This window comes from Medicago truncatula, chromosome 1 (genome assembly GCF_003473485.1).
Source record: "Medicago truncatula cultivar Jemalong A17 chromosome 1, MtrunA17r5.0-ANR, whole genome shotgun sequence".
Classification (NCBI taxonomy): Eukaryota; Viridiplantae; Streptophyta; class Magnoliopsida; order Fabales; family Fabaceae; genus Medicago; species Medicago truncatula.
This window is the reverse complement of record NC_053042.1, coordinates 4,473,210-4,598,777: the sequence shown is the minus strand read 5'-3', so window position 1 is coordinate 4,598,777 and position 125,568 is coordinate 4,473,210. Positions and strand designations below refer to the sequence as shown.

Genomic DNA, 125,568 nt, shown 5'->3' with positions numbered 1-125,568 from the left:
TGCAAAAACTACTAGAAATGATGTCCTTAATAAGACAAGAATATGACATGCTAGACGAGGTTGTGCCTCTTGGATGGGTCGACGGTCTTGCTGTCTCAATAGAGACTTTGCTTTTGGAAAATTCTTTTTGATTTAAAAAATTTGTCTATATTCTTTAAATCACAAAATTTGTCCATATTCTCTTTCTTTCTTTCATTTTTTTTATAAGAAATTTGTCTATATATATATACTGAAAGGTAAAAAAGATATACCCCATTTTTGGTAAATATTTAAAATCAGTTTAATGCAGTAAATACCAATTAAAACCACAAGTTATTATTTATTTTTTTAATTTTGATTTTGTTTGTTTAAATTCTTAAAATAATAAAAATATAAGAAAAACTTTTATGTTAAAATTAGAATTACTTTTAATAGGTTTTTATTAATAATATGAATTTCACAAGTGTAAAAGATTAAAAATGGTTTTTATAGTTGTAATAAAATATCAATTAACTTCAAATAACTTACCAAATGAAAAATCGACCCTTTGATATAACTTATTTGGTCTAAAACTATATAATTTATTAAATATTTTAGGATTATTAATTTTAATATATTTAATTTAACTTTGTAAAAGAAACTAATTAGTTTTTTTTTTTTTCTTTCAGTGTCTTTTTCAAAATGTTTGCTTGAAGAGCGTCTCTAATAAATGATTTCTTAATAATGCACTCTGAGTTTCTTAAAGTGGACTCCACGTGCCACATTATTTTCTTTTTTAGCGAAATTTCATAATTTTGTTCCAAGTCTTTTGAGGGTCCTCACATGTATCACACTTTAATACTTATTGAAGAATTTGTTGATCAACAATAATATTATTAAGTTTTGAGTCAAAATTTGTTGTTTGTATTTTAGCAAAATCAATGTATGATTTGGGAAATCGTGACACAATATTGGAAAAGCAATTTAAAGGTATGATAATGGAGATATTATGATACAAATGGATAAATTGTGGCACGATTTAAGGATAAAGTTCAATATTGTACTGTGTACAGACTTGTAATCGTGGCACATTGAGTTCAAATCGTTACACGATTTGACTGGGTCTGAAACACTATTTAAGCATTCTTTGACCCATTTATTTAGTGAGCATGATAATCTCGTAGAATCCAAAAGAGGAAACTTTTAGGAAACTTAGAGTTTAAGAGTTGAGTGTCTTTGGATGAGATTCAAAGTGTCCAAACGTAAATCTTTGAGAACCAAAATAGGGGGATCACTTGAACCAGAGACCTCGCACGTGAAGGTGAAAAAGGGTTGGTGTCTTTTGGGAATAGATTCATGGGGTTGAAAAACACATGAGTGGATAGTCGTTTGTGAGCAACTTGGCACTTGGGTGAAATTTGGTAAACTAAAAGTGAAGATCCTTAGGAAATCAAAGGCTAAAGGTTGGTTACTTTCGGGGTTAGATTCAATAGTTGGGAAACACATTGGGTGAGTGAAATCATTGAGCTCTTGTTCAAAGTAAGAGATTGCGGAATTGGTAGAAATTAAGTTTGTTCTTGGAGAGCTTATTGAAGTCAATTTCTTGTAACATTTTTGTATCTCTTTGTAAAGAACTCATTGATAGTTAAGTGGAGAGATCTCTCTTCCCCATAGTTGAATAAATAACTATTTGATGTTGTTCTCTATTTTCTACTCTATTTATCTTGTTATTTTTTGATTTGATTGAGGTTTTATATGCTTTTACACTTGGTTCCTATATTAGATTTAGATATGTTGTTTTTTTTTTTTAACAAATCAAAATGAGATATCAATAAAACCACAGTAATTCAACTTGCACAAGATGCGCAAAAGGATAACCACCGATAAGTATTTACATAGTCAATGAGCCACTAAAGAAACAACGGTAACAAAAAACAGCAAATAAATTACACTTGAACACCCATACACAAAGTCATATGTGTCCACCAATCAGTAAAACTATAACAAAAAGAAGCTTGTTTGGATTTCAACCATATGAACGTATTGAGCTTCACTTTTTCAATAAGAGCAACGGAAGTAGAGGTCGTATTTTGGAATATACGGTGATTCCTTTCCTTCCATAGAACCCAAACTGTAGCAAACCAAATTGTCGTAAAAAAAAAAAAAAAAAAAAAAAAAAAAAAAAAAAAAAAAAGAGTAGATCTTGGCCATCCCACCAATTTTGTAAAATGCATAAAGTGATGTCGCAAGTGAAAAGGCATTACCAAAGAAATTCCTAGCCAGTTAAGAACATTATACCAAAGCTCTCTAGATGTATCGCATTGAAGAAATAAGTGATGAGCTCCTTCCGTGGTAGCACACCCAGCTGATGCTCACAAAATATCATCTGAGTTAAGGATACCCCTCCTCGTCAAATTGTCTTTCGTCGGAAGTCTATTGCGTAAAAGACGCCAAGCCATCAGAGACACTTTTAAAGGAACCTGTCTATGCCAGACATCGTCAACAAGAGACCTATCAACATTGTCGCCTGAGTGGGTAATAAATCTATAAGATTCCTGCACTGAGTAGCCATGAACAGGATCCAACAACCATCTCCAAGTATCATTAATATTTTCCTGCAAAACAACATTAGATAATAACATAGAGCACTCCCGAACACTCTCCTCCTCCCAAGCTAACAATCGGCGTCTCCACACCCAAGCCCTTCCTCCTTCCATCCACTCCAACCTCCACATCTCCTCCATCGAACACTCCTTCTTGACTAAATAAAAAAGGCGGGGAAATTTAAATCTCAAAGGTATTTCCCCCACCCAACAGTCATAACAAAACAAAGTATTGCGCCCGTTACCCACTACCTTACGAAGATTGTCCTCGAACCAACTCCCTACACCCTCCCCCACCCCATCACGGACACGACAAACCGTCTGCCACCAATGAGACGCACGCCTATCCCCTTCATTTATTTGCCCTCCCACCTCCCCATAACGGGCTTTCAACACACTATACCACAACCCCTCCCTCTCATTCACCAACCTCCAACACCACTTCCCCAACAAAGATAAGTTAAAAGCTCCCACCTTCCTAACCCCCAACCCCCTTCCTCCTTAGGTAAACAAATTGAATCCCATTTTATCCAAGATATTTTCCTAGAATCCTCACCACCCCTCCAAATTTAAAAAAAAATAAAAAATAGATTCGATAGAAGAAATTATACCTGCAAGGGCTCTAAAAAAGGAAAGAAAGTAAACTGGAAGAGAGGGCAAGACAAACTTCAGCAATACCAGACGACCACCAAATGACATAAATTTGTTACTCCAAGATGTTGAATGCGCTACTATACGATCAAGAACAGGGTTCCATAAACTTTTCTTCCTCGAATCCCCACCAATGGGCAGGCCCAGATAAACAAATGGAATAACCCCCTTCGACAATTCATCACCAAAGCGGCCTCCGACAACCATGATTCATAAACATTTACACCTGTCATCATACTTTTGTGAAAATTGACTTTCAAACCCGACACCTCCTCAAACAAAAGCAAGACCGCCCGCATGAATATGTTGCTGCTTGTTGTTATTTTAGTTATTAGTTGTCTTTGATACTTACCACACATATCTAAATTTATTGATTGATTTTAAATTACCGAATTAACAACAGCTATAATATGCATCCAAGAACCGCACGACATATTAGGTGGCATCACCTCCATTGTTAAAATGCATAGTCGTGTGGATTCCATGACAAATTCATATGGTGTTGTTTAGCATTTATTTTTTTTCTTTGTTGGGATGAGAAGCGATCACTAAATTTAAAGGACATCACACGCCAAGTAGAAAAGTTCAAAAAACCAAAGTAAAGTAATTTTTAATTAAGAGACATTTTCTTTTTTGGACCAAATTAAGAGACATTCTAAAAGCCGTGCAATGGAGATGCTATAAACATCCTAAACTTATTAACATAAAGATTTGCTTGAGAATTTAGAAGGGACATATTTTGAGAAAAATGAAGAAATAATGAGTCTTCAAACTTGAATGAGACTTGTTTTTCTTCATTATAAAAAAAAGTTTATCTATCATTTTTTTTAAAGATAAAAAAATATATCTCTCTTAACACGAAGAATTAAAATATTGTATTGGATAAAAATTTTAAAATACGAGAAAAAAATCAAATCCTTTTCATACTTTTATAAATCTCAAAATTTAAAATATGTTATTTATAAACATATTTTTTTCATTGTCAATAAAAAATACTCTCATTTTTCATACCCGTCGAAAAAGAAACTCTCAAATAGGGTATTTGATTTCTCTCTTTTTTTCTCTAATCTCTAAATGGAGCCTAAAAATATACAAAGTAAAAGTCGGTTTTGGTTGACGCAGCCTTGTTGGCTGGGATATTGAGCTGCTTGACAAATATGACCAAACAAACTTTTGGGCAATTTAATCTCACATGACTGAAATTTGGAACAAGGAAGTGTCTCTGAAAATCAGTCTCTTCGCTTGGCGCTTGTTACGTGATAGATTACCTACAACGGACAATTTAATCAAAAGACACATTTTACATCTGAATGTTCATTTATGCGTGGGGGGATGCGGCATGATAGAAGATGCAAAACACTTATTCCTCTCTTGTGATTTTTTTGGCAAACTTTGGTATGACATTTATCAGTGGCTTGGTTACCAATTAGTGTTTTCGGAAAATGTGTTAGACCATTTATATCAGTTTGACACCTTTGGCGGCTTCTCTAACAGCAAACGCTCAACTCTTAATCTTATTTGACTATCTTGTGTGTGGGTGATCTGACTTGAAAGGAATGCTCGCATATTTCACCAAAAAGAAACTTCTTTTAATCAATTGTTAGATAAAGTTAAGCACCAATCATACTGGTGGCTGAAAGCGAACCGACCTAGTTTTGTTTTCTCCTACCATTCATGGTGGTTGAACCCTTCACCTTGCTTAGGAATATTTATGTAACAAGGTATCCTTCTATTTTGTTCATGTTTTGGCCATTTGGTACTCTTGTAATTGACTCTTTTACCTGGGGTTTTGGCACTCCTTGTGCTGAAATCTCCAGACTTTCAGTATTTTAATCCATTTTAGTTTCTTCATTTTTTTTTATATCAAATTAGAGCAATGTGATTACATTATCAAAATAATATTAAATGGTATTTTTAATATATTACATTTTATAAATTGTCATTAAAAACTATTTTACATATCTTTTTCGAAAATTATTATTTGAATTTTAAGGTGAATATCATGAATAGGTTTCCTTAAAAAAAAATCATTAAGAGGTCATTTGTTACTAATAAAAAAACAATTTTGATATTCAATAATTTAAAGATTCCTTCTTTTAGAAAATTAAAAGAAGCTGTTTTGTGATTTATTAACATAGTGAAAAGTATATATTTTTTTTATAAAGGTATAAAAATAATAAGATATTAAAAACATCTTCTCATTTGAAGCAATTTTTAGATTCTAATTTTTATAATAATAAGTAACAAAGATGAAAAATTCTCAAACTTCTATTTTTTTTTAAACATTTTTTCCATAGAAAAATCTTACAAACGAACTCTATAGTTAAATATTTATAATGATTTAATTCAACTATTATGATTTTTTTTCCTATATCAGTGCATATTATTTCATCCAAAACTTAAGCTTATAATTATTTACTAAGAGTGACATTGAGTTTTATTAAAATAAAAACATAGTGATGTTGAGTGAGGGAGTTAGATACAAGATAATGTAAAAAAGGTATAAATGTGTTTTAAAAATGATATAAAATTGATCAAAACAAAAGATTAAAACATCATATGGTAGTTGGATTCTGGCGGGTACATGATATAGAGTTGGATTCTGGCAGGTGTGAATGAAAAAAATATTTGTTAGGAGAGATCAATCTCTTAAATAAATCTCAATTACTTCGATTTTTTTTTTTTTTTTAAGGAACTTCGACTAAATTTATCTTTATAGTTGAGCACAAATGATATATTTAGTTTAAGAAAAAACACCATTTGTACGGTTTTGTCAATTAACAACCAATAATAAGTAAATTGTAATGAAACATCTTAATCACATATCCAAGAGCGTTTAGATCATGAAATCATAGGAGTCTCTTTTAGTTTAATCAAAGTTCTGGATTCGAATCCAGTCTTTAATATGTATCCTGGAGTTGGAGATATCTTAAACACGAACTCGAGTCTGTATTGTATTATGATTACTTAATTTGAAGGGTGGTATTTAGGGTGGGTGAGGGAAAGAATTCCCCACAATGGGAAAGTTGATTTATAACTCTTAGATCAAATGAAGACCATATTTTTATTATAGACTCTCACCACTAGATTTTTTTCACACTATATCCCACACCCTTCTCTCCTCCATCCCAACTCAGTGACTCACCCACCACCACCATCACTCCATCAGCAACAAACTCACCTTAAAACAAAATCTCATAGTTACATGTTGCTTTTAATATCATAGTATTGGTTTTGTGAGATCTAGATCATTTTGAATCACGAACATTTAAACATGTCAAATGATTATATACAATAATTTTATATATGCTTCCAAAATCAACTTTCTGTTTCATGAAGGTGAAGTCAAACATGCATGTAGCAGCAGTTGTAAGAAAAGGATTTAGGGTTATAAAACCCTTCTCAATTTGAATGTTCACTTTAGTGGTAGAGAAGAAAATGATCTAGATCTCTTAAAGAAAAAAGGGTTTAAATGAAGAAGGTGAAGGGAAATAATTCATTAATGGGCATTAAATAAATGTCATATTTGATGATTGTCGTTGACGAGTTATTCCTCCATGAGATTTTTACTTAAAAAGCAAATTTTTTCTGGGTTGTTTCATGGTTGAGAGGTTGAAGATAAAGTGAGAAATAATCTAGTTCAGAGAGACTATAATATGATCAATGTTTCTATTTAATCTAATGGTTAAAAGCTACTTTTCTATGATGGGAAATTCTTTCCCTCACCCACCCTAAATGCCACCAATCTGAAGCTTGATTTTTTTTTATTTTTTCTTTTATGGTCAGAATTTAAACCTCAAATCTTACATATATTATGCGTTATCCATACCAACCGAATTAAGCTTACGAAACTTGAATCTTAAAGAATGAATATAGTTTTTTTTAAGGGGATGAAGAGATATTGTTGAAAATAAAGTCTCCATCAAAAGATAGGCAACTCCTCGAAAGAAATTAATTATCAACTAAATTTGTATGTACTTTGCATCAATGATATATGTTCTTTTTTGCTTATTGAAAGAAATAACTTTCAACAACCACTAGCTCCTAGTTCTAAATTTTTATCTCATCTCATAAAAAAAAAAAAAAAAAATAGCTTTCAGCTCCTTTAAAAAAAGAAATAGCTTTCAGCTTAAATAATTAGTCAAAAACGAAGTGTTGTTTACGTTTGGTAAAAGAAAAATTGTTTATTTACGTGTCCATTAACACGCCCCATTAGAGAAGGTTCTGGAAACGGGAAAATATCTTAGGACACGCGTTGCCGAATTATTTGTTCTGTTATTACCTTCCATTCCGTGGTCCCCACTCCAAGTCAAAGTTTCAACGGCATTTAGTAGCTTGATTACTGCTTAATTGGCCAGTCTGTGGCGTGATTATTGCTAATACGACGAATCTTGCACTGCCCCGTCAAATAGCTTTTGCCCAGGTAGAGAGGGATGTGGAATTTTTAAAATTCTTAATTAATTATTTTTATTTTGACCTAAAAATATAAAATAGGAAGTAAATTTATCACTGGATTATCATAAAAACTTATCATCAATAGCAATTAGCACTGCGGTATACTCCATCCGTTCTAATTTATAAGAAAAAACACTAATTCATACTTATTAAGAAAACTAACACTTAGTGATTTGAGGTAGTTCTCCTTGGAATAAGTTTCATGGAAAGATGTAAAAATAATTCTCATCTGTTAAAAATTATGGAGAAAACAAAAAGAAGAACAAATTGAATGCAATTTGCATTTAATTTTACATTGGAAAAAATGATTTATTTGAAAAAACATAATAATAGCATAAAAGTTGATCTTTTTTGCTTATATTTTGAGACAAAAAAAATGAATTTTTTTTCTTATATTTTAGGACGGAGGGAGTACCCTTAAAAATAATTACTGCTTCAATAATTTTTATCACGGTAAATTCAGTTGAATGAGTGGATAAGTTTAGGGGTTAAAAGTTGGTTTGACGAACGACGATAATCGCAAATGGTGGTGGGTGATGGAATGCGTTCATTCTTTTGGACGGACACACGTGGGTGGATGATGTAGCTTTTTGTGTTAGTTTTAAGCGGCTTTATGACTTGGCGGAGACAAAGGGTGTTGACTGTTGCGTAGATGTGTCAGTTAGGTTGGGGTGAATGTGGGTAGGATTGGAAGTGGAAGCGACATTTACATGCTTGAGAGGAAGACTTGCTGAGGGAGTGTTGTTCTTTGCTTTGCAATGTTGTTTTGCATGTTAATGTTGAGGACATGTAACGATGCTTAATAAACACCCGTTTACTTCAACACAACAACTCTTAAAAAATCGCTCCATTTTTAACATTGAATTCTTGCATTAATCATTTATACATAGTACACAAATTAATCTACCATATAATATATGATTATTTTGTCCCAATTCTGATAATGTGAATGGGTTGTTTGAGTCACAAGAAAATTGTAAGAGATCAAATTAAATCTTTATTCGTTAATTTTTTAAAATTATTTTCTTTTAGACAAATTTTTAAACGTGTTTAATATCATTGAAACTCTTCAAATAATAAAGAAAATCAAGAAATATTTTTTATTTTATATTCTTTAAAAATCAGGCATGAAATTCTTATTCTCAATGAATGGAACCGCAAAATAATAAACAGCTCATGTGTGTGAGAGAGAGAGAAAGAGAGAAGCATACGCGCGATTTGGCGCGCGTGATTCGATTATTACAAAAACTCGCCATGTGAAATCTGAATCTGTTGAGGAGACACAACAGAATCTCATCCAGCTGGCAACCAACCTTTCGCCAGTCTGTATATCGGTCAGCTACCCGACCTGCCCGTAACTTCCTCTCTTTCCTCCTATATAAACCCCTCTTTCCCCTTTCACTTCTTCATTTCCATTCGAATCAAAACCTAACAAAACCCTAGCGAAGTAAAATCACAAATCTCAAAACCTTCATCAATGGCTTCAACCAAAACCATGCTTCTCGCAACAATGGCGGTATTCTTCGCCGTCATCTCCATCGCCTCCGCTGCTGAGGCTCCTGCTCCAAGTCCTACCTCTCCAGCCACCGCTGTTTCTCCGTCGTTCATTGCCGGAGTTGTTGCTGCGGTCGTTGCTCTTGCTGGTTCTACTCTCCGGATCTGAGCGTATTATACTCTTATGAGCATGGATTTACTTTTGCTCGTGTGGATTTTTAGTAGAGGATGAGATTTGACTAGACTAGTGTTATAGTATATAAAACTCTATCTCTCGTTTATTACTTTTGTATCGGATATTGATATATCGATCTTGTTGCTTTTTTTTTTGTCATTTGATGAGTATTATCGTTGTTACCATTGTTTCTGGTACATAATAATGGATTTTCTTCTATATTAATGCTTCTTCTTCTTTTTAATTAAGTTTAATTATTTTTATTTGGCTTTGTTCTGCTTTTTTGTATAACATTTTTCTATATTCTGTTGTGGATTCGGAATGCCGCTTTAATGTTTGTTGAAATTGTGATTTGAGTTGATAATCTTGAGAAGTTGCTTTCTGGAAAATTTTCGATTATCTTGATTCGATTCCATTAAGCTCTTTGTGGAAACGAAATCGAACTGTTGAAGCTTCGTATTTCACCAAACTAACAGTTAACTTGCGTCTTAATTTCAAAGTAGTTTTACCTACTATAATAATGGTGATGATGATTTTTATCACAAATATAAATATAATAAACTTGTTATTTACGGAGATAAGTAATTGACTTAGCTGAATAAATTTTTTTACAATAAGGAAGGAGTAACGATGAAATTCACTAAACAGTATTAACATTCAAACAAGTGAAAATAATAATTTGTATGTAATATGTAACGCATGAATCAAATTTAAAATTGAGTATTCGTTTCTGAGTAGTTAATGATATTCATGTTTCATTTAAATAAAAAGAAAATTCAAATTTAAGCAGAGAATTTGTAAACGCAGTCTTAGCAAAGAAACAGAGCTAGTGAAGCAGAGTGGGTCTTACATCCAATAGTTTTTGGCTTTTTGCACAATGTGAACATATTTATTTGGCTTTGGTGTGGTAGTAGTAATATTCAATTATTGTTATAATAAGTAATAATTTACCTTAATGGACCACCACATTTCTCTTATTAAAAAATTTAAAATGACCACGCCATTCGTACATCAAACTTTTATTTGGCAGTATAGGAAACTTGTGATTTACGTTTTTTTGGAAGAGAATTGAATGAATGAGCGAGTGAATGTGGCCACTTTCTCTATTGTCCTCTAAAAGTTGCTTTGAAATTTTGCCTTATCACATTTTGTTTTGGTAAATTGTGTGCGCACCTATTTATTCCTCGCGTTCACATAAATCTTATCAATTACGGCATGTGTGTGTCGACGAGCTTCTCTATTTGGTTGCACCTTAGAGGCTCCAAACTCATATGTCCACACATGCCTTGATTGTACAAAGCAACTAAACCAAGCTTCTGTTAGAACGTGGAAAATTGTGGTGAACATTGGAAAATTATCGTGATTTTGCCGTAAAGGTGGAAAACTCACTGCAATAGGACGCTAGGTCGATACACTAATATTGTCTTACAAATTGGGATGTCTAAATTTTACATTTTGGTCTTTTTAGATTTAAAATCTATGTTAATTCTTCAATGTCTGCCTATAAGCTGAAATGATTGCCAACCTTTTATTTAGACCTTATCCGGTAGTTAAACTGTTGAGTTAACTCTTAAACTTTTGGGAAGTTACGATTATATATCACAAAAATGAGTTAACTCGCATGTAGCTCTCTTTTAAGTAAAACAACTTGGTTGGTATGACGGTGTTGACTTCATACTTTAAAGTGTGTTTATCTCGAAGTGTGTTTATCTCTATTGTTTTGTTATATCTTAAAATTTATAATATATACATGCATATGTTTAAAAATGTTGATGATTTATTGGGTAGATGAAATGTTGAGCTATTGCTATAATATCATCCATACATATCTTATATAAATTATTTTAATATGAAAAATGTTGGTTGTCCCGATAAAACGAATCACGAAACTGTCCCGACCGTTTAAAACACAAATGCATTTATTGCTGCTGACATCATGTTTGGTAAGTGGGAGCAGTTTTTTTTTTTTTGGAATCAAAGCAATATCCAATCGAAAAGCTTTCGGGATGTATTTCATCCCTCTTTTAATATTAGATAAACTCTTACGAGTTTACAAACCAACTCTACAAATTAAGCTTACTTATTTGAATGAGTTTACAAGTCAAATTTATGAATTAAGCTTACGTGTTTGAGGAGGTTATTTACACTTCCTACAACCTTACCTTATCTCCAATCAAAGGTAAAATATCAAATTCCTTAGGAAGGAAGGTGTAAGCCGTAAAGAATGGGGTAACAAGGACAGGCATGGTGTCACTTCCAATGTAAGCCTAAGTTTGAAACGACACAAAAGATAAAGAATTCTCCTCCGACGCCATGAATTGGCTTTTGTTTTGTCATATACCTAGCTAAAGGTATAACCATCGATTAAATCCTAAACTATCAATCTCATCACAATTTAATCCATAAACTATACAAATATGATCAATATAATTCTCAAAGTATATAAAATGTGTCAATTAATCAATAATTCACAAATTTTTATATACTTTAAGAACTAAATTGAGAAATTTCATATAGTTTAGGAACTATTTAATATATTTATATAGTTTTTTTTTATATAGTATAGAAACTAAATTGAAAAGAAAATGATAATTTATGGATTATATTGATGAATTATTTAAGCTAAAGGTGAACCGAAGCTTCATTACACCGTGGTATGGTAAGTAGCAAGGGAAGAATGAAAGCCATACTATACGAATATATTCATAAAATTATTCCACGCTTCGTTGTCTTAATATTAATCAATAACCCCCTAAACAAGCAATCATTCATAACCACTAAAAAAGAGAATCACTTTGTTGAGTTGTACAACCAAAAAAGAATGTTATTATAAGATGATTTTAAAAGTTCGAACATTTCTTCCCTAAAAAAAAAAAGTTCAAACATTTCTTGTGATTCGAATTACAACTTTTGCAAAAGTAGCTTCTTTATTAAAATTCACCCCCATTACTTCTCTATGAAGTTTCTAGAGTATAACAATTTGAAATCTTTGGCATTTTGCTTCCAAACGATAAGCTAGCCACTCAAATATGGGGACCATGTTCCTACTTTGTTATGCTATGCCCAACAGAGCAAATAGTGATATTTGATTTGCCTTTGTATTGTAACTCAACCTCAATTCGTTTCATCACATGCCCACAACTCAATGGCTATCTCTCGGTGTCGGGTTTCGAACCGAGTTTCTTAAGGTTGAAGAGAGAAACTCTCAACCAAATGATTTCTCGGAAAATAGGCAACTCAATGGCTATCTAAGGCAGCATCAAATTTTTTATTTTATTTTATCAAAGCAACAATATTGATAATATATTTACATCTTTGATTTTATTTTTTTTATTTTTTTTATAAAAGTAACATGTCTATATATCTATCATGGCCATATTTTGTCTATTTTTTTATCATGACCATATTACAGGAACAATATTTCTCTAATAGATAGAGCATGATATTATTTGAGGCTACACCTTGCCATTTATTCTCTAGGAATCCGCCGAATATTTTGTTTTTGGTGAATAAATCCACCGAATATGTTATTTATTGTGATCACCGATACAAAACTATTCAGAACACCAAATAAGTTAGTTATATTTGGCGGTTATTCACGTTCTTTGCTTTTCGGTTCATCACATTACAATCATTGTGACAAGCTGTTATCATGTTGTTTCGTTTTATCAATTAATCATTTGTCTAATGAATCAAAACTATGAAGAAATTAATAGGACGATTCATTCAACATGAACAATTACATGGTAGTATTAAGTATTTTGAGTGTGTCAATGTACAAAACATTTTTATTTATCTGGAAATCTAATATTTACCTCATTTGGTGTGAGATGAAGACAGTACAATCCATGTCCATGTGAAATTAGATTTGATTCAATCAGTATTAATAGAGTGAGGATTGAGAATCCTATATATGAATGATTTGTGTACATAAATTCTCTACTTCCCTTATCCTCAAAGCTCTCTCTTCTCTGTTCGTTCGTAGTCATAGCCAGTTACTTGTTCCAAAGAAAAGGGTCAATAAATTTATCATAACTATCTATTAACTCCTTATTATAAAGGTTATCGTGAATATTATGATATTAACCAAACTTTTTTTTTTTAGGAAAATGAGATTAACCAAACTTTTTTTTGTTAAAAAATAAATACACCAAGATAAAACTCTAATCCTTATATTATAAGGAAAGTTATTCTAAGAATAAATATAAAACAAACACCCCATTACTATTATTCTTATATTAAACTTTATACTTTTAATTAAATTATTAGGGATTTAAACTTATGAATTTACATTAGTTATTCATAGATTTAAATGCATTATTATAAATAAGAATTAGTTTAGTAAAATTCTCTAAAATATCATGTTAAAAATAAAAAAGAAGCAGGGGCGGAGCAAAAAATTAAACATTGGGAGGACCAAGTTTAAAAGGTATAGTTTCCTAAAGAAAAAATAAATTTTCAAATGCACTACATATATGAGAAATTTAAGTTAAATTTAACATTAATATTGTCAAACAAATATATATATAAAATAGTGCAAATAAATATAAATATATCAATGCAAAATTTTTTATTTTTTTTAAGAAATCTATAAACTGATAATGGCTATTTGTAACCAAAAAAACAACTGGAATAGTCATCCATTCTTTGCCGTAAAAGACAAAAGCCCTGTGTTCATATCATACAATATAGGACTTCAATTTTTTATTTTTTTTATTGTCAAAAAGTTTACTCTCTCCGTTTTTAATTATAAGTAAAATTGATTTTCTAGGTTCATTCAATTAATGATGTATGTGCCACAAAAAAATAAAAATAAAATCAGAATAACGGAGGGAGTAGGGAATAAGAATTTACCATTTTAAGATGAATAAGCAGAAAAATCAGAGTTCGAACCAATATAGAACTCCAATTGAAACCGCTAATGATGAGAGACCACATTGATAATCCTAGTGAAACATGTATATAATAGTAGTATCCTAGTCCTAGTAATATAAATTAAAAATAAAATCAGAGGAACCGCCATGGACGGATGGAGTGCAAGACTAGGTGTTAAATTATATTTACATATGAAAAATGTCTATATGTTAGAGGAAGTTTAACAATTTTTTTTGCCCCAATTAACAATTATTATGTTATAAATAGACATGGGCTAATAAAACTTGCCCACATAAAACTTTTTAAACTGTTATTTTGTATGAAACGATGTAGTCTTTAATTTTATTGAGCAATTTTTTTGACAATATTGTTTTAGCCATACCAAAAAATTAATCTTGGATCTACCCTTGGGGAGGGGACCACAACCTCCCTTGACCACCACAATACCTCCGCCTCTCAAAGGATTTCATTGATCTATCAGTTTGTTATTATATTGAAACATCATAGACCAATCTAACAAATAAACCTATAACAAAATAAAAATACAAAAAATTATCTTACAAAACCATAAAACATCCAACAAACAATCCAAAAAAAAAAGTTGCTAATAAAACTATCCAAGAAAAACTTTAGTTAGAGTTTCTTCATTTAAAAATATGATATTGAAATCGGGATACATATTGTGTATCATCCGACCACTGTTTTGAATCGTGTATTCTAAAATACATTAAAAAAAGATTTAAAAATCATAAATAAACTCCAAAAATTCTCCAAATATTATAAATAAACTTCAAGATAAATACTTTAAAACTCAAGTCATAAACAAAATTATATAACATGAAACATCCTTAATTCTATCAAAAGCAAGCAACTTTATGATAACCAGGAGGTTTTAGACTCTTGCCATATTCAACAAGTGGGTGTTTTGGGATCCGGAGTAGGATACATATCGGTGAATGATGTTATTATATCGCATCATGACACTTGCTTTATGTATCTGTTTATCGGTGATTTTGGTAAACAATAAGATTAGTTTTAAAATGTTACTTGGAAAATCAAACTAGAAATCATTGGACATGTTGTGCAATTTTTTTCTATAAAATATATGAAAGTTCATCATATTCATGAGTTTGTTTATGAACAAGATGAATAAAACTGTTTTGTGATGAAGATAACCGTCTTTCGACATGAATCAACAATGTGCTTGAGGATTAAAAGACTAAAAGACTTCGAATTTTAAAGGCAAAGAAACTTAAAAGAAAGTAAATTGTATTGCTTGAAGTAAATTGTTCAACAAATCATGATTGCATACAATCTGTTACTCATTTCTCTCTACGTTGGGTAATCTGAGTTTTGAAGAACTTTTGCTAAATGATTTGTGACCCGTTTTTTCTATGAAAAACTACTATATATACACAAGAAAAAATAACTAATAGACCAACGACTAGAAGCTAAACTATTTCGACAGCTTTAGTCTGTCTCCCACGTGTCTTGAACTTTCCAGCCTTGCCTCTTTAGAGGATTTGAATCCTTTTAATCGAAATCAAGGCTTCGTTGAAACCATCTATTCGAAATCCTCACTTCTATCTTGGACTTAGAGAATTATGTGGTCTTAACTTCCTCCTTGCCTGTCGAAACACATGCTCAAAAATACAAGCTAACAATATTGTAGGATACTTACTACAATGTTTCAAAATACCATGTTTGGTTAAATCGTTTAAGTGATGCACTCCCGTGTGAGTTCAATTTCACTCAAACTCAGTGTAAGGTCCAATTTCACTAAAAAAAGAAAGGGTCTTGTTAACGAGTGCCTCGGGCACTCTTTAAGCATACTAAAACAAGCGATTATTCTTTAAAAAAGTTAAACATTTCAATTTCCAATGCATTGATTACATGTATTTTTATAAATACTTTCTACATATAGTCCTTAAAGAGTACCCCGGGGGCAATCGTTAACATTTCCCAAAAAGAAATTACCATCGAGTTAACACTAAATTCACTTCCAAAAACGTAAACTCGTGGGTCAACGCTAAAGTTTGAGAACTTGAAGGGTTTAGCCCTTTTAGTTGATGAATGCAGTGAAATACAAAACAAATAGATGAAATAACTATGTATAATTCACTGAAAAACACAATACAGGGAAATTGATTAAATACAATGTAAATTAACAACTTTAGAACTAGTAGAAAGACAAAAGAAGACTTAGTTCAAAGACTTAAGTCATTATTCTCAAGGAGAGTACCAAAGGAAGAAGGAGACTTTTAATTTCTTCAGTTTTCTTCGTGCCTTCCTTGCTAGTCATTGTTCCCTTTTATTGAAGGTTAAGAGAATATTCCCATCTGCAAGACGTAGAAGGCATCCGGGGGGATGCAGAAATCCCCATCTGTCCAACAACTCATATCGAATGGGGAGGTGGTGTTCATACTAAACTGTATTTGTGCACAACTTTCTCTGTTTTACTGTCGTTACTTTCTCTGTTTTCAATTTTTCTACACCTGTGTAGACTGAGTTTATGCATAATGGTGTAAGTATCTTTTTATTTGTGTTGATGTCTTGAAAATTTCCATGGCTTTAGAGTCATCGAGAACGATAAACAAATTTATAGGAAGTGTTTACTTTGTTTGTGATAAATTCATTTATGTTTTAGAATCATTCAACGATCCTTAAAACAATTATAATGGAAAGTTCAAGAACAGTTGTGGTGTCTGCTACTGTTTGAGACAGACACTGAATATTAAACTACTTAGAATGTATCCATATGTCTGTGTGAGATAAGTATAACATCGGTTAATTTTCATGATTTCTGTCACAAGTTTAGCACTCAAAAGTAGCAAAAATGAAACATTGCTTATGCTATTTTCTTGCTGTTACCTTCTCTATTTTCAATTTTTCTACACTGTTTGGACTGATTCTTGCATGAAATGACGCTGGAACATGTTGGTAAACTTTTTAGTATTGTTAATGTTAGACTTCATTTCAATCCTTGAAGTTTCTGCTGTTTAAAATTCTCTTTTAAGTGTTATTTTTGGTTTTAGAATTTTGAGGACTTTGCAGTGGAACATTTCCTAACCAGAGCTCGTGATATTCTGAGGGCATGCAATGCATACATGGAAGTTCCTCACGTGGAGGTATGGATGCGCTTGTTGAAGAGTTTGCAAAAATTGGAGTTTGGAGCTAAGGACTGAAAATTTTGCTTGATTCAAAAGAATGTAATCTATGAAAACCTAAATTTAAGACTTGATCCAGAAGTCTTCTTACATCCGGTGTTTTACAAATTGGTTCGAATTGGCTTATTGGATCGGATACTGGACCAGTAACCGGTTTATAATACACATTTAAAAAAGTTATTTATTGTAAATACTTTTTTAAGATGACTAGAGCGATTTAATATTAGTTGAATATGGATATGAAATTTTCAAAGTTCTGAAAATAAGAAAACTTGAACATCTGGTTCAACTAGTCGAACCAGACCTATGTCCGTTCCAATAAGTCAAAATATGTCTAGCAAAACCGGGATTATAACTGTAGAACCGGCTTAAAACTGCCAAAACCGGCGCAATTAATACACACCAGTAACAAAGATTATAGCAACATTGAATTGTATAAATTGTGCAGTAGAGATCCTAAAATTCTAGCTCCTAGCTAGAGATTCAATTCAAGGCTTTAGGACAATCAGCATATTCATATTCATAAACCAGTTCTGCCTCCCATAAAATGTAGCATTGCCGCAAAAACTGAATTGAATTCATTTGTAGCTAGCGTCGGTTATTGATAATATTGTATGACAATTAAAGCACAAGTTCTTATTATATTTCATGCTTGCCTGAACAAGAGAGCAATGACAATCCTAATTTTCAACACATAAATTAAAAAAACAAGATCAGAAGCAAAAACATTGAATGAAAACATGTTTCAAAAGCAAAGAACATTGAATCAAAGAGGATGTTAGATCTTGCATTGGGGGATTGTTGCTAAACTTGAACAATAAGAAGGTGATGACAATGATGGTGATTGCACATAAATTCCAAAATCTGTGTGAACACACTAAGCTTTAGGTTTGATTTGGCCCCTGCAGTTTACGTAAATCGAATGCAAATGGGATGACTGACGAATCTCCTTCCTTGTACTTTGGAATACTCCTGCTGTATCATACATGTCTTTACAAAGTCTCTTGAGCAAATACACCATAATCAATAAGTCGACCGCGAACAGTATTCTGATGATTCATGCATAAGAAATTTAAGGCATGGTAGATCTTGGCTGAATAAAAAACAAACAATAAAATGAAGAAGCCACAATTAAAAAATCATAAACAAAACTAAAAAACAAAAAGAGATACTTGCAACACACGTTAACAAGGCATCTACATGTCCTATTTAAAAATAGAACTTTTCTTCCACGTTGATATTCACTCAAATATAAATTCAGGCCACCCGGTGTTCATGGAAGACTTGTGCTCCTAATGTCAATTCGAAACCGGTGTTTAAATATAAATTCGAAACCGGCTGCAGTTAACTGCCGAGGAAAACAATTATGGAGACAGTAGGTTCTGCATAATTCTAAAGCATTTTCAAGCCATTTTTCGGCCAGTTTTTACCTGTAATTAAACCAAAGCATTTCCAAAGGCAATATAAATCATACAACATTGAAACTCGGTCATAAACAAGAAAAATACAATATCTTTTACAATTGTCCATAATTAAATCAAACCGACATTTGGTTCAAATTACACAAAAGTTTGAAATTCATCAGAACGTTACAAAATGTCCATAATTAAGTGTCCATAATTAAACAACACATTACAACTCATTACACATCATTATATAATCCCTACTTACATTCATCACAATTGCATATGGAACGAACATACATATATAATATATTATTTTTCACCATATTCCGAAACATAAATCCGACGTTGCTATAGTCTTTAATAAGCCAAGGCATATAGCTTGCCATTTTCCATGCGTATTCATCTTTATCTTCTCCTAGGTCTATGCATGACATTTGACCAAACAAGTGACGTGTATATTGATTTTCACCAAGATGCTCAAAATAAGTGTTAAGTTGTGTTTGCAAATCATCAAGAGAGTTCGTCGGCGTTATCATAACCTTAATTGTCTTTTTAAAAGCGGAGTATCTAACACGGTCTTCAATTTTTGCAACCTTGAACATGTTTCACTTGACAAAAGCTTTAAGAAAAGAATCATAGATTAGAACAAAATTAAATGAAATGTAATAACGAATAAATCAAATGCGTAAACATTAATAACGAATAAATAAGTATTGCACTAGTTTCACCACATAAAAGTCATATTATCATATATATCAATATAAATTACATAATGTTAATCATATATTGGCCACAAAAAATCGGCGTTACAATTTCGACCCCAAATTATACGTTGGTGTAATTTCTACCAAAAAAAAGGACTAACACCGACAAAAAAAATCACTCATCAAAGACCAAGTGATTGGGGAAGATCAAGTGAATTAGAATCTTCCTCATCTTCCGCAATAACTTCAAATTGTTGCTTTGGTTTTTCGGGAGTATCCAACAAAATAGGCGCCGCTTTGTTTGACTCATTTTGTGGTTTCGACGGTTTGTTTCCACTTTCAATAGCCATGAGCTTTCGGAACAACTCATGTTGATCCAAATACTCATCTTTCCAAATCACCACATCTTCTTTCTTGTGATTGTGCCACTCCGTAGATGATGGAGGTAATGGACAACCATTTTTCAAATAAATAAGTACGAAATGATTCGAAATTGCCCCAAGGCACATGATGGGAGTATTTTGCTTACCCGACGGTGGTGGCCCTCTTAGTGGAAAAAAAGATTCTGAGTTTCCATCTGCAAGATTTGTCAACACGACCACACACCTTTTGTAATAATTAGCAACAATGTGTCCCATGTTCGAAAAAGTCAACCACTTATCAACAAGATGTGCACAACTTTTTGTATTTGCGGGAGGATGTAAGTCATTTAAAATGTAGTTATAACGATCCTCACCCGCAAATACTTCAACATAATCATCTCTATGATCTTTCAACTCTTGAATAAGAAGTGTACGAATCATGATATGATTTTGTTCGGTTAAGCCCATGGACTCAGCTATAGCCCGGAATCCACAATGTCCATCGTCAATAACATCCACCACTTTTTCAATAAATGGAAGCATGAAGCGTAGCATATAATCAATAGGCCTCATAACCGGGATAGCCTTAAGCTTTAGATACCGAGAAGATGGTGGAAATGGGCTAAGTGATGTTTTACCAAGACGAGCACTTTTTTTTTTTTTTTTATATATGATGATGTTGTTGGTGATGGTGACGGTTGACTATCCAGATTTTGGGAATCAACAACCTCCCACGAAGAAGGGATCCGACTAGTCGATGTAATTTTTCCTTTAGACCTCCAATGTTCACTTTTTTCTTGGCTCCCTTGGTTGGTACTTTTCGTGGTGGTGGAGACATCATGGTGGTTTCAGGAAATGTCAATTGCCGCAAACCCTCTTTGACTTCAAGCTTAATTTCGAAAGGGAGTTTCTTGAGACGTTCTGCAAGTATTCCTTGGTACCTTACTACCGAGGTTTTCCATGACAGAGTTCTACGTAAACTAACGTAAAAACCCATAACAAAGCCAAAAAATGAACGGATTAAAATGCTCAATACCTATTTTTTTTTTACGTCAAAAGTGTGTTGATACCTCCTATGTTTGATGCTTGAATGATTTTGGAGCAAGATTTGATGAATTTTTTTTTTGATTTGGGGTTTGGATGAAAGTGGTATCGAAGTTGATGATGAAATAGTGTGTAGGGGGAGCAGGTGGCTGTTTCATCTAATAAAACATAATTCTCGGCAGTTAACTGCAGCCGGTTTTTGAATTCCTCGGCAGTTAACTGCCCTGCCGAGGGGACAAAATCGTATTTTACTTGTGTGCCTCACCCTAATGAAATGTGTCAAAAGCAATTTTCAGAACCAATTGATGGCTATAAATAATTCATGGTATAATAAGGGATCATGTTATGACATCACAATTGTTAGAGGTTATTTTAAAGAGTAATACTAAGGTCACTCTCTTTTACTTGTAAACAAGATATCAGCTCGAATGTATGTAACTGCCTAATAGAGTTAACCAACCTCATACCTAAATATGTATCAGTTTTGATTCAAAACATTAGTTTGTGGTAGTAATGTTTTAGATTTTTACCAATTATGTGGGTTATTTGTAACAATAAATGGAAAGAGGGTTGTGTATAGTTTTAGAGAAGTTATTAAATGGTTCCGAAGGGAGATAACCAAGCTTTCAAAAATTTGGTGAAACCGTCTCTTGTCATATTTTTGTGTTACTTTTATTTTATGTTCAAGTGTATAATTGCGTGAATCATATTATCTATAATAAACAGAGGTTATTTATCTATATATTCAATTGGTACCATTTTTTATCAACTAAATGAAGTCTCATATAATTGGGCATATCAATTTCTTTCATTTAAAAAGAGAAAGACAAAAAAAATTGAAAAAAATGATAACATATGCATCAAACAACTACTTTTTAGCAAAATCAAAATGAATTATTTTTTAATTTTTGTTATTCTATTTTGCTTTTCATATGCATCAAACAAGTACCCATATAATTGATTTTGCATGAGAGATAGAATACCTTAGACAGAAAACATCGTGAAATCAATTAGCTTCAAGCCATCAACTTTATCTTTGTGAAGCCAAAAACCGGTGGACACTACAAAAACTCAAGTGAGTCGATACATATATCAATAAAAAGCACTTAATCTCACGATTTTCCTGCATAAATCGGATTAAGGCAAAATAATTTTGGGACATTGGTGAGTACTCAGAATAATTCAAAATACGAAAGAGTAGCAAATAAAAACCCTATACATGTTGCCATGGCATTCATTACAAAATAAGAAGAAGAAAAATATGTTATTCCTACAATAAAATACTTGTTCTAATGTTCATTATTCATAAATATAAACAACAATTAATAAGTTATTTGTACTTTTATCAAGGATACACATGATTTGTTGATGAACTTGAAATAAAGAAATTAGACACAGGTTTGTGTTGAGGAAGGCTAGTATATTGCTTGGTTTGTAAGTTGATGGAGTTTTTGATTTGGTGAATGGTAGAAGTAATGAGGTTGGAATGTGTTGGTTACTTGAAATAAAGAAATTTAAAATGGTGCTAAGTATAATCCATGAAAAAATGTGATGGGAATGATGGATTGGATATGAGTTGCTCTGGAGCTCTACTTATACCTATATTTCACATTAAATTAATTAATGTATTAAATTCAAAGAGATAAAACTATAAAATAGCAAAACTGAATAGTCAAACTACGACAAAATAATGGACTGCATAGACTATTTTTGTTTTGATTTGTTTTAGAGAAATGATATTTTAATATCCATTTAGTTACAACTTTTGCAACAACTTTCTATCTCATATTCACATTATTTTTTACTTTATCTTTCTATTGCTATGGTTTCCGTGCCAATATCACTTTTTTCTTTGTAAAATATGTTTGTCAAATAAGTTGTCACTAAATTGATTGTTCAAATAACACTCCTCTTTGTTTTATAGAGTGTAGAGGTATGAGAGAAGACTAAAGCAAAGTGTATAATTTGTTATGTTAGGAGGTAACTGGAAAAACAAATTTTAGATGAGTAAATAGTCAATTTCCCCTTTAAAATTGTAAGTTTCATCAATTACCCCCCTGAAATTAACAAAACTTCAATTACCCCCATGAAATTTCACAACGTTAGTCAATTTAGCCCCTCCGTCAAATTTTTCTGTTAATGAACATGACGTTTTGCAAATATCCCCCTGAAATTTTGCACTTATGTGCAAAATGTCCCCCCAAACTTAAAAATTTATATTATTTTTTTCTTAAAAACAAACAATTAATAGTTAAATATTAAAGATAACTATTAATTTTGGAGTTTGGAAAAACTACATACATATATACATCAAAATAGGGAAAAATGTGTATTTTTAAAGTGACAATAATGGTTATTTCTAATAGAAAAATTATTATTTTTAGAGGTTTATAAACAAATTAATAATCAAATTTAAACTTATATTTTCTCCTTCACCATCTTAATCTTTTAACTCCTCCAACTCCTTCAACAATTTGCTCAAACCATTTAGGGTGTGATTGGTAAAAAATAGGTATAAGCTAGCTGATAGCTGAAAATCTAGCTTATAGCTGATGGCTGATAGCTGATAACTTATAGCTGAAAAGTTAGCTGATTAAAATTAAAAGTGTTTGGTAAAATTAGCTGTTGAAGTGACTATAAATATAAAAGGACATAAAAGGACATGCTTGTTTAATTTTTTTTTTAATATCATATATATATAATTTTTATTACTTAACACATTTATTTTTAAATATTTAAATATATTTCAAATTATTTTCATCTCCAAAATAATAAATGTATTTATGAATTCAATCGAATTTTTTTATTTAACAATTTTTATTTATTTTTATGAATTTTATTTAACTAAACTTGCTTCACTATTATAAATTCTATATAAAATTATATATTATATGAATTATGAGCAAAGTAAAAAAAAACAAAAAAGTGGACAAGAAAATTTAAAAAGCCATACATGGTAAACATGGTTAGTGTAAGAAGATAGTGGGTAGTTTTTTTTTATTATAATAAAATAAAATAAAATTAAGAAAAGGTTAAAATGGGAAGAAAGTATAAAAAGGTACAAGCTATAAACTAAAAAGCTACTTGGATTAGCTTCTTAAAAAACGTTATAAGCTAGTGAGAAAAGCTTTTTACCAAACACATCTCATTTTATCAAAACAAGCTTATAAGCTAGTCCAACAAGCTATAAGCTAGCTTTTTTGTGTTACCAAACACAACCTTAAACTACACAACCCCCAATATTAATCCACAAATCATCTCATTATTGTCACTTTAAAAAATACATATTTTTCCCCATTTTGGAGCCTATTTTGATGTATATATGCATGTAGTTTTCCCAAATTCCAAAATTAATAATTAGTTTTAATATTTAACTATTAATTGTTTGTTTTTAAGAAAAAAATAATATAAATTTTTATGTTTGGGGGCATTTTGCACATAAGTGCAAAACTTCAGGGGGTATTTGCAAAACGTCATGTTCACTAACAGAAAAATTTGACGGAGGGGGTAAATTGACAAACGTTGTGAAATTTCAAGGGGGTAATTGATGAAACTTACAATTTCAGAGGGGAAATTGATTATTTACTCAATTTTGGATTATCCTTAAGATAGAGATGGTGTATATTGTAATGTTGGTTTTGTTATTTTTATTTTTCAAAAAGTAAGGTTGAGAGTAGGTAGGTATGTGAGAGGAGATGAAAGTTGCAGAAAAATATGGAACTGGTCTTTGTAACAAATCATATTTCAAGTAAAATAGAAAGAGCAATTGGAAAAGAAAATTTTGGATTTTTCTCAATATAGATCAATTTTATGTTTTGTTATTTCATTTTATTTTTATTTTACATTTAAAAATAGAGGTAAATGTCATCTCCATTTTTTTTTTTAATGTTTTTTGTATTTTGTAGAACATTTTTAACTAAAAATTCCCTTCGTAATGTAATAGTGGTATAATCAAAGATAACTTGTATTTTTTTTAATTAAATTTTGATTAAAATTTAACAACTTTTTTCATATTCAATGATAATATATCTAAATTATTCCACAGTAAATTTTATATTTCCAATAGCACAATTTAGTAGTAATGAAGGGTAATTTAGACAATGGACTTAATTTTTTATTAAAATTGTATAAAGTAAATGTGATCAACTATATTTTTTTTAATATGTGAAATTTTAGGCAAAGTTTTACTTATAATATTTTTAAGCGAAGTTTTACTTATAATTTTGAATATCAATGCATCATTTATTATTGTTATTTTACACATATATCGTTATTTATTCAATTGCACTCCATTTACTTACTCAACTAGCTAAAATTAGTAAAAATGTTTCAGCGAATAATAAATTTTCTATTGAAATCCATTTAATTAAGAGAAAAGATACGTGTACAACCACTTTATTACAACTTTTTGACTACTTTCTCTCTTACATTCACATTATGTTTTTATTTTATCTCTTCATTTTTCTCTCTCTATTGTTTTGGACCAATGAGAAGAGAAAAAATGAAAGTTGTCATCTAAGTTGTCCCAAATGGTTGTACATATATCATTACTCTTTAATTAATCATTTTTTTAAGAAAAAAACACACAACACGTCCCCGTGAACATAACTCAATTGGCAAGGACATGCATTATTATATGCAGGGGTCGGTGTTTGAATCCCGGACGTCCCACTTATTCACCTTAAAAAAGGTGAATTCTAACCACTATACTAATTGATAGAAAAAACATAACTCAAATGTAGTATTTAACCCGGTACCGATTGAGGCTTTAAGAAAAACACATAAGTCAAATGTGACATTTAATTTGAGATGAAGTGGGTACTTATTGGAAATAGGCAAGTGTATGCTATTTTGTTTTAAATTCCATTGTTATTATTTTTAAAACTATATCTAATAAGAATAACATTAGCCATTGTGTATGTACTTTGTATAAAATAGTGTTAAGTTTATTCATTTGATTTATCATATGAGGTATAAAATAGTGCAAACTATATATGGAAGACACATCAACCATGTAAGTGCAGATAATACACATGTATGGATCCTTTATGCCCTCGCAAGACGGAGGAAGGTTCAACATGAGAAACTTCTGTCTTTGCAACAAGGTCACAAACAAAGTGGTAGTAAATGGTGAGGTGTTTCATCCTTGTGTGGTAAATAAGATTCTATGATAATATAATTGCCGCCAACGTTATCAGTAAAATTGTTGGTGGTTGAGGGCGTTGCATGCCAAGTTCAAGCAAGAGTTTTTGCAACCATAATAGTTTTGTAGTGGTGCACCCAATGGTGCAATACTCAGGATGAAAGTAATGTAATGTTTTGTACGTACCTTGCACGAGGGGCTTGATTAGACCAGTGAAACTTGCAAACATAATTACTGAGATTAGTGAACTAATCCAGGAGGTTGCGCCATGTAATCTTCTTCATTTGGAGTTCCATTTAGAAAGGCATTTTTGATGTCTATATTCTTGAGATTGACAATTTTATCTGCAGTACCATTTTGATTGTTTGAAGCTTTGATGACAAGGCTGAATTCCTTATAATCATTACTATTTACTAGGATGTTGATGAAAACCTTTTGCAACTAATCATGCTTTATACCAGAAAATGGATACATTTAGGTTCATCATCAGACGAAAATTCCACTTATTTCCAATGACATTAAAACATGGTTGAGGAGGAACATGGAATCACGTACCATTGTTGATGAAGGAAATTATTCATCAGATATAGCTTGCTTCCATTTGCTATCTTGGATAGCATATGTGTGACGGATGTTGGTTTTGTAGAAGGTGGCAAACGATACTTGGTTGCTTCCAACCTATCCTTAAGTGGTTGTGGAACTAGTCTCAACAAAGGGTGTCGAAAGAGAATCATTTGCATTAATAGATTGAGAACTAGTCCATGCTTGCTCACGTAATGAGTGGGGAAGTGGTTCAAGTTCTGGCCATTTTGGTAAGGTAGGGTTTGGAAAGGTTAATGTAGGTAGAGGTGGGGGTGTTGTATGTGAAGGGTGTTGTATGTGAAGAAGGTTCGGGTTATGGCGTTTTTCGAGAAGTATGGTTTGGCAAGGTCGGTGTAAGTATGGGCGCGACTGTTGTAACTTGCTTGGTTAGGCTGGTTGGGTAGGTGACATATGTGTAGTGGTTCTAAGACTAGAGGTATGAACACCTTGAATAGATGCATTTCGGACAATCAACCGGCCTTTCTCATTGGTAAGTCTTGGAACATCCTTCTCATCAACTCTATTTTTGATTCGGATAGTGCTACCAAAATCCACAATACTGCACTTTTAATCTGAGATGCGTGTTAAGAAATGAATGTTTATTCGGTGAGAGTACTTATTGCCTTTATGCCTGAGTTAATAGACGCTTCTTTTTTTCAAACCATAGGCCAAAAGATATGATTTGCAACATTAAAACACTTCCGAAAGTTAAGAATTTTTTGTGGTGATTTGTCAAGGTAAGCTAGAGTTCAAGAAAATGGCGTCAACTGTCTAAATAACTCTTTAAATTTTTTTACAATAACTCGAGTGTTGAGTGTTAGAAGGCAAGAGAATGAAGAAGTTGTTCATTTTCTTACCAAGACAATCAACTCTAACTAATCTCCCAACTTTCGATTAACATATCTCATTATATTATATTTAACACATACTAGTTTATAAAATCTTATAAGCACATTTTCGTTAAAAAAAATGATATTTTAACATCTATTTTATGATAATTTTATCTCTCATACTCACATTATTTTTAACTTTATATCTCTATTGCTTTTTTTTTTCGTACAAATACCTACTTTTTCTTTGTAAATTATAGTTGTCAGTAAATCTACAACAAATAAAATGGCAATCGAATGAAGAAAAAATAAATAAAGGTATGTCTAATCAATTCTATTAGTTCTACTAAGTTAACCATACTTTTTTATGTGCAGAAGAAATGACAAATACCACATAAAACATTTCATAGTCGAGACACCATGAATATCTAACATACCAATATCAACAAATACCAATGTTTTCAATGCTGAAATTTTTACTTTACTACAAAGCATAAACTCACTAATAACCTTTCCAAAAAAAAATCACTATCCGTCAAATACAATAAACACTAGTAAAAATCTTGGCAAAGAGTAATTTTGAGTTAGAGGTTCTCATTTTATTAATTTTTTTTTTTTTGGTACAAGTTCTCATTTTATTATTTATTATATGATTATACGTATTTACATAATTAAACTATATATCTAAAATCTAATAGTCATTTTTAAAAAGAGAATCTCAACTAATTATTCTACTTTATCTTTTAAGAAAACCGTTACCGACGAATAATCTTTTATTTTTACCGGTGAACATTAAGAATCTTCTACTTTTGGACAAAGAATTTTTATAGTCGATTTTTAACATTCTAGCAATTTTATTGAGATGTAAATTTGACATCCAAAGCTTGAAGCTTATCCTTCAGCTGAAAATTGGTTCCTTATCATTCACAATTATGCATAGACGTTTTGGAGAACAAAAATGAACATGGCTGTGAGAAAAACAGGATCAAAACCAAGTTAATTTATATTCGATTTTACTTTACACTAACCCAACATTTCTCACATCAATAGCCACAGCATAAAGCAAGAGTTTTTTTGGTCTATTCCTTTGCTATTATACCATTTCCTCATTTCCTTGCATCTTCTATTCAGAGTCTGAGTCCATGTTACCCATTGCTTTTAAGCCTCTTGGTCTCTGCATAAAATTCCAAATTAGGTTTCTTTATCGATGTGCTAAAGAATCACAAACACTTACTAGTGTAGTGGTTATAGGTCAAGCCAAGATATATAAAATAATATGATAAATGAAACAAAAAATAATAACAATATTCTCTATTTATATTTCAACAAATAAAAAAAATTAGTTTAGGAAAAAAAGTTTGTTTATTGATCAATACCTTTTTGGTTATTTTCTTCTCCCTAACTTCATATCGTTCCAAGGTAAGATCGGATAGCCATGTACCTGGACTTACAAGCTGCAATACAAAGCAAAATAAATTAATCACAATATGCAACAATACACATAAATAAAAATAGGAAGATGAATTGAAGAGGTAGTAAAGAACAAACAATTAAACGAGGACAAACAATTAATATTTTTCTATGAATATGCTTCAAAACAACAACCATTTAAAGAAGGAAAGACAACTCATCACATTTCAAGTTGTTGGTTAGTATATGGTATTTTTATTTATTTTTTAGTATAGTGTATGGTATTTTTATTAATAATAATAAAATTAACAAATTAATGATATCCACTATCCAGCTTGCTCCATCCAGGTTTCCAACACAACGTCCAATTTCCAGTGTCACAATATAAAACTGGACACATGCCTAGACCACAAACTGCTTCAGAGCACGACAAAATTTTAATTAAAATAAAAAATGACTAGTACCTTAATTTCGTCTTTAGTTGCTGTAACACTTGGCTTTTATTATTTACAAATATACTGTTATTAGGTTTTTTACTAAAAATATACAATTATAATTATTCTTGTAATTGTCGAACTTTTAATTTTTAGTTAGTCCCTCGAAATAGACCATATAACTAAAATTAATGTAACACATATTACAAGAACTAACTACAATACAAACAAGTTTTACCCTGAATATTAAACACGCAAATAAAACTAACAAAATAGAAAGTTGGTATAATACACAATATTTAAAAACAAACAAAATTTATAGACTAAAAATATATAATCTATTATCTATCAAAGGTAGTATGTAGAACCACGAAAGAGGATTAGTCAAAACAAAAAACCCATAAAAGAGGAAAAAATGCAATTACATGCGTAAAGACCAAGTCCAGATATTAAGTAATTGACGTGGATGTGGGGCCTAATCAAGTGCTTCTTTTCTTCTTTCTCTATTCAAAATATTTATCTTTTTCTTTATGACGAGCAAAATAACAATTTGCAACAAAAAAATTCAGAATATTTTCAACTTTATACTTTTTATTTTATGCCCCTAGATAGATCCATCACCAATACTAACGAAGCAATCAGATAGCGTTCCTCTACCATCGGCGTGCAACTTGCATTTGGACATATTGAATTTTTATTTTGATTTTTTAATGAAAAAAAAAAAAAAAAAGTTTAGATGATTTGAGTCGAAAAACCCATCAAATATACTCATTAGTATTATCCTTCAAAGTCTTCAAACCGGCAGTGAAATTAGATACGTTATGATTTTTTTTGCGGCTCCATTCCGTCTCGGACACACAGACGAGTCCGGGACTGAATTGGAACCATTATGAAAAGGGCGAAAAACTAATATAGTTATTTATTTTTTCTTCATGAATCAAATTAGGTCTAGGTTGTAAAGAAATTGTGAAGAATCAAATTGGATATTTTTTTTATTTTTTATTTTTTAAGACCTACTGCAGTACTTAATGTGAACCATGGTCCCGTTGACGCGTGTATAGCAATCCATAAGCAGCCAACCTCTATTTACGTATGGCTTTTCCAGGCATATAGGGTTCAAAGGAAAAATAAAAGAGGATGCCCACTAAAAATCACAATCTTTTTTATAATTAAATATTTAAATTATGTGAGGCACAAACAAAGACCAAGGATAACTATCAATTTTAAGAAAGGGTACATAATTAAATTTTTGTAAAGCCTATCAACAAAAATAAAAACTATTTACAAACTAATTTACAAATAATGTAAATTCTATGTCTAACCATCTCTATAACCCTTTGAGATTATACTAAAATAATTTGATGTATAATTTGTTCAAGAGGTGCTAATGTCACTATTATTAATAATAATTTCTCCTTGGTATTGAAAATGTAGTTTTATCACATTTTGCTTATAATTTATTATGGAAGGAGTTTACTTGAAGTTTTTCATTCAATTTCTAAGCTAAGATCACACAAAATTATACCATCCTTGTTTATCACATTTAACAAAAAAAAACTTTTCTTACACTTTGTACGCTAAGATCACGTGACGAACACCTCTAATAAAATTTGTTCCCAACAATTAGGATTAATTCTCTAATGCATAAACTTTTCCAATCTACTAAATAAAAGCTTCATCAATAAGATAAACAGTTAAATAAAGTAAATTAAATTGAAGAAAATAAAGCAAAACAAAGAATTAAGGGAAAGTAAAGCTTACATTGAGGGTACGTTGTATCAATTTGGCTCTCTTCTTAGGTCTTTGAGGCAGCTTAGAACCCTTAATAGCCATAAAATCTTCTTCTTTCTCCTTGTTAGTCAAGGCAATCACAAACTTTGGTGGCCACACCGCAGGGGTAGCATCACCACTACCAGAAGATGACCCTCCACCTTTCTTCCCATCCAAAGCGTTATCAGATGAAGCTGCAGATTTGTTATTGTTGTTATTGTGTTCATTGTGATGGGTGTGGGTCCCTCTTTTTTCATGCCCACCCCTCTCTGGTCCGTTGGTTTGTGTTCCTCTCATAGCACCTGAACCTTCTGTGTTCCTAAACATCAAATACAAGAAAGGAAATAAAAGTTATGATTTATTCTATGATATGATATGTTTCTAATTATTAATCTATGAATATGAAACATGACATGATAAATATAGAAAACAAATTAAATATGCATTAGGAAATAAAAATAGAGAATATTTGTTTGTTTGAATAAATAAATAAATAAGTAAAATTGGGAGAAGTGGATTTACGAAATTGACCTTAATAAGGGTCAATCTGAAATTAAATATCAGCGTTGGAGAAGTTGGAACATAAACAGGTTTTGTGTGTTTTGTAGATTATAAGGTGGTTTTTGGATTGTTCGGTGTTTGTGTCTTTAACGTTATTTTAACTTAGATGAAAAGGTTTTAGGTAGATAGAGAGATGTTGGAGAGACACAACGTTAAGGTTATGTAAAGTGAAGGTGATTCATAACGGACACAGCTGGTTCCACGAAACGTTTAGGGCCGTTGGATCTGGATTGATTATGGGCTATTGAAGAAAAGATGAAATATTACTTTATTTATTACTACGTGTTGGAATGAAGAATAGGACGTACCAGATCTAACACCTGGTATATCATCCAACGGTTGTAAATGGGTTTTGTTATAGAAAATGACTTCAGATTAACACGTGGAGGAAGACCCTCCGTTTCATGTCCCGACAAAGTCTGGTATTATCAACATCCTCATGATGATATTTATGTTTATGTTTAAGAGAATAAATAAATAAATAAACAAATTGAGGGTAGTACCAAAAACACGAAACAAAACAAAAGCAAAAATTGAGGGGTTGGTTTGATACTTTACGGTGTTTCAGATCTAGATCCACAAAGTGTAAAGCAGTTAGTTATGAACATGATCTTCAAGATAACCCAACGATTTACATAAACCTCTATGATCATTATCATATAATATCATATCAACCAAATCTAGAAGTGTATCATATCATATAACTATCAATTTCATCATAATCAATGTCAATTTGCAGACACAAAACACAGCACTACTAGAAGATGGCATACATAATGAATATATCAACTACTCTTATGAAATAACAAAAAATTCGGGTTAGTCCTAGCTTAGTCATAATAACAATACCTTAAAACTATCCGGCTCGAAGAATTAGTCTCTATAGATGTTTGCACAATCCGGTTCATATATAAAAAAATAAATGATACCTTGGCAAAATAGATTAATTTCGAGGAAAGTAAAGATATGGGAATCTCACGCACTCACCGTGAGCTGGTCGTTTAATTCGGATGAGATCGTTTGTGAGGACCTACCAATTGGTGAGTGGACAAAAAATAAGGCTTTATGGTCATAATAATATAAGTGTATGTATTATTCATAGCCCAAATGCAGCAAAATATCGTCAATGCCACTTTATATAGACAACGATATCTAATTGGCTCGCCAGCAATCACCGACCAATTATTTATACTCATTCACAGTAGTAGTGACATTTTCTTTTTTAAGCTGAAGATTCAATTTGTTTTATTTACTTCAACCCTCCTCAGGAAATCCGTGGCAGACATGAATCTATTACTTCCACACAAATTCTACCAACAAGTTCCTACAAGATTATCGGATACTGTTTGACTAGATACGATGCCATTAACCATGCAATAAACGGAAATAAAGGACCAAAATTATTCTAAAAGTAATAAAGAGATCTATTTTGTTTATCTGATTTGGGGAGGAACATATGAATTGGAGTATAAAGAGATCCTCAGTTCAACTCCCCCACAGTACAGAATAGCAACTGTTAACAAATAACATAAAGTTATCCTAAAAGTAATCAATTTGGCGCATATTAGAGTTTTGGTTACCATGTTATGGTTAAGAAGGGGGCCAAAACCCAAAACGAAACTACACAAAACTACATCGTAAACCATCAACGGATGGTCACTCCTTAATGAAAGGATGGGACTGATCCATAACCTAAAGGTTTTCAGGAGAACAACCCAAAATACACAAACCATCAGCAACGTTATTGAAGATTAAAACTATACTTATCATTTCTCGGAGATTAAACTCTATCTTTACAATAGGTCCCAAACCTCTATGGTCGTTCAGCAAACAACTGAGGTTTGCCTAGACGACGGAAGAGGATCTATATTGAAGGAGGACTTGGATCACATGTATCCATACAACCACTTGATAAATCCTTGGATTTGACAGAGACGAGACATATCACATATCAACTTTGTATTTTGAACTTGATTTACGAAAGTCATAATATAGATTTATCCAATATTGATCCAATATTTGATTTATCCAATATTGATCTACAAACCCAGATCAAATGACTCACCAATATTTGAAGTGAATTACCTCCCCAACTTGAAAGGAAAAAACGAAGTCGAAAAGGGGGGAAAATTAGACTCTTGAGTGTTGAACACCAGCGTCATTGACCAAAAGGGAGCTACCCAGAGCTGGAGGGAAAGTATCCCGAGTCTTCCTTCCATAGTCCGAGCAAGAGCTATGCTTATAGCTTGCTAGTGTGTAAAGGTGGTAGTGTGGTACATCTTTCTCAATCAAAGAAATTGGCATATAACAATTTTGTAACCAAGGCATTTGTTTGATCATGTTTACTTTCATTTCACCTAATTTAATCTATACTATTCACAATTATCTTAAGCTCTTGCTGAAAATAATTAAAATTGCAATCTCATTATGACCACGATCCTAATATTACATTGAATCACGATTAAATGCAATTTTAATCACAATCGATCTTCAATTGCAAAAACATGAAAAATTGATGTCTCGAATAGTCGATAATTTCTTAAAACCCTAATTGATGTCACACCTCGACCACAATCGCGCAGCAATCACCAAAACGTTGATAAAAAATCAAATGCTACATATCAAATCCCAATCGAGTTTTTTTCCACACTCAAATCAATCACCACTTGGTGCAATGTTAACTTGAAATCAAGATAGAATTACTGAATTCACGATGAAACGTCGTGATTCTCTCAAACTCACCGCAAATCCAAACACGCACTTAATAACAATAGCAAAAAAAATCACACGAAAACCTTCATGTCACAACTCACATCACAATCACATTTTTTTCACAACAAAAATTGCATGATTTTAAGAAATATTAATGTAAGCAAGTCAAAAGTGGAAAAGATAAACAAATGACAAGTACCTGAGAATCCTTGGAGGAGGTTGCTGTGGAGAAGGGGCACGTTGACGAAGACTAGGATACCCGTTACTCTGATTTTGATTATTATGACTATGACCATTCACAATGTTATTATCAGTGTGGGATGTTCCAAACCGGTTTGAAGTATCTTTCTCGGTTCTAATAACCCTCCGGTCCACTCGAACCGTTGTCCTTTGAACCGGGTTTAAAGAATCTTGTTTAACTTGTACCTTCATGCACCTTAATCGCTTCCTGTTCCCCCATTGTAACACCAAATCTGACGTGGATGATTGTCTGAATCCATCTGAGCTAGCCCTCAATAACAAGGAACTAGACCCATCCCCTCCTTCATTTTTGTCTCTATTATCATCTCTTAAGCTAGCAATGTTGTTGCTGCTGTCATGGTTGTTATGTGATTCCTTATCCATCACTCCCTCCTCCCTGACATCATTATATCATCAATTAGTAAAATAGGAGTTTGCAAGTAGAACATTATTAGTAAAATATTTTTATTTGGACAAAATTATTACTAGTAGAATATCTAACATCATTTGTAACAAAACAAAACAAAAAAAAGAGAGAGAATATCTAACACCATAAATTTATTACATATTCATGTTTCAAATAAACTTGAAATTAGAATTTGCTGTGTTTTTTGCAAGACTACAATTAGGTCAGGGTCGTTATCATTATAAAATACTATATAATTTGTTTATAATATTTATAACACATTATGCATCTATTATCTATCTATATATCATCGTGTTGTGCCAATGAAGGTTGGTAAGGAGTTGAATCCATATCCCGCAAGAACATGGGTGGGTTCTGCTCTCGATAGATTCAACTTCCCTTGTCAACATAATTATCTCTTTAGTGATTGATCTACAATTATTTTTTAAAACGTTTCTCTGAGCTTTGGAGCTTACTCAAACCCTAATGAACTTTGAAATCAAATTCACCTAAGTTTTTTATTAGAAAAAAAATATACTCCATTATTATTAAATTAAATAAAACAAGTTGCATACTTTGGTCCACTGTTTTCGAGAAGAAATAAAAATGATAGCCATGGGAATAGTGCAAAGGGAGCATCTTGATACGAAGACAAAAAAATGGATGGTGAAAATTATGAGGGGTACCTCACTTCAAATTATGAAAATATTTTTCTGACAAAAAAAAATTATGAAAATATTTTACCAAATTAGAAGAGATTCAGTTCAATTTGCACATAGAAAAGGATTAAGATTGTTTCACCGATTTTGCTCTTAAACCAATTCAAAAATATTAAACACATGGAAGAACACAAAGAGGAGAAGGAAGAAGAAGAAGAAGAAGAAGAAACAGAACATAACATAAAAAGTAAAAATTGTATAAACAGAAATAAAGAGAGAACTACACAAAGTACAAAGCATACTCTACGCCGAAAGTGTAGTTTCAAAGTTGACTTAAATCTACAATACTTATATTATTTTTTCAGAAAAAATAGTAAGAACATCAAAATCATTTGCAAGAGCAAGGATGAAAATAAAATAAAATAAAAAGCAATAAACCATGAAAATTAATGCAATAATTAACGAAAAAACTTACAATTAGTGAATAATCAAATTCTTCTGGCACATCACCAACCAGAAGAAAATGAGATTTTCTTTCAAGTCCCTGCCAAGATGATGAAGATGAAGATAGAAATCCAGAACTTCTTCAGAACTATCGATCGTATTCACTGAAAAAAAATTAAAATTAATAAAATGTCAAAAACTTGATTTCAATGAAAATCAACTCTTCACTTCCAAATTTGATATTTATACTTTCTAAATTAATTCGATTTCATCAAAATTCAAAACCGTCAGCTTCAAAATTATTTTATTTTCAGAAAATACAAATCCATACCTAAAATCTAACTAACAATGACATTTCAAAGCTTCGATCTACAACTTTTTCATCAGAGAATCCAGAATTTCGAATTTCTGCATATAAGTGCTTATCTGCATATACACAAAAAAGCAGAAAAACTTTAGCATAGAATTCAAACAGAGAATAGAAGAATGAAACAGAATCAAAAGCTTTGAAACTGAAAATTTGAACACCTTCAAAATACAACAAAATGAACCAAAAAATGCACTCTTCTGAACAGAATTAACTTGATGATTAACAATTAACAATTGAATACCTGCAAACATAGAAAATAAACCAAAAACAAAATGAAATTAGATATTCTGGTTAAAGAAGAAACAGTTAGAAATTGAAGCGTCTTATAATTATAATTTAGATTTTAGAAACCTTAATTATGTTAAAGAAATTAGTAGATCCTTAGCGTTAACCATTCAGTAATGAAAATTAAGATCTTAAACGATGATGTTTGGTTTGGCAAAGAGAATGGTGAAAGGACATAGAAAATTTGTTGCTGTTGTTGTTCTTCGTCGTTCTCTTTTGTTCTTGTGATAGAATGAAATGAAATGCTCTGTTTTTCTGTGAAGACATGTTTTTATACATCTTCTGCTACACTGTGATGAATTCTGCCCGTAAATTTTATATCTGGCGGCTCTTGTTTATCCTTACTTGAACCATCCATAGAACACACGTTACGTCGTTTGTGAGAGCCTTTCTGCCGTTGGTTTTTTGTAAACGGAATATGTAGAGCCGTTAGATGAGAGTAATGAGTGGGGTGTGTTTTAGGTTACTCAAAGTGGGCTTTGTGCTATTGTGTATTTATCCAAAATAAAAAAATTAAACAAATGGGTTTTGTGTACGCTCTCTTTAGGCGCCTCAAATTTACTCGTCATCCTGAAAAAAGTTAATCGAAAGTTACCATATCAGACTTTACATTAAAAAAAAATTGACTGGGAGCGAAATTAAAGTGTCTAATGGGCAACCATCGAAACACAATAGGGTCGTTCATAGACTTATGGAGGTAGGTTGGAAGGGTAATTACTTTTCATTTCACTAAAAAGATCTTTTGCTTTTGAAAGTATGCTTTATGACTATATACTTTGTTCAAAGTGTATTTCTAGATGTACATGTCGTGAATTTGGACAAACTCACACCGATACTTTGATTTGTGAAGCAAAATTAGCAAGAACCAATTATCATAGTGATTAAACAAACATAGACAATAAAGAAAAAAAGGAGAAGAATACATCAATATATATTTATCCAGTTCAATTCAAATTTGATCTACTTAGAGTGTAAATCTTGAATCTACTAACAAAGAGTTTCTTACAAAGGGATACAAGGATTGGAAGAAATTAGCCTCCAAGAATAGACCTTCATTTCTACATTTTTTTTCTAATATCTTCTCTTGATCAAGAGACTCAATGATTTCAGTCACCAAGGTGTTAATATTGTTTCCCAACCCTATAGTATAACCCAAAATGATTCAATTATTAACATTTTGGTCTCATAAGAATTCCCCCTTTTGATACCGAACGCATGCATGCACCTCACACACAGGAAAGTAGCGATAGGGCTATTGAGTAGTACATTTATGTGCCTCATGCACGACATGAGGCATAACAACACCAAAATTTTAAGACTTCTCCTAACGATGAGGTTTTACAACATATACAACAATTCTCCGCCTTGCCTTTAAATTGATGATGATGTCACTCTGACCATCAATCACCTTGCTCTTGTCACCAACTACATTATAGTGTCACAAGATTTCATCTTTACCTCTTTAACACTTAGAATTCCTTCCTCCCCCTTAAAGATTCTTGCATCAAACTACACTTTACATTTTCAAGCAGTTTCACAAGTTTTACCATAACCTCTCAAAACCCATGTTCTTTGTTTGTACTGCCACTAACTACAAGGAGAGATGAGAGAAGAGGAAAAATTAAGGAGGAGTTGTGCCACATAGATCTTGTCAAGGGATCATGTCGTGGAGGGCGAGACTCATATCCAAACGATAAAAGCAATTTAGTCCATGAGAAAAATTTGCAAGACGCAATTTAGTCCATGAAAAAATAAAAGCAACCTTTAGTGTTCAGAAAAATAAATCGAGACAACTTTCAAATTTAAGTTAATTGATTTTCTTAAAAAACATATATTTGATATTAATTAAAATATTTAAATGAATAAAATCTATTTTATTATATAAAAACAATAAATTTGATGAGTCGTGTGTCACACGAATGCATTACAATTTAAATATACATGTGGCAAACTAATTGTAAATTCTTAATTTACTCAACACAAAATATACACTAAAAACTAAATTTGATGACAAAAGGTTTTTGGAGGACCAATGTTTAAAGAAAATAATTAGGGAAATGCTAACAGATGTACTTAGTGCACTTGTTAAGAAACTTAAAACTTAAAAGAGACAGTTTATTTTAGAAATGGTGTATTCAACACCTTAACTATTATTTTTTTAAGAAAACACCTTAAAAATAGATTTTTTTCACATCAAATTTATAATTTATTTCTATTTATGGCTTTTTAACTAGTGCCTCAAGGGTACTTGTTAGCATAACTCAAATAATTAGAGGGACTACAAAAACATCTATAACTTTATAACAATGAAAAACATATTTAACTTTTAATTAATAATATAATTTGTGATTGATATTTTCTTAACTTATTTTTGTCTATTAATAATTTTATTAAATTGAAAACAAGTCGTTGATTATATGAAATTTATTTTTATTTTTATTTATCTCATTTTATATATATATATATATATATATATATATATATATATATATATATATATATATATATATATATATATATATATATATATATATATATATATATATATATCTTTTGTGTCATAATTTTATTTCATCTTCTCTCATACCAGATTAGTAAATAAGCAAAGAGAGATATGACTAACTTGTCTCAATTTATTTTTCTCAAGGACTAAAAGTTGCTTTTATTTTTGTCAATATCTCTATCAATCGAGATAAACTCACAATATCGGTATGATGAATTTTTTTTCAAAAACTAAAATGGACCTTCAAATTCGCTCTTAAATTTTTTTTCTTCAAAGAAATCTTTTTTATTTTATTTTTTGAAAGGAAAGAAATCTTATTTATTAATGATTTATTAACTTTTTGTTATATTTTAAAAAACCTATCTGAAACTTAGCACTTCATCATTACCTACTTTATGTTAGTAATTGATTTTTAGGTTAATGTTTTTTTCTCCTTAAAGAGTTTGAACTTAGGTCCTCCTTTCCTTCAACATATGCTCAAATTAGTTAAACTATCCGATCTCACATATGATAACCTATCAAAAGATAACATTATTCAATTAGTTATTACAATTTGCAAAAAAATTAACAACGACTAACAGCATAATTATGTTGTTAGTCACTTGGTGATCACTGATTTTTTATTTTTTTAAAAAAACTATAAGAAAAATTAAGCTAAAATGGTTTAATTGAAAATCAATCTCAAGTAACTAACTAAAGAAACAGCATAATTTAACCAAATATATATACAACATCATCATTAATAGTAAACAATAGTAGTTGTATGAATTACACACATTATACTAAAATAATTGTACAAAGGATTGTCAATTCTATTGCAAAGTGTCTAGGGTAGCTCCTGTCTGCCAATTACCCACTTCCACTATTACACACAATACACATTGGCATTCACTCATGACCTTGTTCCCTATCATATTGGACATTCCACAACAGGCAGAACTGTGGTCTTTTATCCCTCCTGTTATAAATGCCATAATCCCTTGAAATTATTTATCTTGCTACAATACAACCCTATAACTGATGGGATTAAAAACATATTCACATACTTGTTTGTGACAAGAGGACCCCCACAATATCAAGTAGAGATCATCTCCATTTATCAAAAGAAATTGAGAGCTCAATTACTATGATTTTGGACGAACAAAGGCTTAATATGTCACCGGTACTAAAAACGCGTACCTCGTTCTATCCAAAACCGTAGTAAAAGAATCATGCATTTCTAAGAAATGGACAAAAACCCTACTCCCCAATGTCATAGTAGTTTTCCAATTGTATTTACAGAATCATGACAAGAGATCATGATCAATGCACATTATCTATGACTATATACAATCATAAAACATTATGTAACAATTGTACATGATTTTTACAAAGTGCACATTTTATAGGCACTATGCACTGAAACCCCTTTGTAGAGAACTCCAAGGGTTGGCAGGAATACTGGCACAAGCTTGTGCTGAGGCCTCGGCCATTTGCTCAGTTTGTATTCCTGCATTGCAGATGTTCGCAAAGGACCTCATATGTTTCATACCATACTGAGATAGGGATCCACAATGTGTCTCAAAAGTTTTCACCTGAACCAAAAAAAAACAGATTGAGGTGAGTTTTTTTCTCATAGACCATATTTTTTATGTAAAATCATGCAAATATATCACAAGACACAATTTTATCATTGCTCCATGGCTTATGCGTAAATCTATGAATCTAATTCTATTATATTTTTATAAAAATTTATATATTTACTATGTAAGCACAAGAAAAGATAGATGAAGCTGGAACAAGGGAAGTAGTACCATGGTTTTGAGGCAATCCCAGTTATCAACAAGTGGTGATCCAGCAGGTCTAACATTGTCGAGCAGTTCAGTACCCTTTTCAATGCCAAATAAGAGCTTTCCAATCAGTTTCACACTGTTGTCTACATGCATCCTGTGGGACATTGCTTCCAAAACTTCTTTCTGTGCTTCATTTTTCCGCAGAGAACCCTCAGGTGCTTTGCGGAACTGCCAATGAACACCAAAAATACTCAATATCTCGTACTGGATCTTGTTCTCGGGAATCCCAATTACATTTGGATGTTTATACATTACGTTTAATTGAAATACACGGACACGCGAGATATCAAACTCAAAGAATAAACATTGCATGTAAAGAATACCTTATCCCAGAAATGAATGAGATCAGCATCCCTTTGGTTAACTGCTGTTGAAGGCGATCTCAATTTCAAGGAGCTTTCATCCACAAAACTAATATTGTCATTGGCAGGATTTGTACCCAAATATAGGAAGAGATGATTGTTGCTAAGCCCTACATCACCATACTCCATCACATGAGAACCATAGTAACCATTGATAGTCCTATCTTTAACCTGCACCACATTAGCAAATAAGGCATCAATTACCAAACTCCTAATATAATAAAAAACAAACTGAAGTTTCTCGTATGTGATTAAGCATTCAAGGTATTGAATTTCATTCTTCAATTCACATCAGTTGATATAAAACAAATTAAATTAAGTGAGCAACAAGAACTTACCAATTTATATTGCTGGTGCAAACTTTCAGTTCGTAAATTGTGTATGTCACTGCTCATATGTAAAAGAAAAATTAAATTAGTTATTAAAAAAACTCTTGTGATCTAATTATAAATCAAATGTACAAGTGCAAAAAAAAAAAAAAAAAAATTAGAATAATCAAAGTTTTGAACTACTCCATGGTAATTGTATGGTTATAATAAGTAATGCATCAAATTCATCTGTTCTATGATATAATTTTCTCCTTCTTAGTCACATACCTGTCTTCCATCCAAGCAATACTGTATAGGTCACCTAAGCAGGTTGAGTACTCTGGAGGAGGGGGAGGGTACTCCCCAGGGCAATATGTTCCCCAACTGCTTTCTACTGCATTTGAAGCCGTTGTCGCATAGATATTGATATCTTCTGGAAGAAGTCCTTCAAATATACTGCCAGATTCACATGCCTCCAGATAAAATACCTGTACCACCATTTAATAAGTCGAAAAAATTTAGTGTGCGGATTTTGATTAGCTTAATTTGGCTTCTATTGACAGACAAATTATTTAGCCTGAAATAATTAAATTCAAACATTGAAGAACTACACAGAACAAACGGTGATTGAAATAAAGAAGAACGTGAAATCGACTATTACTAGTGACTTACTAGGCTCTTATATGATCCAGAAGCATGTTTTTTCTTCAAGACTTCATTCAGATCAGATGCATACAAGTAAGGACCAACGGGCATACCTGAAGAGACCAAATAAAAAATAGAAAAGGAACATATATCATTAGTAGAAAGTATAAACAAAACAAACACGTAGTCATGTAATGATCCAATAAATACAATTTTGAAATATTTCATTCTAACTGTTTTTGGTTTATTGTGCATAAACAGCAACCACAGAACACAAATTCCACTTTGAGGAAATCATATGGGAGAGGTTCAATTTGACACAGACATCATCATGCAAATGATATCAATTCAATCAAACAAGAGTAACAATAAATTATAAACACACTATTTGTCGGCAATAACCTCAAACAAGGCTTAGGCTTTTACCATCCGTAAACACATAAAAACAACTTATGAAGCACAAACACAGACAGAGACAGAGACAGACATTAACACTAACATATCGACACCAGTAGTATTTTCAAATATAGAAGTAATTGAATATTATGACATGTGTCGGTGTCGTGTTTGTGTTCAACACAAGTGGGGACACCAAACACGTCTTCAATCTGAAGTGTCGGTGTTATTACTACATAGCAAACAATCTCTCTCACAAGCCATGTCTTTCATCAAAAAGTTTCTATGAAAAGAAATTGGAATTACTCACCAAGAACCCCTGGACCTCCATGATCAGTGTAGTATACAAAAATATGATCATTGGGACCACTATCCACAACTTTCCCACTCCCACCTGTAAGAGCTGATTTATTTCCAAGTAAAGCAGCATAGAAATTGTCAGCATGTACCTCTGCACCAGTGTAATCCTGTCATAAGAAAAAGCTCTTATTAGATAATCAAACATTACATAGCAATAGGACATTAGATGCCTAAAAAGTAAAAACCTATGAAGCAATAAAATAGACACGAACACTGGACACAACACTAACACATACACACCAGTAATCATTTGAGAAATTGAAGCTATTGAATGTAACAATATGGACACCGACATTTGTCGAACATCAGAGACGTCTTTAGTGTGAAGTGTCGGTGCTAGTTGCAAGAAACTAAAATTGACTTTACCTTTGGAACTCCTTCATAAACATCACCACCATCAGGTTTGTTAATTATGACTCCAGGCCTTGGATTCTCTACATTGGAAGCAATATCATCATACATGAAAACAATAATGTTTTCTTCTTTCAAGCCACCTTTCCTCAACAATTGATACGCATGACAAACATCAGCCTGATGAAGCAAGCAACAAAAACTCAACATTAAAACTAAATAGCTAAATAAATACACAAAGAGATTAAGACTAAAATATGCTATTGATCATTTGTATTAACAATCCTACTGAATTTCAACATTATCTCTGTATTAAACAGTTTCCATTTAATCCCTGTACATAAATTGTTTCTCAATTTAGTCCCCATACATTCAACTATTTTCATTTTGATGCTCACTGCTATACAGCAACTCTTTGGTAAAAGCAGTAGATAAACACTTACAAACATAAAGTAAATTAATAAACCAGTTGACTTTAAATTATAAGTAATATTAGTTGCTATTTTTTTTACAAGTAATATTAGTTGCTTGTTTAGTTGACTTTAAATTTAAATTATAAGAAATATTAGTTTCTTTTTTTAATAGACAACAAGTAATATTAGTTGATGTATTATTTAAATTACTATAATTTTTAAATTATTCATCATTTTAAAAATTTAAAATTTCATTTTTTTATAATACAAAAATATTTTTTTTTATAAAAACTTTATATTTGATCCAAACATTGACTAATCCTAATCTGAAGGGTCCATTCTCATCATCCACTTACGGTGGTATTTAAAAGTTCTGGACTAACCATCAAAATTGATTGAGAGACAAAAATAACATGTTGATACAATCTTTGGATCAAATAAGCCAATGAATGTGAAACATATACGTGTGTATGTGTGAGATCTGATATACATGACTTTTTTTGGATAAAATTTACATGATTGTTCAAATCGAACATTTTCATTAATCTGTATTGGAGTGTCATGAGATAAGAGTGAGGTGTAAGTAGGAAGTAGTAACGAAGTTGAAAATAACCAATTCTTAGAAAGACCAAATTAAAATCAAGTGATAACCAGACTTGTATTATTACTAAAAATAGTAATACTTGAAACAAACTCAATGATATATACCCCCGTCAAAAATAAAAACTTAGATTATATTTAGTAAAAAAAAAAACTCAAGGATTATAAGTAACATCATCAAATACAAAGGATCATTATATATATATATATATTTCATCCAATCAAATCACTTCATGATTTTACCTATTTATGTTGGTTTTTAAAGTTCTTTAAAAAAAAAAATTACATCACGTCACATAGTAACTAATATTTATGTACGTATAGATCCTTTAAAAAAAAAAGTTTATGTATAGATAGATATAGACATAAAGAATCATATGTACCTGATGCCTATAATTCCAATAACCATTAGAACCAGCAAGTAAAATAGCCCACCTAGTCCCTTGATCGTTGTCATCATTTTCAGGCTCATGGAAGAACCTGGAGGCTTGAGATTGAGATGGCAATCGGATATAATCTCCGGGGAGGTCACGGCTACCGGAAACGGCGGCAAAGATGGTTAGGATGACGGTGAGAAAGAGGATAGTGGAAAATTGAGAAAAGTCCATGATTGAAGGAAGGAGAATGAGTGAAGAGGAAGTGATAGGGAAGATTTAAATAATAAAGGTGAGAGGTAGTTGCAGTGGCGTATCAAGTTGGATGATCATGACATTCTATTATCTCACTACCTTACGCATGCATTTAACAATAATGTAATCTACTAATCTCTCATTTTATATTGTTTTTTATTTATTTTTTATAAAACTTTAGTAGTTTTGAATTTGAATCTAGTCTTAAAAATGAGCAACGTTAGTTTTGGGAGAGGTTTTCTTTATGGGCAAAAAATGTGTGAATTGTCTAATTTACCAAAAAATAGGTAGAATGTTTTTTGAGTGGAAATAGGTAGAATGTTAGGTGCCCAATTAATTAAATACACACCGGTATTTGTACTAAACAGTTTCTTTGCTACGCCCATAAAATAATAAATGGTTGAAATTTGAGACGCATATTTTTATTCTTTTATAATTAAATAATAAATTTATACATAATTGTTTTCATACTCCATCAAATATTTTACAAATTGTCTCTTGGACTATAACCGAGTTGGTACAGACATCGTATTATTTATGTAAAGATCAGTGTTTGAATCCTGGATTTCCTATTTATCTATTTTAATAGATGAATTTTTAACCACTAATCTATATGTTATTTCTTTTTCTAGAGATATTTTTTGACAAAGACAAAACGATATTCATTCATTTGTTAGTAAAAACTTATTAATTAATATAAAAGATTATTTATTTGCATAAACTATCTTTCATAAACTCTAAATAAACTTAATCCAAAGGAGACCTTAATCTACTAACTTTAATTTTTTTGAGGAAGCTTAATCTACCAACTTACTATTCCTTAGTGTCATGAAGTGGGTGTAAATTAACCGTCTCTATATATACACACACTAAATAATACAATAATGAATAATGGAAACCCTTAAAAAGAAACATAATAATACAATGTTCAGATGAAGTTTACTTACACGGATGAAATACAATACAATTATTGAATTTTTAAAAAAAATATTAAAAAAGAAGAAAAGAAAAAAAAGAATCTTATGGCATTGTTTTGTTTTTTTCTACAAGAATCTCATGACAAGATTAATTAAGACAAAAGAGAGTTGAATATGTTTTTTTTTTTTGATAGAGAGTGTTGAATATTTGATTCCATCTTGAGTAGGCGAAGTTTCTCTGTAGGACCGCCGGCCCTTATCCTTTTCATGTAAACTGACCCGAAGGCTACCCTGTCTTTTCTTTGGTAACAATGCTATGTTACCTATCTTTAATCACGCTTTCTGTAGGATATTTTTTTTCTTCTGTAGGATATTTGTATAATTTTTGTATAAGTTTCTCTCTCATATTCACGTTATCTTCTTATTTTCTTTCTTTATTGTTTTTGACCAATGAAAAGAGAGCACAGTAATATTGTCCCAAAAATTGTAGTAAAAAAGTTGTGCAAATATGATTACCCTTATTATTATTATTTAAGAATTTTTCTTCTCCCTTTTATTTTTATTCATTCTTGTGGTACGTGAGTTAACTCATGTTAAAAATACACATACATAGATTAACTCATGATTGTCTTCTAACAAGAGAATCAACAATTTTAAATGTGAAAAGACTAGAAGTGCAACTCTCTTATTATTTTATCCTTTCAAGAAACCTTTGAATTAGTCATCTTTCCCTTTTGAGCCTTGAACCCTTCATTGAATCAAAAAAATATATATTTCAAGCAATTTATATTTTAATTAAGATATCCCTAAAAAAAAAAATGAAGTAAGATAGTAGACGGTGTTAGTCACACCCCAAAAAAAATAAGTTACACCCAAATTTATTTAAAATTTTACAATAATATCAAAATTGTCCTCTTCATGTAAATTTCTAAAAACTCATCTTTTATGATCATTCTGAACCCTTACTCTCTTTCATCCATAAATCACCATAGATGTGCAACCAAGATTTGAATCAACATCTTTGTTATTGATATGTACTATATTCATAAAGGTTAGTGAATTTCATGAATTTCATTTTCGATGAGTTTCTATGTTTATTGTTTGTTTTGGTATGAGATATACTTGTCAATTTGATTTTAAGTGAGAGGTTAGTGTAAATTAAGTTTACGTGTATGTATATAAAAATGGTTAGTGTAGTTTACGTATGTAGGTTAATGTAAATTCAAATTTACATTCAAATTTACGTATGTTCAATTTAGGTTGGTGTAAATTCAGTTTACTTACGTTCAATCTAGGTTAATGTAAATTAAGTTTACTTATGTTCAATTTAGGTTAATGTAAATTTAGTTTACATGTGTATATAGTATGTATATAAGAGGTTAATGTAAATTCAGTTTACTTACGTTCAATCTAGGTTAATGTAAATTAAATTTACTTACGTTCAATTTAGGTTATTAAGTTTACGTATGTATATAGTATGTATATAAGAGGTTAGTGTAAATTCAGTTTACTTGCGTTCAATCTAGGTTAATGTAAATTAAATTTACTTGTGTTCAATTTAGGGGTATATTAGTCATTCTGGGGTGTAACTTGTTTTTTTTTTTTGGTGTGACTAGCACCAGTTAAGATAGTATAACGTTTAATTTTTATACACCGATGATATAATTTTTCTAACACATACATTCAATTAAATCATGTAAAATAGATATTTTAAAAATAGAAATGCTAACCATTGCCTTTGGAACATTGGTTAAAGTATTAAAATAAGTAAGTTTGCAAAGAAAAGTTATGTAATCATTGATAAGAAAAATAGTAAAGACTTATATTTCCAATACAAAGTTGACTCCATTACGCATTCCAATGCATAATTTTGAGCTTAAATATCTTGAATAATATGTTAGAAAAAATTATGAAAATTTGATATTTTGAAAATACTCATCGAGACGAATCTAACGACATCTTATATGATATTATTTATCTGTGTATATTAGTAGAAAAATATGGTCAACGTAAGCTAGATTAAAATTGCAAATTTTCAAATAGATCGTCTATTGCGGGACGGAGAAAGTATTAATGAAATCCTTAACCATTGCCTTTAGGGCCCTGGTTAGCAAGACCCTTTAAAAATTAACTTAAAAAATAGCGTTATTACACATTTAAAAAGTTCTTACTTTATCAATTTTAAGATATAAACATTTCAGCTATTTTTATTAAAAAAACATTTTTAGTTTTTTAAGTTAGGGAAATAGTACTAACAAATGACCTCAAGGCATTTGTTTAAAAGTCAAAAGAAGAAACTTTTTCTTGAAAATTGTATATTCAACACAAACTTAAAAAAAGAACTTTTTCTACATAAAATTTAGGGTTAATATTGTTTTACCCCCTATAATATAGAACACTTTTGGTTTTGCCCTCTTTAAAATATTTTTTTAAGATTCCATCCTCATAAAATAAAGATTCTTCAGGATTGCTCTCTGATCCCTATGACTTTTTTTTTTTGAACAAGCCAAAATGAAATTATAAATAACCAAACCAAACAGCAGCTCCCAAGCACAAGGTGTGCCTAGAGACCTACTAGAGTACATCAAGAATGTCCAAAGCCACAAGAGAGCAAAATAGAAATTAGCCAATACCCAAACAAGCTAAAGGGCTTGACCACCACCTTTGTGTGCCCCCCTATGACTCATTAGAATCTCTTACATGGCGCTCGTGTGGATATTTTTTTATTTTTAATTTTTTTTTGGATGTCACGCATAAAAAACATATTACACGTCATTTATAATTAAAAATCTGAAAATTAAATTTTAAAAAATCAGATTATATTTTCTAATATAATAAAAAACTCTGGAACTTAATTTTCAAAATAAAAAAAAATTGGAAAATATATTTCAAAAACTATAAAAATAAATTCAAAATTAAAATAAGTTCAATTTTTTTTCTTAAATAAGAAAGTTTGGTTTACTTTTTCTAATAAAATAAAAATTCAGGAAAATAAGAAAAGTTTCTATTTTTATGAAAAAAAGTTATTTTTGTAACAAAAATTAAATATTCTGGTAAAATAAATAATTTTTTGAAATAAAACTTTTATTTTTTCTAAAAAAATACAATTCTGGAAAATAAATAAGTTTTAAAATAAAAATATATATTATTTTTTTAAAAAATTAAATATTCAGGAAAATAAAATGTATTTTTTTGAAATAATTTTTTTAAAAAAGAAAAATTCTGGAAAAAAAATTATTTTGAAATTTTTTTTAGACCTTTTATTCCATAATTTTTATATTGAAATGAAATCTGAACTTTTTATTTAGAAAATTAATTTTTTCCATTTTTGAAAATTAATTTTCGGATTTTAAATTTTTTGTGTTTTTTTTAATTAAATATGATGTGTTAAATGAATTATACATGTGGCAAATGAAAAAATAAAAATAAATATCCACATTAGCGTCACGTAAGAGATTTTGCTGAGTCATAGGGATTATGGGGCAATCCTGAAGAATCTTTATTTTACAAGGACAAAATCTAAAAAAAATAAAAATACAGGGGGCAAAACTAAAAGTGCTCTATATTACAAGGGGGTAAAACATTATTAACCCTAAAATTTATAAATCATTTCCTCTTTTGAATATGTAATGACCAAATCATCCTTTTAATTGTATATATAAAACTAATATCTCATTCTCATTTTAGATAATTATTTCAACTTATCTAAAATCATAAATGAATATTCACTGGTTCACAAAATAATTTTAAAATAATATTAATTTATAAGAGCTTTTTTAATGTTTTATTTGTTCAATTGAGTTTTATTAATATAATATAAGTATTTTCAAATGGTGTAAAAGAATTCAAAATCAAATAATAATTTTATCCACAGTAAAAGAAAACATATACTAATACTGGTTTATTTATAGTAGTACTCATTTCGGTTCTGTATATAAGAAAATATTCTTTTTTTTAGATATATTAAATAATTAATGCATCCCGTTTACAATGAAATCTAGATAAATTAATTATTAAATGTATTTAAAAAAAGAATGGCTTAAATATGTCTTTACTCCTTGCACTTTCATCAGATTTTTACATTGGTCCCTATACTTTAGAATTTTTTAACATGTAATGAATTAAATATAATTTTTTTAAAACGTCAAAAATTTAAGATAAAACTAACGAAAATTTGGACCTAAAAATAAAATTTTGAGCTACTTTATGGTGGCGGAACCTTTTATAATGTTTTAAACAAGTATGTAAAAAAACATTAAAAAATTTAAAATTTTAAGCATAATTAAACAAGATTTAATTTAACAGGGACTAAAAACACTAAAGAAAAATTTTGTAGGGACTAAAAAGTGTGATTTATTTTTATAGGGACTAAAAACAAAACTGCGGATATTTATAGGGATAAAAATTTAATTAACCCAAAAGTTAAAAACATCATATTTTGGGTGGAAAAAGATTCTCAACAACCCTGTTGCAGTCTAGCTTAAAACTCACATCAGTGATATGCAAACCAATGATTCACTTGCAAGCAAAAACCAATAGTTTCATATTCATTGACATAATAGTGTTGGAGAGTCTAACTCAAAAGCAACAACAAAACAATGTTTGAAGTTTGGGTGAGGTCCAATAAAAATAACGGAATCACGTTAATCATTGGTGTCTGATTTCTCCTTCGTTCTTTGTAAAATTCCTAGTGACCAGTAAATCACCTAGATTTTGTAAAAGCTACAAACATTATAAGGAAATGATAAAGGGTTGAGGTTGTCATGTGCTATATATAAACGGGAAATAATAATTTTAGTCTCTGACTTTACATTTCGTTGTCACAATTGTTCATGACTCAATATAAAATGCAAAATAGTCCAAACTAATTACATTGAATATCCAGAAGTTTGACTAACTTATACTAAAAAATTTGATTGATTTATTATGAGAAATCAAATTATTTACATGATTAATGATATGAAATTTTAAAATAATAACACAAAACACACACACACACACACACATATATATATATATATATATATATATATATATATATATATATATATATATATATATTAACATTCACATAAATATCCAATTCTTGTCTAGCAGACAGATGTTTTTTCTCTTTCGTAAAATAAAAGTAAGAAAAAAAGAAAGATATTTTCTTCTATAGAGATAGCTGTTTCTAAAGATTGGAACAATTTATGGCTTGAAAGACTCTTGATTAGTGTTGTTTGCCTTCAAGTCTCAGAATATGGTTCTTTGGTACTTGAGCAACATGCGGATTAACTATGTATATAGAACCAAGAATATGAATTTTTTTGTGACTCATATATATATATATATATATATATATATATATATATATATATGGAAGGAAACACATGTGCAGATAGTTTAGTTAACATTGATCTAGCTCTCTCTTCCCTTGTCTAGTTCCCCTCTCCTCCTTATAGTACTAAGCAAGAATATATTAGAAACAGTTTAAGCTTATCTAACTACAAGTTTATGTATTTTTGAGAAGGTCTTGAGTCTTGACATAGTTCCCCTTCTCATTTCATTCCTCTTTTTTGTTGAAAGATATCTCGCTGTGCTTCTTGCATTACCTTTGTTTAAAAATAAAAAAATAAAGATATTTTCTTCTCTAAATACAAACATATGTGTAACCACCTATTTTGACTTAAATGATTTTTATTTCGAATATTAATGTGTGGGCCTTCACTTGCACAGAAAGTCATCGTGTACACACATAGTACATCACTCAAATCTATTTAACTTTAGGGTTTGTTTCTTTTGACTTTTCAGCGATAAGAAGCACTTCAACAAACATCAAAAGTGGAAATTGAGTTTTCAATATTGTTTGGTTAGACATTTTAGAGTTGATTCTATCCTCCAAAAACAATTCTCCTTAAAACTACAATTTCTAACTTTTGGCTTTCCTAGAATCAATTATACATTAATTTTTTTTTATTTTGATTATTACGACCTATTATTTTTCTTTATTGCCCTTTATCAATTATCCTTTTTGCTTTGTAATTAATTTGATGAACCAAATTTAATTAGAAAACTTAACGAAACTAATTAGCCCCCGAAAAATATTTATGGTCATGATTTACCAAATTTTAGATTTTCTTTTACGCTATATTTTATCATTTTTGACAACTAACTCTAGTATTATTTATCTTAAATATATTTTATCAAAAAATATAAAATATATGAACAAATATTTTATAAAAAAAATTAGTTTAATGATTGTATTTATTATGTTTTAAATTAATATATAGAAAATTTATTTATTTAAATTAAATAATATATCTACATTTAGTATTGATCTACATATACATTCAACTATGCACATTTACTTGAATTTAGCTATGTTTATTTTAGTAATTATACATTCAAAAGCAATTTTGTTAAAAACTATCCAAACAACATTCAATTTATTTAATCAATTCTGCATTATTGTATCCAAACATAAATTAATTCTATCAAAATCAATAATCAATTCTATCAGAATTCAGATTCAATTTTAAGCAAAGTTGAACCAAACACACACTAAATAGACTATTGTTCCTCTTATTTAAAAAATCAAATTATTTGTCCTTCTATTTAGTTTTTTTTCTTCGGATTTTTGGTCTCTCAGCTCATTTTTTGATGATATATCTTTTTTTTAAAGATTTTTTTATGTTATATCTTATTGTTTACAATGTGATAATATTAGTTATTTTTTTGTTGAATTGCCTAATAAATATTGCTACATCATAAATTAATAAGTTACATAATAAAAAATGACCTCAAAATGAGACGAGGGAAAAAAAATTCAAAAAAAGGGACCAAAAATTTAATTTTAAAATAGAAGGACTAAAACTTCAATTTTTTAAAAATAGATGATCAAAAGTTACATAAGAGACTTTGACATGTAGGTTTGTTTATTATTGTTGGATACAATGATAAACAAACCTACATTATTGTTGGTTTGTTTATTATTGTTGTTTTTTTCTTTTGTCATGTAGTCGTGGCCCGTGTGACTAAAAATTCTCCTTTTAAGGAGAATAAGCGAGGTGTTCCGAGGTTTAAACCACAACTAATACATATATTATGTAATGTTCCTATAAACTGAACTAAACTTACGATGATTTGTTGTTGTTGTTTAAACTAATAATTTTTGTTTGTATATAAAACTCTTATAATACAATTCTTATACAACAATAGTGTTAAGGTTTTTGAAACAAAAAATGGAGTTATGTTTTTTTTTCCCTTCTTTACCTTTGGGACTACGACAAAGACTATGGTGGGAGACCTCTTTAGGTCTTCTACCGTATGAGACTTGATTTTTTTATTTTTATTTTGCAAAAAGATTTTGAATGGTTGAGATTTGTAGGTTACTTGACCCGCTAAAATTCTTTTTTTAAAATATATATATTGATTTTGAAAAATCTAATTGATTTTAGAATTATATAAATAAAAATAATATTAGTAATTAATCTTCAACTTAGTCATCAAATTTTTATTTCCTCTAAAATTAATCTTCAATTTTTAGTCCCTATAACATTTTTAATCATCAAATTTGGTCTCTATTTTTAAGTCAATTCATGTGTAATATTTGTACTTATTCAAAAAAATGTATAATATTTGTATTTTTTAACGAAATTGTCAGTAATATTCACTTCACTTTTACACATGTGTAAAGGAAGGGTAATGCATGTGCGGATGGCATGGCAGATCCAGGCCTAACATTACCTCCAATTTTTTTTTACTGGCACCACTCCATACCCAATGAGATGGGGGAGGAGTACATTAGATATAGGTTGGGTATTCCTAATTTTAGGTTTGTAAATTGATGAAAAAGTATTGGCCTAGTCCCCTTTTATTTTTTGTACTCCTTTTTCTTTTTATTGATATATATATATATATATATATATATATATATATATATATATGATGCTCTATGCATCATCTTTTATTGCTTAAAAAAAATCTCTTAAAAAAATTATTAACTCAAATTATATTAACTCTAACAAACTGGACGGTAATTATTCCAACAAAAAAAATATTATAAATCATTTAAAAAATAAAATGATATGTTTTATGGATAATTGCAAAGTAATATAATGGGCATGAAATTATTATAAGAATTATTTATATACTTTTTTACCTCCTAAATTAAGTAAACAATGTATATCACCTATAAAAGCAAGTCATTTAAGCCGTCTAAAAAAAAAAAAATGTGGTCTCTCACGGTAGCACCTTTCTAGTTGAGGTCTACTTTTATCAATATGTTATTCTTCTATGAAACATAATAATTTTAATATATTAGATTAAATTTAATTATGATTGAAATTAAATATTTTATATTGTATATAAGTTAAAATATTCACATTTTTAACTTTAAAATATAAATCAAATCCTATTAAAATATTTTTAAATTTAAATGGTTATTTTTTAATTATATAAAAGAAGTTTAACCATCCCCGTGAGCTTAGCTCAGTTGGTAGGGATATTGCATATTATATGCAGGAGCCGGAGTTCGAACCCCGGATACTCCACTTCTCCACAATTAAATTGTGTGAGCTCTAGCCACTAGGCTACTTGACAAAAAAAAAAAAAAAGAAGAAGTTTAACCAATACAGAGACGCATATATAATCGACACTTGAGAGTTACTAACCGTTTTGAAAGCAAGCACTGGAATTTGGGGATGGAGGGCGGTGAGAACATTCTAGATGCTATTATCTACGAAGAAGATGATGTTGAGATGGTTGACGTTGAAGAAGGTGAACTGGTTGAAGAAGAAGAAGACCATCATCGAAACGGTGTCGCCGCCACACAGGATCATAATCTCATTCATGAAGCAGAAAATAATCGCAATGATATTAATCAAAAACCAAAAGCTCTGAGTAAAAATCGGAAGCGTAAAAACAAGAGAAAGAGAAAGGCTTTAGGAGGATCGGATGCACCCATCAACATTGACAGGTTTGTTCACTCTTCCGAATTTCAAACCCTTTTTTTTCTTTCTCAATTGTCTATCTTTATACCTAATAGTGCTGAATGTGTTATGCTGATTGTGTTTTATTGGTTTAAGCGTTTGATTTGACTTATTTGAGCTTATACTGTTTGAGAGAACTTATGAAAACAACTTATTACATGTTCATAAGCTGTTTTTAGCTTATTTTCAGGGCTTTGAATTTCCTTGTTCCATTACATTTAATCATGACTCTCTGATTTTTCCGTTTTGACATGAGTAAATACATGAACTTCTAATGAATTATGTGCTTTTTTCAGGTTTGTGATAGAGACATGTCGGCGTCTGAAAGAGAAAAAGTCATACATGGTATATACAGCTTTAGGTTGCCTTGGGGTTTCTGCGTTAAGCGATATCGTCAAAGAGGTATTGGAACCTTATACTTCCTTGCAATGTTGTCTAAATTTGAGTGTGATGGGGTTGCTTTATGATTGTCCAAACTGCATAAAATTGTGACTGCAAATGCAGTTGTAGACCACAATTTGAAACAACTTATGAAATTTTGTATGAAATATCATAGCCATTTAGAATGTCTGAAAATAATTTAAAAACAGCTTGACCAGTTTTATCAAATGGAAAGGAACCACCTAATTATTAGTGCATTATATGGATAGTATTGATGATATATAGCCGAAAAATTTATTCATATGAAACCTGATATGTTAGTAATTGAAGAAATTATCTACTCTAATTGTCTACAACCCAGTCCCCTTGATTTTGCTTCGTCAAAAGTTGCCCAAGTAATAGTCTGACATTCAAATGTGCGAGTTTTTATTACCTATGCATCCTGTTTTACTTGTAGGTTCTCCTTTTTACACTGGTTTCATAATTCTGAATCCTCGATGTTCTTTTGACTGTGTATTGCTAAGACGTATTGATATTTGGGTGTGAGTTTGAGGTATGCACAGCTGATTTCATAATTCTTGTCATACTTCCAGTACTTGTCTATTCTCCTTATATTGATTTTATAATTCTAATTCTTCTTATTCTTTTAATTCTATCGAGGCTTCTATCAATAGGAAAGATACATATTTGTTGGTGTAAGTTTGAAGTATATGCAGCTGATTATGAAATCAGCTGTTCCAAAAGTCTTGGAGAAGTTCATCCCCCTTCCTTGTATCTTTCTTGGTAGCTTCCTTTCTGCTGTGTAATGGATTTCCAGCAATGCTTTTTTATTATGCAACATTCCAACTAGCTCTTCAAGTTGTGATCATTTTAATCTTTTTGCTCAGTTGTCTTTCCAGCAATGCTTATCTCTTGATATATTTACCATGCCTCATCTGTCTTTGCACTCACGTTTTGTGGAGCCCATGTTGTTTTTTTCCTTGTAAGATTTTTTTTTTTTTTGCAACGTGCTTAAAGTTCAGAAAGCTTTAGCTTGACGAGAATTGTTAGAATTATGAAAAATATCTCAAATATCTTGATTACATCTTAGAGTAATTTAAAATATCAAATGATTTCTTATGATATGAAATGTTTCCTTAGGAATTTGGATTATGAGTTCAGTACTAGTATAAATTAAAGTTAGTGATTTTGTCTTCTATAATACATCATATACGTTTCATTATAACAGATGCTTCACATCAACATAATTACTCAGTTTGTTTTATCCTTTCCTTCTGTGCCTAAATCCGTATTATTGCAACAGATACTTCGTGGATTTTCTAATCTTGGCTTGTCACTAGCTCTATAATCTCTCTTCATCTCCCAGTAAAATGTGCATTGCATTGTATTAAAAGAAATTGTTCTTTTTGTGATTTTCCTTTTAATAATTTCCCTTTATTGATGGGAATGCGGAAGATTTCGAGAGACTCTGCTTGGAAAACGAGTTGATTATTCGGGGCGTTCTGTTATTGTCGTAGGTCCATCACTTTCATTACATCGATGTGGATTGCCCCGCGAAATAGCAATAGAGCTATTTCAGACATTTCTAATTCGTGGTTTAATTCGAAAACATTGTTTGAGGAAAACATAATTTACTCACCTCTTCTCAGAAAAGGTTAGAGTTCAGATTCTACCTGATCTGGTTCAGCTTGACCTGATTATGCTTATCTATTACTCCCTAGAAGACCATACAATACAACCGTTTACAGTTTCTGATGTGTTCAGTTTTGTACCCAACCTTGTAGATTTTAATCAGAAACTAGTTTGCTCCTTCCAATCCTATGTTTGAACTTTGATGTTCCTGGCTGATGAACACCTTCAGTATTTAATTATTGTACACATGTTTATCCACTTCAGTTTTCTCTCGTATAAAAAGAGCAGCGAACAAAGCCAGCCAAAATTGAATTTTCCTAAATATATCATATTATTATTTTGATTGTTATCTGAATTTCATTAACATTTTAATTTTTTTTCTGGTTTCTAATGAAAATTTATTGCTGGGTAAGTAATAGTAAAGGAACAATTGATGGCACTAAGTTAAGATTTTAGTGTAAACATGGTAGGAGACAACCCTAATATATGTAGGAGAATCAAACTGAAGGTTCTTGGTTGAAATCTAAAATATTGTTGGATGAGAGATAACCCCCCCCCGTTTTTTGAATGGCAAACTGATGAGAGATAACCCTAATATTCGAAGCCACCCTTTAGGAATTTTGCACTTGCTGCTGCAGCAAGGACTTTGTTGGTTGAAAATCTAAAATATTTGTCCCATAAACGTATTAGGTATTAGTTCTCCATTTCTACTTAATTCCATTTTTTTTTTTTTTTTATGAATTTTGGATTATTTTTCTTCTATGCCACATTATACTCTTCATAAATCATAGCGGATAATGTCCTTTGTTTCTAGATTATATTATTATTATTGACTTTTGTTCAAAATTTTTTATTATTATTGACTTGCTTCTCAAAATAACTGAACTAGTCTTTGGGTTTAATTATGTTTGGTGTTCTTTTTTAAGCTGTCCAATTTGGTACGTCGCAAATTTGTATAATTAACTGTTAAACTCACAGGTAGACGCAATACAGTCCTGTGGAGGCCAGCAGACAGCTGATGGTAAGCGATTTCGGACAGGGGGTGGTGTATTGTGGAACATCATTAAAGTTCGAGAACCAAATGCCTACAAAGAGATAATGAAAAAAGCGAGGGAGTTTGAGGTGTGTGATTGACCCTAACTCTTTACTGCTTAAACACTTGTTTTTTTTTTCTTCTTTATGTTCCCTGTAGCACAATAGTGAGTGTTTGGTGGGGTGAATGTTTACAAACTTGAATTTTTCAAAATTGATTGTTAATAAGTGAGTTTGAAGTTGTGTTTGGAAACTTTTATCTTAAAAGCAAGTTTGAAGTAAAGCCTAGTAAAAATTATAAATCCAATTCAATGCAAAAGTCCTTTTTTTCCCCCACTTTTAGTCTGATGGGTTTTGAAGACTTAAAGCAGTTTTACTTAGCAAGACCCTAACATAAAAAAACTGGAAAAAATTTAGCTGGTGATTTCAAACCTATGTTTTCTACAAACGTGAGTTTAAGCATACAATAGTCTTTTGGTAGCAATTCCATATATTAGACCGAGGCAGTCGAAAATAAAACTAATACCAGATAAATGAAAATTGTTTATGACTTTAATGTTTTGCTGACTTTTGAAATAGCAGGCAAAAAATTTGAAGATTTTGTTTGATATTATCATTTTCTTAACCAAGACTGTTGTTTATATGGTTCTAGGCTGCCTCTTTTGTAAAAGATAGAAGCTGCAGCTTTTGATGTGTTAAATAGTCAATTGGTTAATGATCAACCAAGGCCATTCAAATATTATTTGCTTTGTAACAATTAGTTTATCTTGTGTTTGCTCATTTTGTCTTCTTTATAATAATACAGAAGCAATTCAGGCAGCCAAGTTTTAAGCAGCCATCCATGCAAAAAGAGGAGGATTCTTCTCAAGTGGTGCCCTGTCCATCTTCTAGTGCGCATCAGGGAAATGTGTCTGACAATCCTACTTGCGCATCACAATTGCAAGATCAAGATAAACCACCAGGTTCTGAAAAGAAACGTGTTCCTGTTCGTGACAGATTAAGGATACCTGTTTCCTACGATGATGATCTGCTTGGAGCAACGGTTGAAAATGATGTAACCTTGCCCTGAATGGAAAAAGCCTTCATCCTGTAACATTTTTTATTCATTTCTACAAACCTTCTTTCTTCTTTCCATACTCTTCTTTTTCAGCCTTATTTTTGCTTGTGACAACAAGTTCACAGATGGAGCAGTATGGTTCCATTTGGATTTTGCATGAAAGATTTGCAGTTTCAAAAGATAGGACAATTACTTATCATAGTTAACTGGCATTTCAAATTTTGATACAAAATGTTTTAATAAAATATATACTGTTGGTAGATTGTTGTTGAAAAGTGTGGTTGGTTATCATAAATTTCATATGAATTATGCATCGAGGATCATAGTTTAACAAGATTATGAGTTAAATTATGAGTTAAACAGACGTTGTGGGAGTTGCTTGATCGATCAATCACAATATCTTGATAGGAGATGCAAATAGTTTCCACATCTCATAACCAAACATGCACAAAATCTATAAAATCGACAATTACAGCCTTCATGAAGTGTATATTTCACATTAAAAGTGTGGAGTTATTTGTATATTTTGAAACTAATATGACCATTGTTTATGCACGAAAACAAAGGTTTACTCGATATTGCAATTGTGTCCCTACATTTGGTGTACATGCTTTCTGTGTACTGTGTAGCGTGTTTTTACAAGACATTGTAGCTTGCCCTTTATGTTTAGAAGATAACTAGTGGAAGGGCCATTTAACCTAATTTTCCACTATCCATATACTCCAAGTTTTGTGGTTTCTTCTGCAGGAAATGGCAAACCACGGTGCAATCATCTACCCTAGAGGAAGGAAACTTCTTTGCCCATGCAGCTGTGGCTGCTTCCACCACTGCCCTTGCAGCTTCCTCTTCACTTTCTACCATCCACACAATTGATGCAACCTCTTCATTACTTAGTACATCCCACACCTATAAGCAAAAAATATCTATAAATAAATGATAAAGCCATTGAATTTGTATGCAAGTAGTAATAATAATCATAACACGTACCCCATCACTTGCAAGAACAATAAATTGGTCACTTGATGTTAAACGGTGATACCAAATATCTGGTGTAGCAATAACACCATGGTCTTTGAGTATGAAATCTCCGAAAGCTCGAGACATGGCTAGGCCAGGGTAGTTCTCGTTGGGCAACCATACTCGTTGGACATGTGGTTCTTCCTTTAACGCATAAACACAACCGTTGCAACTCCTTATTCTCTTTGCTTCGCCTGCATTCCAATTTAGGTTAGATACAAATAATTAAGGAGCGATGCTATTTCTAGCGAAAAATATGATCACGAATCTATCACCAATCAATTATGAGTGTGATATATTAAGCAGAAAACACAAATGGGTGGAAATAAAGTAGAAAATGTCTGCTGCAATTTCACCCATCTATCGTGATGTTTTCGTGAAAACTTTCTCGCGAGAAGTAGCATTTCTCATAATTAAATTTTTAACATTTATAGTACTCCTTGTGTCATTATTGACGTTTAACGTTAATATACATAGATTCAAAATATTAATTGATACTAAAATATTATTATATTTGGATTAAAATACGTCCGTGAAAATCAGTTGAGATTCATGATCCATCTATTTAGAAGTCTCTTATTTGAAATAATCTCATATTTTAAACATTTGTTTTTCATATAATTGTTAAACTAAGGTGTGTATGGAACAAAAAAATAGACCTTGAAGACATCATCATTCTAAAAAAGAGAAAGACAGCATTTTACTTCTTTATTATAGTAATCTTTGAAAACACAAAACATACTCAAATAAAATGATAATTTTGGCTTGACAAAAAAAAAAGGCTTAATTGCACTTTTGGCCCTCTATATTTTAAGAAGTTGCGATTTTGGCCCCCTAATTAATTAAAATACAAAACAGCCTCCTATGTATTGGATCTTTGGCAGTTTTAGCCCCCTAGACCAATTTTGACTCGGTCAACGCTGACGTGGCACTTCAAAGCCGCCACGTGTGCATTGTTTTAATTAAAAAAAAAACCACATATAAATTAAAGAATTAAATAAATGAAAAAAAAACAACAAATAATTAAAAAAATAAAAAAGAAAGAAAAAAAAAGAAGGAAATCGTGTTCCAAAATCTGATTCTCCATCTTCTTCCTCTCATCTCTCTCTAAAACACTGATTCTCTCTCCAAAATCCTTTGTTCCAAAATCTTGAAGTTTTCTGCCACTGCTTCATCACTACCATGGATTTGCTCCGATTGAATCTCTCTCGTATTCGAATTCTAACCAGAAACACGAAGAAGTAAAGTGACATTCTAATTTTTCAAACACAGGTAAACTAGTTGTAGCATTCAGGAACAGAGTTGATGAGGAAATATAAATAGAAACTATCATTATACTTTTAATAATGTAAACAATATGTGATTGTTCTGATATTTTTGGGAGATCATCAAGTTGATAATACAGGGAGTTCTTATTCATGCATTCAAGGTAACATGTAGGAGTTATTGTGTCTCAGATGAGGAATTTTAAAACAATTTTTAACTGATTCAAGAATTGATTCAAGAATAGATATTCATACTATTAAAGATTATTCAGATATTCTTGCATTATTCATGCTGGCACTGATAATATTGCATTTATAACTGCAAATTAACAAATAACTGAGCAGTTTATAATAAATATACAAATAGGAAACGACAAAGTAAGGGAGGAAAAAAAGAATTTATATGATAAATATATCAGGCCATTCGATTGTTAGGGAATAATGGAGGTGTAATTCTTATTCAAGTTATGTATAAGCAACATGCAACTAATATAGCTGTCTTGTTTTGTACCCTTTATATATGTCAAAGTGCATGTGATATGCTCCTTTTTCTTTTGATAAAAACGAAACTTTCGTTACGTTCAATAGAACATTATTTCATTATCGTGCTTGCATTGAGGTAGTCATCCTTTTTCCACTTTTTCTATGCTTCTTTCAATGGAGCATGTTCTTAAATCAGTGTTTTAGAGAGAGATGAGAGGAAGAAGAGGTAGAATCAGATTTTGAAACACAATTTCCATCATTTTTTTTCTTTCTTTTTTATTTTTTTTAATTATTTGTTGTTTTTTTCATTTATTTAATTCTTTAATTTGTATGTGGTTTTTTTTTTTTAATTAAAACAATGCACACGTGACGCCTTTGAAGTGTCACGTCAGCGTTGACCGAGTTAAAATTGGTCTAAGGGGTCAAAACTGTCAAAGATCCAATACATAGGGGAGCTGTTTTGTATTTTAATTAGTTAGGGATCTAAAATTGCAACTTCTTAAAACATAGGGGGCCAAAAGTGCAATTAAGAAAAAAAATGATAATTTTGTAATCAAACGTGAAAATAATAAATAAAAATATAAAATATTCCGTCAAACCAATACTTGAAAAGAAGCTGCATGGTAGTTAGTTTATGAGAGGAATCTTACAAGGCAAACCAGGCTTCAAATCAGTGGTTAATTGAATGGCTTTGAGTTTTTCATCTTGGATTGTTCCTAATATTGCTCTTGAGTCACCAAGGTTAACTATGACAAGACCTTCACCCTGATTTTATTGTTCTTTTGTTATCATATTTTCCTTAACAAAGATAAAAAATGAATTGCTAAATCTATATATCAAAGTTTATTTACCTGTCTTATGACAACTACAGCAGTGGTTCCACTACAAGAACAATCTAGATTCTCTTGTTTCTTCACCTCCTCATCCATTACATTGAAAGCTCCAAGAATAGCTTCTTTCCATCTTAGATAGTTGTTTGAAAATTTGTTTTGTTTGTTGTCAACACCATTTTTTGTTGTATGAATCTCCTCAAGAGCATTCTTTTGGCTCAATATGAGAGAAGGTAAAGTATTGTTTACTATTTTGCTTACTATATGTCCATTCTTTCCATGTCCATCATAAACACCACAAAATGCTCCATTTTCCATCCCATAATCCTTTTAAGAAAAAAGAAACAAAAACAAAAGATATGGTTTTAGTAATTTTATATGCTAGATAGATAAATAGATCATAGTTACAATAGTACATGACTTTTAAGAAAGGTTTGCAATTGCAATTTGAGTCGCGATATTAAGGTTTTTGGTATCTCTAGTCCAACGCGGCAACATTTTATCCCGATTACCATAATCTTAAGATCTTAAATTACTATACGCCTGGGTTTTGACAAAAGGTTCACAACTTCAATATGAGACGCGAAATCAAGGTTTCTTATGTTATGATACATAAAAAATCACAATTTTCCTTAATTGAAACAACACAACATCGGTTGCATTTGATCACAATTTTCCTTAGTATTAAAGATCACAACATGACTGCCGCTGCAATTTAAAACCTCGTAGCCATGCAAAGTTATCTTGAATTGCTACACAACTTGGTTTTAAAAATAAATGCTCGCAACATTAGTTGCATTTGATCGTATTTTTTCTTAATATCAAAGATCACAACACAACTACAACCGCGAATTAAAACCTCGTGATCGTGCAAATTATTTCAAAGTTATCCATGATTGAGAGACAAACCTGGTGAAGAGAGGCAGCATCTTGGTTGAGACCTTTAGTACCTTGTTTAGAGTAAACAGAGCAAAGTCTCTTAGTCTCATTTTGGACCTTGCTTGCTTCAAATATCATGACATTCTCATCATGAACTTGAGGGATTCCATGAATCTCTGAAGATGCAACGGATATGCAGATACCCATTCTACTTGTTATGCAATTATTATTTTTAATAATTATAAGTCCTTATTAGGCCTTTGAGGACCCTAATATATAGCAAATAATTGTTATAAATAAATGTCCTTATATGATAGCTTAAGCTTTACTTATATCAAATAATTGACTTTTTTAATGGTTAGTTGTTCAATTGGGTTGTCCCAATAATGGCTTTAAGGGACATTTGAGATGTATTCTTCCATAGCAATCACCAAAGGTGTATGACTTTCATATTTTAAAACTATAGTTTAGAATTACTATATTAATAATTAGTCCTTATTTGATGATGAAGCATTGACACATTATCAAAATATTAATTTCAACATCATGTACTTATCTTTTAAAGGACACCACACACATAATATAAGGGATTCAGATTCTATTTAGTAGAAAAATCTAAAGTCAAACAATTCAGACAGTATGATTAACATTGAAAGGCTTAAGATAAGAAAATTTTGTTTGTCTATTAAATTGATTCAAACTTAAAACTTCAGCCGTTTGATCTTGATCAAATAGTCACAATTTGCGTGACTATATGAATACCTATCTGTATTCAATAAGAATGCAAGTACATAACTGGATCTGAGTCACAATATAACGTGTTTGCAGTATTTTGTACGTTGTTTAATGATTTACACAACATAATTTTGTGTTATTTTATTTGTTATGTTTACATTCAAAGAGAACAATGTAATAAAATGTCTTGTGCTAATGTTTTTCTATTGAAAGATGTCTTATACTAACGTTGTGAAATAGACAAATAGTCATTTTGATCTTTAAATATGTATTTTGCTACTACCATGATAGTCCATGACTGAGCCTAAAATATATTAATCCCGCATTCTGTATTCCGTTACACATAGTAGTCCTCAATGTTAAATTGGGACGTTAATTGATGATTTATCGGTTGATATTGTGAGTGGATTGGCCAGTAAATATGAGAGAGTTGATTCAGACAGAGAGACATGAAGATTGGAATGATAAAGAAATCATAGGTTTAACTCTCTTAGTTTACTCTACAAAAAATAACAATCACCTTTGTCATTAGAAAACAACAATAAATTTTGTTCATATTTTTATGTTGTTAGCAAATTATTTGGTTTATTTAAGTGAAAATAAGCAAATATATTAAGCTCCTTGAAACTCATTTACAAAGGACGATTTTTAAACACATTAAAATAAGCCAGTTAGATCAAAATTAAATTTGTGTTCCTTCCTTCCTTAATTGTAATTTTGTAAATGATCCATGGCCATGTATGACAATTGTTTAATACGATCAAAAACCTCTATTGTCTCTCCATGTTCCCAAGTTTGCAACCTTGATTTCTCTTACACTATTGAACCTGTGCTGTATAAATATTTTCAAGAACAATAAGCATGTGCAACACATAAGTGGCCAAATTCAATGAAATATAAAAAACAAGTTTAATTAACACTTCATTGGAACAAAATAAAATCCAAAAAAATACAAGTCGAACTTTATTGATGTTACAAATCGTAATTAAACTACTCGCTTGTAATTCCTATGTCTACTCTTCAAATTGACAAATATTTCTTCGGAAAGTTCTTTACTAATTTGAGTCCATTCATTGCTGCTCAACATTTTCAACTACATTCTGAAAATTCACCCTCCTACTCCTCAAATTTTGTCCTTGGAGAAGGGATGATGATGGAGTGATGGGTGGGGCTGAAGAAGGGTTGAACATTAATGGGTTTCGGAGTTTGAAGATTTTTTAATGAACAAAATACTCTCCATTTTAAAATGAGTGTCACTTTAGAAAAAATAATTTGTTTTAAAAAAAATGTCATTCTCACTTTTCAATGTACTATTGCTTACTTTTTTCCAATAGTACCCTTAATTATTATTATCCACACAACTTCCAAAGTATCATTTTGTACTTTAATTTCTAATGATGACAAATGCACCAATAACTAACGAGGCTATTTTAGTATAAGTATCATATCTTTGGACAACATTATTTCATTTCTTAATCTGTATGCAATTGACTAAAGCGACACTCATTTTGAAACGGAGGAAGTACATCGCATGCATGGAAAAACAAGTTTAACATTGTATAACGGTAAAATTTGAGCGAGAGACTTATTTGATACAAGTTAAATATAGAGGCGCTATTTAGCTTCTTTTTTAAAAATAAAATTGGTATCCGATCTAAGAATCGATTAATCTGAAGGCACCGATCCACCACCCACTTGTGAGACCCAATTTAAAGTCAAAGCAAAGTTTTGTATGCCCACAAAAATTGGCACGAGAGAGAATTGAACATGAGACATTGAGAGGGAGCAAACTTCAAGATCTCAAGCCAACCCCAAATAGTTTTTAGCTATTAAATATGAAAAATGCTTCTTGTTACGAATCACAGTTTAATGAAACGCAGGAATAATTCTTCACCATTAGATTTATCTACAAGCAAAATAGCATACCTCCTTTAATATCGAATGCAAAGTTCAAATACAAAGTTACTATTATGAACTTATTAACATACATGTGCAAGTTTATACGGATTTAGATTTTCTCTAGTGAAAATTCTCTCAGCTTTTCTCCATTTTCAATCTCTATCATTAAAATGGTTGAGATTCCACTTGAGAGAATTCTTGTAATTTAATTCTCACTTTTTCTCTCGTATTTAATGGCTGGGATTCCACTTGAGAGAATTCTCAATGAAGAGAATCCACATTCTCCATGACCATTCAAACTATCTAGACTAGAAGGCAATTTCCAATTATTGTTTGTTATGCAATGACAAGCAACAAATCTCAAGGACAATCACTTGATTACGTTGGATTATATCTTCCTCGAAGTGTATTTAGTCATGGTTAATTGTATGTGACAATATCAAAGGCAAAGAGCAAAAAAGATCTTAAGATAGTAATTCATGAAAACAAAAATCAAGCATTGAAGTGTACCACCAATGTCGTTTTCAAAGAAGATTTTGAAAACTTAAAGTTTGTTGAGGAGAAATGATATTTGAACATCCATTTTGTGACAACTTTTATGATAATTTTCGAGTAAATAATCAATTTCCCCCTTGAAATTGTAAGTTTCATCAATTACCCCCTTGAAATTAACAAAATTTCAATTACCTCCCTGAAATTTCACAACGTTAGTCAATTTACCCCCTCCGTCAAATTTTTCTGTTAGTGAACATGACGTTTTGCAAATACCCCCATAAAGTTTTGCACTTATGTGCAAAATGCCCCCAAAACTTAAAAATTTATATTATTTTTTTCTTAAAAACAAACAATTAATAGTTAAATATTAAAACTAACTATTAATTTTGGAATTTGGGAAAACTACATGCATATATACATCAAAATAGGCTCCAAAATGGGGAAAAATATGTATTTTTTAAAGTAACAATAATGGGATGATTTGTGGATTATTATTGGGGGTTGTGTAGTTTAAATGGTTTGAGCAAATTGTTGAAGGAGTTGGAGGAGTTAAAAGACTAAGATGGTGAAGGAGAAAATATAAATTTAAATCTGATTATTAATTTGTTTATAAACCTCTAAAAATAATAATTTGTCTATTAAAAATAATCATTATTGTCACTTTAAAAATACACATTTTTCCCTATTTTGATGTATATATGTATGTAGTTTTTCCAAACTTCAAAATTAATAGTTAGCTTTAATATTTAACTATTAATTGTTTGTTTTTAAGAAAAAAATAATATAAATTTTTAAGTTTGGGGGGCATTTTGCACATAAGTGCAAAACTTCAGGGGGAGTATTTGCAAAACGTCATGTTCACTGAAAAATTTGACGGAGGGGGTAAATTGACTAACGTTGTGAAATTTCAGGGGGATAATTGAAGTTTTGTTAATTTCAGGAGGGTAATTGATGAAACTTACAATTTCAAGGGGAAATTGACTATTTACTCGATAATTTTCTCTCTCTTACTCATATTATTTTTTACTTTATCTCTCAATTGCTTTGGTTTCTGTGTAAATACATATTTTTTCTTTGTAAATTATGATTGTCTTATACGTTGTCAACCAAATAATTATTTAAATAACACTCATCTTTATTGAGTACAAATATTTATTTTCTTTTATGTTTACCGACAATAATTTTCGAAATTCTCTTGGACGCGTGCGAATGCACGGGTCTCTTATCAAATAACTAAAACAATTAAGGATAGAAAAACGTTGTATAAAGGTCAAATTAACTGGGGGACGTAGACTAAAATCGTTTAGCAGAGATTAAAATAAGCTAATTCTGATCGATTATACAGTTCCATGGTAGAAAAGTATTCTATAACCAACCCCAATTGATACTCCAGATATACTTTCACCCCCACAATACTCAATATACTTTGTTGCAGTTAGGGTTGATCAATACAATATTTTCCGTCATTTTATCGGACATGGTCGTGTAATTAGTCCATAATTAAAACCTGATTCTACACCTTCCAGCTGCCAAATGTTTTTTTTCCTACTATAACCTCACTGAAGCTCAATTAACAACCGATTTTAAAATAACATTCAGTGCAATTTAGATCGGCTTATTTAAACACATAAGTTTTGTATGACTAATTAGAAGAACTTATGACATTGTTTATCAATTGTTTTTAGCTTGATTTCACAAGATCTTTAGAGATAGTTTATAAAAACAACTTAAAAAAACGAGATAACTTTATTTATAATTTAATATAAAGAAGCTTATACAAAAAAAAAAAAAAAAAAAAAAATTGACAAAACATAAGTGCTTATGTTATAAGTTGTTTAACCAAGCAAGGCCAAAGTCACTTAAGCAACATATTCTTTTCTTAAAGATAAGAACATTAGATGATGATGCTTTGCTCTTTGTTTACAATATTTTTCTTAGGCATGTCAAAGCAGATCTATATGTTGATCGAACAAAAGACCAATTCAGTGCAACAAAAACAAATCTACCTCTTAACAAAAAGAAAATAACAAATATAGCTGATTGAAATTTGAAGGGAACCATAAAAGATAAGGTTCCTCCAATCGTGAATCAATAGCCAATTTGTATATAGGCACACTGCAAAAGGTAGCTTATTTTGAAATTAATCAACAAGCACCCGTGTCTGACTTAAATGCCAATGAAAATAACAAAAACTAATAGTAAATAATTAATGAGTTTAACCAGAAATTGTGTCTTGAAACTATTGAAATTTGTTTCAAGGATCTTCATCTGGTAATTTTTAATTTAGGCTCTAAGCGGCAGTCAGGTGACTATTAAATATAAGCCCCTGCTGTTGACTCGAAAAAATAGAGCCTTTCATTTTTCATATCATCATCATTCTAATAGTTAATTGATTCATGATATTAAACACCTAAACCAAAACTAGACCTGAGATGGAGGAAGAGAAAGACACAAAAAAAAAAATCTAACAATAAAACATTGAAATCTATGCTATGTTAGGAAAGTGTAAGATTGTAGCTTTATGCATCTGTGTTAGAGTGAGTGGCCAACGCCAGAAGAAGTGGTAATATATACACTTAGGCGGAAACCCTAATGTTGTTATGGGCCAACAAGATCAAATACGTTTAATTTGGTTTGGGTGTTTTACCCATGAATAAATGGCAATTGCTCCATGTACCCTCCCTCCAGGTTTCTTAACCTTGAAAAAAATTGATCAAAAGATAATTTTCGACGGATTTTGATTTTTGAGTAAAGAAAAAAGTTTGAAGAATTTTTTTTTGACAGAAATACATTCTGATCAATATATGAGTTTTTGAGCAAAACTTATGGCCCATAGAGTAATGTCCTGAATATAAATTTTCCATTATTTTTAAAAATTATTATTTATTGCCCAGGACAAATGGAGACTTTATCTCTTAAAATTGCCAAAAGAAAAGAATTATCACTTCAATTTCTATTTATTCCAAAAATGTCTCGCAAATTCTATCTTTGTTTTTCTTTTCAAGATTTTCGCACTTGGTACGAAAATTGTTTTTATGGTATACAATTTTACAAAAAATATCAATATCGTAAAGATGACTTTTACACTAGTAAAGAAAAACATAAACTATAAAAATATGAACTCTACGGATACTGTGTAAATTAAAATATATATATATATATATATATCAATGATATGAAGTTGAATTTATAGTAGCTAAACGTGTAATGATGAAAAATATGAATTTGAAAGATGAATTTTACAATAATCGTGATTTCCCCTCAGAAAAATACTAGTGTTTTGAAAAATAACAATCTTATATCTTACTTGCTTCTATCTACAGCTCACAATTTTTTTCAAAAAACTTTTATTCGAAATGAAAGGGAGGAGAGATTGTATATATTTAAGAGGAATGACTATTAGAGAAAGTGTTTAGAAAAAAGTGTTGTTAGCACTATTTATATATTTAATATTTGTTTTGTTTGTTTCGACAAAGGAATAAGAGAGCTTTTAATGGAGAAGTGTACATATTTTGAGAGGAGAGCTAAAATTGACTGAAGTGGGATTTTGCCATTCTTTCTTCTTTTTCAATGAGTTGTGTTATTTGAACAACCATTTGATGACAATTTTTGGAACAACCATAATTTTACAAAGGAAAAATGGTATTGACACAAAAATCAAAGCAATAAAAAGAGAAAGTAAAAACATAATGTAAATATGAGACAGAAAGTTGTTACAAAAGTTGTCAAAACTGGTTGTACAAATATCATTTCTCTTCGATAATAAATTATCTTAGTCATTATATCAATATATATGATATGATTGGTCATAATCAAAACATAAAACCATGCGACTTATTTGAAGTTTTTATGCGATGGCTAAATGACTAATATTGGTCGTCTATTTATGAAAAAAATAATTCTTAACAGATAAATCTTTATGTGATATATGTTGACAGACCTTTAGGTGTGAACGAAATGAGTTAACTTTTACTAAAACTAAAGGAGTTAGTCTTCATCATACAATCGTGTATGTGTGATTAAGATTGGAATTATATAATCACAATCACCTCATAATTAAAAAGTTACTTGAGTATATATTTTACTCCCTCTGTTCCATAATAACTAAGTCATTTTCAATAAAAAAGTGTCTCAAAATAATTGAGTCATTTCACTTTCCAATACAATATTAATTATTTTTTTCCAATTATAACTCTAATTAATACTACTTTCACCACTTCCAATACAATATATTCTACTTTACATTTATGATAAAGAAGAATGGACCAATACTTAACAAAGGTACTCAAACCCATTTTTCTCTCTCATTCACTAATATATTTTTCTTAATAAGTGTGAAATGAACAAATGGCTCAATTAAATTGGGACGGAGGGAGTAACATTTACGGTTGAATTTCTATAAATTGTGCTAGAATTTGTTAGAGATAGTTGGAAGAATTTAAGAATGCTAAGCTTTGACTTTTTACTGGCTAAATTTCTTGAATGATTACAACAGTGAGTATCACATCACATATTGAAATGCCCCCACAATATACTTATAGAGTGTAGGATTAAAGAAGGTATATGTGCTAGTTTTAGATAGCTTACACCTCGTTATCATGTGACAAGGTAAAGATTTGGCTTCCTGCATGTTAGTTTTAGCTAGTAAATCTCTTGAGATATTTGCCCTGGAAGAGAAGGAGAGAACCATTAGGTAAGTGCTTAAACTTAATTCCCAAAAAGTCGTTCAAAGTGCTCTATTCCCACCATATTTTTACTAGGCATGGAAATGGGAAGTGGGAAGGAGCTTTCACATTCACATCTTCATTTCCAAATCCCGTATACCTACTTCTTACCTTATTCAATCTCTAATGGGATGATAAATTAAACCTTGTTTTTGTCCTCGATAGATTCAGGTATTTTGTTCCGTTCACATCCTAGTGAAATTATTATTTAATAAATTGTTTTTTTCATCCTCAAACTTGAATCTATCTCAAACTGGTACCAAATCTATAACCTACTACCATAAATTAATTTCCATCAGTTTTTTCAATTAATCTTATCCATTTGTGATGTTTACACTGATTACAAGTTCAAAAATATCTCAAAAGTATAGATGACATTTACATGTTTGAATGTTGAATATCTATATTCAGAAATAGATACGTGAACGAGTTTAAGGTAGATACATATAATCCCCGTTAACAACCCCGCATCTGTATTTTAAATCAAAGAAAACAAATTAAATTATGGTTATCCACGGATGGATTTTGTTGTCATGCTTATTTCTTACATTTTGTATTGTTACACATGCTTTTAATATTTTGTATTGAGGTTACACATGCTTGATGCCGTAGTTCGAGTTATTTTATTGCATTAGAAAATATGATAAACTAAGAAAAGAAAATGATAATTTTACTCAATGAAGTTAACGTTGAAAATTAAAAGTAACTATCTTTTTGAAACCATTTTATAACGATTATAATGGAACAAAAAGATTATTTTTCATTTATTTTTGGATTTTACCTGCTACTAATTCAGAAGACTATCATTTGCCGTTAGGATCACTTTTATGTTCATTTTTTTGATTAAATTCACATATAAACCTACTAACTGAATCTAAATTCGAATTGGAATTACAACTTGCTAAGTTTTTTTTTTTCTAAATTAACTGCTTGCTAAGTTTGATCTTGCTATGTTTGATGTACCAAAATAGGTTTATATGTGTCTCACGGTTGCCACAAAATACAGTTCCTGGGTCTGATTCTTTTCGACAATTTCCAACAACCAGGTATGCAGAATAACCAACCTCCTATCAGATTTGTTCCATTTTTCAATTTTTAAGTACGCCAAATATTCAGCAAGTTTACATGCAAACTCAGTAGTTTATAAAGAGATCAAAATAAACTAATTTAACACAAGGAATGTCAATCTCAAAGTTGCAAAGCTGGGTAAACAAGTCATTAATACATCAAAAATTAAAATAAAAACATCCATTCAGAACGAAATTAACATACTAGTGCATCAGCTCTGAGGTGACTTAGCAACACTAGCCTGCTGAGCTCCCTGTGCAGGTGCTCCATCATAGCTGCCACCACGGGCATTCCCACTTGCATTACCATCAGCAGAATATGCTGGGGCCTGAGGATAACCAGCACCATAGGAACCACTGTTGTATGATTGTGGTGCCTGACCATAACCAGGTTGGGAATATCCAGAAGGAGGGGGCTGGGAAGGAGGATACCCCGGTTGGGAATATCCAGAAGGAGGGGGCTGGGAAGGAGGATACCCCGGCTGACCATAGCCTCCAGCAGCATTAGGTGACTGTGATTGACCGTATGCAGGTGGAGTACCACTTGGCTTTTGAGTTTGAGGGGGTCCATAACCAGACTGTGTTTGAGGTTGACTGCCATATGCAGTTTGGGAGGTTGGTGGTACCCCATAACTTGGCTGAGCAGCCCCTTGTGGTGGATACTTAGCAGCGTTTGGGCTAGGCTGTTGGCTGCTGCCATAACCTTGTTGGGAAGGTTGGACAGGTGGAACTTGGGTTGCATCCCCTTGTCCTTGTGATCCATAGTTGGTGGTAGTTTGGCCCTCTTGAGCTGACCCATAGCCTTGCTGCTGATCATATGATGTTGGCTGAGCATATCCTGATTGTGGAGGTTGTTGATATGCACCATAGCCATCCTGAGAATATCCCTGTCCCGGTTGGTTATAACCAGCGGAAGGTGGTTGGCTGTAATTGTAAGCAGTCCCATCAGCTGGAGGTGCAGGACCACCAGGATTCTGCGGTTGTTGAGGCTGTTGATTATAATAATCATAGGTAGACTGTTGGGTAGTTGCAGTGGACTGGTCCCAATTGGTAGAATATCCACCAGCTGAATGGGGAGGATAACCTGCATAAGCTTGCTGAGGCACATTGTACTGAGGTGTTGGACCAGGGTATGCTCCAGGTTGTGCATAGCCATAACCAGGTTGTTGAGAAGCGGCAGGGGGAGCCCAGCTAGAGGGTGGCCGAGCTTGGTAACCTTGCTGAGAGTAACCACCGGACATTGATGGATTTCTAAGACGATTCTGCAAAAAGAAAAATTGTTACCACAAATAAATACAAATGAACTCACCCAAGACATAGTATTACATACAGCAGTAGATATATAAACAGATAGACAAGCAAAACATACATCACATATAAATCAACATATAAATAACACAATATTAAGGGTATGTTACATTATCAGATACCATATGGGATTAGAAAGGGGTATAAAGGCCAACATACCGTGTACCAGATCGAGACATAACTGAGTTACTCCAGCAGAAGCACACCCTCTCCCTATTCGAAATGAATGGGTACAAAAGGAAAGCACAAACCACAGAAGTAGACAAGCATATGATATTCATTGCCTCAAGGAAATACACTATGTTGTATCTCAAAATACTGGGTACTTTACTACAATTCTATTGCAAAATATGGGGTGATATGGTAATATTATAATCATTCTCATCGACTAAACAAGCTAAATGTAGGGACTTACATATAGACTGAATAAGCAGCGGCAACCATGACTCCAACATATACAAACTGTCAAGACAATTAACTTCACAAACCTTTGCTACAAGCAAATAGAAAATTGTCCTCCCCCACACATCACCCAATAATCTAAGAAAACAAACTTGACTGGAACCATCAGATAGAAGTACGTAATAGTTGTCCTCCCCCAAACTTCACCCAATAATCTAGGAGAACAAACTTGACCGGAACCCTCAAATAAAAGTATGTATAAACCAACAACAATATGAGCCAAAAGAAAATCAAGGGATAAAGACGAGTGGAGACAATTAAATTTATGAGAAGAGCCAAATTGTCTTGCTACAGTAAGAAGATATTGTACAACGAAAATGCTTAACAACTAAAAGCACATACGAGAAACAACTGCCTAATAATTTAACAGCAGAAATTAAACAAATAATACTAGTTTAACAACTATAAAACGGGATGTTGGAATAAGAGTTTCAGAATAAAAAGCTTTAGGTTATCATGCCAAACATAGCTCCAGCATATAACACGAGGACAACATTATTGAAGTTTATACCATAAATATTTCCAACAACGAACTAATCAGTACAACTAGCATTGTGTGAAAGAAAGAAGACATGTGATGATGTAATTGTTAGTTATAACGTAAATCAAGGTTGAAATGGGATGTTGAAATAAGAGGTTGTCATTGTCATTACAAACATAACTCCAGCATACAACACGAGGACAACATTATTCATGTTTACATCATAAACATTTCGCACAATGAACTAATCAACACAACTAGCATTGTGTAAAAGAATGACAATGTGTTAGCTGCAGGTTGTCATGCCAAACTTAACTCCAGCATATGACACGAGGACAACAATATTGACCTTTATATCATAAATATTTCCCACAATGAACTAATCAACACAACTAGCATTGTTTAAAATAATGATAATATGTGTTTTTGATTGTTAGCTTAAACAATCATGGTTGAAAAAAGGAACTTAATAATAATATATGGAAGGGAAGTTTAAAATTAAGCAGTATACGAGGTTAAGGCTATTATGCCAAATACAAGTTGGGTATCAGACCCTAGGAGAAAGCACTACTTTTTGAAAACTGACCTGAAAAATGGCAGTCAAAAAGGATGCCTAGTTTACCATCTATAGACATGGACATAAATATATACAGTCCAGTGATGACATCATATCAACCAATATAAGACTTGATGCTCAGATAAATATCAAAATGAGATTAAGAACCATACCCTTGCATGTGTAAGAAAAACCAACAAAGGGATTCCATGTTAGTGTCACTAATGGTCCAATACAAACTAACCCTACAATTGTTTCAATAATAAGATCAATAACAACAGTTAATAAGACGACTGTTGAACAGGCTATAATTCCTATGAGTATCCAGGTTGACCAGAGGAGATTGGTATCACTAGACACAAAAATAGATTAACCTATCTATAAAATAGATGTAAATATCCTCCCGAATCAATTCTAAGAATACATAATACTACTAAAGTCTGCAGATTTATTTATGTATCATAGTGGACTACAGACACAAAACCGAGTTAGCAAGAAGGACTGAGAAGTTCAAGATAGTTTTGATAAACTTAGGACTATACCAAAATAATATAACTATGATACAAGATTTTAAAACAAAGCAAGCACAACTAATAGTTAAATATAACAGTGACTTGCTCCCTAAATCAGATTTACATAAATCAAAGGCTACGAGAGTATATACTCTTCTGAATATATTACAATATAAAACAAAAACTCTATAGATAGACAACACCTTAGCCATGAAGAAATGGCTACTTATCTTGCCATCTAAACATTTGGCTAAGCTTAATGCACATAGAAAACAAGTTCGTAATAATACGCATTACCCCAAAAACTCTATAGATAGACAACACCTTAGCCATGAAGAAATGGCTACTTATCTTACCATCTAAACATTTGGCTAAGCTTAATGCAAATAGAAAACAAGTTCGTAATAATACGCATTACCCCAAATCAATTAGTAAGAACTGAAAACCGAAAGTGGCCAGATTGCATAGGTCAAGATAAGTCGAACCATATTCTACTTTTCTCTACCAAAGTAAAAATCGCGATCTTAGTCAAATCATATTCTACTTTTCTCTACCAAAGTAAAAATCGTGATCTTATGACACCTTCAATACATGAACAATAGCAAATATCACAGAAAAAAATGACCTGAACAAGCTTAATTATTGTGTGGGCTCCAAGAAAGAATTGAGTTTTAAGATTTCTTCATAAACACCCACCCAGCAATCATAAGAGAATAGCATACTTCTATAACATCAATAAGTAAGCAATGACAGTATTCTAAACACAAACTCATCTACTTTATCTATCTCAACCATCTAACATAAATAATGATTACAGAGATACAGACAACTACAAGGTGCGCACGAGAATAAAACTACGAAGCAAAACTAGACTTGGCACATGGCAAGTTAAACAAGCTATAACCAAGGCCAAATCCAACAGTAAAGCATAGGGTACAAAACATACCTCGCCACTGAGGATTGAATCAACCAATTGTTTTGCAGATTCAATTTGTTCAGAGGTCCCTTCAATTTTTAGTGTTCTTTCAGTGGATGTGTCGCCTGGGGGAAGATGAAGAGGAATCACCTGAAAGAACATACAAGTACAACATCGTGAACAACAATAACATAAGGGAATTTCACATCTTCAACATCATCTATTGTTGTAGACAAATATTATTAGTAATTGTGAAGTAAGAGTAAAGTATAAAGCCAATAACTTTAATAATAACCACAACAACGATGATGATTTAGCGTGTGATTTACAAAGCACAACAAAACAAAATGAAGGCATGGCTTAAGAAGGAAAACCTGAATTCTTGCTCCAGTTGTAGCTTGCATACTCTTTATCGTTTCTCCCCCTTTACCGATTATAAGACCGACCTGTAGACACAGGAAAAACCATCCCAACGAAAAAAGAAGAAAGATTGAGTCCAAAAGAACCCAACGCACAACAAAAATGTGTTTTTTACATTACTCCTAGGCCCACCTTGTTATTTGGAATCTTCATGGAAAACTCATCAGCGCCACCCTGCCCAGTCATTCGTCGAGTAACAAGTCCATTACCTCCGGATTCAGCCTGTTAAAAACACAACACAAATATCCCAAAAGAAACTGATTCATTAAAAAAATCACTTCACCGTACAATGATCACATCTACACAAAAAATACTTGAGCAGTCCTGTGTATTTCAAATCCATACTATTTCAAATGAGTCTTAAACAAAACACAAACTAAATAGTATAAACACTTAACAGAAACAAACTTCATATCACCTATCAAAAACTTTTACGCCAAATTAAATATTCAGATACAAATTAAGATGCAAGGACACTGACATTAAATTTTAGATCTATAAGGGTGTGTTTGCGAGTTGGTTTTCGGAGATGACTTTGAAGGTCTAAGTCTATATTTTGATATATTTGATATTTCAAAAAAATTAAAAGAACATGATATCATTCATTCACTCGTGTATCATGTTGTTCTTAAAAAAAAAAATCAAATACAGACTTACCCTCCAAAGCTCTTGGCTCCAAAAACCAACTCACAAACACACCCTAAGAGATTTTAAATCTCTAAACATATAAAATATGAATGAACAACTTGATAATTAACTAGAAAAGAGTCTATAGATAAAATAGGGTACCTCAGCAAGAACTTCTTTGATGAGTTTCTCAGCAGTAGCAATAGCATCAGAAGTACCAGTAAGCTCAACCAATCTATTTGGAGAATTAGGATCAGCATCCATATCACGGGTAACTTGGATTTTTGCACCAGATTGCAACTGAAGATACTTGATAGTTTCTCCACCTTTTCCAATAATAACACCAACCCTTCCATTAGGGATTTCAATCTTCTTGCTTGACCCTTGATGTGAATACGAAGGTATACTCATAGGAGCTGCATATTGACTCTTCAAATCTACATCACCAATTACCAAATAATCGAAATTAAACAAGAACCAAATAATAAAATTAACAGTTTTTTAATTTGTATAGACTAAGTATATGTTCAGTTAGTTGATTTTGATTGAATTAATTCTGATTGAATTAAAAGTGAGTTGAAAAGTGGAATAATAAAATTAACAGTTTTTGAATTTGTATTGACTAAGTATATGTTCAGTTAGTTGATTTTGATTGAATTAATTCTGCTTGAATTGAAAGTGAGTTGAAGAGTGGTTTATATTTATATACATGCAAGTGTAAAAGTGAGTTGAACGTAAATTTGAGTTTTAAATTCAATACTAGAATCAAAAGCTCCAATTTCTAGAATCGTGTAGGATAGATTAAAGAGGTAAAATCAATTATACTGGAGTGCAAACAAACATGTCAAAGTCAATTATACACCTCTAGAATCAATCTTGGAGTGATTTATATTTGGATACATTCAGGTAAAAGTGAATTGTACAATAAATTCAAGTGTTAAATCCAATTCTAGAATAAAAAACTTCAATTTCGCAAAATCAATTATACCAAGAGCAACGAAACATGTTAGACTCAATTTTAGTTCCTCTGGAAGTGAAAGTAAGCATATTGAATCTAAACAGAAAAGTTCTAGAGATTAAAACCAAAATCATGTTTTAACCTACAATTAATTAAAATTTAGAAAAATTCAATTCAATTGATTATGAAAGAAGTGAAACCCTAACCTGAGGAATCGTAAGGGGAAGGAGGACCGTTGTCGAATTTGGTACGTTTGACGACATCAGAGGGAGCTGCGGCGCCGGAGAGGAGACGAGCTGCTACTTGTTGAGCGCGTTGTTTGATGAGTTCGAAATCAGCGGTGGCGGGAGGGGGGACGTTGTTGTAAGAAGGAGGAGGAGGTCCGTCGGAGAAACCGGTGGTTCGTGAGTGAGGCGGTGGTTGTTCGTCGTACTTGCGTTTCAAGGAAGGTGGAGTTGAGTCGTATTGCGATTCGTCGGCCATTGGAACTGGAACTGGAATTGGAATCGGATTGAGGAAGAAGAAGGAGAAACCCTAGCTGTAGCTGGGGATAGTGGTTTGATAAGATGCGTCTGTGTCACGTGTTTTGGTTGGTTTTGTAGTGGAATAATAACAATCCGGATCAATAGAGACTATGCCACACTATTCGGCTCACCTAAATATCTCTTTTTCTTTTTTCTAATTATCTTTTTTTTTTTCATTAAAAATAATTAACATAAGGTTTTCCCATAAAAGGAAATTAGAGAAAAGTTAAGGATGAGTGGACCCAAAATATGAGTAAAATGGTGCGTTTATAGAGATGCTTCAACGTTTAAGTTAAAAAGATTTTAAAGAATTTTGAGTTTTCCTCAAAATAGCGGTGTACTTTTTTTGCAGAGGATTGTTCCTTTTATAGGTGGTTGCGCCTTTTACAATGTGTGGGGTGGACGATTGTTTTCATGTAGTTTGAGGGCTCGGATTGACTTTGTTGCCTTATTCTTTTGTTGTTGGTGGTCCTTAATTGGACTTAAGCGCATCATTATGCATTTGACTCCATATATGGGCATTGTTCATGTCCGCAGTAGTAGTAATATTCACTTTAATATTTTATATTGAACATTTATTCTCTAATTGAATGAATTTCATTTTAAGTGAGTATCAATTACAAAATAATGGGACACTTCGAGAGTATCATCTAATAATATGATGATTTTTTTTATATAAAGGGTTAGATTGAGTATTGCTAGCACATGTCCTGCAAACAACTACAACCTTAAAGTGTGAAAATTAAAATTGTAACTACAACTTAGTGCATACCATACTTTGTAGCGTATGCGGTGAAACTTTCTCCTTCCTTTTTGTGAGGACATTACATTTCTTTCTCTTGAAATTATTTCTTTTTTAATGAAACCATGCGGAGAGCCGTCATGGTTAGGCGTTGTAAAAAGAAAATGATGGTGTGAAATGTGGTTTGGTCTTTAAAGATTATTTTGTTCAAAAGGAAAAACTTTATCCATGTGTTCTAATCTAACATCAATAAAGAATGAATGACAGTAATATGAAGGTAAAGACATGGAATTAATATTAGGGAGGTTTAATCAAATTTTTATTTTTTTAATTTTATCATCAACTAGATAAAACCAAATGAGGATCATGAAACATTGAAAATTGCATGTTGCTAAATTATGTATGGGATAGAGATGTGTACAATCAGATCCAACTACACCATGTAAATCCATATGTTCAGATGTACAACCTCCAAACGTTGGTTTGAGATGCAAACATTTTTAAAGAAGGAACAAAAGATTGAGATGCAAGAAGAAGAATGGAGGACAAACATTTTTAAATATGACAGGTTTGACATCTTTTGCTTATTAGGGAGTCCCCTCCCCTGAGGCAATAATTATTGTGTGGACTTCCAGCAATTATAACGAAGGATATATATGGTAGAAATAGTTCATCTCATTGATGAAAATTGGATTTTGCATATCGAATCATCGTGCAGATATTATAATTCTGATTCATTCCATTTATGTTATATTATAGTTATAAAGTTGTTATTGCATGTGATGTTTAGATTCATACTATAATTTATATTTATTCCGTCTATAATGTGGTTGTTGTACGTGATGTTTAGTTTCATAGTGTAATTTAAATTAATTGCGTCCATGTATTAGGTTTATTTATGTGTTTGCACCACATACAATTTAATTCATCAAAATGATTAATTTATTGGAATACTGACAGAAAATTGTCAACATTTACCGTTGATAGTTGTAGCATCAATGATGTTTTTATTGATCGTATGCTTGATAAGATTGCATCTTATTGTTTTGTTTTGAATGAAGATTTGTTTCATATGCGTTGTTGCCCTCATATATTAAACTTAATGGTAAAAGATTGAATGCAACACAATCTTTACTTCGGTCGAAAAGACCAGGGAAAACGTTTATTTGGTTCCGTTCTGACACCAAAGATGGAAGAAAATTTAAAGATGTTTGTCAATTATCGGACATGATTTAGGAAAAGAAGCTTGCACAAGATTGTAAAACAAGACATAATCTACTTATTTAATGTCTCATATTGTATTGTCTTATGAAGAAGTTTCTAAGTGTTGTTCAATACGTTTCACTCAATACAAATCTTTACCAAACGAATGAGATTGAAAAATGGCAAGAGAAATATGTGACAATCACATCCATCTAAATAACTCCTTCCAAACATGGACTTGCAAAGATTGACGATGTCACAAGTTAACCACAAAACTTAAAATATCAATGGCCCGTGTTGAATGAATCAATTCCACGTCAAGCATTCTTACAAACATAAATTATAGGTTGGAACAAAGAATTTTTCACTTTTCTACTTTCCATTGCCAGTTTTGATATGACTACTTAGTTAGTAATTTTTAAGTTCATAAAATACTTTAGATAAAATTATAATTTTGATTTTGATCAATGTGTTTAAGATCTACTTATTTACTTGTAATAGTCGAGTTAAATTTACACTGTTAGACATGTCATTGACATGCAACTGGTAGTGAACGCGAGTATGATCATAATGAAAAATCCACTAAACTCAATGTGATTGCACTTGATGAGGACAATCACCCCTTAAGTTTTAAAAAGTTGCGATTTTGGCCCTCTATGAAAAAAAATTGACAAAAGTGATCCCCAATGTTTAGGAAAATATGCTCTTTTGACCCCGTAACATAAGGGAAATATGATTTTTTGACCACTTATCTTCTCAAAAAGTTGCGATTATGGCCATTTTTTTGGGACATGTGGCATCTTCTCAGCAATTTTGGGACGAAAAAGACCAAAATTGTAATTTTTTTTAATAAGGAGCTAAAATCGCAACATTTTAAAACTTAGGGGTCGAAAAGTGCAGTTTAACTTAACCCATTTTGACTTATATTTGAAATATGTCTAGCTTTTTAAGTATCATATTTCAATACTCTTAATTTGGTTGATTTTATTGTGTTTGATGTTTAGCCATAAAATACATTGACATTATCGCTTTTTTGATGTAGTTATGATTGTATTTTTTTCTTAATGTTGTTATATGAAGTGGCTGATATGATAATTATAAACAAACTGCACATTCAGAATCGCATTAATGCAACCAAGATAACATTTAATCCTACATGTGATGAGACAATTAATCTAAGAAACAACTATTGCTGTAAATTACCGTAACTATAACAATATAATTCTTTTGACTCAGAATGGTTGTTAACATTGAAACGTCCTCCCATGTGACTGTTACTCAAACCGTTGCTCAACAAAGTGTTGACCCCCTTCAAGATTTTATGTATAACACACCAAAAAGCACCGTTCAAGGCCTAAAAGATTGCTCACACGTTGTAATATCTTTAAGTTGCAGCTTGTATAGATATATTTTGTTGTAATTACTTATTTTGAAGTTTAGTCAATGTTTAATCATCTTCCTTTCCAATATTTTGCGACAAGGTACCGAGAGAAACATGTGAAAATATATACCTTTTGCATTCTAAGAACCAACCTTCAAATAGGAACAAGCCTCTCCTGTTTTAAATAAAATTTGGATTGATTAATTTCTTTTTTGTTTTTTTATAATTGATCAACATGTTCTAAAAATTGATAAAATTTCTACTTTGAGGTTCATAAATGCTTCAAGAGCACTTGATAGCATTTTCCATATATTTCATCCACGTAAAAAAAGAAAAAAGAGCATCAATTTCATTCACTATTTTCTTTTTCTTTTTTGGTACAACATTCACTATTTTTTCATACACTAAAATTGAGAACTTTGCTTCGCCACATCAAATAATATCAACGAACTAAAATGTAAGTTCAGTTCTATTTCACCCCATTTCATTCAATTTTTTTAGGGACTCCATTTCATTCATCCACACACTCTTCATTATAATGTATCCAAAGATAATCTTTAATCAACAACAAGTTAGCAAATGAAATGATTGGCCGTAATTCGTTTCAGAAAATCCGACCAGCCTTGCGCACCACCATTCTAAATTTTCTGAAGTGATCAAAGAATACAAGGCTGCAATAAATTCATATCACCCTCATTTGAATATGAACCTTACAATGGATTTGAAATTCATCAAGTAGTCAACACAAGTATAGAATGATTTTGAGCACTGTAAAGAAGAAAGAAAAGGGTACACAAAGGAACAATACAGCACCTAGATGAACAAAATAAAGAGAATAGTCATTTTACAGTTCCACACTGAATCAGAACTAAACAATTTCATTAGACAGTATTAGCAATCTTGGAAAACACAAAAGCCATTGCATCCATTTCTTTTCAGACAATCCTCTCCAACTCCCTAGCATAACTAAGTGTTTGGTTGATGAGTTGCAGGGAGGGTATTTCTTTGCAAGGTGCAGAATCCTTTGCCTTTTGAAAATAGACAGAACCGTTCTTGATTTCCCATTCAGGGTGCTCCTGCAATCAGTAGATATACCAATTTTAGAACCGGAGAACAAAACAATGTCGTGCAAAGAGATTCAGGCTTATCAAGTAAAAGCAAAGGAGCAATGTAGATTGGAAACATGAAACGTAGAAGATAAAATTACGCATTCACGGCAGAAATTAATATTTACTATACAACATCAATGTACAGTGACATTTCTCACCTCCTTAATATATTCCAAGAGTTCCTGGTCTTTGGTGAACAGCAACATCTGCTTAGCATCATTAATTGAAAGATAGTCATATGCCTTCTCACTGCATCCTGCTATCTCATCTCTGAACGTTTAAAGATACAAACTAGTTAGCAAATTGACATGGATGTGCAAATATGGAAAAACATTATACAACAGAGGTGTGCGAGCTTCAAGGTTATAATAATGATTTTGTGCTTCGGCCAAATTTTCATTGCAGGAACTACGAAAAAATAGACTTCAATACTACAGATATCTTTAAGTTTATAGTAATTATGTTTGAGAAATTAGTTTCGAGGAGAACGATAAAAACAAAGTAACCAAGTCCAACTTCAGAAGTAACAAAAATAAATAGATGGAGTTCCAATTTAACAGCTGAGTTCAATCATCAGGTAGGCTATAAGAAATATTGACAACAATTATTACCTGATGGTCTTTGCCAAAAGATCCATGAAATACACATATGTTTCATGTGGTACTGTCTGTCGAGCACTCAAGACACGGTTGTATGCCCCTTCCATAAAGGATTGCTCCAACTCCACAGCGTGCTTAATACAAGGATTCTCCAGAGCCGTGGATGAAAGCAATTCCAATTCAGTATGGAATTCAGCAATCCTATTCTGCACAAGAAGTCTCAACAGGTTGAGACCAAGTATTGGGTACTCCTGAGGAGATTGGGGAAGACGATTACTGCAACACATGAAAAGTCACCATAAATTACAATAGCTCAACAAGAAAGCAAATAATGAGTTGGATATAGAATCACAGTCTGTTATACATAATACTTTCACGTTTCTTGGTATATACTACAAGGTAATATACTATAAGGCAATTGTTAAGTGATCAGGACATGTCTATTGTTTTAGATCCGGATTCAACAGTCTGAGATTAGAAACATATATTGTGTACTTGTAAACAAAGGGGCAAGAATCATTTACCGTGCATCAGTGTAGTAAGGTTTCAATTGAAAGAAATCTCTTTCAAAGGCATCTTGATCCTCAATTTTTACACTAAGGACAACGGCATGTTCGTATATATCCCCTGAAAATTTTCAACAACAAGAAAAAAAAACATTTCAGACAAAGAACTAATAGCTAGCAACTTTTTCCTATTCACCTGACAAGCAGTTATTATCTTATTCATTCTAATTAATATGATCGAGTCATGGGAGAAAAGTTTTCAGTATTTTATTTTGTATAATTGATATGGAAAATGGCTCATCATTTTATTACACTGAACTTGAAGCATCAAACAGTTTCCAATTTTAGTATAAAAACACTTGTATTTTTTGTCTCCTCTAAAATACAGTATTTGTCATGCAGCAAGACAAAGGTTAACTTGCAGTTCCACAACAACCAGATAGAAAAATTTATCTATCTTTCTTACTACCATGGTTTGAAGAACAAAACAAGATCCACTTCCAACCTAATTTAATTTAAGATTCACTCATATGATATTTGATGAAGTTTATCTTCTTTTATTACTAATAACAAAAAATACGGATTAGAAAACAATGCAGGAGAATGAACAAAGAGAAAGGGAAAAAGACCAGAGCAACTGATTTGAATGAAGAATATTACTTGCTAATTTGCAATTCCAGCACAACCAGATAGAAAAGTTATCTATCTCACTTCCAATTTTAGAAATAAAAACTATTTTCTTGTCTCTTCTAATATACAGTTTTGTCATGCAGTACGCTAACTTGAAATTCCACCTTAAACCAGACAGAAAGGTTATCTATCCTACTGCCATGCTTTGAAGAACAAAACAGGATCCACTTCCAACTATGACAGGAGGTATGAAAGAATAATTCAAATTTATATCACAAAGAGCTCATAGCCAGGATGATCCATTAAAATGTCATTTAAAATACAACCTAATTTAAGATTCACTCATATGATATTTGATAAGGTGGATCTTCTTTTATTTAAAAAAATAGGGGTAAGAAAACAACGCTGGAGAATGAACAAAGAAAGAGTAAAAAAACACCATAGAAACTGAATGGAATGAAGAGTATTACTTGCAATAGTTAGCTCTTGAACTGCATTAGGTGTATCTGCAAACAAGGGTGGAAGGCTTCTGAACCCTGTTAGTAACACCTGCAAGTGAAAAATGCCACTAAAAAGTTACATTGAGAATTGAAAAAACAGAAATAAGCAACTGCAATTAGGTGCTATTTTAAAGACTATGAGCCAGTTTGGACAAAATTCTCGACAAATAATTATGGAAAACTAAACGATAAGGAACCCTACAATAACTGAGTTTATTAAACAACAGTTTCTTGTATAAGTTGTAATTAACTTCTACATCTCAATTTTTTTCAAAAACTCTGTTCTTACCTTTTAAGGCCTTTCTCATAGGTAAAGAATCACAATTCATAAACTTATTCAAACAAAAAAATCCCATAAGCTAGAAGCTAAATCCTAACTGGGTCAATATAAACCAGAGCTATGAATTCAAGCTGCTCGAAGTCATCCTATAAGCCCAATAACTAACAAGTATCAAGACACAATGCTTTCAAAGCAAGAGTTTCCTTTCTATTGGGTGTTTGGATTTGAAGAGAAACTCCCAAATTGACCACCCAACAACCTACCATACCACTAAATCTGTTCTTTTTAGGCTGCATATTTTAAATTTCAAATCTAGAACACAAAAATTCACCTCAACCAGTACCAATCAAGAGTAAACCCCTGTTTCTCACAAACACTTATGTGGGTGTGACAGTAATATCTATATGTTTTTCTTATAGATATTAACGGTCTCACACTGAATCAACCCACAACCATTTTACTTCACAAGAATATCTATAAGTTTTTCCAACAGTTTCTGGTATAAGTTGTGATTAACTTCTACATCAATTTTTTTTTTTTTTCAAAACATCTATCATGCCATCTGCCTTATAAAAACTTTTTCATAAGTAAAGAATCATAAACATATTTTAATTAAAAAAAGCTACCATAAGCTAAGCTAAACCCAAACAGGGTCAATAAAAATCGAAGCTATATTATATCAAGCTGCCATAAGTAAGGTTTATTAAACACAGTTTCTAACAACCCCTCTTGATTTTTTTAATACGAATTAACTAATTAAATCAAAATTGACATAATTAATTTAATATAACGATCTAAAACTAAAGCAACCCACAACATTGAAATTAGGGTAAGAAAGAAACTAGGGTTTAGTAGGGTTAGAGTGTTACCTTAAGCTGGGAAAGGAGATTTGAAGCGGAATCGAAATCGTTTCTGAGAAAAGCAGCTTTGAAACGATCGAACAACTGAGAAACTTCTGTGAATTTGGGATCCATATCGTTCGGTTTGGAAATTGCAGTTTTCAGAGGTTGAGTGCTTTAAACGACAATCTTCAAACACAGAACGACAATGAATGAGTGAGTTGTATTTTCTGTTTAACCTTCTCAACAAGTAGCTTTATTTATTATTTTTTTGTTTGCAAAATCAGGGATCAGGTTTTTAACGGGCCGAATTGTATAAGCCCAAACCCAATTCATTCTTATTTATTAGCAGTTTCTTTAAGAATGATATATTAAATTGAAGAAAAAAAAAATATGAAATCAGAGTGGCGCAGCGGAAGCGTGGTGGGCCCATAACCCACAGGTCCCTGGATCGAAACCAGGCTCTGATATATATATTTTTCGTTTTACTATTTTTGTTATTGAACGGCAAACAATTATCGCGTCTCATTTCGGACAAACTTATGCACCAAATCAGCTCAAAGAATACTCTATTTTATTTTTCCATGAATTCCCTTCAAAAAGTATAGAATGGCTTCAAAATAATGAAATTCTTTATTCTCTTTGCAAGAGTTTTCTTGTAGCATCACATATTCTTCTATGTCATTGAAACATTATCTCAGTAATGGTTGAATAGTTCAAATACTTGATTGTATTAAACCAGAAGTTTGAGAATACCAGAGTATAATCAATTGACAGAAGTAGTGTTATGGTGGTTGTTGGTTGTTTGTGACATGGTGGAAAATCCTTCAACACCAAGGTGCTGGAAGACGTAGCTAAGAGGTGGGTGGTGAATCAACATAAATAGCTGTGTTTGTTCTTTGTTGTCTTTTTTAGCTACTTAAGAAAATATGAAATCGATGATTACAAGATTGAAAATGCTACCGATTGTCCTTAGCGCATTGGTTAAAGTACTAAAATAAATAGGTTTGTATTGAAAAATGGTGTAATTATTGTTAAGAAAAAAATTAAAACTTGTATTTCTAAGACAAAAGTTTCTGTTAATGGAATCCTTAACCATTGCCCTTAGGACATTGGTTAGCAAGACCCTTACAAGATGCTTATTTTAATTTTTTTACCCAAATTAACTTCATTTAATTAAATGGATAATCTATATTTTTTTTTTATATAAAATCAATATACTTTTTGTGCAACCAAATGTAAACAAAAGTGGCACAAATATTTTTATCTAAATTTTGAACTAAATAAACTTGATTTTTTAGATCATTTTACTTATATTTTATTACAGAGGAAGTATGATATAAACATTAAATCCATGATACTACAATATAAATATCAGACAAATACTTTTTCCTTCAAAAAAAAAAAATATCAAGCAAAGAGTTATTGAATATTGTAAATTTTTTAATAATTTTTTTGGGTACATTTATAAGATGTAAATTTATATTTTAAATCAAAAGATATTTATAGTTTGGATTAAATTTACATACATTAACATTGTAATTTTTGTTTCACATTGTTTCTCAATGTAATCGTTAAATCATAAAAAAAAATGCTTAACTTTTATTTTAACGGATTCTAAAGTGACACAAACGATTAATTATGAACCCAAATAACACTTAAATAAGATGATAATAAATCACTTTCAACTTAATTAGTTTGGAAATTTTTTGAAAAAGATTTACCATCAATTGTAATCTCACCCGATCCAAATGATTAGTCTCTGCACACTTCATTTACGTGTAGAGTATATCCTTTTAAAACAAAAAAAATATTGACTGTTATTTTTTTTTTTGTGGTCAGGGTTTGAACCTCGAACCTTGCATGTTATTATGCATTGTCCATACAATCTGAGCTAAACTCACGAGGACATAGTGATTGACTAATAACATAAAACTTCTTAGAGCATCCGCAATGGAGACTCTTATCTCTGAGGTCTTAAATGGATCCCACATTGACACATCAGTTTTTAATATTTTTTTAATAATAGTACCTAATAGGTACTCAACCACTCCAATGGAGACCCTCTAACCAAAAGGTCTAATTGGGTCCCTCCAATATTATATATTTAATACACTATCTATTTTAATACATTTTTTAATTATTATTTTAATAAAAAAGTGATGTGGGCCCATTTAAGAATGAGGTCTTAATTTAGACTTTGCATCTTTTAAGACCCTCAATTTTTTTTCCACAATGGAGGTACCTATATTAGTAGAGGTGTCAAATGGGCCGGCTCGGGCCTAAGAGGCCCGACTATAGAAATGGGCCAGCCCGGCCCGGCTCGTTTATGATTGGGCCGTGAATTTTAGAGCCCGGCCCGGGTGGGCCATGGGCCAGCCCGGCCTGGCCCGTTTATGTTTTATTTTTAAAATTTATTCACTTTTTTTAATGTATTTTCTTATGTATTAGTTACTCACCATTATTTTTTTGCTAAAATATGATTGGATGGACATAAAAATATAAATAATTTTTACATTAACATTGAATAATAATTAAACTCTAGATTATTCTTTCAATTAAATCAAATTAATAATTTATAAACTTTAAAATTTTAAAACTGTAAGCTAAATTCATCCATATTTATTAAGTTTATTTTTTTAAATATTTTTTTTAATAAATTTTAAATTAGTTGATATTTTTTAAAAAAAATATGTTGTTTTTTAACAAAAATAAAATGAAATATGAGCCAATGGGCCGCCCCACAGCCCGGCCCAACTTTTTAGCCCAAATGGGCTTGGGTCGAAAAAGCCCGAGTGCATTTTTTGGTTAGTTTTTTAGGCCCGTCCCGACCCAAAAATATGGGCCAATGAGCCGGCCCATGAGTCCGGCCCATTTTTGATAGCTCTATCTATTAGGTACCAAGTCTTAAATGTTTAAGACTCTCCCATTGTGGATGCTCTTATTATGATTGTGCATGAAAATAAAAATTAAATCTTATATTTATATTTTTAGGCATTGTAATTTTTTTATATATTTAATTAATCATTTTCCATAAAAGGAAGAAATAAAAACACCAAATTTTAAAAAGTTGCCCGTTATCAAAAAGTACATACATATTCCCTCCCTCACTCCCATTTCCATGTACTTACTCATCATCACTCCACTTACACCCACTCCCTAAAACCTAGGGTTTTTCTCTCTCACCAACTTCCTTCAACAATTTCTCAGTTCCAAACAAAATGGACACACAAAACCCTTCAAAACAGCCTCCACTTTACTACCAACCAATGCTCAAAGAATCAATCAACCGTTTCTTAACCGACTACCGCAACGGTGCTACTAATTTCACCGATTTCACCTCAATCTTCTCCCGCGCAATTCACACCACTTCAGACCCACCAATTCCACTTCTGTGGTTCTATTCAGCACTTGAATTTCATACTAATAGGTTAAGAGAAGCTTCTAGAACTTCACTCGTGGCGGTTAAGGGTTTGTTTCAGCTGCTTGTTTCGTGTTGCGATGGATGTGTCGCGATGAAGAGGATCGGGGTTTTAGCTCCGTTGGTGTTTGAGATTTATCGTTCTATGGGTTGTGGGGAAGAAGTGAAGAGTGAAATTGAGGGTTTGGTGGAAGGGGTTGTGAGTTACTGTAGCATTTATTGTATGAAGAGTGAAGTTGAGGTTAATGGTGGTGATGCTAGGGTTGGGGTTTTGGAAGAGGGTTTTGTTGATTTGATACCGGTTTGGATGGTTGATTGTGACGGTGGTGGTGAATCTGGAGTTGGTGGTGATTGTTTGAAAGGGTTTTTCCCTTTTGTGAGTGATGGGGTTCGAAAGGGGATTGAAATGGGTTGTGAGGTTGGTTATTTGGCTGGGGTTGTTATGTTTGAAGCTCTTTTGTTGAAAATGTGTTTGATTTTTGAAGCGGGGATCGCGAGAGGGGAGAAGGAGAAGAAGTTGCATGCTGCAGCAGTTCAGGTTATGACTGGGTTTCGGAATTTTTACTTTTTAGGTAAGAACTTGCTGCTTCTCTTATTATTACTAGCATGCTTTTAAATTGTAGTCTTAGTCTTTGATATTGCAGTGAATTGAAGTCAAACATATCTATTGTAGTCTCAACTGCGCTTGCGTTGATATTGCAAACAGATCGAAAAACATGATTTAACTTTTACTACCTAAATTGCAGCCGCAATCCATTTTATAAAACCTTGATGGCAACTATTTAGACTTTTTCCAGCAATTACTAAGTGTACGAGCGGGTAGGGTATTTAGGATCTGTTTGGTTTGACTTAGTTGAGCTTAAGCACTTGTGAGACTGTTTGGGAGAATTTATGAAAGCAGCTTATAACATGTTCAGAAGCTGTTTTCAACTTATTTTCACAAGCTCTCCAAGTCAGCTTATGAAAATAGATTGTGGCTTATGCAAAAAAAATTTAACTTTATTGTATTTTTTGTTATAGAAATAGCCTATACATAAGTGCTTATTATCATCATAAGTGCTTATGTTACAAGCTGCAAATTAAGCTGTTAATTTAAACAGGGCTGTAGGAAATTCCAAACAACTTACATATAGACTCTATCCATTTGTTGTCATGCATTCTTTCACTTTTACTTAGAAGCCTTAACAATTTTGTTGCAATGAACAGCGATTGCTGTTTTTAGCAAATGTCTCAATATAATTATGTTCGGTCATTATGTTGAAGTTTGGAGTAATCTAGATTCTACAGCATTTTAGGAAACCAGATCTTGGTGAAATTTTTTGATTGTATATTTATATTTGTGTTTTAATACTCAGGTTGGTTTTGATGTTCACGCACAAACCATCCACGTATAGTTGTCTCCTGTCTTTGTATGGGTCAATCTGATCATACAGAATTGTCGATTTTCATAGTTTATTATAATATTATTTACCTTTATTTGTATAATTATTATATTACTCAGTTTGACATAGGTCATATCCTTGTGCTTTATGGGCTGATTTCGTTACCGTCTTCATGTATGACTTCCTGACTTCTTTATTGGTGCTTATCAGATACGCTTTTGAGGATGATGTTGGAGCCAGCTTTGCCAGTGATCTCCTTGCTGGTAAGTACCTTCATATGCTTTAGCATTACTCAGTTATAATTCAGAATTAAGGGCTTGCAGACAAAGACAAATCACCTCTCCTTTTCTCCATGAAACTATGTGTAAGATTAATTTCATATAATTTCAAGCCATCTTACTCGTCCACATGGCATTGGTTTAACTGAAGCTGAAGCAAATCATATTATGATGCCACTGCCCCTTTATAGAGAGGTTACTTGAGTAGCGTTTGACATGCAGAGTTGCAGACAGAATGAATTTGATCAACCTGTTTTGTTCTCCTTTTCCACCCTTTTAGATAGGATCCCACACTTACCACTTTTCCTTATTTAGTCCTGTTTTGTTCTGTTTTTTATATGCACCAAGCACAGAACTAAACTCATGTTCTGTTCCAGTTCATTTATCAAACATTATCTTAGATTAGCTGGTTATAAGATCCAACTGTATTTTTGGTTCGGCACGCCAAACCTATTTTACAGAAAAGATTATAGGTCACTCAGGAGAGATGTGGGCCCTACTCATATAAGTTTATTTTTCATGCGATAATTTAGGTAAGGTCCAGAGTTGAAATATTGATTCTGTTTATTGATGTTGGAAGTTGTTAATATGATAATTGAAGTTTTTGTGATGTTGGAAAACTATGATTTAGATTTTGGAATTTTAAAACTTATATTAATCTTTCCAGAGAAATTGTTTAGTTCACCGATTCTTCAAGTATAGTTCCCAGTATATTGTCTTTGAAAAGGGCTACTACTTTGGTTAGCTGCATTGATTATTCTTTGACATAATCTTCTCAACATTGGCTACAATGCTGGGCAGCCTTCTTCCGTTGGTAATTCGAGTTCTTTGGTTTATGGAATGACTTATTTCATTTCCCTTCAAGAAAAGTATGATGCATTTCATTGTTTGTTTCTAATTTTCGCTGTCATATTCAACAATTTACTGGTCGTTTTGCTATAGGGTTCTGACAACGAAGTTCTTTTAAAAGAAGCCCTGTACTATTCTGTGATGATGATGGATTATTCATTCATTAATTGTCAAGCTGGAGTTTCTTTGTATGCCGACAACCTGAAAGATTTTGCTATCAATTGGTTGTTTGTTGCTGAGTCAGCTATACAGTCTGCTAGGTATGAGAAAAGCCTATTGTAGCTGTGAAATATGAATTAGTAAGTGGTTTCTGGAATGTCTCAGCTAATAAGTCTGATAATATGCTTGGTTACAGGGAAAAGGGTGATCATGGGAAAGCTACTTCTTATGTAAATTCCTTCTGTAGGTCCTGCATTCCCATTCAATTGATCAACTGGGTTACTAGTCAAAGCGGCATAGACAGAAAGATCGGCAGACCAAGTGTTTCCACTCCTATTGATCTTATAAGTGAGTTCCACCAATTACCCCTCCATTTTCTTTTATTATTCTTTCGACTTCTCTTTGACTGTTAAGAGGCTTTTATATTTTTAAAAAAAGTTCAGCAAGCTGTATAATTGAATGTGGCTGCACCCAATTTCAAGTTATATCAGTGTCGTTGGTGATTGGATTCTGACTATGGTTAGCTAAGACGAGCTGCCAATTATGCGTAGTCTCTTTCCTTTTGTCTGTCAGATTTTTTTGTTTTGTATTGCTTTGTGCGTAACTAATGACTAGTGATTTCTTATTCAGAATGGCTTCTAGCTGCTGAGGAACACGGATTGGCAATATTTGGTTGTGGAACTGCCAAGCATCGTGCAAAGGCTTTCGTTTTCACTTCAAGAACTGTGTCTATGCTTCCGGTGGTCAAACATCCCTTTTTAAGTTCTATACATGGAGGGTTTGCAGGAACAGTGCCTATGCTTCCGGTGGTTGAACATCCCTTTTTAACTTCTATACATGGAGGGTTCGTGGCAGATAGAGTTCGTGCTAGTGATGTAGAGATGCATGATACTGTGGACGCCATAAGTTTGTCTGGTGATGATAGAATTAACACATTCACCACTGATGGAACTAGAAAACGCAAAGAAGGAATCGAGGATGGTACAAAAGTACAGCTAAAGTATATGAGATGCCAGTTGCATGAGAATGCAGTGAGAGAAAACTCCTGTACATTCAAGCAACAGTGATGGTTTAGATAGTAGAAGTGTAGCAGGGTATTTTGGTTTACGAATCTTAGGAAGTAATGGGGCAATATGGTTGATGAAAACTTATGAGAGGATGCAGAGTTAGCAATTTTTGTGACTTATCTATTTTGGTTACTTTTGCTGCTAGTGAATAGGAAACATTGAGCACAGCATGATCTTCTGGCATATATAGGTGCCTTCAATTTCATTTTAGTTGGCATAATGCCACGATATGATGTACTTTGAAGCTTCAAATTACCTATCTATACTCATTATGCATCTGACTCGGTCCTGAAGCCAGTAATACCAATACACATTGGACTTATTATATTTGAATATAGTTTTATCCTATTACATATTTGATTAATTTTTATTTTATGTTAGTTCATTATTAATTTGTTTACTTTGTTCTGGTCTCTTTTTGTCTCACTCGGGTTTTATTCTCTGGTCAGTCCATTAAATTAAATAATTAATTTTTCATCTCTTCTTTGTTGTATTTCAGTTTTCAACTAACCTAATCGTAATAGAAACTTTTTTTTTTTTGAGCAATTCAACAAAACTTTCTCATAAAATCAACAAAGTTATTATTTTTTTAGAACAACGCACAATTCAAATGAAACACTTATGAGACAAAGAGAATACATTGTTAGAGTCACATTACAAAACTTTTTATACGATTATAATCTATTTTCAACCATTATATCCACTAGCTTTTTGTTGCTTTATATGTAGATAGATAGTCTATTTTTTTTTTCTCTTTCTTATTGTTTGTAGACGTAGTAACAAACATCATATAAAAAGTTCAATAGTAAATGAGAGATCATCGGTTTGTATTTAGGTAACCGCAAAAAATATTAAACGTAACAATTTCAATATTGTTAGTTGAACTAAACCTAACAAATATAGTCTAATTTTTTCAACCAATTCCTTTGTTTTGTCAAAAGAAAGAAAACCAATACCTTTGTTATATTTTTTTTTTTTATAATGTTGAAGATGCAAAAATCATTTTATATATTTGTAGTAATAGACACCAGACAAAGAAAATCGGTCAATTAATCCGAACGATTGTTATTATAAGTCATACACGATCATCTAAATAAATAATTAATGTAGTAATTTCACAAAACACATTCTCCTCGCGTCTCACATTATTATCTCTTTAGCATTTTTTTCTTTTTTCAAAATAATTGTCACTTTTTAATATCATTGTAGTATTTATTATTATACCTTTATTTATTAAATTTCATCTAATTTAATTACTCCACTAACTACAATTAACAAGGGTGTTTTAGTAAAGACGATTAATTTTACCATTAAAATCACCACAATTAATTATTTTCTTAATAAAGATGCACAAATCTTAAACAACTAATGTTGTTAGACGAGGGAGTATTTTTTTTTTTCAAAATGATTCTAACAATCATCGGTCTCTCCCGAGTTGAAAGCCATTGATTCCGCAATATACAATGTAGTTGTAGCTCTTTCGTCTAGGTAGGGATGAGAATAGGCTAAGGCGAGCTAGGCTTTGCAAGGCCTAAGCCTGGCTTGCCATATTTTTTTAAAGCCTAAGCTTGGCCTGCGACCTGTCATAAGCCTACCTTTTAGGCCTGAGTTTGGCCTTCTGAAAGTCTGATACGGTCTGCTAGCCTGTTTAAAAGCCTATATCTTATGAACATCTTTAAATATGAAATGTGATCTAAGTTTAAATGGACTAGTGAACTAATAATTCAATTAGATTAAACTCTCTTTTGATAATCAACACTAGATTTTAGGGAATTCGAATATATATTATATCATATTTCTATTATAGTTTATAAATAATACATTTATATATTCAAAAAATTAATGTATACTAATAAAACTTAAATTATTGAAAAAGTTTACGAATTTATATTTTAATTCAAAGTATAAATAATATAATAATAAATAATATTATTCATATTATTTAAATAGACCAACTTAATAAGTTTAAGGCCTGACCTTTTAAATTAAATAGGTTTAAAAAAAATCTAGGCCTTCTTTGTTTAAGAAAAAAGTCTGATCTATCATAGGTTAGACCGTAATCCCTTATAGACCGATGTGGCCTATTCCTATCCCTGGGGTTCCTCAAACAAAACGGAATGAAAAAGAAAAAAGAGAATCCGCAGAATACACCAACAGCAACATCAATGGCAGAGTCAGACTGGTCTTCACTCCCAAAGGAGCTTCTACATCTGATATCCCAACGACTCGACGTTGAACTCGATCTCATTCGTTTCCGATCAACTTGTTCCACATGGCGCTCTTCTTCCTTACCAATTCCCAATCTAACCCTCAAGTTTCCACACCCCTATCAATCTTCCATCAACAACACCACTCAATTTCACTCTCTCTCCAAACGCTCTTTCTTCCTCATCAAACCACCACTTCAACGCCCTTGGTTGATCAAAATTACTCAAAACCCTAACGGTAAAACCAAACTCTTACACCCACTCCTCTCATATCAATCATCTCATCCTCTTCATTTCCCTCACGCTCTTGATTTTAGTGAACTTTATGTACTTGAATTAGGAAATGATTACATTATTGACAGCGAACAAATATTACCATGTGACTATGTTTACCCTGAAAAGATCGTTGCTGTCACGTGCAAAGAAAAAGGTCCTCTTGTTATTGGCACATTTATCTCTACCAAGAAATCAGTATCGTTGAAAACCAACGGAGATGAAATTTGGTGTGTGATTACTGATATGTCTATAAACTTGGTTGACATCTGCGTTTTCAAAGGGCGGCCTTATATGATAGATGGAATTGGTAGGACAATTATTGTTGGACTTGGATTGCATAACTTCAATGCCTGGTTTGATCCACCTAAATATGAACTTGTGGTTAATGGTGGGGCAAAAAATTCTTAGTGGAGAGTGAGGGTGCGTTGCTGCGAGTGGACATCTATGAGTGTTTAGGTTTTGATTACTCCGGTAAGGATGTTTTAAGGATTAATGTGTTTAGGTTTGATGAGAAGGAGTGTAAATGGGCTGATTTGATGAGTTTGGGAGATAGGGTTTTGTTTTTGGGGAATGGATGTTCGTTTTCTGCTTCTGCTTCGGATTTGTGTGTTTCTAAAGGGAATTGTGTCATCTTTATTGATGATGCCTTCCTCAATTTTAATGGTAAAAACATGCAATATGGGAACTGTGTTTTTGACTTGGATCAAGGAAAGCTTTCGCCTTTGTCTGATTGTCCTGACTATTTTAACTTGTTCTGGCCACCTGCAGAGTGGATCGGCGAATGTTGCGTTCCTAAATGAGTATGTTATCTTGCATTATTTTGCTTAGCTTCCGTTGTCAGATTAGATAATCTTTTCAACTGTACTTGCAGAAATAGAAAAATTAAAATATTATATGAATATGTGCTTTACATCACCATGCCTAGTTATTATTATGATTATGTAGTTTCTAAACTAGATGTAACAACATTGATGACCGTTTATTATCTTCTTTCCTTGTTACTTTTGCAGACTATATGTTTAGCAACAAATCTGGACCAAATATATTATTACTTAGCTAATTATTGGGAATCTTAAATATTTGGATTAGTAAACAAGATGCAATTTGGATTAGTGATGATTGATGTAACCAGTCTACTTGAGCATATATTTGAAAAGTTTTTATATATATATATATATATATATATATATATATATATATATAAGATAGGATCCGTTGACACCTGGTGTCAACGGATTCGTTGACACCAAATCTCAATGTTTATTTCATTTAATCAAAAGGTTCATATTTATTTAATTGAAATCTCACGTGATCATTACTTTCCGCATTTTCCCTGATCTTTGTTATCTCTCTGGTTTTTCTAATCGTTATTGTGATGATTGCTCATATTTCCCCGTCTCAACCATTGGTTTCTTATTCCAAATGAAAATTACAGCTTCATCATTTCAATTTATTTTACTGGTTCAAATACTAAGGGAGAATTGTGATTTATTAGACTCAATTATCTATTTCAAAATTATAATTGATCAAACAAACTGGCTTATTTCAGAAACACAGTTGTCAAACCTAAAATTTCACAAATAAGAGGAGTTTTAAAATGAGAGGATAAGAGGATGAAACAGTGGCCATTGGATTAATTAGATGGCTGTGATTAAATTCTCACATAAGTGAATCACGTGACATCTCTTCACCCCCATTTCAGATGCGCGTTGCTCACTCTCTCTCACTTCCTTTCTAACATACGATTCTTCTTCTCACACCTTTATCAGTTCTCACTCCTCTTGTAACACAAGCACAAGATACGATTCTTCCTCTCACACAAAGGTGATAATCCAGAATTTGTTAATCCTCATGCTGATTCTATTATGAACAGGTTGGAAATTGTGTCCTGATTCATACCCTAATTTGATTCAATTTTTCCCAATTAAATTCTCAATACCTTTGATTCAGTTTTTCCCAATTTAATTTGATACCCCAATTTTTTACATCTTGTTCTGTTTAAATATCTTATTCTGTTTGAATATCACTTTTCCAGGTTTAATTTATTTTTTGTTCAGGAACTTATTTTTTTGTTGATGCTGGAGTATCATGATGGTTCATGAATTTATTTTTTTTGTTGATGCTGGATGCTTTCATGATGGAACAGAATAGATTGGGTTTGGTTGTGGCGAAGGAAGTTGACCCAACCCTTGCAGAGGCGCTTGGAATCAGATGGAGTTTGCAAGTGGCGAAGGAAGCTAACATCCTTGAAGCAACTATTTTCTCAGATGCATAAGTGATTGTCAAGTGTATTAACTCCAGTAATTTTGTAGCAGCTTTTGATCATGTTATTCAGGATATTAAAACTCTTATGAGAGAGATGTCTAATGTTAATGTTATGTTCATTAAGAGGTCTGTAAACTCTGTTGCTCATAGTCTTAGTAGGGATTTCAAAAACTCATGGTGATATGTCGTATGTGTATTCTTGTTGCTGCTATGAGCCTTACATGTGCTATGATGAATTGGTTTTACATCAAAGAATACATTTGGAGCAAACTGATCGTTTGTTTGTTTTTTTTAACAAGCAACAAACTCTTATTTATAATCCAAGCCCATAAATATACTTTGTTCCATTCATGGAAATACCTACATGACAGAGAGCACAACAAAAATGGTATACCTTCAATTTAAAAAAAAAAAAAAGAAGATATATCTTCAATCTAGTTAATGAAACAAAAATGATAGTAAAAGTATCAAAACAAATCATCGAAAGCTTAGAAACTTAATATCATTCAGATTTAGATTTTAGGTTTTATTTTGAATTAAAAATTGACTAAAACACATTATTACCAAGAACTATTTTGTTACTACTTGGCTACATGACTGATAACTACTTTGGCACAAAAATAGGCATATATGTTGTTGCCCATAAATATACTTTTCTTAGTCAGGGAATACATATATGTTGTTGCTTATAATGAGGAAGTCAAGCACAATAATAGGAGTGATATTTGCTACAATGATGCATAGCCAAATAACTCAATTCACGAGTACTGATAGCCTAAAATTTGGCACAATGCTGCAGCCAGCAAAAAAGAACAAAACAGAAACAAAAAAACAAGAAAATTGAACCAAGCAATAATAGGAGTACTGATATCAAATCAAAACAAGTACTGATACAAAACAGAACTTAAGTTACTGATACAAAACAGAACTTTCAAATCAAAATATGACATTCATTCTTCTATGTTATTCATCTTGTTTGTCTAACTTCCTTCTTCCTTCTTCTATGCCATTCTTCCAATCCTAAAAACAAAAAACATCAAGTAAAAATTTACACCATAAACATTTGCACAAAAAGATCAAAATAAGTACACCATAAACATGAGCACAAAAAGGGTTTTCTTACCAAAATTATGGAGATGATCTTTGGGGACAATTGCGGCTGTCATGATGCACATACTCACCGCATAACCTACAAAGTCTTGCCTTTTTTTGTTGTTGTTCAATAGCCTTCTCTTTGCCACCTTTGATTCTTTTCCCACTACCTTTAGTCTTTGCAAAATTTGGTGGAAGGATTTCTACTTCCTCAGGAATATTGGACCCAATAATCAAATCATCTGTCCTGTTTCTCTTAGAACTCCCTTCAAACTCGTCCAATTGTTTTTCCATGTTAACAGCCCCATTTAACAACAGAAGCAATTTTCCCTTATCTTTGCCAGCCTTCTCCACACAGCTATGTAAGTGACTCCACACATCAGAAATTAGTTTGCTATCTTCCTCCAAAACATTGTCAGCTATGTCAAAAATAGGCGTTCTATTTGCAAACTTAGTCCACCTATTCACAATGTGCTTACTTGGTATTTCATTGAATTTTTTTCCCTTTAAAACACAAAGTATGTGTCTACAAGGTATTCCTTCAGCCTGAAACATTTTGCATGAGCAATTTGCATTGTGATCGGACAAGTTATACACCACTTCTCGAAGTTTACCATTGGTCTCACTATTATCATATATATGGAATATTTCCATCCCATCTCCATCTTTCTTATTTTCAATCCCACAATCCACGCATGCAATCCATAATTCATGTTGAAATATATAAAAGTTCTCACGAGTATACACATCTCTTGCATGCCTCTCTATACCACGTTCCAACTTTAGTTTTGGTTTAGAATGAATAGAGTTATTATCAGCCAGTAACTCCTTCTGTCGTTGCGCTTCTATTGCTGAATCAAACCTCATCCAAAATTCAACCAAGTTAACATTAGGATTCAGGAAATTACCATAAAAAGAATTCTCACTTTCTGATCTTGATGTTGTTCTCAATATCCCAGCCATAAAAGTGTCTTTGAAGTATGCTGGGATCCACATCCTTCGAATTTCAAACATATGTAACAACCACTTATTCTTTTCTAACTCGAACCTTGTCATCAAAAATGCCCAAGTCTCTTCAAACTCATTTGGTGTCTCTGAACCCCAAACACATGACTTGAAACTTTTGTTGAACTCATCATCATCATTCATGGACACACCTACTTTTTCAGAAACTTTTTTCATGATATGCCACATGCACAATCTATGAGTAGAAGTATCAAAAATCTTTTCTATAGCCACTTTCATGGAAGGATCTTGATCGGTTATTATAAGAGTTGGCTTATGTCCACCCATTGCTTCCAAAAACTTTTCAAACAACCATACAAATGAATCACTTTTCTCATTTGTTATAAGTCCTACTCCGAACGTAATAGATTGTCGATGATGGTTTATCCCGGTGAAAGGTGCAAAAATCAAATGATACATATTTGTTTCATATGTAGTATCAAATGAAACCACATCCCCAAATAAGGAATAATTTTTCCTACAAATACCATCTGCCCAGAAAACATGCTTCAGCCGGCCTTCTTCACCTACCTCATATGCATAATAAAAGGATGGATTAACTTCTTGCTTTCTTCTAAAGTAATCTATCAAAACATGTGCATCAGAATCTTTATTCAAAGACTTTAAATCTCTGGAATAGTTTTGAAGATCTCTCTGCGTGCATCCAACATTTTCATAACCCCCACACTGTTCTTTTAATAAGTGGAAAGCTTTTGAAGGTCCAATATTTGCTCTACTACATGCATGTAATAAGCTTTTGTGAAATGGATTAACCTTCCTTGCAGTCCTTAGAAACGGTCTCTTCATAGGTGAAGCAAGTGGATGGGTATGGCTTTCATGAAATCGAGCTATCTCGTACTTACCTTCCCCTACCCATTTGAAACCAACATTTGCATTGCATCCTTCTCTTGTTAAAGCCCTTCTTCTTCTAGCCTTGACAGTAGATTCACTTTCCTCCTTATCATCCTTCTTCTTTGCCAAATAACCCTCTTTCGAGCAAACAAAATACTTCCAACGCTTCACGCCTTTTTTATCTATAGTCGATGATGCTGAACGCACACTAAATCCGACAGAGAGTGCGTATTTTTCATAAAATTTTTTACCTTCATCTAATGTATCAAATACTTGTCCAATCTTAGGCTTTAATTCATCGTCAAAATTTGGCTCACATTCATATTCCTAGAATTAACAATAAAAAGTCAAACAAAGAATAAACAAAGAGTGTGGATTCCTAAAATGAACACAACTCTGCAGCCAACAAAAATGGTCCCAAAAAAGAAGAAAACAGAGAGTTACTAAGTAATATTTCTATTATTAATTCTAAAAAACTAACTACATAAACTGGCTCCTCTTCAGGCTGAAGTGGTCCCATACCTGTGTCAGATGGTAATTATTGGCAATTATGAAGTCACTCCCTATTATAGTACCTACATTCTTATTCCTCTTTGTCGACTATAAATAGATGGAATACTATCAAGTACTAAAAACAAGTGTAGAGATCTTCTACATTACATTAATATAACACTAACACTCTTTCTGATAAGCATTCCAAACAAAGAAAATCATGGAACCTACTGAGCTTATTTCTCAAGTAAACAGAAAGAAAAATAAAACAAGTAAATACCACAACGGTGCAGCCAATAAAAAAGAACAAAACAGAAAAAATAATCAAATTGATAGCAACGACAACTAGAAAATAGAAAGAAGGTCAGTGCAACAAGTAATAAAACTACTATAGACAACAACGACAACAAGTAATAGAACCAGTATTGGAGTATAGAGAGCAACGACAACAAGAAAATAGAAAGAAAAAAAAAACTATCTCTTAGGATCCAAACTAATTATAATATACCTGAGGAATTTGAAAACAAGTTGATGAATCTTTGTCCATAATGATTGTTGAACGTAAGTGCAAGTTTTAGTATTCAAATTGATGTATCTTTGTCCATGGTTGGAGAGAAGTGAGAAGGTCAGTGATGAGAAGAAGAAAGAACGTCAACAAAATATGGAGAGAAAGCAAGCAACGCGCGTTTTGGAAAATTGGAAAATTGGGGAGAAGGAGTCACGTGAGTCATTAAACCATTTCTTTTAATCACAGCCATCTAATTAATCCAATGGCCACTGTTTCATCCTCTTATCCTCTCATTTTAAAACTCCTCTTATTTGAAATGCCCTCTATATATATATATATATATATAAGATAGGATCCGTTGACACCAGGTGTCAACGGATTCGTTGACACCAAATCTCAATGTTTATTTCATTTAATCAAAAGGTTCATATTTATTTAATTGAAATCTCACGTGATCATTACTTTCCGCATTTTCCCTGATCTTTGTTATCTCTCTGGTTTTTCTAATCGTTATTGTGATGATTGCTCATATTTCCCCGTCTCAACCATTGGTTTCTTATTCCAAATGAAAATTACAGCTTCATCATTTCAATTTATTTTACTGGTTCAAATACTAAGGGAGAATTGTGATTTATTAGACTCAATTATCTATTTCAAAATTATAATTGATCAAACAAACTGGCTTATTTCAGAAACACAGTTGTCAAACCTAAAATTTCACAAATAAAATGAAACTCATCAAAAATACTTTTCTCGAATCTTAGATTTCCTACTTTCTTTCCTCTCCAATTGCTATTGTTTACATAGATATCTAGCGTAAATTTTCTTCATGGCCATGCGAGGAACAAACCATAAGGGGATGAGACAATATTTACAACAATAAAGACTGGTTACTCATGAAATAAAATTACCTTTTTTTTTTACATTCATATGCAATTATTCAGTTATTTTGCAGACAAAAGAATAAGGAGAATCAAGATACGATCATCTTTCCAATTTGAGTTTTGTAATCATTTAAAACAATAATAGTGTGTGATTGAAAGAAAGGATGCACAATAAATAAAAATGTGGCACTATATTTAACCTTTGATCAAATTAAATCAACGGATGAGATTTGGTGTCAACGAATCCATATATATATAGTCTGGTTCCGTTGACACCAGGTGTAAGTCTTTTGACTAATTGACTTATACATAATCAATCCTCTCAGTGTTTGGAATCCTATTATCTCCATATGTTGTCTTCAAGCATATGTTACTTAACTATGAATGCAAACTCTTGGTTTCTTGTTTGCTTTATTAGAACTGACATTGTGAAAAATGCCGTTCTGAGTAAATTAACAATGATGAAATCATCCTCTTTGTTTCCTGTTTATTTAGATTAGTTTGTGATAGCTTATCCTTCATTTGTATATATTTTGATTGATGTTTTCTTAGTCTCGCATAAATCATGTATGTATTACTTAATTTGTAGTTCTCAGTTTTAGAGATAAAAAATCAATTTATCAATTTACGGTTATAAATTTTGCTCGATATTATTTATTAGGATTTGGATCTTCTCATTTAGTTCCTAACAAAATGCTTTGTTACTTTTTACAGGGTTGAGAGAAAAAAAGAAGACGTAGGGCACAACATTGGGTTTTTGCACAAAAAGTAACAATTGGTTATTGATCCCCCCACCGTCTTTATTTCTCTGTTTTTCTGAATGAATCTTCTAATATTTCCTTTGCTACTTAGTGATGACAAAAGAAGTTGACTTTCCCTTTTTTTCTTTCTTTCATTTTATATCATTTGAAGGGGATCATGTGAATTGGCTTTCTAAATTGTTCTTACTATGTTGGTATATATAGTTTCTGACTTTTGATCAATTTCTAAATTGTTACTACTAAATATATTGGCGGGGTAATTATTTGGAATCTTAAATAGCCATATAACCATTATGTGGCTCCCTGCAGAAACATTTTCCTATTGGGATCTGTAATGACTAATGAGTAATGTAGCTCTGTCCTTGAGCATATGAAACCATGTGCTTCGAGTTAGGATTCATATAGCCATAGCTAATCCTGGTCTGTCTCCTAGAGATTTTCCTATTAAAATCCTCTTAAATGTTGAGTCAAGAGAGATATTGAAGGAAAATGGGGTAAGGAATATGCATTACAAGGAGTTCCATATTGCTGGGGCCATATTAGACCTCAGATTTTTTTTTTTTCTCTTTTCCCTCTAGTTTTGTAGATGGAACATGTAAAATTTATCACACATCTTTAGATAGGATCCAATCTTGCTGTTTTTTCTCAAGCCATGCAAGTTATTCTATCCCTTAAACATTGAAATGCTCTTTCGATTCTCTACTGATTTTTGTTAGACTTTTCATCCATTTTGTTATTTTTGTATTTTTTTTAGACAACTTTTGTATTTTCATATGTTAGAGTTTCTTTCTTCATTTAGTAAAGGTCTGTAATGATATTGGTTCAAATAGCACAAACAGACCCAAGAGGAAAATATAATTGGAAGATTTGGATGGTCCTATTATAATTGAATCATGAATGATGTCTGTGCTATTAGTTCTTGCAGCAACTGATTATGTAATTTTAATGATGTCTCAAATTCTGTTTATGGGAATATTTAAGATAAGATGATTCTATTTTCATTTATATACCAAAATAGTTATTCTATTTTCTAGTTCTTATTTTAATTGAATCATATAGATGATGTCATGTTTTTGAATTGCAGCAAAATTTTCTGAGATTTCATTATTAAATGGTGACTTTTTTGTCATATATTCATTATTTTTATATTTATTTTTTATGGATGAATTATTTTCCTGCACTGTGGATATGTTAATTTTACTTTTGATGGGACTAAACGAAATAAGCCACCATTTTATTTATTTTAATTTACTTTTTTTTAACAAGCTTTTAATTTACTTTTTGAATGATCAGCTTTAAGTAGTTACTGATATTCAAGACTAAACATGATTATTTCCTGACCATAGTTATTTAGAGTTGTAACTGGTTAGGATTGATGAGTGATCAACTGTTTTGAGATTGAAGGATATTAGAATGTCCCTTTTATCTCCTAGCCTCTCAAGATGAGTGATTTTTTCTTAGTTTTTTTTTTGAAACAGCAAATTTTATTAAACAAACATATCTCTGCTCAAGACGAATAGAGACCGGTGAAATTGAGAATACAAACAAAAGGCGCCGTATAAAGGCGGGAACACCTAAAAATAACACCCTAAAAACACCCTTGAGTACACGTCACCACCTAGAACAAACTCCTTCGCAAAAAACAACCACCGTAAAAACGATATCCAAAACCATCCGTCGTCGCTACTCACCCCAAAGAAAAACACCCCTCCAAATTAAACTCCCTGGCCTGAGCACCAAAGCTTCCGTTGATATTAAGTGATTTTTTCTTAGTGATATTAATGATTTTACTTTGCTTCTGTTGGATGGAGGATATGTGATGTTGCTTATTTTCATGTTTGGTGAAGTGATATAGTTGAGAATTGAAACATGACTTCGGCAGGACCATGTTATGAATCTTTTGTTTTTAAATGCTATTCCATGGGAAGTTTTTGTGCGTTTTTGGTTGGTTTAGGATTAGTCATAGATTATTTTTATGGATTCAATTTCACTAGCTTTGGATGGTTCTTCTCTCAGAATTATCTTGTAAAGTAGATACATATTTGGATGCTAGAAAGCTCTTTGATAGTAGTACTATTTTTTGTGCCATGACTTTTCCTAAATTTTCTTTGCATATTGTCTTTCCTCCAAGAAACATTTTGATTTCATCTAACAGAAAATTTAATTGCACAATCAGTCTCTTTGATACAGTATAGACATAGAGTTGTTGATTTTAGTTGGCATAATGCCATGATATGATGTACTTTGTAGCCACAAATTACCTATGTGTATTCATAAGGCATTTGACTCGGTCCCGAAGCCAGAAATACCAATACTCATTGGACTTATTATAGTTGAATATAGTTTTTATCCTATTAAATATTTGATTATTTTATTTTGTTTTAGTTCGGTATTAGAGGGTTAATCTTGGCGCAGCTGGTAAAGTTGTTGTCATGTGACTGGAAGGTCACGGGTTTAAGTCTTGAAAACAGTATCTTGTGTAAAAAACAGGGTAAGACTGCGTACAATACACCAAATGGTGGGGCTGCGTACAATACACCAAATGGTGGAACCCCTTTCTGGATCCTGTGTATGCGGGAGCTTTAGTGCTCCAGGGTGTCCTTAGTTCATTATTAATTTGTGTACTTGCCTTTGGTCTCTTTTTATCTCACTCAAGTTTTATTCTCCGGCCAGTCCATTAAATTATTAATTTTCATCTCTTTGTTGTATTTCAATTTTCAACTAAGTTAACTATTCTACTAAGTACATATACAAGAGTGTTTTACTAATTTGCTAAAAAAAAATAAAGAGTTTTTACTAATAAAAACTTATTTTCTCATAACATCAACAAAATTACTCATTTTTTACGAACTGCATTGTTAGACTCACATTACAAAACTTTTTGTGCGATTATAATCTATTTTCAACTATTATCTCCACTAGCCTTTTGTAGTTTTATATGCAAATAAAAGTCTACTTTTTCCTTTTCTTTTTCTTTGCAGACGGAGTAACAAACGTCATATTAAAATTCAAAAATAAATGTTCCGTGAGCATAGCTCAGTTGGTAGGACAATGCATTATTATATGCAGGGGCTGGGGTTCGAACCCTGAACATTCCACTTATTCATCTTATAAGGTGAATTCTAGCCACTAGACTATCTGACAAAAAAAAAATCAAACATAAATGAAAGTTTCTAGGTAACCGAAAAAAATTCACCTTAACAATTTCAATTTTAACCTAAAATATATAGTTATATTTTCTTTTCCAACATATATAGTTATATAACACCACTCAATTTCACTCTCTCTCCAAACGCACATTTTTCCTCATCAAACCACCCTTCCAACGTCCTTGGTTGATAAAACCAAACTATTACACCCACTCCTCTCATATCAATCATCTCACCCTCTTAGTTTCCCTCACGTGCTCGATTTTAGTCAACTTTGTGTACTTCAATTAGTAAATGATTACATTATTCACAGCGAACAAAGATTGCCCTATCACTATATTTACCCCGAAAAGAAAATAAGCCTCTTGTTATTGGCATTGGCACGTTTATCTCTGCCCCAAAATCAATATTGGTTAACTGCAACGGAGATGAACATTACATTGGAATGTGATTCCTGATATGTCTATGTACTTGGGAGACATCTGCATTTTCAAAAGGCGGCCTTATGCTATCAATAGAATTGGTAAGACAATTACTGTTGGACTGGATGACTTGAATGCTTGGTTAGTGGCTGAACCACCTGAATCTGATTCTGAACCTCTTCTTGGTGGTAACAAAAAATTCTTAGTGGAGAGTGAGGGCAAGTTGTTGCTAGTGGTCATTTATGAGTTTTTAGGTTTTGCTAGTGGTGACAGTGTTTTTTGGATTAAGGTGTTTAGGCTTGATGAGAAGGCGCGTAAATGGGTGAAATTGACGAGTTTGGGGGATAGGGTTTTGTTTTTGGGGAATGGATGTTTGTTTTCTGCCTCTGCTTCTGAGTTGTCTGTTACTAAAGGGAATTGTGTCATCTTTATTGATGATGCCTTCCTCCACTTTAATTGTAAAAACATGCAATATGGGAACTGTGTTTTTGACTTGGATCAACGCCAGCTTACGCCTTTGTCTGATTGTCCGGAATATTTTAACTTGTTCTGGCCACCTACAGAGTGGATCGGCGAATGCTGCGTTCCTAAATGAGTATGTTATCTTGCATTATTTTGCTTAGTTTCCGTTGTCAGATTAGATAATCTTTTTCAACTGTACTTGCAGAAATAGAAAAATTGAAATATTATATGAATATATGCATTACATCACCATGCCTAGTTATTATTATGATTATGTAGTTTCTAAACCAGATGTAACATTGATGACCGTTTATTATCTTCTTTCCTTGTTGCTTTTGCAGAATATATGTTTAGAAACAAATCTGGGCCAAATATATTACTTAGCTAATTATTAGGAATCTTAAGTATTTGGATCAGGAAACAAGATGCAATTTGGATCGGTGATGATTGATGCAACCAGTCTCCCTGAGCATATTTTTGGAAAGTTATATATATTTGATCAAATCTTAACTGTCTATTTTATTTGATCAAAGGCTCACAATAGTTTCTATAACAACTAATCCTTTCTCTCGCGTTCATGCCAATCATCTCTTGATTTTTCTATATACTGAGAATTGGCATCTAATTGGTATTAATTTATTCTTTTTAAAATAATATTAATTTATCCTTGAAAATTCAAGATTTCACCACAGATTAATGTAATTTTCAAAATTCTGAAGCATGAGTGATGCCTAACTGATGGAAAAAGGAACGAAGAGGCTATAAAGTGGCTGCTTAAGAAGAAAGGGGAAGCATGAAAACAAGTCTAGATATCTCCATTTGATCTAGTGATCCTCTAAGTTACTCTTTTAATTTTTTATTTGTTGGGACATTACGAGCCTTATGATCGATATTTGGGCCTATTAGTTGGGGTTAATGTTCCGCATGCATACTTGGCTTGTGGAGGCAACATTGGTCTTAAATTGTAAGGCGGGGTCTGTACCATTTCAATATTTGGGCCTCCCTGTTGGTGCAAATCAGAGGAAGCGAAGTACTTGGAAACCGGTGGTGGATGTAGTTAGGACATGGCTGTCGTGCTGGAAAAATAAGAATCTATCACAAATTGTGCTCATAAAATCAGTTTCATTCGCTCTTATAGTTTATTATCTCTTTTTGTTCAAGACTCCTTCAAGTTGTATGGGCAATTGTGGGGTGCAGGAGTCAGTTTAATATTCATTCTTTGAATGTCCATTGTTTTCGAATGTATGGTATGAGACCTTAAGATGGATTGGTGTGTCTTTAGAGCAATTTGGCAGCTTAGTAGGAAGGGTAATCTAGGAGAAGGCAAGAGTCCTGTAATTTGATTGTATTTGGATAATTAGGAAAGAAATAAGTGGAACTTTAAGAACAAAGTCGGTGGTGTTTGAATCGGTAACATAAGCTGTGAAAATATTAGCGCGTAGTTGGTTGAGTGTGAAATAAGGTTTCAATTAATCAACTAGTCAGTGGTGTGCAAATCCAAGGCAATGTACGAGGTCTGTTATAGAGAGACAGACAAATGAGATGGGTTAGGATAGGGAGGTTATTAAGGAAAGGGGAATTCTAAACTTGAAAGGAAACAAGGCTTTTGTCTTCTTGATCTTGAAGACGGTGGTGGTGAAAAGGGTAAATAGTTATAAAATGGGAGGAGAATGAGAGATAAAAGCTAGCAGATTATGGAATGAGAAGCGGAAGATGAGAGTGTCAGCTTAAAATGTTGTTCCATTCCGTTTATTGAAGTTGATCTTTAGTGTTTACCTCTATTTTTTTGGCATGTTAATTGAATTCATTCTCATAGTTTATGAAGTTAAAGCAAATCAAAATAGTTTAGAAACTGGCCAAATGGTATCAGTGTCCCTTAAAAATGTCCCTTGCTATCTTTCATTCTTTTGAATTGAGATTCATATGAGCAATCATAGACCTTGAGAGTCTATGCAGATAAAATGTATATTTGAATATACACTGGACATAACCATGGCAAGTTATTATTATGAATTTCTAACAATGATGATGGGTTTGATTGTTCCCATAGCTCGGATTTAAACTCAAGATCGCCATAATTAAAGCATTTGAGATAAAATATGTTGGTGCCTCTAGGGCTATAAATTAAAATTAATATATTATAAATAAATATGGCTATAAATTGGAATATAAAAATGCAGGGTGGACAACCTTTGTCAAAAAAAAAAAAATGCAGGGTGAACAACTAATAGCAAATTTTGTCAAAAAAATAAAATTAATAGCAAATAAAACAAAATTGATCTAAGATGGAGTAATTTGTCAATTGCCCTATGCTAAAACTCGCATCTCAAATTCCAACCTATTTGGATTGTTATGAATAAATTGACTAAATTTGATCATTTTATCTTTATCCGTACGCATCACGTATTCTATTACAATGTTTGAACAAGATCTTAGAATTTAACGTCAAATTCCATGATCAACAAGAATGAGCATTCACTCGTTAGAGGGCCTTTTGAAGACTTAATGTTGGAGCAAGTTGGGATCATCTTTATCCCGTATAATATGTGATCTTGTTGACTAAATAATGAGAATTAAGACAATTGTTATTAATATTGAATTTTGCCGACAATTAATATTGTTTTACAAGTTTATTTTTGAAAAGAGATAATTACTGGATGTTTCTTTATAGTATTCATTATAGGATTCATTACGATATTTAATTCAATTGTAGATGCGTTACCAATATAGTGTGACACAAGTGACATATACTTGAGTCCATTAACCATTTAGTTCAGAGTTCGATCCATGATTGGTGTATATGGAGAACCATTTGTTGGAAGAGGTCAACCCCTTAAATAATTTCAGTTTGAGGATTAGCCTATGCAGTTGCGCATGAAGTGTATGAGTTTGCTTTCAATAAAAGTAAATTGAAATATCTTAGTAAAGAAATAATTAACGATATATGTGTGTGTAAATTTGAAGACTACTCTCTTTAGTTTTGTATGACCTAAATAGACGACATATATATCCTTAAAGTTTTAATGTTGTCGCATATGTAGTTGAAAAATTGAAAGATATATGAAAGGGAGAAATAAAAAAAAAATATTCTATAGTTAAGAATGGAGGTAGTAATAACTTTCATTACAATGTCACTTTATGAAATTGTCTATGAATTGGAGTAGATATAGAAGTAGAACACATGCATTTCTATCGATTTCTTATTTCATTCAATGAATTAATTTATTGCAACTAAATTCATTGATGATCTCTTTGAAGTAGTTGTAAATCAATGTAAGTAGTTGTCTTTCAATGTTAGTGGTCACCACATAGTACAAGAATCTTAATTTGTTTGATCAAGATGTACCCAATATGAGCTTGTGTAAAAGCTTATACGTTTTGGTTAAGACGTACCTCCAAGTATTATGACTAGTGACTTGTTAACAAAACAATGTTTTTTTTGACATAAAAACAAAACAAAGTTAAAATTCCCAATGAAAATTGCATTAAAAACAGGTTCACTTGTGGGGAAACTCATGTCGATCTTATGAAGGAAAAAAAAAAAGCACGACAGCTACCAGTATCCTTTTTACACATTCTCAACCTGATTTAAATCATTTTTGTTTTTATTGCATGGATCCTGAATTATTGGTTTGATTATACGTAGATTTGTAGGGGACAGGGGATTCCAATTTTAATTGAAAGTGATATGTGTGCCCAATTCATCAAGTAGTGGAGCCCATATTCTTTTGTTAAGCTACACACGTCTCAAAGTGCAATATTGCATGGTTGTTGGAGTTCTGACTTTATACACCTTTTTATTTATAAATGCTTAAAATGCTTAATACATAAAATGCTTGAGAATAATATCTTTCCAAAATACTCATAGAAAATCTAGTAAATTTGTCCACAAGGCTAAGACGAACTCATGGCGTCATTTATCACTAAAGCACAAAAGACTACATTTATTCACATTTTGATCTTGTTCCGTATTAGGCTGATGTCTAATACGGAACATACTTCGCATATAAAGGTATACATCCAGATCATGTACTATTGGTTTATACAAATGTACATTTTGATCATAATGATACATAAATTATGTCGAAAATCACTCAACGACCTCAATAAAATTGCCCCCGTTAATTTTAAAACGACATTTTGCACAAGAAAAAGGTACATATATTCTATTCAAATAAACCTTGATCTCTACTCAATAAAATACTAAATTGTGCATTCTCAAGCACATTACCCCCTTTGTGTACCTCTGTCATCTTTCTCTTCATATTCTTCAACTTCGATCCACTCCGAATTATATCTTAAACTTTTTTTTGACATAATTAAGATCAAAGTTTTTATCGGCAAAATTTAATCTCATATTTTGACATGTAATCGTCGAAAAAACTATATATTTAAGAGACTCGATTATTTCTCCATCTTAACGTATAATCTTTTTAAGAGACTCGATTATTTGTCAATCTTACCGTATAATCTTAATAAATGAGATTAAACCTTTATACTTCATATATTGAATTACAATGATTTTATTTCAATGTATTTGGAATTTTTATGTTCTCCAATTTGATTGATATTGTCCCAACTTGGGAGAATCCATAACTGTCACAAGGAATCAAAAGGATCATAATATTCCTTATATGTTATTATCATAACTTGTAATAAAACAAAATAGCAGCGTACTCTCATTCAGTTGAGTTATTATGAAAATAGAAAGCATATATTAATAGGTGAGTATTAATTGAACAGAATAGAATAGTTTCGTTTTTTTTTTTTTTTGGGGTAAAAACTTCTAAACGGAGAGTTTTTTTGGATGATCCAATTATTACATTGTACCTCCTTCAAAAAAAAAAAAATTATTACATTGTACGAACATTTCTTACATAAATTTTACTAGCATGAATGGATTTTTTTTTTTTAAAGAGGATGAATTAATTTATTTAAAAGCACATATAATAAATACATATATATCTTTTTTGAGAGGATAATAAATACTACTTACTACATACATTGGTTCAAAACAAAAACAAAAAAAATACTACATACATGATACATAATATCGTATTTTTTTTGGTGTGAACATATTTATTAGATAACGTATTTGTAAAAAAAAAATAAATAATAAGTCAGATTGATAAAGCAACGAATGAAAGTTTTATTACAAAGAGGGCTAAAACCCGTCAATGTTTAAAGTTTACTCACTTTTGTACCAAAAAAATAATAATAAAAATAAAAATAAAGTTTATTCACTTAATATTTAGTTTTTTTAATAACGAAATTTTTAATAAGGTATTATTTTGTTGTTGTTAACCTTGAGGTTTTTAGGAGAATGAAATCTTGGTATTTTGGAATTCGATCATAAAATCATAGATTAAAAAATTGTTCTACGGATGAATTGAATCGAGGTTCTCTCAAATGGTTTATTCTTTGGTGAAATTTCGAGTTCTCTCAAATGATTCGTTCTTTGGTGAAATTTATTAGACATTTCCTTTTGATTTGACTGGTGGTTGGGAGATCTACCTTTATGTCACGTTTTAGGCGGTTGTTTGATCTGGCGGAGAACAAGTTGCATTCGGTTGCAACAATGTTTTCTCTTGGTTGGGGGGAGGATGGTAATGCTTGGCAGTGGAGGAGGAGGTTGTGGGTATGAGAGGAAGAGTTGTTAGCGGAGTGTAGGATGTTACTTGGTAATGCTTTCTTGCAGGTTAATGTTTCAAATCACTGGCAGTGGCTTCCTGATGTTGCGGGGGGTTACTCAGTGTGATCAGCTTACCATTTGCTCACCTCTCAAGATCCTCCTTTGTTACATACTTCCGAAAATCTGATATGACCCTCTAAGGTCCCTATGAAGGTTTCTATTTTAACGTGGCGGCTTCTTCGTGATAGGTTACCGACAAAAAACAACCTTCTTGGTCGCGGCATCATTACAGGTTTAAGCACAACTTGCTTGGCGGATTGTGGACAGGTCGAAACGGCTCAACATTTATTCCTCCAGTGTGATATATCCAGTTCTCTTTGGTAGCAGGTTCGCTTTTGGATAGGCGTTTCCGGTGTAGACCATCAGAGTATTCCTGATCATTTTGTTCATTTTACGAACTACTTTGGTGGCTCGAGGTAGCGGCGATCTTTTATGCAGCTAATTTGACTTCTTTGTATTTGGCTCGTTTGGAATGAGCGTAATAATAGGTTATTTAATAATTCTCATAGTTCTTCTTTACAACTCTTGGAGAAGGTTAAATTTCATTCCTAGTGGTGGTTGCGGGTTAATAATGCCACTTTTATTTTTGATTGTCAGCAGTGGTGGTCGAACTCATTGACATGTCTGAGTATCGACTAACGACTACTGTATTTTATTGCGACAGATACTGTGTAACTTTGAGAGCCCTTTTTGGTACACCTTGTGCTAATTCGTTTACGTGAATATAAATTCCATTTTTGTTTCTTAAAAAAAAAATTAACCACTTAGGCTTAATAGCTTATTAACATATCTTTAAAAACTTTGAAAGAATAATTTTTAAATAAGGAGATAAGTTGTTAAATAATATTAAAAATTAATAATTTCTGATTTGATTTTTTTAAAGATTCATACCTAAAGTTCTAAAACATTTGATTTGATTAAAAAAAAATATATAAAGAAGAAGGGGTCTGACATTAATTCATATTTGATTCTTTCTTTAAATGCCATGTCCTAATTTCACTAATTAACTAAGAATATACTTCAGAATATTCAATTAAATTTAATGAATCTCATCAAAGAAATCCAGCTTGATATATTTTCATAAAAGAGAAGATATCACAATGATATTTTTTGAATGAGAAAAAAATATAGAAAAATGTGTCGGTCTACCTGAGTTAAAGAAACACAAGTATATGGTTAAATAAACCATAGTATAAGGTTAGAAGCATTGATGCAGACCGCTCGCTCGTGAAACAGAATCGTCGGTGACTCATTCTTGACTCGTTCGAGTTCATTTTTTATAAATAAATAAATAAATTTACCAGCAACAACATTTCAACAACAAACAAACACTAATCACACAAAGAAAACAAACGCGATTCTTTCTTTCTTTCTTTCTTCCCCCAATGCCATATAACTAACTGCATTTCCAAACGCAAACGCAAACGCAAAACGCAGAATAAGCGATTCTATATTCAAACTTATTTTCCATAATCGCGTTTCTCAATTCACTTATGGCTGATTCAACACCTACCGATTCCGTGTCGGTGGATATTGATTCCATCTCTCCTTCACCTAAGGCATTTTTCGTTCTATCTACCTACATTCTTCATATTCATCGTTTTCTTTTATTCTTTTCTATTATTTCTATTCTTATCATATTTTACTTTTTTTTATTTGTTAATTTATATTCTTAACCGTTTTTTTGTTTGTTATATTGATTTTTTTTAATTTTTTTTATTGTGATATTGTTCATGTTGTTTTTGTTCTATGAGTTTTATGATTGTCGATATGATGAATTTGATAATAGATGAAGCTTGATGTAAATGATTTGGAATAATGTGAATGAACTTGTGATTCTACATTTTGTTGATTTTTAACGGTTACTTGATTTAGATATAGATATAGTTATTAGCTACTAGTTTAGTTTTGTATATGAGTTAGTTAAGAGTTTTTGAAAGTTTTGAAGATTCAGTGATGATGTTTGAGTTTGTGTTATATTACTTTTGGATGAATTCAAGAGGTAGGATTTTGTTTGTAAACTGTGATAGATAATAGTGTGGCTATACAAGGTTTTAAATGGTGATCTATGTGTTAACGGTCGCAGTTGTAAAACGATTATTGATAGTGCAAAGAGTCGTGGTTAAATGAAGTTTATGCTGCTTCAATAGTAGATGTGTTGCGGCGACAATGACATCGAAAATCTTGGTGTTTTGGTGGCCTAGAATGTGGTCACAAACCTTTTATTAAAACCCTATACCCTAGTATAATTTTCTTTGCTAAAAAGCTACCTCTTCAGAAGAGTGTTTATTGGGATTATAGAGAACGGCGGTTGCTGGCAGCTGCATTGTGGCTGCAAAGGCATTAAAAAAAATGGTGTCTTAGCCTAGAGCGTGCTCACAAACCTTTTATTAAAACCCTAGGCCCAAGTAAAATAATTTTCATTTAAAATGGTACCTCTTCAAATCGTTTGAACCTTCATGTTATGAATTGCTTCTGTACATGCGACTTCCATTTTGTGTGTTGAAGGAACCCTCAAAGTGTTTTTCACATTTTGTTGCAGATGAAAAATGTGCAGACATGATTTAGGGTTTTGTTTTAGGTTTTCTTCAACGTCCGTTTTTTTTTTTTTGGGCTTCCTTTGAACTTTTGCGATGAGGCTTGAATGGAGCTTCAAACATGATTTTCTTCATTGCCAACATAAATTTGAGATGCTATAAAACATCTATTGCTCATGACCTGATTCGCTCGTTTTTCATTTAATATCTTTTGTTATTAAATGTGATGGTACAACCCGTAGCAAGTTATTGTCGGATTTGGTTAATTTGATATATTGTTACTGATTGATATGCTACTGATATCTATCTGCAGGAGCATATTATCAGAACATGTCATGGTTCTGTCTCTGTTGCTGTGTATGGGGACCAGGACAAACCAGCTCTAATCACCTATCCTGATTTGGGTTTAAATTGTAAGTAATATGCGTTTTGCGTTTTATGTATAACCCTTGGCTTTTTCCGTTATTTTTTACTACAGGGCTTTGCATATATCTCTTGATTTTTTTTTCTTTTTATATTAGAGCATTGTGAAAATTATATCCCAGCACATTTAGTTTTGACAATATGCAGTGCAATCTTCATAAGAAACGCTCACTCTTTTATCACCTAAAATATACGTTTCGTTTCCTCATTAAAGTATTTATTTTCTTTACCCATCAAGATTTGCTCCTAAAAAAATTTATGCAAAGAAAATCAAATCTAAATGTCGTTTTGTGGATTTTATTGGAAATGTTTACTTTATTGACATTATTTATTTTATTTATAACTGACAGTCTAATTTTTTCTTTTCATGGACGCAATATTGCGGTTTCATCAGACGTCTCCTGCTTTCAGGGGTTATTATTTTGTCCAGAAGCATATTATTTGCTGCTCCACAATTTTTGCATATATCACATTAGTCCACCTGGGCATGAGGTCTGTAGCTTTATATCTTTAAACTTTACTACGATATTGCTTGATTGATATGTCCTTACTATTATGAATATCTATACTGTTGAATGTTTATAATTTACCTGGTTGCTTATCATCTTCTGCTTTCTTCAAGAGCTATTGCAGTTGGGAGCAGCTGCAATTGATCCAGATTATCCTGTTCTATCTGTAGATGACTTAGCGGATCAAATAGCTGAGGTGCTTAACTTTTTTGGGTGAGTGTGTTCATGTTTATTCAACAATTGCTTTCCATTTAGTGACACAAAGTAACTGCTTTGAAGCTATCTCTATTTGGCTTTAAATATTGGCAGTTTTGTTTTTTATTTACTATGTTGACAATTTCAAGCTCCTTCTGCAATGGACAGATTGAAAGTGATGGATCAATAATTTGTGTAACTTGATTGTAGCAGATGATTTTTCCTTCCCCACATCATGGGATCTAACCCTGCTGCTCTTCTTTTTCAGTCTTAATGCAGTTATGTGTATGGGAGTAACTGCCGGGGCTTACATTCTTACCTTATTTGCTGTAAGTTTTCACTGTTGCCCTCTTCCTCTCTCTCTCTCAAATGACTTTAATTTACTTAACAGATTTTTCTAACTCTTGACAACAGATGAAATATCGACAACGTGTTCTTGGTTTGATACTTGTTTCTCCTCTATGTAAAGAACCATCTTGGTCTGAATGGTTGTACAACAAGGTTCCTTTTCTTTGCCGAAATATCATGTCTCGTAAAAAATCGTGTTACTTTTTGCTAAAGAATTTGTGATATTTGCAGGTCATGTCAAATTTACTGTACTTTTATGGCATGTGTGGGGTGGTGAAGGAAATATTGCTGAAGCGGTATTTTAGCAAGGTATATTTACATCCAAAAACATTCCTTGTTCTATTTTCAGTGTTAGGCTGAGTCATTTACTTTTATTTGTGGTGATAGGAAATCCGCGGTGGTACTCAATTTCCGGAGTCAGATATAGTCAAAGCATGCCGAAGGGTTAGTCAACATATTTTATTTTCATGTAGGGACTGGGTTTAAGTGGCATTTAACATGGGCCAACGAATAGATTTGCCCACCATGGTCAGATACTCATATGACCTGCATCATTATCCAATCCCACCCAGTAATTCAGTAATTTATCATTTTGTCCCGAAGTATCAAGATGATGTCATTGTTACCCAAAGCAATTGATATTTTTGGACATTATGGCCAGTTTCTCATTTTACCGCTTTTCTGGCAACCAAAAAAGCGTGTCTGCTTGTCTTTAACTCTTCACTGCTTTTTTACGCCTTTCTTCATCCTAATTTTTTCCTTATTAGATGAGCATCACTTGTCTCTTTAATTTGCATCAACGATGCCTTTATATTAAATAATTGGCAATTTCAGCAACAAATAAACATGACACACATATCCTTTTTGTTATACATTATTAACAATTATTTCAAATGTGCAACAAAGATAACAAAACAATTTAAACCGCAAAACTTAAATCTTCAATTGTAGAAAACTTACGTAAAATCCTGTTCACTGGTATTATCCAATTGACTTGACCAACATTGTCAAAAATTAATTAATACACGTTACCAATCTCAAACATAATTTTTTTAATCCAAATGACTCTAGGTTCCATTCAATAAACAAGCATTCAGATTTCAACTCATTTTACAATTAGGTTGCCCTTCGAAAATCATGTTGGTTGATTCCAAAACTAATATATCAATGGTAGAATGTGCATTTAACTATGTTGGGAAAATCTATTCATCTGATCATGCTAAACGCCGCCCTGGGTTTTACCTGTTGCTGGTTTTCTGAAGCTGAACACTCCTTGCCTGACTCTCTTTTGAAATATTTATTACAGTCTTTGGATGAGAGGCAAAGCTTGAACGTGTGGCGGTTCCTTGAAGCTATTAATGGGTATGATATTTTACTTCCAAGGTTGCGATTTTCATTTTCTTTTTGAGGGTGGGGTGTTTCAGGAGTTGTGATTTCTCATTATCTGCAACATGTTAGTTATGCTACGGTTGCAACGTCACTCAGAAATTAATCATATATACTTGTATGCATGGCTGAAAAATCACCTGTTTTGATGCAGAGTATACAGCAACACTTAAATTCAATATGTTTAGGGACAGCGCTGTAATGTACTTGTTGCTTAGGGACATATTCCATTTTTATTTAACGTTGTGATGGCATATTGCAGGAGACCTGACCTAAGTGAAGGATTGAGAAACCTACATTGCCGGTCACTAATTTTTGTTGGGGATATGTCTCCATATCACTCAGAGTCACTCCATATCACTAAAAAGTTAGACAGACGATTCAGTGCCTTAGTTGAGGTACATAAATAGTTCAATTTCTTGTTATTATGTGTTGAGAATGTATATATATATATACGAGATCAGAATATCTGAATGAGCTTATATTCAATAACTATTGTTGTGTAATTACAGGTTCAAGCATGCGGGTCAATGGTAACAGAGGAGCAGCCCCATGCTATGTTAATACCAATGGAGTACTTTCTCATGGGGTATGGTCTGTACAGGCCATCCAGGAAGAGTGTCAGCCCAAGAAGTCCCTTGAGTCCATCTTGTATTTCTCCTGAGCTTTTTTCACCTGAGAGTATGGGTTTGAAATTGAAACCTATAAAGACTAGAATTACTGGGGAAATTTAAAAGTGGATGAATAACGATGGTTGGTTGGCAATTTGCTTCCCCGTCCGATCTGTTTATGAAACAAGTTCATTTTTCTATGATTAGAATGGGAAATATGATGAAATAGGGAATGTCCTATGGTTGTAGATAATGGAATATAAGGAAATAAGAAATCAACAAAAGGAAAGAAAAGGCAAGAGTTTAGAAGAAATGAACAGATAGTAATTCATTTATTTGTAATCATAGATTTTAGTCAATGAGTCTGAAGCATGAAGTTGACAGCTTCAGAATTGTTTTTTTTTTTTTTTTTTTTTTTTGTATTTTCTTTTGCTAAAGGAAGTTGTGAGTACAATTGTAAAGCAAACATGGAGGCATAAATAGTCTATCCCCTAGCAAACATGGGGCATAAATAGTCTATCCCCTACTTTGAAAAAGAAGTTGTCGGCAATCGACGTATTTTTCACTGTCTATATATTTTATTGGCTGTTTTGTCTATGCGATTCAATTTTTATTACTTTTTGCATTTTATCATTATGAATTGTTCAAATGTTGCTATCAGTTTACACTCCTAAGAGATGGTACCCATAGGTACGAGTCAATCAACTTTCTTGTTTGTCTTTTTGTAAATGTGTCTAATTGTGTAACGTGTTGATTTTGAATCATAAGACGATTAATTAAGGAGACAATTGAAATTTAAGATAATTTCTTTGCTGCAACAAAGAAAAAATGCAGTCTATAGGCCAATTGTTCATAGTTATTGAAATAAATACTATTTGCCACAACGAAGAGATAATGAAGTTTATGTACACAGTGATATAAAACATATGATAGAGAGATGATGAGCTAATTATTGCTTTTAATTGTAGGTAAGTATGTACGAACTTTATTTGTTAGCCTATGCGCCGGTCATGTCTTGAGATTAAGTCGTGACAAAGTTACAAGGATGAGTCGAAGGAGACCCTTAGTAACTAGGGACATTGTGCTAGCCGAATCAGATTCAAGAGCAATACAAGATTCTTTAGGTAATTTTTCATGTATTTTTTTTCCTAAAAAAAAAAAAAAGGGAAATTCAATCTATCAAAAACTGCCTATTATATGTTTCAGATACTTCTCAATTCTCATGCTGCGGTAGCAACAACAACAACCAAGTCTTTTTCCACTAAATGGAGTCGGCTACATGGATCAAATGATGCCATAATGTTCTATAAAAAATCATATTTAGATCCAACTCATTGACCTCTAAATCTTTTCTAATGGTTTCTCGAATGGTTTTCTTAGGTTTTCCTCTACCTTTTTTTAACCTGACTCTCCGATGATAAGATAAACTCAAATTCCGTATATCAAATTCAAACAAATTTTAATATTTTTCTATGTTAAGATCCAACAGAATCAAACCAATGAAATCCAACTTATCGATTCGGATATCAGTTTCACGTCATTTAAAATTAAAATCTAAAAATTAAAATCAAATCATTATATTTTATTTCACCGTATATTAGTAGTATTATGTTAACAAATGTTGTGTTTTTGTCAAAAAAAAAAAAAGGGGGTTAGTAGGCCTCTACCCCTTGTAATATAGTTCACTTTTGGTTTTGCCGTCTGTAATTTGGATTCGGTCCCTGTAATTTTTTGTTTTAGAATACCCCCTATGACAGCTGACTGTGCATTTTTGCTGATGTGACATGTTGTGTTACCTTTTTTGGATGACGTGGCGCACTGACTGTATAATTTTTTTTATGGGGTACACGTGACATTTATGATTTTTTTTTGAAAAATTCTTAAAAAATTTAAAAAAAGAAAAAATATTATAAAAAAAATGAAATAAATTCTGGAAAAATAAAAATATTAATAAAAAACGAAAATAATTATGGAAATATTAATAAAAATCTGGTAAAATGAAAAATAATGAAAAAATCTAGAAAATTTCATAAAATAAAATCTGGAAAAATTAAAGAAATGAAAAAATTAATATATTTCAAAAAATTCATATATCCTTATTGTTTTCAATAGGGGAAAAATTTAAAAATTCTGGAAAAATGAAAAAATTCATATTTTTTTCCTCGAAAGTAAGAAGTTTTATTTTATAAAAAAAATGAAAAATTCAGGAACTTAATAATTCGAAATTTATGAATATAATAAGAATAGAATTAAAAATGAAAGTTCAGATTTTTCTTTCGAAATTAAAAAGTTTTTTTTTTTTTTTTATCCAGAAAATCAAAATATTGGAAAGTATTTTCATAATTAAAAAAACATAACATTAGATCATGAAGAATAGAATTAAGGGCTTGTTATTCAATAGTATAACATGACTTATATACCGGTGTCAATCAATATCCATTGTATCCTCTTATTCATCTAGATTATATTTTCGAATAAAATAAAATTCTAGAAATTAATTTTCAAAATCAAAATAATTATATAATAATATATTTTCGATTTTTTTTTATAATTTTAATTTGATTCAGATGTTTTTTTATAATTTTTTTGAAAATTTCGATATATATTAATTTTTTCATTTTTTATTAAATTTTCTAGATTTTTTTCATTTTTATTAATTTTACCAGAATTTATTTCAATTTTTAAAAATATTTTCAGAATTTTTAAAATTTTAAAAAAAAAATCATAAATACCACGTGTACTAGATTAAAAAATAAAAATAATTATACAGTTTAGCGCGCCGCATCATCCGAAAAAGGTGACGCAACATGCCACATTAGCAAAAATGCACAGTCAGCTGGCCTAGGGGGTTTTCCAAAACAAAATTTTTTTTACGAGGACCGGATCGAATTTTTTTTACAGGGGGCATAATCTACAGTGACCTATATTATAGAGGGGCAAAAAAAAAAATGCTGTGTTAATATATTTTAATTATCCAAAATTGTAATATTTTGTTATTTATACACTAATGGATCAAAGAGTTTGTTTCATCTAAGAATCAAACCCGTGTTCTTTCGAACTATTCATTCTCTTGTGAGAGTTCATCACTTCAGGCCAATCATTTTGTTGAGCGATCAAATATTTGTTTTGATGTTCTTTCCACGCAACAATTGCTATTAAGTTCTTGCATTGATGGTAATATATATTTATTGTGATAACTAGTTGAATATCAAGGAAGAAACAAGCCATCAAAATTTTACCATCGTTTTTTCATCTATAAATTTATCCTAATTCAATTCCATAACAACAATAAGAAAAAAAGACGTAAAAAGCACAAATGGTATGATAAAAATAAGGCCAGTTCAAGAACGAAGTAAGTGGAGGAAAGAAACTTGGTAGTGTTTTAGCCTATAGTTAATAACGATAATAACCGGTGTCCCTAGGTGTTCTTTTCACGTCTCTTTATCTTTTTTTACAAAAACAAAACGATATTTATTCGTTCAAATCGATAGAGTACATCAGATACAAACATCGCTAAAAACGTAAAGGATGAATCTGTGAACAAATTCACAGCACTCAATTTAATAGCATACAACAGCAAAATGCCTACAAATAATATGATAAAACCTAAGTCACCGAAATATTCATGCTTCCGGATCTGCAACGTTGACGCCCAAATACATCAGTCGACAAGACGCGAAATCAAACGCCACACAAAAGAATGACCTAAAACTACTCCTCCTCGATAAACGAAGAAGAAAGAAAGTTTAGAGAAAAGTTAGAGTTTCTCTCTCTAAAGACCTAGAAAATGTCAATTATTCACGTCTCTTTATCTTTGAAAATTCTTTGCAGTATAAATTTCTTTCTCTAGTGAAATTGCCACTAGCACATGAAAGATAGTAATATAAATTTCGTATTGTTGAATGATATTCTATGTTTTTAACTGAGTCATCATGATCATAATTCATAAACATGTTTTTTAAGAGAATTTTAACTCCTCATATAATATAGTAATGCTTCACTAAGTAGAGCAATATACACAATTCATGTTTTGTGTTTCTTACATGATCCAAAATTAATAGCAAGATATTATAATATATTACTTTCTTCACCTTCAATTCATATCAAACATTTGATTGTTAATGCTTATCCTGCTTCTTTCACTGCTCTCATTTTCTCCTTCATTTCGACAAGCTTTTCTTCTATTCATTTCAGCATACATTTCCTCAATCAATGGTTTCCATAGCCGAACACGCGCATTAATAAACCAGTTTGATACCTAGACAACCAACAACAAATAATATGTTTCATAACTTTTATATGATAAGGGCTATATTTTTAATGGCAAATAGTTCCTCTCAAAATAAGCAAGGATTAAGAAATGTCTACGGATCCGGAAAACCACATGTTTTCACCCGATAAACAATCTCGGCCCTTCATCGGGAGATCGAACTGTTTAGATTACCAAATACCAAAATCAGTTTTAAGCGATCCTGACCGACTGTTAATTTGAAATTGGAAACTGCCTGGCGTAGTTACTAACTTACTACACCAAATCAAAATATGCATGTGATAATAGCATACCTGACTTCTAGTCAACCCACTTTTTATTGCAAGTAAATGCTTCTCTGCATCTTTAGGATACCTGAAATGCATCACATCATTGTTAAATCCATATGCATTCATCAATGATATTATTATAGATAAAGGTTCTAAATTGCAGTTGCAGTTGCAGTTGCGTCACAATCATTGATATTGTAGCAAAATGCAGCTGATGCAGCCGAAATTGGGGATGCAATGTGGCAGCATATGTTTGATTATAGATAATACTTACGGATGGAGGAAATTCTGAAACATCCAATCACGTAGAACGGAAACAGATCTTTCTGGCAAGCCCCTTTGGGGCCTCCATAACTGATCTTTCCTTTTCAACTGTTGAAGAGCCCATTGCTTTTGAATGAATGAAGTTTCAACAGATAATTCCTTATCCTCTTCTGACCATGAACTGTTAAAATTTGATCCCATGGAAAGAATATGTTTGCTAATCCTCTCTCTCAAGTCCTTATATAGTCGAGAAACCGTTTTGACAGCAAAGTGCGCGTGTATTTGTGGATCGAGCTCAGTAGCAGCATGAAATGCAGATACGACAGTGTGAATCTCATCCAAACATTGACTATATTGACTGTCCACCTGAGTAAAATAAAGACTACTATCAGCATTCTCGAACAAAACTTTCATATAGAGAAATAATTTTTGATAATCAAAATTTCTTTTGACCCT

At 31.8% G+C, this 125,568-nt stretch overlaps 12 protein-coding genes, 1 long non-coding RNA gene and 1 other non-coding gene across 20 annotated transcripts in view; 7 read left to right on the top strand and 7 right to left on the bottom strand.

Moving 5' to 3' along the window:
• Positions 1-16,392: 16,392 nt before the first annotated feature.
• On the top strand, positions 16,393-17,610 carry LOC25482005 (uncharacterized). The gene is made up of 2 exons (XR_003013087.2): positions 16,393-16,623; positions 17,247-17,610. It is a non-coding gene; the product is annotated as an uncharacterized lncRNA (long non-coding RNA).
• Positions 17,611-28,283: 10,673 nt separating this feature from the next.
• LOC25482002 (putative uncharacterized protein DDB_G0274535) lies at positions 28,284-37,018 on the bottom strand. Of its 2 annotated transcripts, XM_024775321.2 has the most exons (8): positions 36,807-37,018; positions 36,614-36,696; positions 36,417-36,511; positions 36,117-36,249; positions 34,536-34,973; positions 31,055-31,382; positions 28,826-28,903; positions 28,284-28,623 (listed from the first exon to the last, which is right to left on the bottom strand). In XM_024775321.2, exons 5-8 carry the CDS (start codon positions 34,958-34,960, stop codon positions 28,573-28,575), a joined length of 882 nt encoding a protein of 293 aa, XP_024631089.1. In that variant the 5' UTR covers positions 34,961-34,973; positions 36,117-36,249; positions 36,417-36,511; positions 36,614-36,696; positions 36,807-37,018; the 3' UTR covers positions 28,284-28,572. The 2 variants fall into 2 exon arrangements, with proteins under 2 accessions (XP_024631089.1, XP_013465907.1); XM_013610453.3 differs by lacking the exon at positions 36,614-36,696.
• Positions 37,019-39,950: 2,932 nt separating this feature from the next.
• LOC25482000 (vacuolar-processing enzyme) lies at positions 39,951-45,158 on the bottom strand. Its single transcript, XM_013610451.3, has 9 exons — positions 44,894-45,158; positions 43,513-43,677; positions 43,097-43,253; positions 42,418-42,503; positions 42,034-42,233; positions 41,776-41,824; positions 41,399-41,608; positions 41,037-41,243; positions 39,951-40,817 (listed from the first exon to the last, which is right to left on the bottom strand). Exons 1-9 carry the CDS (start codon positions 45,116-45,118, stop codon positions 40,635-40,637), a joined length of 1,482 nt encoding a protein of 493 aa, XP_013465905.1. The 5' UTR covers positions 45,119-45,158; the 3' UTR covers positions 39,951-40,634.
• Positions 45,159-54,692: 9,534 nt separating this feature from the next.
• Positions 54,693-59,405, top strand: LOC11414207 (uncharacterized). The gene is made up of 4 exons (XM_003588987.4): positions 54,693-55,015; positions 55,325-55,430; positions 58,020-58,163; positions 58,879-59,405. Exons 1-4 carry the CDS (start codon positions 54,741-54,743, stop codon positions 59,140-59,142), a joined length of 789 nt encoding a protein of 262 aa, XP_003589035.2. The 5' UTR covers positions 54,693-54,740; the 3' UTR covers positions 59,143-59,405.
• A 126-nt stretch (positions 59,406-59,531) lies between these two features.
• On the bottom strand, positions 59,532-63,881 carry LOC11417180 (probable protein phosphatase 2C 72). The gene is made up of 5 exons (XM_003588986.4): positions 63,635-63,881; positions 62,747-63,052; positions 62,546-62,660; positions 60,118-60,341; positions 59,532-60,036 (listed from the first exon to the last, which is right to left on the bottom strand). The coding sequence occupies exons 1-5, from the start codon at positions 63,809-63,811 to the stop codon at positions 59,824-59,826; spliced, it is 1,035 nt and encodes a 344-aa protein (XP_003589034.1). The 5' UTR covers positions 63,812-63,881; the 3' UTR covers positions 59,532-59,823.
• Positions 63,882-72,506: 8,625 nt separating this feature from the next.
• On the bottom strand, positions 72,507-79,398 carry LOC11420367 (far upstream element-binding protein 2). The gene is made up of 6 exons (XM_003588991.3): positions 78,971-79,398; positions 77,969-78,243; positions 77,312-77,401; positions 77,134-77,205; positions 76,790-76,909; positions 72,507-73,786 (listed from the first exon to the last, which is right to left on the bottom strand). Exons 1-6 carry the CDS (start codon positions 79,245-79,247, stop codon positions 72,737-72,739), a joined length of 1,884 nt encoding a protein of 627 aa, XP_003589039.2. The 5' UTR covers positions 79,248-79,398; the 3' UTR covers positions 72,507-72,736.
• Positions 79,399-83,267: 3,869 nt separating this feature from the next.
• On the bottom strand, positions 83,268-87,312 carry LOC11438262 (26S proteasome non-ATPase regulatory subunit 8 homolog A). The gene is made up of 6 exons (XM_003588990.4): positions 87,108-87,312; positions 85,929-86,007; positions 84,847-84,949; positions 84,335-84,598; positions 83,882-83,993; positions 83,268-83,690 (listed from the first exon to the last, which is right to left on the bottom strand). Exons 1-6 carry the CDS (start codon positions 87,210-87,212, stop codon positions 83,550-83,552), a joined length of 804 nt encoding a protein of 267 aa, XP_003589038.1. The 5' UTR covers positions 87,213-87,312; the 3' UTR covers positions 83,268-83,549.
• A 163-nt stretch (positions 87,313-87,475) lies between these two features.
• On the top strand, positions 87,476-87,547 carry TRNAM-CAU (transfer RNA methionine (anticodon CAU)). The gene has a single exon. It is a non-coding gene; the product is annotated as a tRNA-Met (tRNA).
• A 2,631-nt stretch (positions 87,548-90,178) lies between these two features.
• LOC11412552 (uncharacterized) lies at positions 90,179-94,588 on the top strand. The gene is made up of 5 exons (XM_003588989.4): positions 90,179-91,070; positions 92,091-92,143; positions 93,101-93,267; positions 93,363-93,514; positions 93,797-94,588. The coding sequence occupies exons 1-5, from the start codon at positions 90,299-90,301 to the stop codon at positions 94,231-94,233; spliced, it is 1,581 nt and encodes a 526-aa protein (XP_003589037.2). The 5' UTR covers positions 90,179-90,298; the 3' UTR covers positions 94,234-94,588.
• Positions 94,589-96,350: 1,762 nt separating this feature from the next.
• Positions 96,351-97,516, top strand: LOC11414206 (F-box protein SKIP23). Its single transcript, XM_039830251.1, has 2 exons — positions 96,351-97,023; positions 97,125-97,516. The coding sequence occupies exons 1-2, from the start codon at positions 96,351-96,353 to the stop codon at positions 97,514-97,516; spliced, it is 1,065 nt and encodes a 354-aa protein (XP_039686185.1).
• A 2,305-nt stretch (positions 97,517-99,821) lies between these two features.
• On the bottom strand, positions 99,822-103,245 carry LOC112420133 (protein FAR1-RELATED SEQUENCE 5-like). Its single transcript, XM_024778773.2, has 3 exons — positions 102,931-103,245; positions 100,105-102,257; positions 99,822-100,001 (listed from the first exon to the last, which is right to left on the bottom strand). Exons 1-2 carry the CDS (start codon positions 102,967-102,969, stop codon positions 100,110-100,112), a joined length of 2,187 nt encoding a protein of 728 aa, XP_024634541.1. The 5' UTR covers positions 102,970-103,245; the 3' UTR covers positions 99,822-100,001; positions 100,105-100,109.
• A 4,597-nt stretch (positions 103,246-107,842) lies between these two features.
• On the top strand, positions 107,843-110,561 carry LOC11414205 (F-box protein SKIP23). The gene has a single exon (XM_003588980.3). It carries the CDS (start codon positions 108,184-108,186, stop codon positions 108,739-108,741), a length of 558 nt encoding a protein of 185 aa, XP_003589028.1. The 5' UTR covers positions 107,843-108,183; the 3' UTR covers positions 108,742-110,561.
• Positions 110,562-115,605: 5,044 nt separating this feature from the next.
• On the top strand, positions 115,606-120,906 carry LOC11419160 (protein NDL2). Its single transcript, XM_003588979.3, has 11 exons — positions 115,606-115,859; positions 117,151-117,250; positions 117,655-117,752; positions 117,894-117,982; positions 118,233-118,293; positions 118,379-118,465; positions 118,544-118,621; positions 118,700-118,756; positions 119,619-119,674; positions 119,961-120,096; positions 120,211-120,906. The coding sequence occupies exons 1-11, from the start codon at positions 115,794-115,796 to the stop codon at positions 120,430-120,432; spliced, it is 1,050 nt and encodes a 349-aa protein (XP_003589027.1). The 5' UTR covers positions 115,606-115,793; the 3' UTR covers positions 120,433-120,906.
• A 3,357-nt stretch (positions 120,907-124,263) lies between these two features.
• Positions 124,264-125,568, bottom strand: part of LOC11422728 (homeobox protein ATH1) — a 3,779-nt gene continuing 2,474 nt past the window's right edge. For all 6 annotated transcript variants that reach the window (XM_039832499.1, XM_039832494.1, XM_039832497.1 and 3 more), the window contains exons 4-6: positions 125,123-125,478; positions 124,873-124,933; positions 124,264-124,567 (exon numbers count right to left, since the gene is read on the bottom strand). In XM_039832499.1, the coding sequence (XP_039688433.1) occupies positions 124,403-124,567; positions 124,873-124,933; positions 125,123-125,478 (582 nt within the window). In that variant the 3' untranslated portion in view covers positions 124,264-124,402. The remainder of the gene's footprint in view (positions 124,568-124,872; positions 124,934-125,122; positions 125,479-125,568) is intronic.

Bases quoted from the DNA above. Each gene is read 5' to 3' on its own strand.
- LOC11419160 (XM_003588979.3), top strand. From the start codon at position 115,794: ATGGCTGATTCAACACCTACCGATTCCGTGTCGGTGGATATTGATTCC. The intron at 118,466-118,543 runs GTTCCTTTTCTT...TGATATTTGCAG, and splicing joins CTGAATGGTTGTACAACAAG to GTCATGTCAAATTTACTGTA. The intron at 118,757-119,618 runs GTTAGTCAACAT...TATTTATTACAG, and splicing joins TAGTCAAAGCATGCCGAAGG to TCTTTGGATGAGAGGCAAAG.
- LOC11414206 (XM_039830251.1), top strand. From the start codon at position 96,351: ATGAAAAAGAAAAAAGAGAATCCGCAGAATACACCAACAGCAACATCA. The intron at 97,024-97,124 runs GTAGGACAATTA...AAAAATTCTTAG, and splicing joins TTATATGATAGATGGAATTG to TGGAGAGTGAGGGTGCGTTG.
- LOC11438262 (XM_003588990.4), bottom strand. From the start codon at position 87,212: ATGGATCCCAAATTCACAGAAGTTTCTCAGTTGTTCGATCGTTTCAAA. The intron at 84,599-84,846 runs GTAAATGATTCT...CATGTGTTGCAG, and splicing joins CCTTACTACACTGATGCACG to TAATCGTCTTCCCCAATCTC. The intron at 83,691-83,881 runs GTGAGAAATGTC...TACTGATTGCAG, and splicing joins TCTTGGAATATATTAAGGAG to GAGCACCCTGAATGGGAAAT.
- LOC11420367 (XM_003588991.3), bottom strand. From the start codon at position 79,247: ATGGCCGACGAATCGCAATACGACTCAACTCCACCTTCCTTGAAACGC. The intron at 77,206-77,311 runs GTGGGCCTAGGA...CTGTGTCTACAG, and splicing joins TGAAGATTCCAAATAACAAG to GTCGGTCTTATAATCGGTAA. The intron at 76,910-77,133 runs GTTTTCCTTCTT...ATGTTCTTTCAG, and splicing joins CAACTGGAGCAAGAATTCAG to GTGATTCCTCTTCATCTTCC.
- LOC112420133 (XM_024778773.2), bottom strand. From the start codon at position 102,969: ATGGACAAAGATTCATCAACTTGTTTTCAAATTCCTCAG. The intron at 102,258-102,930 runs GTATATTATAAT...TGTTAATTCTAG, and splicing joins CTTGTTTTCAAATTCCTCAG to GAATATGAATGTGAGCCAAA.
- LOC11414207 (XM_003588987.4), top strand. From the start codon at position 54,741: ATGGAGGGCGGTGAGAACATTCTAGATGCTATTATCTACGAAGAAGAT. The intron at 55,016-55,324 runs GTTTGTTCACTC...TGCTTTTTTCAG, and splicing joins GCACCCATCAACATTGACAG to GTTTGTGATAGAGACATGTC. The intron at 58,164-58,878 runs GTGTGTGATTGA...ATAATAATACAG, and splicing joins AAAAAGCGAGGGAGTTTGAG to AAGCAATTCAGGCAGCCAAG.
- LOC11414205 (XM_003588980.3), top strand. From the start codon at position 108,184: ATGTCTATGTACTTGGGAGACATCTGCATTTTCAAAAGGCGGCCTTAT.
- LOC11412552 (XM_003588989.4), top strand. From the start codon at position 90,299: ATGGACACACAAAACCCTTCAAAACAGCCTCCACTTTACTACCAACCA. The intron at 91,071-92,090 runs GTAAGAACTTGC...GGTGCTTATCAG, and splicing joins TCGGAATTTTTACTTTTTAG to ATACGCTTTTGAGGATGATG. The intron at 93,268-93,362 runs GTATGAGAAAAG...GCTTGGTTACAG, and splicing joins TCAGCTATACAGTCTGCTAG to GGAAAAGGGTGATCATGGGA.
- LOC25482002 (XM_024775321.2), bottom strand. From the start codon at position 34,960: ATGGATAAGGAATCACATAACAACCATGACAGCAGCAACAACATTGCT. The intron at 31,383-34,535 runs GTACTTGTCATT...TTTGATGTTTAG, and splicing joins CCTCCTCCAAGGATTCTCAG to GAACACAGAAGGTTCAGGTG. The intron at 28,624-28,825 runs GTATTGATCAAT...AATTTTATGCAG, and splicing joins AGAAGAAAATAACCAAAAAG to AGACCAAGAGGCTTAAAAGC.
- LOC25482000 (XM_013610451.3), bottom strand. From the start codon at position 45,118: ATGGACTTTTCTCAATTTTCCACTATCCTCTTTCTCACCGTCATCCTA. The intron at 43,678-44,893 runs GTACATATGATT...TTGCTTCATCAG, and splicing joins ATTGGAATTATAGGCATCAG to GCTGATGTTTGTCATGCGTA. The intron at 43,254-43,512 runs GTAAAGTCAATT...TTCTTATGACAG, and splicing joins TTTATGAAGGAGTTCCAAAG to GATTACACTGGTGCAGAGGT.
- LOC11417180 (XM_003588986.4), bottom strand. From the start codon at position 63,811: ATGGGTATCTGCATATCCGTTGCATCTTCAGAGATTCATGGAATCCCT. The intron at 63,053-63,634 runs GTTTGTCTCTCA...TTTTCTTAAAAG, and splicing joins ATGCTGCCTCTCTTCACCAG to GATTATGGGATGGAAAATGG. The intron at 60,037-60,117 runs GTACGTGTTATG...TTTTGCTTATAG, and splicing joins TTGTTCTTGCAAGTGATGGG to GTGTGGGATGTACTAAGTAA.